Raw genomic sequence first — 121,770 nt, 5'->3', positions numbered from 1 at the left:
ACATTGAACCTAAAAAAGACTTCTAAATACTCATGTTTTTTAGGTGAAAATTTTAGAGAAACAGATGAACATGAACCTTAAAATAAAATGTAAACTAGGTGGATGCCAAGTAGGACTAAAATGATATGAGTTGTGTATTTATATTGGTTAGAGAAAAATCTCCAATGTTTCTGGCCGCCTTCTTACATTTATTATTATATTTTTTGCAAAAAAAAAAGAACACATTTATTATTATTTTTTGTCAACATTTATTATATTATATTATATTTATTACAGGGAAAATAGCAAAAAAAAAAAAAACCAGTAGAAAAATTACACATAGGTACCAATTTATAAAAATTATTGTCCAAACTCATATTAATATTATGATGGGTCTTTATTTATAATTCTTTTATTTTAGTGATTTTTTTTGTGCCATTTTCCTATATTTTTTTTATTTTTCCAATGAAAGGCTAATAATTAGCAGAGTGGGCATCGCGGGATCTCGATCTACCGCCTTGGACCATATGACCATCTCTTCTTTTTTCCCTTCTCTCTGTTGCCTGACCCTGGTCGCAGTTTAGGATTCCTTTGCCCCTCTGTTTCTCTCGTTGTTCTTCCCTGTTCTCTTAGTCTCCCTTGGCTTCGCCTCTCAGGTATATTAATCACTCTATCTTCTTCATCTGTTTTTCAATTTCCTCGTTTTCCTTCTCCTTTCCTGAATTAATTTGTTAGACGTATATCCCATTAACCCTCAATTGCTCTTCGCTTTTTATTCCTTGGTTAATTTTTCGTCAAAAGTTTTAGGAAATTTTCTGACTCATTCATTCCTCTGGTTGTATCTGCGCTATTTTCCAGGGTTTCTTGTCGTGACTTGCTCTTAATTGAATTTCGGTTTCATTGCTTTCGATTTTTTTTCCCCTTCCAAATTCTTTTCATCGGTTTCGACCCGGTAATTTTTTCCCAATCCTTTTTCATCTTCGGGTTTGATCTTTCAACCCTTGAATTGAAGTGTAGGATCCCATATTTTTATGGCATTTGAATGCCCAACGAGTACCGAGGTTTCAAAAAAATTGGTAGAACTTGAGTTAGATCCCGGCATTGAGATAGCTGAGCCAAACCCGCATACTAACAAAACCGAGAGTGAAGGGATTGCAAAATCTGGTAATAGCAAACCTGAATATGTGAGGATTGACAATTCTGAAAGAGCATCGAAGTTTCACTCTAAGAAAGGAGTTAAAACCCCATTTCAAAGTGATGCTGTGGCTGACTATTGTCGGTCATTTGCTGATCTTCCTCCGGCCTTGATTTCTGAAATTCTGAATTACCTTGATCCTAAAGAGCTTGGTATTGTGTCCTGTGTCTCCACAATTTTCCATAGACTCGCATTTGAACACCATGCTTGGAAGGAATTCTATTGTGAGAGGTGGGGACTTCCAACAGTTCCCGCGGTTCTGGATTCAGGAGTTACAGATGAGAAGTCATGGAGGGAGCTTTTCGTGGAAAGGGAGTTTAGGAGTAAGACTTTTATGGGACGTTATAGCATTGATGTGTTGTATGGCCATACTGAGGCGGTTCGGACTGTTTTCCTGTTGGCTTCTGCAAAGCTTATATTTACCTCAGGATATGATTCAGTTGTGAGGATGTGGGACATGGAGGATGGATTATCTATTGCATCATCAAAACCCCTTGGCTCTACCATTCGTGCTGTTGCAGCAGATAGAAGATTGCTGATTGCTGGGGGTACTGATGGGTTCATTCACTGTTGGAGAGCAGTTGAAGGACTCCCCCATCTATTTGAGCTTAGAAGCACACAGAACCAGAACATTGAGTTTCGACTTTGGGGACATGGCGGTCCGATAACTTCACTTGCTTTGGATTTGACTAGGATCTATAGTGGTTCTTGGGACATGACCGTTCGACTGTGGGATCGTTATTCACTGAAATGCACGCAGGTGCTTAGGCATAGTGATTGGGTCTGGGGACTTGTCCCCCATGATACTACAGTTGCCAGTTCATCAGGTTCCGATGTGTATATTTGGGATACTAATAATGGAACTTTGATGACCATTATTCATAATGCTCATGTTGGTAACACTTATGCTTTGGCACGAAGCCATACGGGTGACTTCCTTTTTACTGGAGGAGATGACGGTGCGATACACATGTATGAGATCATGAATGATCATGTTGACACCAAAGCTTGGAAAATTGCTACATGGATTCCTCATACTGGTCCTGTGTATTCCCTTGCCTTTGAGTTTCCCTGGCTTGTTTCAGCATCTAGTGACGGCAAGTTGGCTCTTATTGATGTAAGAAAACTTTTGCGAACTAGCAAGCATGCTCTGGGGAAGCAACCTACAAGGGCAAAGCATTTGCGCCAGAGCACAGTAGAACCCCCACAGAGGATGCTGCATGGATTTAAAAGCAATCTTTTTTCAGTTGATTTAGGTGCTGATCGAATTGTCTGCGGAGGCGAGGAAGGTGTTGTTAGGATCTGGAATTTCACACAAGCTTTGGAAGTTGAGCGCAGAGCCCGTGCTTTAAGGGGGATGCGATTAGAAAACAGGATGCGGCGTCGAAAGCTCCAAGCTGATGTGAGCAATAAAAGTGGCAGAAATGATCAATGTTCAGTAGCAGCCAAGAAGAATTCAGGGACTGGCATTTGGCCAAATAAGCGTGGGGTGAGTGGAAAGCTGAAGGCATAGCAGCGTCTAACAGCATTACGCTTTTGTTTCTATTCTCACTTAGTTTTAATGCGCATTGGTAGATACAATATTTAATTTTGTAGCAGTCATAACTAGATTTCGATCCTGTCAGTTTACGAAGTAACAGTTTCTCTGAGACGATTTCCTTTTCGCCTGATAGAGACATGATTGCTGTATCATGTATCTCTCAGCATCTGCCTCATTCTACAGTTTTAAACCTATGAGTAATTAGAAAGAAGAAAATATTTAAGGGTACTCACCATGATGTTTAACATGCTTAAGGGACAAGTAGGGTTTTGAAAATCATAGGACGTGGAGGTATCCGACCTTTTTTAGCTTATTTTAAGATTAAATTATGTGTACAGTGTCAAAATTATTGCAAATATTTTGATGATCTTTGACATCTGTTTATCTATTATGTATATGATATAAAATTCACGATAAATTGTATCATTCGTAGGCCATGAACAGAGCGATATACGCTGAATTCTTTGTAAAGTGTTAGTTTAGAATCTAGTTTGATAATAAATGCAAATATGAGAAGTTAAATATGTGTAAATAATAGTTTTCTTTCTTTGTTTTTTTTAAATGAAGGGCAACTTGTATTCACAAGTTTGATGATAAATTAAAAAATAACAGTCAGATGACCGGAGGTTAATTAAAAATTTTTTAAATTATCAACAGATTAGCTTAAAGTGTAGACAGGAAAACTCAAAATAAATAAATAGATAAGTATTTAAATCAATAAAGTTTGGAAAAATCTATTTTGAACAATATGTAATACTTCGCTAAACGAGCTCACTGGCTGTAAGTGTTTATTTGGACAATTTTGTTTAAAAGATTTAAAGATTATTCCATGATTTAAGATTTAAATTTTTTTTAGTAATTTAATATAATAAAAATCCATTTGGTGGTAATGTTTGTTGACATATACAACGGATATATTGACACGTTTTATTACGATAAAATTCAATTCCCATTATGTTTCAAAACTGATCACATGAGAAAATGCAAGCCTTATTTCTATTTACTTATTTTTTTGGCCAATTTTTAGTTTTTTTAACCTATAATCAGAGAAATAAGAAGTTCTCTCTTCTTCCTGGTTAAGCCTGCGGTTAACTCCATAATCACAGGGCTCTTGTTCAAATGGTCTCAGTGTCATAGACTAGTTCTTGAAGCTTGAACAGAAGAGAACGCAATTCGAGTGGGAAAAGAAATATAGAAACGAAAACGAAAGAGAATGAGATGGTTTGTGATTCCTTCTCTTCTCCCTGCCATCGTTCTGTTGATCAATTCACTTAGCCTACCAGTTCACGGCCGATTCCCAGAGACAACTACCAGTTCGAGAATCGGCTCGAATATCTCGGCATTGTATGTGTTGGGTGATTCTTCTGTTGATTGCGGAAACAACACTTTGTTCTATCCCCTGCTTCATTCTCGTTTCTCTCTTTATCCCTGTGATGGCTCCGATGCCTCTCTTCTTCCTCAATTACTCGGTAGTTTTCTTTTTCTCTGTCTTCCTATTTCTTGTGTCTTTTCTTGACCTTGTATACTCTGGTGCATCTGAATTTCTTGACGAAAATGGGATATATTACCTGCTTGGATATGTACTTTTCAATCTGTTTGTAGGAAGTCTTTATCAAAGAAACCTCCATTTTGCCAATGATTAAAAGTTAATACGATGAGATCTTAAGCAATTCATGTAGCTCATTGCGAGTGATGATCTTCTGTTCGATGAATTTACGCACACTTTATAACCATTTATTGAACATTTGAACGATATTCACTCAGGCAATGAAAATTCACTTCCGAATTGTCTACTGATTCCATTTCCAACGGAAACTCACAACAACCCCATCTTTCCGCTGGTCCCTGCTTGCATGGGACCCTAGTTATGTTCGAACAAAGGCTTAATAAGATTCTTCCATGCACATTTGTGCTAAAAATCCATTATGTGATCAACTGGATACAGTGTTTAAATGCAATTAAAACGTTATGTTGTATTCTATAAGTATTGGATGAACAGAAATTCAACAAGTATATGAATGAATTCCGTTACTAACAACACTCTAGTGATTTTTTTATTCGCCACTTAATATTATACACGTTCGTAAGAATTTGTGTTACTTGTAGCGTGTAACTAATCAACAGAGAATTGCCAAAATGGTGTTAATAGATCATTTTACTGCATGAAACACTCATTATAATGATTTTTCATCGACTTGTTCCTTAACCACTTGATACATTATTAATTATTATAAATACATCAGAATCTCTCTTCTGACGAAATCTTTTTCTGCAGGGGAAAAAATGGGATTGCCATTAATCCGTCCGTTTTATACTCAAAATGGGTCTCTGAATGAGGTTATTAGAGGCCTCAACTTTGGGTCGACACAGGCAACAATCATGAGCAGAAGGGGCAGACAGAGCCACCAGTCTCTCACTCAACAACTCCGTCAAGTTTCTGAGACTTTACAGCTCTTGCAGCTTCATCTTAGAGAGGACACTGCTCTTCAATTCACAAAGTCTTCCATCTTCATCCTCTCTTTTGGAAAAGAAGATTATACTGATCTCCTCCTCCGTAACATCTCCAGCAAAACGTTAGATTACGATGTCCACGACTTTGCCACCATTTTGGTCAATCAAGTGACGAGTGCTATGAGATATCTTTATGACGTAAATGCAAGGAAGATCATATGCTTGGGAATATTACCTTTGGGATTCACCCCACGTGTGGCCTGGACCTGTAATAAGGCATCATCAGCACGAGATGATGATCATGGCAAGGGTTGTGTGGATTATGCCAATAAGTTGGTCTTGGAATACAACGAATTGCTTGCTAAGCATACAGAGGAGCTTAATAAGGAGTTAACTGATGCCCAGATTGTGTTCTGTGACGTATACAAAGGACTGATGGAGATCATGAGCAAGCGAAATCTTTATGGTATGCTTTCTTTTTTCACGATTCGCATATAAGTTGTCTTAAAAACGAACTATAATGGTTAGAGATGCAGGGTTTTAATGCTAGACTCGAAAATAGATCTTGAGTTGTCTGGCTGCAGAATTCGGCCATGTTGCTTCAGTTATGAATTCATGCATCTTTATTTTGGAGGACCTATGTGTAACCAATTGTCATGATTTTGAAGACCGGCAAAATCAGATGAAGAAAACAGCGAAATAGAATTAAAAAATTACAAACGAACCTCCTTGGTGACACAATTTAACATTTTCTTCTTCCTTAACTGTTTTCTTTTCAAGAAAACAATAGTTAAGCTAAAGCATTTGCGATGTTACATGACTTGCCAACATAGTCCTGTTGAATTCTATTCCTACAACGGCATCCGTCCTTCGCAGATTAATGTTCAATAGCAATGCAATGCAATGTCAACATATTTTAATAGCAATGCACTAATTTCATTATACTCATTATGTTCAATGTCATGTCTCAATCATTTGTAGATTTAGTATCATTGTCAGAGCTTACAAACCTATCATACATTTCTAATTTTCTTAGTGTGTCAAACTAACATTACTCCTGTACTATGTTCAGGTTTGAATTCGGGTAGATGAATAGTAAATGTACAAGAATTCTAGACAGTCAACAATTTTTGTTTTTACAATATATTGATATATTGATTACAAGACTGGAAATGAATTATAACTTTCTCTATCCATTGTCCAGGTTTTGAGGACACAAATAGTGCATGTTGTGGGCTTGGCTTGTACAATGCTACGGTTGGGTGTATCTCCATGGACACAGCCTGTGACCAAGCTTCAAAACATGTTTGGTGGGACTTGCTCAGCCCCACATCTGCCGTGAACTCCATCCTGGCTAATGCAGCCTGGTCTGGCCGACCCTTCTCTGGCCTTTGCCACCCTATCACTATCCATGAACTAGTCACCAAGGTCTAAAGCATCTTGCTAGAGAAATCAGAGCATATCCATTTCCATTATTGTAATGTGAATATAAATTTTGAATGAGTAGATCTTATCTTCCCATCCCCTCTTTTTTATCTTTTCTAAACTAACCTTAAAATTTCCTTTTCAGATTGTTATTTGCATGCAGTTTTTATGTTGCAGAACATTTTCAAATTTAGCCTCCCTTACGACAATGGAAGCCCTTTAAGTATTTGGAGTTTATCCTGTCTTAAGCTTGAGTCCAGTCTCACGTAAAACAATCTCAAAAGGGTGTGCGTTCAAGAGTGTGCGGCTTTGCATTAATATTAAAATAGCGTGTAGGACATACGGTGCTGAAACCTTGTCTTTTTGTGAGCTAATACTGCATTAAAGTATGAATTCTTTAATTTCAAGTTGGAGCTTTGGCTTGATGTGCTTTATTAGAATATCAGTGATAGTAACACAAAACAAAGTAAAATACTATTATCTTTGCCTTTACAGCAACTCAGTTAAAAACCTCACTAACGGATTAGTTTATCTAATTTCTGCTCGTTGTTCCTCTTGGGCGTTGATTAGTTTAGTTAACTAAAACCCTAAATTGCAGTTCTCATAGCTCAACATTTTTCCATGGCTGCTCAAATTCATCATCTCCGATGCACCTTTTTACCTTCATTCTCCACTAAAAACCCAAGCCCAGATTTTAAAACCCATTTCCGTTCCTTCACAGTCTCAGCCTCCAAACCCGGTACCTCATCCATCGCCGGCCGAAAGCTCCGAGCTGCCGTTGTTGGTGGCGGACCCGCGGGTTCCTCCGCCGCTGAGGCCCTAGCTGCCGGCGGCATTGAGACCTTCCTCTTCGAACGCAACCCGCCATCAGTCGCCAAGCCATGTGGCGGCGCCATCCCGCTCTGCATGCTCCAGGAGTTCGATATCCCACTCGAGCTCATCGATCGCCAAGTCAACCGTGTCAAGATCTTCTCCCCTTCCAACATCGCCGTCGATTTCGGCAAAACCTTGAAGTCTCACGAGTTCATCGCCATGCTCCGCCGCGAGGTGCTCGATTCCTTCCTCCGGTCGCGAGCACAATCCGCCGGTGCGAATCTCATCGTCGGCCTTGTCACAAATCTCGAGGTCCCGACCTCACCAACCTCACCCTACATCGTTCACTACACCGCCAAGAACAACTCCCGGCGCTCTATTGCCGTCGACGTCGTGATCGGTGCCGATGGCGCCAACAGTCGAGTGGCCAAATCCATTGACGCCGGGAGCTACACTTGCGCCATCGCCTTCCAGGAGAGAATCAAATTACCAGACGAGAAAATGGAATATTACGAGAATCTCGCCGAGATGTACGTCGGGAGTGATGTGTCGCCAGATTTCTACGCATGGGTTTTCCCGAAATGCGACCACGTGGCAGTGGGCACGGGTACAGTGTGTCTCAAACAGGACATCAAGTCGTACCAAAGAGGAATTAGAGAAAGGGTCAAGCCTAAGATCAACGGTGGAAAAGTGATCAAAGTGGAGGCCCACCCGATACCCGAACACCCCCGTCCGGTTCGGGTCAGAGGACGCGTGGCACTGGTAGGTGACGCTGCTGGGTACGTAACGAAGTGTTCAGGGGAAGGAATATACTTTGCTGCGAAGTCAGGAAGGATGTGCGGAAACGCCGTCGTAAAGGCGTCAGAAGGTGGGATGAAGATGGTTGACGAGAGTGATTTAAGGAGGGAGTACCTGAAGGAATGGGATGCGAAGTATATTAGCACATTTAGGTTTTTGGATTTGCTTCAGAGGGTGTTTTACGGTAATAACGCGTGCAGGGAAGCTCTGGTGGAGCTGTGTGGGGATGAGTACGTGCAACGCATGTCGTTTGAGAGCTATTTGTATAAGAAGCTAGCGGATGGGGATCGGTGGGAGGATGCAAGGATGGTGACGAACACTATTGGGAGCTTGATTAGAAGTAAGATTCTGCGAAAAGAGATGGAGAGATTGGTAATATAGATTTTTTTTTTCTTTTTTCAAATAATTAACCTCCATGCATTTTTGCGTTCTAAGGTATGGCGTCTTCCAACTAAAACCAAGAGGTTGAGACATTTTCTTCTAATTTTAATTGTACTTAAGAGTCACGGGATCTTCTGCAATGTTACTGTATTACTACTATTACTGCTTGGCCTGCATGTGTGGCTTGTGCAATCCTAATGACAACCGTACGGGGAATACTTGTTTCTCTCCCTGTTTCTTCTTCATCTGGCAGACACTGATGAGTGAACATTACAAATGAGATGATACTCGTGACCTTCCACTCAAAGAGCTTTCATCTCACTACGCATTGTGTTCTGTATACAGTGATTAAAAACCGCCATTTTAAACAAACACAGTCGAGACAAAACTCTCTTTTCGTACCTAGTCTAGATTTTGTAAATATCCATAAAAAAACCAGTTTTGGTTCTAACCGCCATTTCAAACAAAAAAATTCCTGGATTACTTTTCAATAAGCATACTAAAAGTCATTGTGAAAATTCCATGAGTGGAAATTGATTTAGATACATCCGCATTTTGTTTAGTATAAACTTAAAGCTTTTTTAAATCATTTTGGACTTGAAACTGATATATGTAAAGTTATGAACGCTAAGATTAAAGTTTTTTCAATAAGTATGTTTTTCGGAATTTAAACTTGTATTCTGTCTTTTATGGGTTAATCAATAACTCACATTTAAAAGAAAATACATCTTCAAAAGCCTTTCCACCATTATACGGCTTTAAATCTCAACTAATCCATGAAATTTACGCATTTACAACTTTGTCTCGACCAACTTGATTTTGGTTCTTTAGTAATTCATTTCAATTTTTTTTTTGCCCGAGAATTAATTTCAATTGAGAGCTAAATAAATAATTTTTTGTCTAGCTTTTGACTTACCATTTTAACATTATTTTATCTTGCCAAGCTCTATCCTTTCTTTATATATGTGCACATTCTCAAAAGGTTGCTTTCAAATTTTACTAATTCATTCAGTTGAAGAAAGCTGCTTCTCACTTGTAGCATTCAAATTATAACGTAGTATGAAAACAACCCAATAAATTTAGTGATCAAGCTCAATTGATAGAAAATAAGACTTACCATTTATGCCAACTTGTAAGAGGACATGCCTCGTTGTGATTTTATATGTAGTCTAATTTTAGTCCTGAGTTGAAAATTTTGAGGTTCTTCAACAATTTAGGGATTAAGTTATCAAAACTGGGTTTGATTTGTTATCCTCTTTTTTCACCCCTTGACTTGTTCATCAGATTTTGATGCCATTTGCTTGCTTAAATTTTTCAAAGATGAAATTGATGATGGTAAGAAGTGTGATGATAGACTGATCAATAGGGGTGAAAATATAGTTGCCCCTTTCAAAGCAATCTATGACTTGACCTGCTTGAAATTCAATTCAATTTGGGTATCAAATATGGAATTTCGAAGTTCTAGATTGATTTTTTTTTTAATTTCAACTTTTGAAAAATTATTTTAATATGTACATAATCTAACATAAATTAATAATTTCTCAAATATCATATTTTTATAAAACAAATTATTATTTAAAAAATTTAAATTTAAATTATATTTAAACGAGTCAGATTTTATTGCAGCAATAGGCACCACCATCATGATGCATTGATGTTTATTACCATGATAACCATCAAAATAGATTTATTGTGAAGCTTGGCCAATTTACTCCCTGCCTACGTCTAACATGTTTCATTAATGTAATATATTTGTCTAAAACTTTAATTTTTTCCACCTAAATCCCTATTATAGAACTTTTTAACTAATGAACCCGTTATTCTATCAAGGATAATTTTGATATTTTACATTGAATAATTAAGTTTAATTAGTATTTTTATTAATTTATGTAAAGTCATTATTATGTGTTTATAATAACTAGAGGAGGAAGTACTTTTTTTATTTTTATAAAGAAAGAGTAAGTAGTATTCTACTAAATAAGTGTGAGGCCTTTTTAATCAAAGCTGATCTAAGGTTTATGAGGCAAATCTAATTACCAATTATATAACATGTAATTTAATTAACAATTAATACATATATAATTACAGCTACAATACCTATGAAATAACTAAAGTAAATGATATATTCCTCCTGATCGTATTATAGTGTTATATAAGCTAATTAAGAAGTTAATGTTCATATTATATATAAAATTTATTTCACATATTTATTAAATTTTTTTAATAATAATCATATAAGAGGGAGGAAGAAAAGAAAAAGGGAAAATTACACTCAGGTCCCACAGAGCACAATTAATATAAAAAAGGTCCCTCGAAATCCTGAAATGATTCTGAAGTCCCCAGGGACCTGTGTGTAATTAATTCTAATTGTGAAATTACGTAGTTATCCCTGTTAATTTGAACCTATTTACAACCTCAACAGTGGCTGTTAACAACCCGAGAAGAGGTGGTTAACAACCTCAACAACGCTCCTAACATTCCACAGAGTGAGTTGTCATGAGTACTGCCAAGGTTGTCAATCACATCTTCTCGGGTTGTTAACAGCCACTGTTGAGATTGTAAACGAATTACTGCAATAAAATTAACAGGGATAAGTAGGTAATTTCACAATTAGAATTAATTATACACAGGTCCCTGGGGATTTCAGAATCATTTCGCGATTTTGAGAGACCTTTTTGATATTAATTATGCTCTGTGGGACCTGAGTGTAATTTTCCCAAAGAAAAACCATATTACGAGTAATTATTTTAACTAATATTCTTAAAATAAATATTTTTTACCAAAAAAACAATTAAACATTAAAGTATTAAACATCACATATTATCTTCTGTTTGAAATATCAAGACCCTCAAGCACGCCGCACTCAGCCGCCGTTCTCCCTGTTACTGGCACTCAGTCATCAACCCCATCCTCGCCGGTGCCTACTGCCTACCGTTTTCGTCCTTCACGCATCTTGCCGTTTCCGTATCGCTCGTGATAAGTCGTGATAAAGTGGCCTCAACCTTTATACGTCGCCCGTCGTGTTCGTCCAAGTCTTCTTCACCGTTGCCCACCGTCGCCCATTTCTGCATAACGATCTAGGGAAGAGAGGTAAGGTTCCATTCTTCCATATTCAGTGATTTCTTATTCCTCAAATGCTTTAAATGTCCCCCTTTCCATGCCTACTGATTGCAGAGCAAGTTGAAAATTTTGAACCTACGGGATCAATCTGAAAAGTGCCTTAAATCAGTTGTAGGGGCCAAAATATTAATTTTTTCTAACACGGATTTAAGAGTGTGCAAAAAGTTAGGTTTTTTTTTTTTTTTCCCGGTGGTATAAACCCTGCAGGTTCATTGTTCGAAGTCACTGTAGTGTTAAAGAAACGAATTGCCTCTAAGACTAGCACGATACGCAGAACAGAGACCACTGGTAACTGGCCGTATTCGAGCTTCACTCCTTCTTTCCTCCATCAATGGCAAAGCTCTGATGCCCAAAATGCGGAGCTTCCAGAGACCACCAAGAAGATGCGAGCTTCACTGGCTTCCCTCCTTCGGCAATGGAGACATCGAAAGCCCGATGCAAATAATAGGCTAAGCAATTATTTATCCAGCCGAATCCCTTTTACGGTAAGTTTTCCATGAAATTGTTCTGGTTCAGTTGAAAATGCTGTGTTTTATTGAGTACTCTTGCAATTCTACGAAAGGATCTTTTTTTTTTTTGGGTATATGATGTGATGCGTATCCAACAACGATACGAGAGACTTTTTCACGCTTGGTTCTTCCCACATTGTGGACTAGCAATTGTTGGAAGTACAGATTGCAGGGCTTGTTATGCCAGTAAACGAATATATGCTGGCTGTGGTTTTAGCGAATTTTAGTTAGGATGATTATGAATACTCTGGTTGTTGATAATGTATATTATTTCTCTTGTATAGCTAGGTCTTTTACTTTGGTCGCAGTCATTAGCATGCAGAAAAGACTCTATGGCTTTTGTTTAGGAGTTATATCTGAATTAGGTTGACAACAGTTGCCTTTTGCTTTAGTTGATCCTTGATTATCAATTATCAACAAAATTAATCTTAGTTACACTCAGTCTTTGTGACCATTCTTTCCTCTGTCAAATTTGAAGGGTAGGAACCCTGTGTCCACTTGTTTAGCAGCCATGTCTCACCAAATTCTTCAACGCCATCCTTATTCTGAATCCAGTGTGTCTTCCTCCCATCCCCGAGCTAGGCATCCACAGCAGTTGGTCTCTCTTCTACTCAAAGACCCATCAAACCGCCAAGCTGCCCAGCAGGTCCACTCTCATATCATCACCTCTGGGATGCTTCTATACCCCTTTTATTGCACCTCTTCCTGGTTGCTTCTCTTCAACACGCTGATTCGCTGTTACTCTCTTGGCCTCTTTCCTGAAGAAGCTGTTAGGTTTGGTATATCTTCCCTAAACTGCCATGCATTTCTGAGGTATTGTTCCTTTGACAGCTATACTTATGCCTTCCTCTGTCATGCCTGTGCCAACTCAAAATGCATTCACCTTGGAATCCAGATTCATTCGGTCATATTCAAAGTGGGTTTTCAATTTCACTTATATGTTCAAACTGCTTTACTTCATATGTACTCAACCTGGGGTCTCTTAATTGAAGCGGCACAAGTGTTTGACAACATGCCTGAAAAAAATACTGTTACCTGGAATGTTTACATTACTGGTTTGATCAGATGCGGTGAGTTTGACCTTGCCTTGTCATTATTTAATAAAATGCCAGCTCGGAGTGTTGTCTCCTGGACGATTATTATGGATGGATTTACACGCATGAATAAGCCTACTAAAGCATTGACTATGTTTAGGGAAATGGTTGTTTGTGATGGCATAAAACCAACTAAAGTGACTCTTCTGACCATTTTCCCAGCCATTTCAAATCTTGGGTTCATTGTGATTTGTCAATCCATCCATGGCTATGCAGAAAAGAGAGGCTTCAATGCCTCTGATATACGCATGATGAATTCACTGATAGACTCTTATGCAAAATGTGGGTGCATAGCAAGTGCAAGCAGATTCTTTACGGAGATATCTGTTTACAAGAAAAATTTGGTATCATGGACATCAGTGATCTCAGGTTTTGCAATGCATGGTCTGGGAAGACAGGCTGTAGAGTATTTTGAGACCATGGAAAAGGCTGGGTTGAAGCCAAATCATGTGACATTTTTGAGTGTTTTAAATGCGTGTAGTCATGGAGGATTGGTTGAGGAGGGGCTCAGGTTTTTTCATAAAATGGTTAATGATTGTCAACTTGTGCCAGATATCAAGCACTATGGCTGTCTAATAGATCTGCTTGGAAGGGCAGGTAGGTTGGAAGAAGCTGAAAAGATTGCTTTGCAGGTACCTCATAAGGTTGCCAATGTTGTGATTTGGCGGACACTTCTAGGTGCTTGCAATTTTCATGGAAATGTTGAAATTAGTCAGAGGGTGATGAGGAAAATACTTGAGATGGAGAGAGAGTATTCTGGGGATTATGTTCTTATGTCCAATATTTTTGCTGGTGTTGGAAGGTTTGGAGATGCTGAGAGGTTAAGAAAAGTAATGGATATGAGAATTGCTTTTAAACTTCCTGGCTACAGTTTATTCTGAATGCTATAACATTTTTATTTAAAACAGACAGGCAATTTCGCTATAAAAGATATTCAGAATATGCTCAAGGCATCATATTGTGGTAATGCACATTACTATGTTTGCTTTGTTTCCTTCGGGTTTTCAACTGTCTAGATGCATATAAAAGGTTTTTTAGAATTGTCATTTATAAATTTTCAAATGTGTTTGTGCTCCACCTTCCAAACCTCAGTGTGGCTTCTGTATGAAACAATTTTGTCTGATTGTAGGAATACAAAAATAGAAACTATTTACAAAGTTCCCACATATGAATCTAAGCTCGATAATGTGTATCTGACACTGATACTTGTGTGGGCTTTGGCGTATGAGTGGTTCCTGGACTTACAAGCATTCCAATATTTATTTTACTTCTAGGTCTTCCATTCCTTGCTGGGATTTTGACAAGGTTTTGCTGAAAGCTAAATTCTGAGCTTGCATGAACCAATATTGAACAACTCAGTCATGGCCTTCAAGTTCAACAACAGCACTTGTGAGGACTACTGTAGCATGCTAATGTTCTTGTGAAAGGCTCTGACCAAATAAAAGAAAGAACTCTGATTGTGTTTTTGGAATGTGTAGTTTATCTTTATCATTATGCTTTCCCTAATATATGGGATATTGCATAAGTTTTGTAATTCATTTGCTACCATTTGGCCACTCTGTTGGTTCTGCCTTGCTTGCATGGAATAGTGATGGGGAAAATTTGCCCCTCATTATGGGGAAGCCGTGGAAAAGGTTGGGACAGAGTGATGGGAGGGCCTTCTCACCTAGGCTTAACCCTATGGCCGCTTGTTGTGCGGGTAAAAATTTTATCACTCATGTAGAAGTAGGTTTGAGTTGTTTCTCCCTTAAAATCTCCTTTTCTTGTGCTTTTTCTTTAATTAATGCCTTCCACGTTTATAAAATATATTTCACTTTGGATAAATCATATACGTTAATGTACATGATTTTAATGTATATGATAGAGTAGAGTTCTGTCTTGACATTTTGAGCTTTTGAATTTTGCCGTTTGAATGTCTAATTCCTTGTCTGTTTTTACCTTTCTTTGAAAGCCAGCCACAAATTTAATTCATGAGTTCCAATTCTCTTTATTTGATTATGTTTAATGTCTAATCTTTTTCATTCCTATTTTCCTGTGATGTGTCCCTCAGTTGAGGAGCTATGGTTCAATTGCAAGTGAGAACTGCGGATCTTCTCTATGCTTTTCTTCGTTGTAAACTAAAAATGACCTGAAGTAGCTGAGATCTTGTACAAGCCAGATGCATCGACAACTAGCCATCTTTAGTCACCAATTTATTTCAAATTCCAATATTTTACGTACACTTAGCAACTCCACTTGGATATTTTCTCAACCTAGTTGCAGAAGTCATGTAGCCAATGGTTTTGCCAGCTATCGATCACCCTCCTTTAATCCAGTGCGCCCACATGCACCAGATCCTAATGATCCCTCCACTTTGATGAAGGAGGATGGGGTTTCAGTTTGTTGTCAAATGTGGATTGAGAATTACCGTGAACCTGATAGAGTTGTCACCAACTTGACCTCATATCTTCGTCGGTTTGAATTGTGGGTATTGGCATACCAGAAGGTTTGTGCTGATGAGACAGGTGCTTATCTTCCTCGTAACGCTGTGCAGAGGTCGGCTCTGGAAGATTTGTTGGCTCTTAGAAATGCTGTTCTTGATAATAGGTTCAAATGGGGAGCTCGGCTGGACTTCTTTATAAAATCTCCCAAGGATAAGACTGATTATCAGTCCTTGTCAAAGAGAAAGATTAAAGCAATTTTGACTACTACACAGCCAGCACCATTTCAAGATAAAATTGTTCAAGAGGTTTTGCTTATGATTTTGGAGCCAATTTATGAAGCTCGGTTTTCACAGAAGTCATTTGCATACAGACCAGGAAGGAATGCGCACACAGTCCTGAGGGTAATTAGGAGGAATTTTGCAGGCTATTTGTGGTATATAAAGGGTGATTTGAGTACAATTTTGGATGGAATGAAGGTAGGGTTTGTGATAAATGCTTTAATGAGAGATGTGAGGGACAAAAAGATTATCGACCTAGTGAAAGCAGCATTGACAACGCCAGTCGTCACCAGTACTGTTGATGATGGGGAGAAAAAGAAGAAGAGGAAGTACCAGAAGAAAAGGGTGCTAGCAGAGGATGAGCCCAAGCCTGATCCCTATTGGTTGGAAACGTTTTTTGGATTTGCCCCTGAGGAGGCAGAGAAAATTCCAAATTGGGGGCATTGTGGAATTCTTAGTCCTCTGTTGGCCAACATTTGCTTTGATGAGTTGGACCGCTGGATGGAAGGGAAGATCAAGGAGTTTTATCGTCCATCAAAAAGTGATGTCATATGGAACAGTCCTGAAAGTGAAGCAGAGCAAGGAAACACATCCTGGCCAGAATTTGTGCCCACAAGTGGACCTGATAAAACACGGAAGATGGATTATATACGTTACGGAGGGCATATCTTAATTGGTGTTCGTGGTCCAAGAGCAGATGCTGCAACACTGAGAAAGCAATTGATTGAGTTTTGCGATCAAAAGTATATGCTTAAGCTTGATAATGAGAGCCTCCCTATAGAACATATAACTAAAGGTATAATGTTTCTTGATCATGTATTATGCAGGAGGGTGGTCTATCCAACCCTTCGATACACTGCTACTGGTGGCAAAATCATCAGTGAAAAGGGCGTAGGAACCCTTTTATCAGTCACCGCAAGTTTAAAGCAATGCATTAAGCAATTCAGAAAGTTGAACTTCCTGAAGGGAGATAGAGACCCAGATCCACAGCCTTGTTTTAGAATGTTTCATGCCACTCAAGCTCATACCAATGCTCAAATGAACAAGTTTTTGTCAACCATGGTTGAATGGTACAGGTTTGCAGACAATAGGAAAAAAGTTGTTAACTTTTGCTCTTACATAGTACGAGGTTCTATTGCAAAGCTATATGCTGCTAAATACAAACTCCGTTCACGAGCAAAAGTATATAAGATTGGTTCCCGAAATTTGAGCCGTCCGTTAAAGGAGAAAAAAGGCCAGTCTCCTGAGTACCATAATTTGCTGAGGATGGGTCTTGTTGAATCAATTGATGGCCTCCAATATACTAGGATGTCTCTTGTGCCTGAGACAGACTACACTCCATTTCCAGGTAATTGGATACCGGACCATGAAAAGGCATTGCTAGAATATATAAAACTTGAGGATCCAAAGACTTTGGAGGAACAAAGGAATTCCATGAAGGAACAAGGCCTTGTTTCACCTCAGGATTACATTTCTATGCTTGTTTGGAATTACAAAAGAAGTTCTTCCTTGGTAGATCAGGTTTCCTTAATGCAGAGTGACGAAAGCATTACAAAAAGCAATCAGCAATTGCTGGAAGGCTCCGACCAGGGCAAACATATTGACGTAGGCAAAGAAGAGGAAGATACTGATGAAAGGATTGATGAAGCACGGATGTCACAAATGGTTTTGTAATTCTGTAATTTTTATCTAGTAATCTATAACATGTCCTTATTATTATTATTTTTTTCTTCCAAAAGAATGTTGCGAGAAATTTTGGAGTCTCAAATGGCAGAAAATTTGACACTTTGAAGGTAGAAGTTTTCAAACTATGTTTAGCCTGGTCCATATATGATGATAATCAGTGCACTTGTAAAGTTCTTTTCTAGTGTCTTAACTACAGCAGCACGCTGCATGTTGAATAATGTAATTAATACTCTTGAATATGATATTGAGACCTAAGAGCGTAGAAGACTAAACCATTGGTCAAATTATTTGCCTAACCTTTGTGTTGGTATATATTGTCGCGACTTGAGATACAAGTTGTAATGATAATTGATAGTGTAAGCTCTCTAGAGAAGCCACGAGTTTAATGCAGCACCTAGTAATCAATATGTTAGTATGCGTCAGCTTTTAGAAATTGCTGAGCATCTTGAGGTAGCCTCTCGCCACATATGGGATTACTATTAGCAGGTGCCTCTTAAAAGTGGCCAACATGTTGCATTCCCAGTCCATGATGTTGATGGTTCCTGTCTTGAATATAAGATTGAGTTTATAGTTATAGATTAGATGTTATATTTAAGATAAGAAGTAGTATTTCTCATGTTGAAGCGAGATTCAAATATTCAATTATACATGCAAATATAAGAATTACTTTGTGATTATACTGTTGAAAACATTGGAATGCCCGATAACTATAGAATAAACATTTTAATTTCATCTGATAGCCCAAGAACTTTTGGTGAACTTTCAGTCTCCTTTCGCATCATATGCATCCAACATATCTTTTTTAAAATATTGTCTCCAGTTCTTAATATAATAGTTAGGTAATGATTTGATTTCAGGCAAAAAAAAAAAAAAAGATTTGATTTGGTTTTAAATATAAGATTTTATTTCACTGTCTCTTAAATTTATAATTCATTCTCTAAAGTATTCATATTAGTTACATATATTAATGGTAGTTATGATTATAAGGACTCTTTTGGAAAATTAGCCCATACTTCTTAAAGATAGCTAATTTAACCAAATTTTTAATATATCTAAATTAGTTAAGCAATTCTTATATTTATGATCAAAAGCAGTAAGTTTTATGAGCATGACATAGAGAAATGACGACTTGTTTTGGTAATAAGTTTTGTAGAAACACCGAGGAATTGAATATGTAAATGACATATGGGCTATTTACTACCTCCAATCCTTATTATAAGAATTAGTTGGATATTTAATTTGGTCTCAAAAATATAAGATTCCAATTCACTTTGTTTCTCATATTTATTTATTTTTTTCAAAATAGTTCTTATAATAGTTATACATGTTAAATGTTTCATTAAATGGTAGTTCTGACTAACACACAAGATTAGATAACATCCATTTATTATAAATAATTAACTTAATAAACTTTTTTAATCTACTCAAATTAGTCAACTAGCTCTTATATTAAAGATTGGAGGTAGTATTTGATTATTTGATGATGAGTGTGTTTATGTGGTATTTTTTTTTTTTCCAACTTGTTTTGCTGGTTCTCATGCACCCGTTTATTAGTAGTCCGCTGAAGATCAAGTTGCTGATTGAAGTTGGTGAGGATGACAACTTGTCTTCATTTTTTTGTGAATAATGAGTCTGGTGGGTCTAACAAATAAATAAACTTAATTACATTGTTATTGTTTATAATTAATACTATTTTTAATTCTTAATATAAAAGTTAATTGTAGTTGGATTTAGTCCGAAATATAAAATCATAATTTATTTTATTTCTCATATTTATCAATTTTTTCAAATTAATTTTCCTAATTTATAAATTTATATATATGTATTCTTTTGTAGGAGTATTTTGGAAAGATTGTGTTATTTTTTTTATAATTAAAAAATTTATTTGATTTTCTTAATTTATCTAAGGTTAGTATATTTTATCATAAAGTATGTATACATATATATATGAAAAATATGTAGGTTGAGTTTTTTTCACGTCTATTATGTCGACCAGGTGTTATATTTCTTCTATATAAGTTTATAATTAAATGATAATATTTTAAAAATAGGACTGATGTAAAACAAAAAAGGATTGGAAGGGATGAGAAGTTAGAGAAGAGGAAGAGCATCAAGGACACATGTTTATATGTGATTAGAGAATTTGACATAATAAATATAAGAAATTTGATGTAAGTATGATCATATATACACACATATTGATTGTTGCATAAACAAACAAGTCATAAAATAAAAGAAAGGACAAATGAGTGTTTTTGCAAGGTGCTTCCGTGTTTTGTGCATGTTTATCCGAAGTTGATGATCAAGTTGGGGAGAATGAAAAGTTTTCTTCATATTTTTTTTTTAAATGGAACGAAAAATCCCTTTCCCGTGTTTGATACAAAATCTCAATAAATAAAATAAATTATTTTTCAAGAATTTTAATTATATTCCATATTAACATAATGATAGTTGTCGAAACAAACAGGTAAAAAATATCTATCTTTATAAAAGTTACAATTGTTATAAAGTTCTAAGTAAAGAACATAATTACTAAAAAGTTTTAATAACAATAAAGCAGCTTATAATGATATATTTTTCAATAGTGAATTACAATTGCTCGTTTGTTATTGGGATTTACTAGTAATTATTTTCTTTTATTAGATTTCATTGTAATTCTGTGTTCTTATAAAATTAGTGCTGTTAAATAATGAATATGGGAGAAAATGATAGTTTTTTTTATAAAAATATCCAGCCATTCACATTTGCAACTTGTAAGTGACATCAACTATATATAACTTAAATAGCACAATAGCCTCCTACTTACGCCTAGGATAACACTGCATATCTTTTTAACATCAAAATGTGTTTGATGTATTTTTATATGAAATCTAAAAAATAAACTATGTATCATAACTTATAAATAATATAATTTATTTTATTATAAATTAGCACACACATGCATACACATATTTACATATAATACTACCGCTAGTCCTTAATATAAGACCCTATTTGACTTTTATTTTGATCATAAATATAAGACTCCAATCTACTTTATCTCTCATATTTATATATTTTTTTTTCCAAAGTAGTCATTCTAATAATGATAGTTCTAATCAATATATTTGATTAGCAAAGATATTTTAGGAAAGACAACACCTATTTAGGATAAATAACTAACTCAACTTACTTTCTTAATCTCCTTAAATTAGTCAACTGGCTCTTATAATTATGACTGGAGGTAGTATTTGAAAAGTCGTTTGGCAAAAAAAAAAAAAAAAAAGAAAAGTCGTTGGCGGCCAGTTAAAAAAAAAAAACAGAAAAAGTCATGCTATCCAAAAAATTATGCTAGTTTTTCACAATTCTGTTTTTTCCCCCAAAAGTTTTCCACAATTTTTATAATTAACTGGGCTCGAACTAGTTTTATACTCTCTCCATTCTAAGGAGCTATTTGATGAATTTTGTTTATTTTGATCTTAAGCATAAAATTTAATCCCTTATGTCTCCCATATTTGTTAAATTTTTTTTCACAGACTACCTCTACCAATTGCACACATTTAATTTAATTTGTGCTATCAATAACGATAGTTATGAAGGAGCCAACTTGAAGGAGATGCATTTTACAAACACTAATATGCTTTTTTTTTTTTTAACATATAAATAACTTAACTATTTTTCTTAATTGATATAAATCAATTGTTTATCCCTTACATTTAAAATCAGGGATAGAAATTTATATATATATATATATATATATATTAATAGAATGATATTTTATGCCACTTCCTTTATATTAGTTACTTTTTGAAATGCCTAATTTACAAGTGAGATTTTCAATCGTTTGACTCTCCAATCTCCATTATTGAAGTTAGAAAAGCCATCTCTCCCTCCCTCTTCCCTTCTCTCTACTTGTAATGTTCCACGCAGCCAAGTTGGTTTTTTCTTTATAGAAGACAAAATCATATTATAATAAAAGTATCATGACACAATACACATATAGAAAGTGAACAAGAATGAGAATTAAAAAGCCTATAAAAAAATGTTGGTTGTGTTGTTCAAATTGTGACATCTGAAAAAGAAGCCGGCACTGAGAGGATATTCTATTATATAACATATGCTTCAAACCATAATTAGAACGATTCAATTGAATGAATTACTGCAGATAACCTCTAGATTTAATCTTCGTGAAGCAAAAAAAAAAAAAATTCATTTTTTTAAAACCCAGCATATATTAGCAGCACAAAAACATTGAATGAGAAAGACATTACAACCTGTATATATATTACCTGTCCCATATAAACTGCTGCAAAGCTAATCCATTAAAAAAATAGAATTAATATCATTGTTGATCCTTATAGCTTTATTCAATTTTGGTTTTGGTTTTTATATTTTCAAATCGCTGGTTTTAATCTTTATAGTTTCACAAGGATTTAATCTGATTTTAAGTACAAGGGATAGAAACTAAGGGTAGAAGCAGGCCAGAAGACCTGTCAAGGGTTTATAGCATGGCCTGTATTTGGCTTGGCTTGGCCTAACCTGTTATACAAAAAAAGTAGGTTTAGGCCTGTTTAAAGGCCTGTTTAACTTAATATGTCAGATTTAGACTTTTTGATGCCTGTTATAAATTTATAATTATAATATATAAGAAAAATTAGTTAATGGTACTATTATTAATATGCTCCTTTAATTTATTTTTTAATATATATTTAATGGCTTAATGCTTCCTTGGATTTGAAGTTTAGTTGACAAGTAAAGATAAAAATATAATTTAAAATAATAATATCAATAACTAATGTGATCTTTAAATTTTAAAAATATAGATAAAATAGGAAAGAAAAATTTTGTTCCAAGAATGATAAATTAATTAACTATGTGTTATGTTAATTAAATTATGATACCCTCTTTATTCATTGTAAAGTTAATAGTTTTTTCTCTTTATTTATTGGAAAAATTGGTAAAAAATCTCTGGTTGAAAATTTGCAATCAATAATGTGTAACAATTATCAATACGGAAGTCATTTGCACACAATGAAAGATAAGTTGCACACACCGAAAGATATGTTGCACTCACAGATCATACTTGTATGTGCTCACATTCAAGTCCTTTTAGCCAATTAAATTTTCAAACAGGGATTTTTTTTATACTAATTTTCCCTTATTTATTTGTCTTGATTTTAATTTTTATTTTGTACTTAAACGTAGTCTTGTTCCAAATTTTAATATACAATTATAATTAGTTTTGAATAATATATATCCTTGTAAATTGTAATTAAGATTTAAAATAGGACTTATGACACTAAAATATAAATAAAAAACAAGACTAAAAAATTAATTATAATGTACGCTTTTTTTAAGCTTAGCTTCTTTTTTTTTTAAATATCACTATGTAATTTGAATTTTTTAAAAATACATGTTTGTTAACAGGCTTCAGGCCAGGTCAGGCCAGGCTAGGCTTTTATATAAGTTAGGCTCAGGCTGATAGGCTATAAAACAGGCATGGTTTGTTAAAAGTAAGGTTTGGCTTGACTTGACTTGTTTTCACCCTTATAAAAACCATAGCTCTTTAAAAATATAGAGACCGTTTGTTAAACTCAGACCAAAAAGTTATGAAACTATAGAAACCAAAACTAATAATTAAAATTATGGGATCAAAATCGAAATTGGATCAAACTATAAAGACTAATAATGGCATTAACTCATAAAAATAATAGCATCAAATGATAAGATCCGTTTGGAAAATGTGATACTCCAGCCATCAATTGATAAATGATTTATTGAGAATGTGGGCTTAATTAGTTGATCTTTCTTAAAGCATGATATATCTTTCACATGATACAAGGCTTTTGCTCCATCCAGTTTCTTTTGCTCAGCTAGATTTTTATGTTATGTAATCTATGTTTATTTTCTTTTACTTCTGTATTTCAATCTAACCTTCTTCAGTATAAATCTTTTGGTTTTCTTTCCAAAAAAAAAATTTGTTGATCTTTCTTGATGACTTGCAATTCTTAGTTAGAATATGCTAAGTGTATGACAGAGAGCAAAAGCCAAGTTGCTTATTATGTATACCACGTGTTGCTTCTGTTTAATAGAACTTGCTTTTACTCAAAAAGAAAAGAAGGAGAAAACCCATTTCAGGGGGGAAAAGTTAGAAAACCAGCCCCTTGTTTTCGCACGTTGTTTTGTTTTTAACAAAAACAACTGCTTTACCAAAGTATATCTGTTTTGAATCATTAATTTTCGAAATATTACCAACTAAATAATGCATCGCAATTGGTGTAATTAATTTTTTTTAAAATTTTTTGGGTCAAGGGATAATTTGGTTATAACTTGTAACCAGTCTTGTCATGGATGCGCCTATGTCCAGGAACAAGGAATCACTCAATTTCCGGATTCGCATAGATCAAGTAAATTTGTCGTTTCATATCATAAGTCCTCATGGCTTCTTTCCTTTTTCGTATTTTTTTTCTTTTTATCCTTTCGCTTTTTTAATTAGATGCCCAAGCTTTATGGGGACATGGAGCCGTCCCAGTTGACAAGTTTAATTTGGTGAAGGCAAAATGAAAATTGGATTTGTTTGGGTTAAAGAGTTGGTTTTTTAACAATAGTTAAATATGGGTTAATCTAATTATAATTAAGATAAGTTATTTAAAATGTACAAATATATATAATATAGAAAAGAATAATATTTAAATAAAGTGGCATTAATAATCCACAAACAAATGGAGCATCCATGCATAGATCTTATACAATTCGACAAAATAGAGTTAATAGAGCACGAATGCGACATGTTTTTTCAAACTCAAAATGATGTCATTTTAACGTTAACAAAGAGAGAGAAAAAAATGAAATTTAATCCTTCCAACTAAGAAATTGGTTTATTAGCTTGACTGCCTAATCTGGATTGAGTTTTCATTACATGAGTATCATATAATTTTGAAGGGAAAAAAAAAAAAAACAATTGACATAGACCTTTCTAACAAAATGCTTTTTCCTTTAACAGGACACGTAAAACCAGCTAGTATATAAATCCGTAAACACCCTCCAAATGAAGTATCAATCTCCTAATACTAAACACACTTATTGTCCATATCTCGATCTTCTCTCAAATTCCCCACTTTGATTTTGAGAACTTATTAATGGCGGCGCTACAAGCTCCTTCTAATCTTGTCTTCACCGTGAGCAGGTGCCAACCGGAGTTTATAGCTCCGGCGAAGCCTACTCCTCAGGAAGTGAAGCTTCTTTCAGACATAGATGACCAAGCTGGTTTACGAGCCCAGACTCCATTCATACACTTTTATCGTTCTGAACCTTCCATGGCAGGGAAGGATCCAGTAAAAGTCATCAGAGAAGCATTGGCTCAGACACTTGTGTTTTACTATCCATTTGCAGGAAGACTTAGAGAAGGTGAATTTGGCAAACTTATGGTGGATTGTAATGGGGAAGGCGTTATGTTCATTGAGGCTGATGCCGATGTCATCCTTCAACAGTTTGGTGATGATCTTCATCCTCCATTTCCATGCTTCCAAGATCTTCTTTACTCACCCGCAGGTTCAGATGGAAACCTTCACTGTCCCATCTTGCTCATTCAGGTCTCACATCCCCTTCTCTCTCTCTCTCTCTCTGCTTGCTAAAGTATATACTCTCTCCTCTCCTTAGGGAATTAATTAATTTGTATAGATTAAGAAAATGTGAGTTGATTTTTCATAAAATATTCCCTTTTATCTATTTTATCATCTGGATCAGAAACCACTTTCTTAGTATGAAAAGCCCTTTAATATGTGCAATCGATAAAGAGAGTTTAGCCAAAAATTATAAATTTAAAAAACGAAATAGACTGAAATATTATATTTAGAATTAAAACAAATCCCCCTACTAGAGATTTGGATCCTCTCTTCTTATCATTTTTCTCTTCTTTTTCTCCTCATCCCATCCTTACCATTCTAAATATAAGATCAACTTAAGTCTTAACTAATTAGAAAAATGAGAAAAAATGCCTGTTGAATTTCAAAATGATAAATGGGTGATATTAACAGATTCTGACTTATAAAAATTATTACAAAAATAGTCAGCACCAACTATTTGTCATTTTGAAATCCAACAGGTATTTTTTTTTGGCTATTTTCCCTTAATTAATTAATTGTAATTTATGATATAGATAATTTGTGACATTTCTTCAAATATGACTCTACTATTTAATTACTAAAATTTAATGCGCAGAGATAAAATAATATAGTTCAATAAATAGGATATATTATAGAAAAGAAAATTTTAATATATGGTTGACAAGAACAAATGTGACCTTATATTTAATTAGAATCAGGATAAAATCTTCAAGTAGACGTTATATTTATGATAAGCAGCAGTGTGTGAGAGAGAGAGAATTTTGCAATACTAATATGATCCATCTTCATGAATTATAGGTAACACGTCTCAAGTGTGGTGGCTTCATCTTTGGCCTTCGCATGAATCATAGTATGAGCGATGGACCTGGTATTGCACAATTCATGAAAGCCCTGGCCGAAATAGCCAAAGGTGCAACCCAACCTTCGATTCTACCAGTCTGGAACAGAGATCTTCTAAACGCAAGAGACCCACCAAACATTACACTCACCCATCATGAGTACGATGAAGTGGTCGGCGACCATATTCCCTCCACCAACATTGTTCATCGGTCTTTCTTCTTCGGACCCTCCGAAGTCTCATCCCTCCGTAGATTACTTCCCAACCACCTAACCCAATCAACCTCATTCGACCTCATCACGGCTTGTCTCTGGTATTGTCGTACAAAAGCTTTAGAACTAGACCCACAAGACGAAGTTCGTCTCATGTTCCTGGCTAATGCACGTATGGGACGAGATAGATTCAACCCTCCATTACCAAAAGGGTATTATGGGAATGCCGTGGTGTTTCCGACGGCGTTTTCGATTGCTGGAAAACTGTGTGAGAGTCCGTTAGAGTATGGTTCGAAGTTGGTTAGAAAAGCAAAGGATGTAGTGAATGGCGAGTATTTTCACTCGGTGGCTGATCTGTTGGTGAGCAGAGGACGACCCAGTTTCACCACAGTGAGGTCATTCATTGTTGCAGATTTTTCTCGTCTTGGATTTAAAGATGTTGATTTTGGGTGGGGCAAGGCTGTGTTTGCTGGTCCTGCTTTGAGTGGACTTGGCACATTTCAAGGATTCACTTTCTACGTTGGATATACGAATAGTAAAGGTGAGGAAGGAAGAATCATACCTGTTTGCCTGCCGCCAGAAACCATGGAGAAATTTGCCAAAGAGTTGGATCTCTTGCTTAACAATGCTAACCAATCTGCCATTGATGGTTAATACGTAGATGCATGCAAAAATGCCGTCAAGTATTTGCATAGTTATTGTGTTTTTGTGTGTGTCTGTGTGTGTATGTGTGTGTATGCACGTCGTATATATGTTCATGTTTGTTTATGATGATGTCCGTTGTAATGCATTGAGGCTGTTCCGCAGTAGTATACCATGGGTACGGTAGTGGAGGTGCCTTTATTAATATGAGAGTTTTGTTTAGCAAACCATAATTTTCCAGTGAAGTTGTTGCTAAGCTAGATTGAAGTTTACCAGAAACCCCAATCTGATTCTGGGACTGGTGGTTGATATGGGATGATGATCGAGCCAGACAAATACTTTTGATCAGGTTGAACCACTTTGGTTGCTGGTAATCGGAGACATTATTGCTTCTGTGTATGGTCAGTTTGGTCATCTAATATATGCTGGGGGATGAAACCCTCTGGTGTCACCAACTAAGGAAAAGAAGAAAATATGTGACCAAGTAAGGCTTTAATAAAATCTTGTCCCATAATGGCTGCTACCTTTATGGTTTGATCCATTATCTCTGAATGTAGTGGATGTTAGTGGATAATTGTATTATGTAATGAACATAATGGTTAAAAGGAGCCATACTTTTTCTTTGCCAAAAAATAGAACCACAGATGATGAAATTTCTAATGTAACACTAACACTGCAGTGATTACATAACACTCTCAACACGGATTACGGAACTTTGCAACGGCTGACAAGTGACCTGGCTTTCATCTTACATGAAGAGAAAGAAATATAAACAAAACAAGAAAGTAAAATAGAAGAGCAGATCCAGTCGTGCTCACTCGTAATACACCATCCCATTCCCGATGTAGTCGAAACCTCACCAGCAAGATGATTATTTCTGCAACTTTCTCCAACCATCTACGTAATCAAGCAAAGTTGTCACATATTCTTAAATTATACGAAGTATATATAGGCTTAGATACAATTCACATTTGTCACATGCTATCAACAATTCACTAATTTGTTGCAATGTGCATGCTCTTCAACTAGCTTCAGGGCCTACATTATATTTTATATTCACATGAGATTGAGAGTAACAAACGTAACATTAAGAAATTTTTTTGAATAAAAATACGTAAAAATTTTGAACTTATCATCATAGTAAGTAGTTTCTCTAGATTGATGATATGTTGCAATTCACAACAACAATCTAGCAAATGAATAATCTTATTATCAGGGTATCGCAATTATATTGTAAAAAAATGCTTACCTGTCAGTGTTGGAACCTTCTCTTTATCTTCGCCTTCAAAATAGCAACTTGAACATAAATCCAATCATGCGTGTTTTCAAAGAAGTGGAAAAAGGAATGCCGCCAAGACTTTTTGAGAATTAAAGTCCCACAAACTCCCCAAAACCCAGTAATGAAGCCAAGAGCCATGCTCGCATAAAACCCAAAGCTTATGAGATTATCATCTCCATCTGCATCAATGTCATGTGCATTGGGATTCAGATTTGAAATCCCATCTTCTGGACATCTCTCTGTAAGTGGCAAGCCACAAAGCCCCTGGTTTCCTATATAACCGGAGGCAGTGAAGGATTGAAGTTGGGTGCTAGTTGGAATTTTTCCTGATAAATTGTTGAAGGCCAAGTTCAACATACTAAGAAAACTCAAATTTGAGAAGCTGATTGGAATTTCACCAGAAAGAGAGTTGTATGACAAATCAAGTGATTCCAACCTTTCCATTTGACCCATGTTGATAGGAATGCATCCTTTCAAATGATTTCTAGACAAGTTTAGGGAAGCCAATGCCACAAGTGCAGCTATGCTACTTGGGATTCCTCCTGTTAAGTCATTGCAAGAGAGATCAATGGTTTTCATGAATCGAAGATTCTTACTGTACTCAACATATGCTCCTTTCCATGACAACATTGCTGTGTCCATGAGTGATGATTCAAAATAGTTTCCAGAAACACGATAAGAAATTTCTTGGCTCACATATGTCATATTTGACATAGCATTCAAATTACCAAAGCAACGAGGTATATTTCCTGTTAAATTATTTTTTGAGAGATCTAAGATTTGAAGATGTGGCAAATTACATAAATTTGTAGGAATGCTTCCGTGAAGCCTATTTGCTTGCAAACGTAAGCCGATCAAATAGTGGCAGTACTGCCCTATCCATGATGGCATTTTTCCAGTCAAATTATTCTGTCCAAAATCAATGAACAGCAAGTACGAAGAATTCATCAAAGCTGGCAAATTCCCAGAGAGGTTATTGCTATTCAGATGGATACTTGCAAGAAAGTTCAAAGTACCAACTGAGTTTGGTATTGGTCCAGAGAAATGATTGTTTCCCAATCTTAGAACCTCCAAGAAAGGAAGTTGGCCCCAACAATCAGGAAGTTTTCCCGACAAAAAATTGCTTGAAATGTCAAGATGAGATAAACTTGCTTGAAGAGTTGCACAGATGAAAGATAAGGTTCCTGCAAACATATTGTTTGAGAGAAGCAACGCTCCTATTGCATTTGGTGGGAAATATGGTAGGGGACCGGAGAGATTGTTGAAACTCAAATCCAAATTAATATTGTCAATTTTCAAGAGTGATTTTGGCAACTCCCCATAAAGTTTGTTATGGGAAAGATTCAAGTATCGTAAAGAAGATTGCCAAAGCCATTGAGGAATTGAATCTGAAATTGACGCATGAGAAATGTCCAACATGTTAAGCTCCCTTTGATACTTTAACCAGCAGGGAAAGTGGGGACCAAAATTACACGATGCTGCACGAAATTCTCGCAATTGAAAAGGTGGCACCCAATGCGAACTGAAGTTGAAAAAAATATTGTGTGACACATCTAAATATGCCAAGTTAGAGAGAGTTGAAATATGTGTTTCATTAATGACAGAATTCAACCTATTGTTGGACAGATCTAAGTACATCAACGATATAAATCCGGCAAACACCGGCAATGGCCCTGTTAAATTGTTATAACTCAAATCCAATACGGAAAGGTGAGATAAGTGCCCAAATGATTGTGGAATTGACCCATGAAGACTAGTGTTCTCAAGATCTAAACGCACTAGATTTGAAAATCTTGAAAAATTGGGAAATGGTCCGCTACTAAAAGGATTGTCACTTAACTGCAAGTCCTCTATACTATTTTGAGCGCACCTTAACTGTGGTATCCAATCACTTAATTGACCTGAAAAATTGTTGTAGGCCAACCACAACCATTTCAATCGGCACAAATTGGGGATGGATTTTAGCATGCTGTTCTCAAGTTTATTCCCTTCAAGATACAGAAATTCAAGAGAAGTGGTGTTTTGGAAAGCATCTGAAGGAATATGTCGCAAAGAATTACCATAAAGAGATAAAGATTCAAGAGAATTCATATTTGAAAAAGTATTTGGAAAAATATGTTCCAAAGCGTTATTACTGAGATCAAGATCTGTTAAGACGTTGCTAATGTTAGACAGCCAGGGTAGGATTGCAGAGTCTAAATTATTTTCTGCAAGAGAAAGGTTTTTGAGGGACGTGGAAGAGTTTGTGTGGACAAAAGATGCAGGATTGAAATGATGAGATATAAGATCACAACCTTTCAAGTAAATCTCAAACAGATGAGGAGCTTTGGATAATGATGACTGCCAATCAAAAGCTTGACTTAGATTAACGCCTGAGAGGTCAAGAGATCTCAAAGAAGAAAGGTGAGAAATCCACTCAAGATCTTTCACAATCAAATCATTAGAGCTAAGGTAGAGAGTTTGCAAATTGGATAGATTTTGCAGCCCACGGGGAATAGTGCCACCAATTGAAGCACCCGGAATAGTTAACTCTCTTAGTTGACCAAGTGAGCCAATGCATTCTGGAATTTTGCTCCCTTCGAAATTGTTTCCATCGAGATACAAGTAAGTTAGATGCTGCAAATCACATAATGAGGAATCGATATTACCTCCCAAGGAACTAAGACCGAGCTCGATTACATGACCGGTCAAATTACTGCATGATACTCCACTCCACTCACAGCAATCAGCTTCACTTTTCCAGGTGGATAACATGCCGGACTCATCAACGAAACCATGTTTTAATTTGAGAAGAGCTTCCTTATCTGTCTCTGCGCAACTGATGTTTACATTGGAACATCCTGCACACCAAAAGAGACATAAAGCTCCAACAAGCCAAAAGAAATTGAACTTAGAGCTGAACATGCCTAGGATTCTTTTCATTTGGATATGGTAAGAACAGGGGAGGCGTCTTGTGGATGTGAAGTGAGTGATCCTTGGGTCATTTATACACAAGCGGCTCACCAAAGTTTTCAAATAATTTTATTTTAGAACGTAGAAATATTGGCGTCAACCAACGTGATAAATATTAATAACTCAGTAGAGGAAGATTTTTGGTTCATGAAAAAGGACTATAATTTTTATTTAAAGTAAAAACAATTGATGTTTAAAACATTCTTATCATTTAATTAATTTGATTAGTCTAAATTTTCTATTCAGAAAGCAAATTATCTGAATCAGCTGATGAAATTTTATTTGAAATGATTGTTTAATTTATAACCTCAAATTAATTCATCAATAGTTGACATTAATAACCCTCATATGAGGCATTCTGGTCATGAAAGGTCTCTAAAATTAATACGTAGAAAAGGTTGTCGTTGCATGAACGATTGATTTGTGTCATTAATCTTTAACAACGTCAGTGACACACTCATCGACATCACTATCATTTGAGGAAATTACCATTGACGATTATGTGGTTGGAAATTTTTGTTCATGCTGTGAGAAGGTTCGTCTCTTTTTTCGTTCTTCAATAGATGAACATATGGATCAGACTTGAACCAAGATCTACGTATAAAGCACAAATCACGCCAAATTTCTTTTAATTTTATTGAAGTTAATATTAATTATCTGAGTCTAATGCCTTCAGTAGAATTTTAAATTATTCATCCACATATATCATTATTTATTTATTTATTTATTTATTTATTCTGGTGAAATACGAGGAGCATATTTTACCAGCAGTAAAAGCTAATCTCTTTTGGGTAATATAATAAACAAATCTCTTCAGCTAAATTTTCTCCATTCACAATTATTAAGAACCAATCATCTAATTGACACGCATATTGTCTCATTTTGATTGGTTGAAGAATATATGTGTGTGAATATATGTATTACTTATAAAAATATTGTTATAATTCATCAAGTAGATGTCCGAAAAATATCACAGAACATCAATATTCTCTCAAAACCTTCCCTAATTTTCTAAAAAAATTTCCTATTTTTATTTTTTAGATATATGTATTAATTATAAAAATATTGTTAATAATACTTGTAATGAATCAGCAATTGCTTCTATTATTTTTTTTTCAGAATTCAAATTGCTTAAATTTCATTTGAGTTTAAGTTAAAAAAATTCTTATCATTTAATTAATTTGATCAGTTAAGTTTTCTCTTAAAATGGAAAATCGTTTGATAAAAGTTCATTTGAAATAATTATTTAATTTCTAACTTAAAATTAATCAATAGTTAATATCAATCACTCTCATTTGAGGTATTAGGGTAACAAAGGGCGTCCAGAAAAACAGAAATAAGAAGTTGCTGTAACATTCATGACTAACTTGTATCATTAATTTTTAATAATATATCTGACCGTTTTCTACGAAATTTTTGTGATCGCAAATTTTCATTCATGTCATATGAAAAGGTTCATCTCTTTAACTGTTTCAAGCTTGAATATGCCAATCAAGCTTGAATCAAAATATAAATGACGCCGAATTTAATATTCTGAACTTAGTATTAATTACATTTATATGAGACTATAAATGACGCCAAATTCCTTTTAATATTATTGAAATTAATATTACTTTCATTTATATATATGAGACTATAAATGACACCGAATTTTTTTTAATATTATTGAAATTAGTATTAATTTTATTTATATCAGTCTCATTCCGTCAAAATATAAAACTTAAATTGATCATCCACATATATCGTTATTTGTTTATTCTCGTGAAATACGAGGACCATACTCCACTGACCGTAACCATTAAGGCTATTCTCTTCTAATTGAACAGTTAGATATCAAAATGTGAAAAAAAAAAAATGAGTATGTTGCGTTAATTTATTAGTGCTTCCTCCCAATAATATAAATAATATAAAAATTAGATAACTAATTTAAAAATATTGGTTAAATTAATTATTTGAAATAAATATATATTGATTTTTTTTAAAATGTCATTACCAAGCGCATGCATTATAATTATCTTTTAATAAAATCTTGATATGTGTAATTAATAAATTTTTTTAAAATAAATTATAAATTATGACACAAAGGGAATTAACTATATCGATGGACAAACACGGCTTTGACTTAACAGAGTCAGAGTAAATTCCTACCTTATCTTTTTATAGCTAACGTGCGTCAGTTTGATTGGTAGAGGAAGAAGTGATATGAACGGGGTAAGGGCAAGGCGGTGCCTTAAATAATTACTCTTTTGTCTGTACCATATAAAATGGCAAAATCACTATTAAATTTTAAAATAATAAATATGTGATTTTAACATATTTTGACTCAAAATCATTAGAAAAGTAGTCAAATACTCAAAATTTTTTATAAGAGTAGTTAGCATGACATATTTATCATTTTAAAATTTAACAGATATTTTTCCTAATTAAGTTAAATCAATTAAAAAAATTAGTTATTTATAAAAAAAATGTTTAGAAAAAGTATAAATAAGAAGTTGTCGGGGCATGCATAACTGACAAGTGGCAATCGAATTTATTATTACCATCACTATCATTGACAATGATGTGTTTGGAAATTTTTGTTCGTACCGTGTGAGAAGGTTTTTCTCCTTTGTTCTTCTTCCTCAATAGATGAATACACCGATCAAACGTGAATCAAAATCTATGTATAAAATATAAATCACGATTAATTTCTTTTAACTTTGTGTAGTTAATATTAATACAAGGCAACAGCGGAGGGACTGTGGCTTTTCCAACTTTTCATACGTGCAAGTCATAATTGAATTAAAACTTAAAAGGTTAATTTTTCTCTTAAACTAAAAACAAAATAGATTAATATGTATTAACATAATTCCCACCTTATCTTTTCTTAGATACCACGTATAAATTGGTTGAAGAAGATACATATCAGGAGCTCCATTGACTTGAAGGTCAAAATAAATAAAAATTAAAAAGAATAAAGACTCGTTTGGCTCTTCTATAGAATATTCTACACGTAAAGACATAGATATTGCAGTAGTGGTAATAGAATTAATCAATGGTTAACATCAATCAATTTCATGTGAGGCATTATGGTCATGAAAGGCGTCTTAAAAAGTAGAAATAAAATATTGTCGTGGCATGTATGACTGAGTTATGCGATAAATTTCTAATTACGTAAGTAACACTTCTCGAATTTAGCAACACTGACAATCAACATCATTTGTGGAAATTATCATTAACAATTACGTGGATGGAAATTTTTATTTATGCCGTATGAGAAGGTTCATCTCCTTTGTTTTCTTCTTTTTCAATAGATGAATATATATACCAATTAAGCATGCGCATATATAATATAGATTACGTTGAATTCCCTTTAATTTATTGAAACTAATATTAATTTATCAATGAGTCTCTCGCCTTCAATAAAACTTCAAATTATTCATTCATATACTCCCTCGGGTCTATAATATAAGTCACTTCTAAAAGGATGAGTTGGTTCAAAATATAAGTCACTTGAAGAATAATTAATACTTGTTTATTAATTTTGTCCCTACAATTAATACTTAAATATAACTCATTGTATTTTTAACTCTTTTTCACAGCTTTGATTAACATGAACAAAATTGAAAAAGAAAATTTATTTAAAACACAATTAATGAATTAATTAACATTTTTTAATATGGATGAATTAGTTAAAATGACTTATATTGTGGACCAAAGGGAATATATCATCATTTATTTATTGTGGTGAAACACGAGGAGCATTAAAAGCTAATCATTTTAAGGTAATAGACCAATCCCTTCCAACTAAATGTGCTCCATTCACAAAGATTACGCATCAAACGTCTAATTCATCTATCTAACCACTTATTTAAAGTGTGGGAGTGCTACGACGCATGTTGATCTGATTTCGGATCCCGTAAACCAGTTAATTAAGTGAAAAAAAAAAACACTCCAAATTAAATTAAAAACATAAATATATACTCAATTTGCATTAATTAGATATCTATATCGATTTGCATAAATATATGAGTGAGTATATATATATCCAATTAGATATCTTTTGATTTGCATTAATTAGTAGCTTGCTAATAGCATGAACTAGCTTTGATTGATCAGAATCAGAATAGTAGGTATATATTATATAATTCCTGCAGGGAGTTTTAAAACATAATACTTGATGGTTTTTCTTTGTAACCATCAAGTATTTTAAAATAATATTTGACGTCTATAATGAAAAACTGTCAAGTATTATAAAACTTGACGGTTTAATCTTTAAACCGTCAAGTTTACCTTAACAATACTTGATGGTTATATTAAGTATTATTATAGAAAACTTGACTGTTTTTAAAAAACCGTCAAGTATTATCGAATGAAACTCGACGGTTCCTATTAAAACCGTCAAGTTTTCTCCCGACATACTATATTTGAAGGTTTTTTGTTATAACCGTCAAGTATTTAGCGTCAAGTATTCCTTATTCTGTAGTAGTGTTGGCTTTTCTTTTTATAGATACCATGGATTTGTTTGATTGGTTGCGGCACACACACACACATATATCCCCCGAACTCCATTGACTTCAAGTTCAAAGAAAAAAAACAAGAAGAAAAAGAGAAAAAAAAGTTTCTACACGCAAGGACATAGATATATTTTGAAGTATGATTAGAGTACGTGTCCGAAAAATATAACACAACTATATTAATCCATTTTATTTGTTTTCGAATATATTTTCCTCTGATCCATACTTCAAGTCTCTACATTAAACTGCTTTTGGTTGAAACTCACGGTTGAAACAACAATATGATGAAGGGGAACTAGGATGTGTGTGTGTGTGGCTTGCAACATAATTAAAATGCTGGGGAATGAGACTAACTTCAAAATAAACTCCAACAAGTGATGATGGGATAATCTTAATATCAATTAATTTATTAATTAACTAGAGTTTGGGTGATAACACCATATGGGTCATACTGATATGTGATTGGCCCGACCAGAATATCAATATATTAAAATATAAGTCGCTTCTGAATTTCTTTCAATTTCATTGAAATTAATATACCATGCATCTTTTTGATTGGTTGAGGAATATGTGTGTACCGAGCTCGTTTGAATTGAAGGTCAAAAACAAAACAAAAAACAAAAGAAAAGAAAAGAAAAAAAGCTCGTTTAACTCTTCTACATTTTATTCTACACGTCAAGATATAGATACTATAATTACTCTCAATTGAGGCATTCTGATCATGAAAGGTGACTAGAAAAGAAGAAATAAGAGGCTGTCGTGGCATGAGTAACAGATTTATGTGATTAATTTCTAACAACGTAAGTGACACTCCATAAATTTATTATCCCCATCACCATCATTTGTGGAAATTATTATTATCGAGGATGATGTGGTTGGAAATTCTTGATCATGAAGTGTGAGAAGGTTCGTTTCCTTTTTCCTTCGTGAATAGACCTATTGCTTATAAAATTAAATGTAAATCACGCTGAGTTTCTTCTAATTTTATCTTAACAAATTAATTTTATTGATCTCAGTCTCATGCCTTTAATAAAACTGAAATTAGTCATCCGCATATATCATTTTTTTTTAATTCTAGTGAAATACGAGGATCATACTTCATTAGCAGCAAGCTGATCTCTTTTGGGCAATAGGCAAATCTCTTCCCAGTAAATTTGCTTCATTCACAAGGTTTGTGGGAATCAAACATTTAATAGATATCAAAATAGAAGAAAAATATATATGAGATTGTGTTGCATTAATTTGTATATCAGTTTGATTGGTTGAGGAAGAGAGATCGTTTGACTAAAGGTAAAAAAAAAAAAACAAAAAGAAAAAAGCTCATTTGACTCTTCTATTTATGTTCTGCCCGTAAAGACATGGACACGGTAATGAGCAGGTATTATTACTGCCATAAAAATACTAGACTATATTAATAAATTTTATTTTTTCAAATATATGTATTACTTATAAAAATACTGTTAATAATACATGCAATAATTTCTGCTAGTATACTACTTTTTTTTCAGAATTCAAATTGCTTAAAATTTATTTGATATCAAGTTATAAGATATGTTAAATAGATACAAGCATATAATTTATTGAAAGTAAAATATTAGAATTGCTAGCTTCATTGTTAAACCTTGAAAAAAACTTCCACTTAAAATTTAGAAAAATGATATAAAAATTCAGGTAACACCTTACATCCGGTCCCTCCAATTAATAATTTTGCAAAGTTTCAAACTTCCTGAACACGGCTTTGACTAATCAGGATTAGAATAACATGCGTTGGAAAAATCCTCCCATGACTTTCCAAATTTCTAACAATATGGAAATGACCCTTAATAGTGTTTCTTCTTCATTCTTTTTTTCCGTCGGAAAATTAGGAGTAAGGATTTTTTAGAAATCAAAGTGGAAGGTCCCTTTTTCTCCTTGAATATATGTGCGTGTGTGCGTGTGTGTCTGTATTTTTTTGGGGGGGGGGGTAGCATTGTTATGGTCAGTTTATGTAGTAAAAGGAGAGATGTTTCAACACTCCTTGAATTCACCATATCATTGTCACCATCATTTGTGAAAATTATCATTCAGGATTATGCAGTTGTAAATTTTTATTCACGCCGTGTGAGAAGGTTCATTTCCTGTCTTCTTCTTCCTTGTTTGAACCAATTGATGAAAGATTATTTGAAATAATATTATCTTCTAACTTAAAACCAATCAATCGTTAACATCAATCATTCTCATTTAGGGCGTTCTGGTCATGAATGGTGTCTAGGAAAGTAGAAATAAGAGGCTGTTGTGGCATGAATAACATATTTGTGTGATTAATTTCTAACAACGTAGGTGACACTCCTTAAATTTATTATCACCGTCACCATCATTTGTGGAAATTATTATTATCGAGGATGATGTGGTTGGAAATTCTTGTTCATGAAGTGTGAGAAGGTTCGACTCCTTTTTCCTTCGTCAATAGACCTATTGCTTATAAAATGTAAATCACGCTGAGTTTCTTTTAATTTTATTGTAATTAAAATTAATTTTATTGATCTGAGTCTCTTGTCTTTAATAAACCTGAAATTAACCATCTGCATATATCTTTTTTTTTTTTATTCTAGTGAAATACGAGGATCATACTTCATTATCAGTAAGCTAATATCTTTTGGGTAATAGGCAAATCTCTTCCAAGTAAATTTGCTTCATTCACGAGGTTTACAGGAATCAAAATATATATGAGATTGTGTCGCATTAATTTGTGTGTATCAGATTGATTGGTTGAGGAAGATAGCTCGTTTGACTTAAAGGTCGAAAAAAACAAAAAGAAAAAAGCTCATTTGACTCTTCTATTTTGTTCTGCCCGTAAAGACATAGAGACAGTAATGAGTAGGTATTACTACCATAAAAATACTAGCCTATATTAATAAATTTTTTTTTTCAAATACACGTATTACTTATAAGAATGCTGTTAGTAATACATCTAATAATTTCTGCTAGTATACAAATATTTTTCAGAATTCAAATTGCTTAAAATTTATTTGATATCAAGTTATAAGATATGTTAAATAGATACAAGCATATAATTTATTGAAAGTAAAATATAAGATTTGCTAACTTCATTGTTAAACTTTGAAAAAAACTTCCAGTTAAAATTTAGAAAAATGATATAAAAATTCAGGTGACACCTTGCCTCTGGTCCCTCCAATTAATAATTTTGCAAAGTTTCAAACTTCCTGAACACGGCTTTGACTAATCAGGATTAGAATAACATGCGTTGGAAAAATCCTTCCATGACTTCCCAAATTTCTAACAATATGGAAATGACGCTCAATAGTTTTTCTTCTTCATTCTTTTTTCCGTCAGAAAATTAGGAGTAAGGATTTTTTAAAAATCAAAGGGGAACATCCCTTTTTCTCCTTGAATAAATGTGTGTGTGTATTGGGGGGGAGGGGGGAGAAGCATTGTTATGGTCAGTTTATGTAGTATATGAGAAGGTTCTTCTTAATTCCCTTTATCCCCGAATTAATCGTCCAGTTTAGATCGTAGACGATTGTGAGTAGAGGACGTCTGTTTCACAACAGTTTTAGATGATTTATTGTTGCAGGTTTTTTGAGGGTGATAAGCACCTAGGCTCATTGGATCTGGATTGTACAGATATAATATGGATGATCTAGATTTAGGCATTTTAATTATTTATTTGTAAATAAATAATTATTTTTTGAAAAAAAAGTTAAAGGATTATTTTTATTTTAAACTTTATACCCGTTAAAATCATTTTTTTACAAAATTAAAAAAAAAATTGGACCTGTAAATCTGATAAACTTGAAATGTTCATCGCCACCCAAACTCATTCCTTTGTTATTGTGTTCACTTATTAGAGACAGTATTGCCTTTTTTGTATGGTCTGGTAGTTGATCTGTCCTGATAGCTTCTGATGTCTGAATGACGCTATTCATTGTTGCTCTTTCTCTCCTAAAAAAAATAATACACGAGTTCTATAAAAAAAAATGAAAAAATATATATGATATTTTCTCACAGTCCTTGATGATGCCTCTGTCGTTAAAGTACTCAATTAAACTAGGTCCCAATTGATTTGTAGTTTAGGATCGACCTAGGTCATTATTTTCAAGGAGCAATTTATGGGTTTCTTTAGGTAAAAATTGTTATTATATACAGCCCAAGATATGATCATCCTTGAAAGTTGCCCTTTAGACGCTACAATGCTACCAAGAGCTTATGTCTCGATTCTATATCTTATGTTGCCAAGTAGGAGTGGGCGTCTGTGTGTGAAGGGTGTGTGGGTCTTTAAATTGTCTATATTAATTAAAAAAATGATGTTATAACCCCCACTGTTAGTTCCTTACCAAACATTCGTCAAACAAGAAGTAAAAGAAACAAATTAAAATCATTAACAAGTAAACATATATAATATTGAACATATTTTGAATTAGGGGACTTACAACAGCTAGCTAGTGACCTAGCTTTCATCTGACACAGAAGCATAAAGAGAAAGAAATCTAAACAAAAAAGAAAGTGACATATATAGAAGAGCAGATCCAGTCTTGTAATTCACCATCCCACTAGTCAAAACTCGCCAACAAGATGAGAATTTCTGCAACTAGCTTGCAGGGTTGCATTATATTAGTTGTGTATTCACATGAGATTGAGAGAAACAAATGTAACTTTAAGAAATTTTTTTTGAATAAAAAATTTTGAAAGCTTTGAACTTATCAACATTATAAATAGTTTCTCCAGATTGATCATATATTGCAATGCACAACAATAATCCAGCGGACGAATCTTATTATCATGGTGTAACAATTATATAGTAGTAAAAAAAAAAAAATGTTTACCAAACGGCCATGTTACACTCAGTCTGTGCGACCATTCTTTCCTCTGTCAAATTTGAAGGGGAGGAATCTGTGTCCACTTGTTTAGCAGCCATGTCTCTCCAAATTCTTCAACGCCATCCTCCTCTGAATTCAGTATGTCTTCCTGCCATCCCCGAGCTAGGCATCCGCAGCAGTTGGTCTCTCTTCTACTCAAAGACGCATCAAACCACCAAGCTGCCCAGCAGGGCCACTGTCATATCATCACCTCTGGGATGCTTCTATACCCTTTTTATTGCGCCTCTTCCTGTTTGCTTCTCTTCAACACTCTGATTCGCTGTTACTCTCTTGGACTCTTTCCTGAAGAAGCTGTTAGGTTTGGTATCTCTTCCCTAAACTGCCATGCATTTCTGACTTATTGTTCCTTTGACAGCTATACTTAGGCCTTCCTCTGTCATGCATGCCTGTGCCAATTCAAACTGTGTTCACCTTGGAATGCAGATTCGTTCTGTTATATTCAAAGTGGGTTTTCACTTTCACTTATATGGACAAACTGCTTTACTTATGTGCTCAACCTGCGGTCTCTTAATCGAAGCGGCGCAAGTGTTCGACAGCATGCCTGAAAAAAATACTGTTACCTGCAATATTTACATTACTGGTTTGATTAAATGCGGCGAGTTTGACCTTGCCTTGTCGTTATTTTATAAAAAGCCATTTCGGAGTGTTGTCTCCTGGACAATTATTATGGATGGATTCACATGCATGAACAGGCCCACTAAAGTATTGATTACGTTTAGGGAAATGGTTGTTTGTGATGGCATAAAACCAACTGAAGTGACTCTTCTGACCATTTTCCCAGCCATTTCAAATGGGTTCATTGTGATTTGTCAGTCAGTACATGGCTATGCGGAAAAGAGAGGCTTCAATGCCTCCGATGTACGCATTATGAATTCACTGATAGACTCTTAAGCAAAATGTGGATGCATAGCAAGTGCAAGCAGATTCTTTCAGGAGATATCTGCTTATAAGTTGGTATCATGGACATCAGTGATCTCAGGTTTTCAATGCATGGTCTGGGAAGGGAGGCTGTAGAGTATTTTGAAACCATGGAAAAGGCTGGGATCAAGCCAAATTATGTGACGTTTTCGAGTGTTTTAAACGCGTATAGTCATGGAGGATTGGTGAAGAGGGGCTCAAGCTTTTCCATAAAATGGCTAATGATTGTTAACTTGTGCCAGATGTCAAGCACTATGGCTTTCTAATAGATATGCTTGGAAGGGCAGGTAGGTTGGAGGAAGCTGAAAATATTGCTTTGCAGGTACCTCATGGGGTTGCCAATGTCGTGATTTGGCGGATACTTCTAGGTGCTTGCAATTTTCATGGAAATCATGAAATTAGTCAGAGGGTGATGAGGAGAATACTGGAGATGGAGAGAGAATATTCTGGTGATCATGTTCTTATGTCCAATATTCTTGCTGGTGTTGGAAGGTTTGGAGATGCTGAGAGGTTAAGAAAAGCAATGGATATGAGAACTGCTTTTAAACTTTCTGGCTACAGTTTATTCTAAATGCTATAACATTTCTATTTCAAACAGACAGGCAATTTGGCTATAAAAGATATTCAGAATATGCTGAAGGCATCATATTGTGGTAATGCACATTACTATATTTGCTTTGTTTCCTTCGGGTTTTTAACTGTCGAGTTGCATATAAAAAGGTTGTTTAGAATTTTCATTTACGAATTTTCAAATGTGTTTGTGCTCCACCTTCCAAACCTCGGTGGCTTCTGTGTGAAAGACTTTTGTCTGATTTTAGGAATACAAAAATAGAAACTATTTACGAAGTTCCCACATATGAATCTAAGCTTGATAGCCTATCCAAAGCAGCTTGGTGTCTAATGTATGTCTGACAGTGATACTTAGGGCTTTGGCATATGAGTGGTTCCTGGACTCACAAGCATTACAATATTTATTTTAACTCTAGGTCTTCCATTCCTTCCTGGGATCTTGACAAGGTTTTGCTAAAAGCTAAATTCTGAGCCTGTCATGAACCGATATTGGAGAACTCAGTCATGGTCTTCAAGTTCAACAACAGCATTTGTGTGTACAACACTGCACTATTGTATGTCTGACAGTGATACTTAGGGCTTTGGCATATGAGTGGTTCCTGGACTCACAAGCATTACAATATTTATTTTAACTCTAGGTCTTCCATTCCTTCCTGGGATCTTGACAAGGTTTTGCTAAAAGCTAAATTCTGAGCCTGTCATGAACCGATATTGGAGAACTCAGTCATGGTCTTCAAGTTCAACAACAGCATTTGTGTGTACAACACTGCACTATTGTAGCACGCTAATGTTCTTGTCAAAGGCGCTGACCAAATAAAAGAAAGAACTTTGATTGTGTTTTTGGAATATGTAGTTCATAGTTATCATTATGCTTTCCCTAATATGTGGGATGATTGCATAAATTTTGTAATTCATTTGCTTCCATTTGGCCACTCCGTTGGTTCTGTCTTGCGTGGAATAGGGATGGGGAAAATTTGCCCCCCATTATAGGGAAGCCATGGAAATGGGTGGGACAGAGTGTTAGGAGTGCCGTCTTGCCTAAGCTCCTTGTGTGGGGAAAAATTTTCTCACTCATGTAGAAGTAGGTTTGAGTTGCTTCCTACTTCCCGTTTATTATGCTTTTTCTCTAATTAATTAATGCTTTCCACATTTATGAAACATATCTCAGTTTGGATAAATCATATACGTCAATGTACATGATTTTAATGTGTATGATAGAGTAGTGTTCTGTTTTGACATTTTGAGCTTTTGAATTTTGCCATTCGAATTTCTGATTTCTACCGTCTGGTTTTATCTTTTTTTTTTTTTTGAAAGCCAGCCACAAATTTAATTCATGAGTTCCAATTCCCTTTATTTGGAGTTCAATCTTTTTCATTCCTATTTTCTGTGATGTCATCCTCAGTTGAAGAGCTATGGTTCAATTGCAAGTGGGAACTGCGGATTTTCTCTATGCTTTTCTTCATTGTAAACCAAATATGACTTGAAGTAGCTGAGATCTTGTAAAAGCCATATGCATCGACGACTAGCCATCTTTAGTCACCAATTTATCTCAAATTCCAATATTTTACGGACACTTAGCAACTCCACTTGGATATTTTCTCAACCTAGTTGCAGAACTATCGGTCGCCCTCCTTTACTCCAGTGCTCCCACATGCACCAGATCCTAATGATCCCTCCACTTTGATGAAGGAGGATGGGGTTTCAGTTTGTTGTCAAACGTGGATTGAGAATTACCGAGAACCTGATAGGGTTGTGACAAACTTGACCTCATATTTTCGTGGGTTTGAATTGTGGGTATTGGCTTACCAGAAGGTTTGTGCTGATGAGACAGGTGCTTCTCTCCCTCGTAGTGCTGTGCAAAGGTCGGCTCTGGAAGACTTGTTGGCCCTTAGAAATGCTGTTCTTGATGATAGGTTCAAATGGGGAGCTCGGCTGGGCTTCTTTATAAAATCTCCCAAGGATAAGACTAATTATCCGTCCTTGTCAAAGATAAAGATTAAAGCAATTTTGACTACTACACAGCCAGCCAGCGCCATTTCAAAATAAAATTGTTCAGGAAGTTCTGCTTATGATTTTAGAGCCAATTTATGAACCTCGATTTTCACAGAAGTCATTTGCATACAGACCAGGAAGGAATGCCCACACAGTCTTGAGGAGGGTAAGTAGAAGGAATTTCGCAGGCTACTTGTGGAATATAAAGGGTGATTTGAGTACAATTTTGGATGAAATGAAGGTAGGGTCAGTGATAAATGCTTTAATGAGAGATGTGAGGGATAAAAAAAATTATCAATCCAGTGAAAACAGCATTGACAACGCCAGTCATCACCAGTACAGTTGATGATGGGGAGAAAAAGAAGAAGAAGAGGAAGTTCCAGAAGAAAAGGGTGCTAGCAGAGGATGAGCCCAAGCCTGATCCCTATTGGTTGGAAACGTTTTTTGGATTTGCCCCTGAGGAGGCAGAGAAAATTCCAAATTGGGGGCATTGTGGAATTCTTAGTCCTCTGTTGGCCAATATTTGCTTCGATGGGTTGGACCGCTGGGTGGAAGGGAAGATCAAGGAGTTATATCGTCCGTCAAAGAGTGATGTCATATGGAAGAGTCTTGAAAGTGAAGCAGAACAAGGAAACACATCCTGTCCAGAATTTGTGCCCACAAGTGCCCACAAGCACTGTTAAACACATCCATCAAAGAGTTTAATCTCTATGCTTGTTTGGAATTACAAAAGAAGTTCTTTCTTGTAAGATCAGGTTTCCTTAATACAGAGTGACGAAGCATTACAAAAAGCAATCGGCAACTGCTGGAAGGCTCCGGCCGGGGCAAACATATTGACGTAAGCAAAGAAGAGGAAGATACTGATGAAAGGATTGATGAAGCACGGATGTCACAAATGGTTTTGTAATTCTGTAATTTTTATCTAGTAATCTATAACATGTCCTTATTTTTTTCTTCCCCAAAAGAATGTTTCAAGAAATTTTGGAGTCTCAAATGGCAGAAAATTTGACACTGCTTTGAAGATAAAGTTTTCAAACTATGTTTAGCCTGGTCCATATACGATGATTATCAGTGCATTTGTAAAGTTCTGTTCTAGTGTCTTAATTACAGCAGCACGCTGCATGTTGAACGATGTAATTAATAGCCTTGAATATGATATTGAGAGCTATGAGCGTAGAAGATTAAACCATTGGTCAAATTATTTGCCTAACCTTTGTGTTGGTATATATTGTCGTGACTTGAGATACAAGTTGTAATGATAATTGATAGTGTAAGCTCCCTAGAGAAGCCACGAGTTAAATGTAGCAACTGGTGATCAATGCGTCAGTATGCATCAGCTTTTAGAAATTGCTGAGCATCTTGAGGTAGCCTCTCGCCACATATGGGATTACTATTAGTAGGTGCCTCTTAAAAGTGGCCAACATGCTGCATTCCAAGTCCATGATGTTGATGCTTTCTGTCTTAAATATAAGATTTAGTTTATAATTACAGATTAGATGTTATATTTAAAACCAGAAGTAGTATTTATCATATTGAAGCTAGATTCAAATATTCAATTATACATGCAAATATAAGAATTACTATGTGATTATTCTGTGGAAAACATTGGAATGCCGGATAACGCGTAGGATATGCATTTTTCTTTCATCTGATAGCCCAAGAACTTTTGGTGAACTTTCAGTCTCCTTTCCCACCATATGCATCCAACATATCTTTTTTAAATATTATCTTCGGTACTTAATATAAGAATTAGGTAATGATTTGATTTTCAGGCAAAAAAAGGGTAATGATTTGATTTGGTTTTAAATATAAGATTTTATTTCATTGTCTTTTAAACTCATAATTTATTCTCTAAAGTATTCCTATTTATTACACATACTAATAGTAGTTATGATTAAAAGGACTCTTTAAGAAAATTAGCCCATACTTCTTAAATATAACTAATTTAACTAAACTTTTAATTTATCTAAATTAGTTAAGTAATTTTTATATTTATGATCAAAAGCAGTAAGTTTTATGAGCATGACATAGAGGAAACAACAAATTACGACTTATTTTGGTAATAATTTTTGTGGAAACGAAGAGGAACTAAATATGTAAATGACAAATGGGCTATTTACTACCTCCAGTCCTTATTATAAGAGTTAGTTTGATATTTAATTTGATCCCAAATATAAGACCCTAATTCACTTTGTCTCTCATATTTATTTATTTTTTTCAAAGTAGTACTTATAATAATTGCAAATGTTAAAGGTTTTATTAAATGGTAGTTCTGATTAACACATAAGATTAGATAGCACATATTTATTACAAATAATTAGCTTAATAAACTTTCTTAATCTACTCAAATTAGTCAACTAGCTCTTATATTAAAAATTGGAGATAGTATTTTATTATTTGATGGTAAGTGTATCTGTGTAGTATGTTTTTTTTTTCCCCCAACCTGTTTTGATGGTTCTCATGCACACGTTTATTAGTAGTCCGCTGAAGATCAAGTTGCTGATTGAAGTTGGTGAGAATGACAACTTGTCTTCATTTTTTTGTGAACAATGAGTCTGGTGGGTCTAACAAATAAATAAACTTCATTAATTACATTGTTATTATTTATAATTAATACTATTTTTAATTCTTAATATAAAAGTTACTTGTGATTGGATTTAGTCCTAAATATAAAATCATAATTTAATTTATTTCTCATATTTATCATTTTTTATAAATTAATTTTCTTAATTTATAAATTAATATATATGTATTGTTTTGTTGGAGTATTTTAGCAAGATTGTGTTATTTTTTTTATAACCAACAAATTTATTTGATTTTCTTAATTTATCTAAGGTTGGTATATTTTATCATAAAATATATATATATATATATATATGAAAAATATGTAGGTTGAGTTTTTTTATGTCTATTATGTCAACAAAGTGATATATATTTTTTATTTAAGTTTATAACTAAATGATAATATTTCAAAAATAGGACACATGTCTATACATAATTAGAGAATTTGACATAATAAAATAAAAGAAAGGACAAATGAGTGTTTTTGCAAGGTGCGTGGTTATCCGAAGTTGATGATCAAGTTGGGGAGATGGAAAATTTTTCTTCATATTTTTTTTAAGTGAGGAACGAAAATGCCTTTGCCGTGTTTGATACAAAATCTCCAAAAGTAAAATAAATAAAATAAATTATCTTGCTATGACCTGTGACTAATAATTTTTTTCAAGAATTTTAATTATATGCCATATTAATATAGTGATAGTTGTAGAAACAAACAGGTACAAAATATCTATCTTTAAGTACAATTGCTATGAAGTTCTAAGTAATGAACATAATTACTAAAAAGTTTTAATGACAACAGAGCAACCTATAATAATAAATTTTACGATAATTAATGACAATTACTCACTTGTTATTGAGATTTACTAGTAATTATTTTCTTTTATTAGGATTTCATTGTAATTCTCTGTTCTTATAAAATTAGTGTTGTTAAAGAAATTAATTTGGGAGAAAATGATAGTTTTTTTTAAAAAAAAATATCCAGCTATTCATATTTGTCACTTATTTGGGAGAAAATGATAGGTTTTTTTTTTTTAAAAAAAATATCCGGCTATTCATACTTGTAACTTGTAAGTGACATCAACTCTAACTTAAATAGCACAACGCCCTCCTACTTACGCCTAGGATAACTCTGCATATCTTTTTAACATCAAAATGTGTTTCATGTATTTTTATATAAAATCTAAAAGATAAACTATGCTATCATAACTTATAAATAACGTAATTTATTTTATTATAAGTTTACACACACATGCATACACATATTTACATATAATATTTGAAAAGTCTTTGGCAATCAGGAAAAAAACAAAACAGAAAAAGTCATGCTATCCAAACATTATGCTAGTTTTTCACAATTCTGTTTTTTTCCCCAAAAGTTTTCCACAATTCTTATAGTTAACTCGGCTCGAACTAGTTTTATACTCTCTCCATTCTAAACAGAAGAGCGATTTGATAGACTTTGTTTTATTTTGATTTTAAACGTAAAATTTAATCCCTTATGTCTCCCATGTTTGTTAATTTTCTTTCACAGACTACTAATAGTTTTGAAGGATATGTTTTTTTCCCCCCAAAATGAAGGAGATGTATTTTACAAAAACTAATATCCCTTTTTTACATATAAATAACTTAACTATATTTCTTAATTGATGTAAATCAATTATCTATCCCCTGCTTTTAAAATCAGGGATACATATAAATATATATATATATATATTAATAGAATGATATTTTATGTCAATTCCTTTATTTTATTTACCTTTTGAAATGCCTAATTTACAAGTGAGATTTTCAATGGTTTGACTCTCCAATCTCCATTATTGAAGTTAGAAAAGCCATCTCTCCCTCCCTCCCTCTCCCCTTCTCTCTACTTGTAATGTTCCTCGCAGCCAAGTTGGTCTTTTCTTCATAGAAGACAAAATATATTATAATAAAAATATCATAACACAAAACAGATATAGAAAGTGAACAAGAATGAGAATTAAAAAGCCTATTAAAAAAATGTTGGTTGTGTTATTCAAATTGTGACATCCGAAAAAGAAGCCGTAATTGAGAGGATATCCTATTATATAACATATGCTCCAAATCAGAATTAGAACGATTCAATTGAATGAATTATACCATATAAACTGCTGCAAAGGTAATCCATTAAAAAGATAGAATTAATATCATTGTTGATCCTTATAGCTTTATTTAATTTTCGTTTTGGTTTTTATAGTTTCAAATCATTGGTTTTGATCTTTATAATTTCACGAGCATTTGACCTAATTTTAAGTATAAGGGACAGAAACCATAACTCATTAAAGATATAGAGAATATTTGTTAAACTAGATCAAAAAGTTATGAAACTATTAAACAACTTTCTACAGTTTGAACCGTTAATGCCTGCCGTTAAATATGTATTAACACCATCAAATACTTCCCTTAAGAAGCACCGAACGTCTTAAACATCTACTCTACTGACCAGCCCAGCTTTGTTTGGAACCTCTATTGCTTGACCCGCTTCTTGCCAAAGGGATAACTCTCGTTATATGCATATATATGATTCGATGATGACACCGTTATATATGCATATATAGTGAAGATTCTGAGAAGGCATGGGGGCTTGCAATAGTACTCTGTTTTTCTATTACCAAAACAGGGGAAGCTTGAAGAGAATGGTTGGTACAATAGTATGCAAATGGCATAATATTCTATTTTGCTCTCAGATTCCCACCGTTCAGATTCTCACTGCTTCCTTAAATAAATAAATAACGAATGGAGGAATTAAAATAAATAGGAGCAAATGTTGCTCTCAAGTGTTGCACATAGAAGCGGAAGAAATAGGAGAGACAATGTCAAGATAAGCATTGGTGGCTTTTGAAGGAAAGGGATTGGATAGGACGAGACTGAGTCCAAATTGCATCTAGCTTTCACTTCCCTTTGCGCTCCCCCCACCCCCAAAAAAAAAAATCGTATTGTTTGGCACTCAAAATACCAAATAATCTTATAAATGGATGAAGTTTTCGGTGGCTACATTGCAGAATGCGACAGCAACAGGGGTTCAAACAAGGTCAAGCTCATCATTGGAGAAGATATTTCAGACGCTTAGTGCTTCTTAACGGAAGTATTTAACAGTGTTAATGCTTATTTAACAGCAGGGACCAACAGAAAGTTAAAGGACCGGTAAAAAGAAAAAAATGCTCAGGGAACTAATTTAAAATTGAAGAAAACTATAAGGATTTTCAAATTAATTATCCCCATGATTTATTGAGAACTTGGGCTTAATTAGTTGATCTTAAAGCATGATATATCTTTCACATGATACAAAGCTTTTTCTCCATCCAGTTTCTTTTGCTCAGATAGATTTTTATGTTATGTAATCTATGTTTATTTTCTTTTACTTCTGTATTTCAATCTAACCTTCTTCAATATAAATCTTTTGGTTTTCTTTCAAAAAAAGATTGTTGATCTTTCTTGACTTGCAATTCTTAGTTAGAATATGCTAAGTGTATGACAGAGGGCAAAAGCCAAGTTGCTTATTTTGCATACCACGTGTTGCTTCTGTTTCTTTTGAGTAATACAACTTGCTTTTACCCAAAAAGAAAAGAAGAAAAAAAACTCATTTTGTTTTTAACAAAAACAACTGCTTAACCAGCCACCCGATATAAGTATATCTGTTTTGAATCATTAATTTTCGAAATATTATCAACTAAATAATGCATCGCAATTGGTGTAATTAATTAATTTTTTTGGGTCAAGGGGTAATTTGGCTATAACTTATAACCAGTCTTGTCACGGATGCGCCTATATCCAGGAACAAGGAATCACTCAATTTCCAGATTCGCATGGATCAAGTAAATTTGTCGTTTCATATCATAAGTCCTCATGGCTTCTTTCCTTTTTCGTATTTTTTTTCTTTTTATCCTTTCGCTTTTTTTTAATTATATGCCCAAGCTTTATGGGGACATGGAGCCGTCCCAATTGACAAGTTTAATTTGGTGAAGGCAAAATGAAAATTGTATTTGTTTGGTTTAAAGATTTGGTTGTTTAACCATAGTTAAATCTGGGTCAATCTAATTATAATTAAGATAAGTTATTTAAAATGTACAAATATATATAATATAGAAAAGAATAATATTTAAATAAACAGACATTAATAATCCACATACAAATGGAGCATCCATGCATGGATCTTATACAATTCAACAAAATAGAGTTAATAGCGCACAAATGTGACATGTTTTTTCAAACTCAAAATGACGTCATTTTAACGTTAACAAAGAGAGGGAAAAAAATGAAATTTAATCCTTCCAACTAAGAAATTGGTTTATTAGCTTGACTGCCTAATCTGGATTGAGTTTTCATTCCATCAGTATCATAATTTCAAAAAAAAAAAAAAAAACAATTGACATAGACCTTTCTTACAAAATGCTTTTTCCTTTAACAGGACACGTAAAACCAGCTAGTATATAAATCCGTAAACACCCTCCAAATGAAGTATCAATCTCCTAATACTAAACACACTTATTGTCCATATCTCGATCTTCTCTCAAATTCCACACTTTGATTTTGAGAACTTATTAATGGCGCCGCTACAAGCTCCTTCTAATCTTGTCTTCACCGTGAGGAGGTGCCAACTGGAGTTTATAGCTCCGGCGAAGCCTACTTCTCAGGAAGCGAAGCTTCTTTCAGACATAGATGACCAAGCAGGTTTACGAGCCCAAACTCCATTCATACACTTTTATCGTTATGAACCTTCCATGGCAGGGAAGGATCCAGTAAAAGTCATCAGAGAAGCATTGGCTCAGACACTTGTGTTTTACTATCCATTTGCAGGAAGACTTAGAGAAGGTGAAGGTCGCAAACTTATGGTGGATTGTAATGGAGAAGGCGTCATGTTCATCGAGGCTGATGCTGACGTCACCCTTCAACAGTTTGGTGATGATCTTCATCCTCTATTTCCATGCTTCCAAGATCATCTTTACTGCCCCATCTTGCTCATTCAGGTCCCACATTCACTTCTCTTTCTGTGTTTTTTTTTTTGGTTTGCTAAAGTATATACTCTTTCCTGTTCTTAGAGGATTAATTAATTTGTATAGATTAAGAAAATGTGTGTTGGTTTTTCATAAAATATTCCATTTTATCTATTTTATCATTTGGATTGGAAAACCACTTTCTTAATATAAAAAGCCCTTTAATATGTGTAATCAATAAAGAGAGTTTAGGCAAAAATTATAAATTTAAGAAACGAAATAGATTGAAATATTACATTTAGAATTAAAGCAAACCCCCCCCACTAGAGATTTGGATCCTCTCTTCTTATCATTTTTCTCTTCTTTTTCTCCTTACCAAACTTTTTTTTTGCCAACAAATAAAACCACGTATGATAAAATTGCTCATTTAACACTAATTAAACACTGCAGTGATTTACAAAACATCTCACTCGATATGGATTAGGGAGTTTTACATCGAAACATAAATAGAATAATATAAACAAAACAAGAAAGTAACCTAGAAAATCGAGCAGATCTAGTCTTGGTTGCTCGTAATTCACCGCCCCAAAATAGTCGAAATTTCGCCAACAAGATGATTATTTCTGCAACTTCTCCAACCATCTACATAATCAAGCAAAGTCATCACATCTTCTTAAATTAAACAAAGTATATATAGGCTTGGATATAATTCACGTGTCACATGCTAACAACAATTCACTAATTTATTACAATGTGCATACTCTGACAACTAGCTTCGAGGATTTATTACATTATATTGTATATTCACATGAGATTGAGAGTAATAAACGTAGCATTAAGAAAATTTTTTTGGAATAAAAATATGTACAAAACTTTGAACTTATCATCTTAGCAAAGAGTTTCTCAAGATTGATCATATATTATTGCAATGCACAACAATAATCCGGCGAATGAATCTTATTATTAGGGTATCACGGTTATGTAGTAGTAAAAAAATGTTTACCCGTTAGTGTTGGGATCTTCTCTTTATCTTCGCCTTCAAAATAGCAACTTGAACATAAATCCAATCGTACATGTTTTCGAAAAAGTTAAAAAAGGAATGCCGCCAAGACTTTTTGAGAATTAAAGTCCCACAAACTCCCCAAAACCCAATAATGAAGCCAAGAGCCATGCTCGCATAAAACCCAAAGCTTAAGAGATTATCATCTCCATCTGCATCAATGTCACATGGATTGGTATTCAGATCTGAACTCCCATCTCCTAGACATCTCTCTATCAGTGGGGGGCCACAGAGCCCCAGGTTTCCTATATAACCGGAGGCATTGAAGGATTGAAGTTGGGTGCCGGTTGGAATTTTCCCTGATAAATTGTTGAAGGCCAAGTTCAACACACTGAGAAAACTCAAACTTGAGAAGCTGATTGGAATTTCACCAGAAAGAGAGTTGTATGACAAATCAAGTGATTCCAACCTTTGCATTTGACCCATGTTGATAGGAATGGATCCTTTCAAATGATTTCTAGACAAGTTTAGAGAAACCAACGCCACAAGTGCAGTTATGCTATTTGGGATTTCTCCTGTTAAGTGATTGCATGAGAGATCAATGGTTTTCATGAATCGAAGATTCTTACTGTACTCAACATATTCTCCTTTCCATGTCAACATTGCCGTGTCCGTGAATGATGATCTAATAACACGTCCAAGAATGACATCAAAAATTTCTTGGCTCGTAGATGTCATATTTGACATTGCATTCAAATTACCAAGGCAGTGAGGTATATTTCCTGTTAAATTATTTTTTGAGAGATCTAAGATTTGAAGATATGGCAAATTACATAAATTTGTTGGAATGCTTCCGTGAAGCTTATTTGCTTGCAAACGTAAGCCAATCAAATTATGCAAGTACAGCCCTATCCATGATGGCAATTTTCCAGTCAAATTATTCTGTCCAAAATCAATGAACAACAAGGACGAAGAATTCATCAAAGGTGGCAAATTCCCAGAGAGGTTATTGCTATTCAGACGGATACTTTCAAGATAGTTCAAAGTACCAACTGAATTTGGTATTGGTCCAGAGAAATGATTGTTTTCCAATCTGAGAACCTTCAAGAAAGGAAGTTGGCCCCAACAATCAGGAAGTTTTCCCGACAAAAAGTTGCTTGAAATGTCAAGATGATATAAACCTGCTTGAAGAGTTGCACAGATGAAAGATAAGGTTCCTGCAAACATATTGTTTGAGAGAAGCAACTCCCTTGTTGTGTTTGGTGGGAAATATGGTAGGGGACCGGAGAGATTGTTGAAACTCAAATCCAAAATATCGTCAATTTTCAAGAGTGATTTTGGCAACTCCCCATAAAGTTTGTTATGGGAAAGATTCAAGTATTGTAAAGAAGATTGCCAAAGCCATTGAGGAATTGAATCTGAAATTGACGCATGCGAAATGTCCAACACGTTAAGCTCCCTTTGATTCTTTAACCAGCGGGGAAAGTGGGGACCAAAATTACACGATGCCGCATGAAATGCTTGCAATTGAAAAGGTGGCACCCAATGCGAACTGAAGTTGAAAAAAATCATATTTTGTGACGCATCTAAAACTGTCAAGTTAGAGAGAGTTGAAAGATGTGTTTCATTAATGACAGAATTCAACCTATTGTTGGACAGATCTAAGTGCATCAACGATATAAATCCGACAAACACGGGCAATGGCCCTGTTAAATTGTTATAACTCAAACACAATTCGGAAAGGTGAGATAAGTGCCCAAATGATTGTGGAATTGACCCATGAAGACTGGTGTTTGCAAGAAGTAAAATCTCCAGATTTGAAAATCTTGAAAAATTGGGAAATGGTCCGCTACTAAAAGGATTGTCACTTAACCGCAAGTCCTCTATACTATTTTGAGCGCACCTTAACTGTGGTATCCAATCACTTAATTGACCTGAAAAATTGTTGTAGGACAACCACAACGATTTCAATCGGCACAAATTGGGGATGGATTTTAGCATGCTGTTCTCAAGTTTATTCCCTTCAAGATCCAGAAATTCAAGAAGTGGTGTTTTGGAAAGCATCTAAAGGAATATGTCGCAAAGAATTACCATCAAGAGATAAAGATTCAAGAGAATTCATATTTGAAAAAGTATTTGGAAAAATATGTTCCAAAGCGTTATCACCGAGATCAAGAGCTGTTAAGACGTTGCTAACGTTAGACAACCAGGGTAGGATTGAAGAGTCTAAATTATTTGCTGCAAGAGAAAGGACTTTGAGGGACGTGGAAGAGTTTGTGTGGACAAAAGATGCAGGATTGAAATGATGAGATATAAGATCACAATCTACCAAGTAAATCTTAGACAGATGAGGAGCTTTGGATAATGATGATTGCCAATCAACAGCTTGACTTAGATTGACTTGTGAGAGGCCAAGAGATCTCAAAGAAGAAAGGTGAGAAATCCACTCAAGATCTTTCACAATCAAATCATTATAGTCAAGGTAGAGAGTTTGCAAATTGGATAGATTTTGCAGTCCACGAGGAATAGTGCCACCAATTGAACTAGCATCAATACGTAACTCTCTTAGTTGACCAAGTGAACCAATGCATTCTGGAATTTTGCCCCCTTCAAAATTGTTTCCATCGAGATTCAAGTCAGTTAGATGCCGCAAATCACATAATGAGGAATCGATATTACCTCTCAATACTTCGGGAAAAGCATAGAATCGATTAAGATTGAGCTTGATGACATGACCAGTCAAATTACTGCATGATACTCCACTCCACTCACAGCAATCAACTTCACTTTTCCAGGTGGACAATATGCCGGACGCATCAACGAAACCATGTTTTAATTTGAGAAGAGCTTCCTTATCTGTCTCTGCGCAACTGATGTTTACATTGGAACATCCTGCACACCAAAAGAGACATAAAACTCCAACAAGCCAAAAGAAATTGAACTTAGAGCTGAACATGCCTAGGATTCTTTTCATTTGGATATGGTAAGAACAGGGGAGGCGTCTTGTGGATGTGAAGTGAGTGATCCTTGGGTCATTTATACACAAGCGGCTCACCAAAGTTTTCAAATAATTTTATTTTAGAACGTAGAAATATTGGCGTCAACTAACGTGATAAATATTAATAACTCAATAGAGGCAGATTTTTGGTTCATGAAAAAGGACTATAAATTCTTATTTAAAGTAAAAACAATTGATGTTTAAAACATTCTTATCATTTAATTAATTTGATTAGTCTAAATTTTCTATTCAGAAAGCAAATTATCTGAATCAGCTGATGAAATTTTATTTGAAATAATTGTTTAATTTATAACCTCAAATTAATTCATCAATAGTTAACATTAATAACTCTCATATAAGGCATTCTGGTCATGAAAGGTCTCTAAAAATAATACGTAGAAAAGGTTGTCGTTGCATGAACGATTGATTTGTGTCATTAATCTTTAACAACGTCAGTGATACACTCATCAACATCACTATCATTTGTGGAAATTACCATTGACGATTATGTGGTTGGAAATTTTTGTTCATGCTGTGAGAAGGTTCGTCTCCTTTTTCGTTCTTCAATAGATGAACATATGGATCAGACTTGAACCAAGATCTACGTATAAAGAACAAATCACGCCAAATTTCTTTTAATTTTATTGAAGTTAATATTAATTATCTGAGTCTAATGCCTTCAGTAGAATTTTAAATTATTCATCCACATATATCATTATTTATTTATTTATTTATTTATTTATTCTGGTGAAATACGAGGAGCATATTTTACCAGCAGTAAAAGCTAATCTCTTTTGGGTAATATAATAAACAAATCTCTTCAGCTAAATTTTCTCCATTCACGATTATTAAGAACCAATCATCTAATTGACACGCATACTGTCTCATTTTGATTGGTTGAAGAATATATGTGCGTGAATATATGTATTACTTATAAAAATATTGTTATAATTCATCAAGTAGATGCCCGAAAAATATCACAGAACATCAATATTCTCTCAAAACCTTCCCTAATTTTCTAAAACAATTTCCTATTTTTATTTTTTTAGATATATGTATTAATTATGAAAATATTGTTAATAATACTTGTAATGAATCTGCAATTGCTTCTATTTTTTTTTTTCAGAATTCAAATTGCTTAAATTTCATTTGAGGTTAAGTTAAAAAAATTCTTATCATTTAATTAATTTGATCAGTTAAGTTTTCTCTTAAAATGGAAAATCGTTTGATAAAAGTTCATTTGAAATAATTATTTAATTTCTAACTTAAAATTAATCAATAGTTAATATCAATCACTCTCATTTGAGGTATTAGGGTAATAAAGGGCGTCCAGAAAAACAGAAATAAGAAGTTGCTGTAACATTCATTTGATAACCCCTTTATTTCTTGGTGAGCATTGAAAATCTATAAGTAATTTTAGAAAATTCGAAATAGCGTGGCTTAAGTCTCTATTTTAAGATCTCAACTTGCTTTCCATTCCTGAAAAGCATGCAACCAAGCATCGTTCATTAACGGCGTTTTATTCTTTTTAACCTCTCTTTGCTTGCACGATAATATTTATACATACTTAAGTCACAATCCTGTTAATTTGATCAGTCTTAATTCTTATTAAGAAGGCAAATTGTTTAAACCAACTGATTAAAGTTTATTTGAAATAATTCATTAATTTATAACTTAAAATTAATTAATGGTTAACCTCAATCATTCTCATTTCTGGTATTTTGGTCATGAAAAATGTTTAGAAAAAGTATAAATAAGAAGTTGTCGGGGCATGCATAACTGACTTGTGCCATTTACCATCACTATCATTGACAATGATGTGTTTGGAAATTTTTGTTCATACCGTGTGAGAAGGTTTTTCAATATCAAACGTGAATCAAAATCTATGTATAAAATATAAATCACGATTAATTTCTTTTAACTTTGTGTAGTTAATATTAATACAAGGCAACAGCAGAGGGACTGTGGCTTTTCCAACTTTTCATACGTGCAAGGTTTAATTGAATTAAAACTTAAAAGTTTAATTTTTCTCTTAAACTAAAAACAAAATAGATTAATATGTATTGACATAATTCCCACCTTATCTTTTCTTAGATACCACGTATAAATTGGTTGAACAAGATACATATCAGGAGCTCCATTGACTTGAAGGTCAAAATAAATAAAAATTAAGAAGAATAAAGACTCGTTTGGCTCTTCTATAGAATATTCTGCACGTAAAGACATAGATATTGCAGTAGTGGCAATAGAATTAATCAATGGTTAACATCAATCAATTTCATGTGAGGCGTTATGGTCATGGAAGGTGTCTTAAAAAGTAGAAATAAAATATTGTCGTGGCATGTATGACTGAGTTATGTGATAAATTTCTAATTACGTAAGTAATACTTCTCGAATTTAGCAACACTGACAATCAACATCATTTGTGGAAATTATCATTAACAATTACGTGGATGGAAATTTTTATTTATGCCGTATGAGAAGGTCCATCTCCTTTGTTTTCTTCTTTTTCAATAGATGAATATATATACCAATTAAGCTTGGGCATATAAAAGATAGATTACATTGAATTCCCTTTAATTTATTCAAACTATTAATTTATCAATGAGTCTCTCGCCTTCAATAAAACTTCAAATTATTCATTCATATACTCCCTCTGATCTACAATATAAGTCACTTCTAGAAGGATTACTTGGTTTAAAATATGAGTCACTTAAAGAGTAATTAATACTTATTTATTAATTTTGTCCCTACAATTAATACTTAAATATAACTCATTGTATTTTTAACTCTCTTCCACAGTTTTATTTAACATGAACAAAATTGAAAAAAAAAAAATTTAAAACACAACTAATGAATTAATTAACATTTTTTAATATTGACGAAATAGTTAAAATGACTTATATTGTGGACCAAAGGGAATACATCATTATTTATTTATTGTGGCGAAACACGAGGGGCATTAAAACTAATCATTTTAAGGTAATAGACAAATCCCTTCCAACTAAATGTGCTCCATTCACAAGGATTACGCATCAAACGTCTAATTCATCTATCTAACCACTTATTTAAGGTGTGGGAGTGCTACGACGCATATTGATCTGATTTCGGATCCCCTAAGCCAGTTAATTAAGTGAAAAACACACTCCAAATTAAATTAAAAAGCATAAATACATATATAACCAATTAGATATCTTTTTATCAAAATACAAGAAAAATATGTATGATTGTGTTGCATTAATTAGTAGCTTGTTCATAGCATGAACTAGCTTTGATTGATCAGAAATAGAATAGTAGGCATATATTATATAATTCCTGGCTTTTCTTTTTATAGATACCGTGTATTTGTTTGATTGGTTGGGCCATACATACATATATACATACATACATACATACATACATACATACATACATACATACATACATACATCCCCCGAACTCCATTGACTTCAAGTTCAAAAAAAGAAGAAGAAGAAGAAATAGATATATTTTGAAGTATGATTAGAGTAGGGGGTCCGAAAAATATAACACAACAATATTAATAAATTTTATTTGTTTTCGAACATATTTTCCTCTGATCCATACTTCAAGTCTCTACATTAAACTGTTTTTGGTTGAAACTCTCGGTTGAAACAATAATATGACGAAGGGGATCTGGGATGTTTATTGTATTAAGTAAATATGAGCCATATTTACTTAATACAATAAAATAAATATTTAATCTGGGAAATAAAATAAATTTGATTCTGGCACAAAAATATTTAATCTATTATCTTTGTAAGTTGAACCATCATTATTTGTGTGGGCAATTGTTCCATAGTTAATTATAAGACCCATAGCCATGATGAGTCCATTATCTTGAGTTTATTAAATACAATAGCTTTTAACGTAATTGATTTTTCATAGTGGTATCTTATTGATGGTTCGGAGTCTAGAAGGAGGTCTTCTTCGCCATCCACGTAAGTTGTGCAGCAAATATATGATGTTAAAAGTTGTAAAATAATATACAAGCTTTCCACTCCGCTGAGGGTGGATATAATGTCGTAGTTTTCATTTCTTTTTTCTTTTGGGTTGTAATTTAATTAAATTTAATTAATCACTAATTAATTAACAAGGAAAATTCATAAGTTTGTGTGTGAACTCTTGAATCATTTAAATATGGTAGTGTTATTATATACAGCCCAAGATGTGATCATCCTTGAAAGTTGCCCTTTAGACGCTACAATGCTACCAAGAGCTTATGTCTCGATTCTATATCTTATGTTGCCAAGTAGGAGTGGGCGTCTGTGTGTGAAGGGTGTGTGGGTCTTTAAATTGTCTATATTAATTAAAAAAAATGATGTTATAACCCCCACTGTTAGTTCCTTACCAAACATTCGTCAAACAAGAAGTAAAAGAAACAAATTAAAATCATTAACAAGTAAACATATATAATATTGAATATATTTTGAATTAGGAACTTACAACAGCCAGCTGGTGACCTAGCTTTCATGTTATACAGAAGCATAAGGAGAAAGAAATCTAAACAAAAACGAAAATAACATATATAGAAGAGCAGATCCAGTCTTGTAATTCACCATCCCAATAGTCAAAACTTGCCAACAAGATGAGAATTTCTGCAACTAGCTTGCAGGGTTGCATTATATTAGTTGTGTATTCACGAGATTGAGATAAACAAATGTAACTCTAAGAAAATTTTTTTTGAATAAAAAATTTTGAAACCTGGAAACTTATCAACATTATAAATAGTTTCTCCAGATTGATCATATATTGCAATGCACAACAATAATCCAGCGGATGAATCTCATTATCATGGTGTAACAATTATATAGCAATAAAAAAAAAAATGTTTACCAAACGGCCATGTTACACTGAGTCTTTGTGACCATTCTTTCCTCTGTCAAATTTGATGGGGAGGAACCCTGTGTCCACTTGTTTAGTAGCCACGTCTCTCCAAATTCTTCAACGCCATCCTTCCTCTGAATTCAGTATGTCTTCCTGCCATTCTCGAGCCACGCATCCGCAGCAGTTGGTCTCTCTTCTACTCAAAGACGCATCAAACCACCAAGCTGCCCAGCAGGGCCACCGTCATATCATCACCTCTGGGATGCTTCTATACCCTTTTTATTGCGCCTCTTCCTGTTTGCTTCTCTTCAACACTCTGATTCGCTCTTACTCTCTTGGCTTCTTTCTTGAAGAAGCTGTTAGGTTTGGTATATCTTCCCTAAACTGCCATGCATTTCTGACTTATTGTTCCTTTGACAGTTATACTTATGCCTTCCTCTGTCATGCCTGTACCAATTCAAGCTGCGTTCACCTTGGAATGCAGATTCATTCTGTCATATTCAAAGTGGGTTTTCACTTTCACTTATATGTACAAACTGCTTTACTTCAGATGTACTCAACCTGGGGTCTCTTAATCGAAGCGGCGCAAGTGCTCGACAGAATGTCTGGAAAAAAAAAAAATACTGTGTTTACATTACTGGTCTGATTAAATGCGGTGAGTTTGACCTTGCCTTGTCATTATTTTATAAAATGCCAGTTCGGAGTGTTTTCTCCTGGACAATTATTATGGATGGATTCACACGCATGAATAAGCCTAGTAAAGCATTGACTACGTTTAGGGAAATGGTTATTTGAGATAACATAAGACCAACTGAAGTGACTCTTCTGACCATTTTCCCAGCCATTTCAAATCTTGGGTTCATTGTGATTTGTCAATCAGTCCATGGCTATGCCGAAAAGAGAGGCATCAGTGCCTCTGATATACGCATTATGAATTCACTGATATAATCTTATGCAAAATGTGGATGAATAGCAAGTGCAAGCAGATTCTTTCAGGAGATATCTGCTTACAAGAAAAATTTGGTATCATGGACATCAGTGATCTCAGGTTTTGCAATGCATGGTCTGGGAAGAGAGGCTGTAGAGTATTTTGAAACCATGGAAAAGGCTGGGATCAAGCCAAATCATGTGACGTTTTTTAGTGTTTTAAACGCGTGTAGTCATGGAGGATTGGTGGAGGAGGGGCTCAAGTTTTTCCATAAAATGGCTAATGATTGTCAGCTTCTGCCAGATATCAAGCACTATGGCTGTCAAATAGATATGCTTGGAAGGGCAGGCAGGTCGGAGGAAGCTGAAAATATTGCTTTGTAGGTACCTCTTGAGGTTGCCAATGTCGTGATTTGGCGGACACTTCTAGGTGCTTGCAATTTTCATGGAAATGTTGAAATTAGTCAGAGGGTGATGGGGAGAATACTGGAGATGGAGAGAGAATATTCTGGGGATTATGTTCTTATGTCCAATATTTTTGCTGGTGTTGGACGGTTTGGAGATGCTGAGAGGTTAAGAAAAGTAATGGACATGAGAACTGCTTTTAAACTTCCTGGCTACAGTTTATTCTAAATGCTATAACATTTCTATTTAAAACAGACAGGCAATTTCGCTATAAAAGATATTCAGTATACGCTTAAGGCATCAAATTGTGGTAATGCACATTACTGTATTTGTTTTGTTTAATTCCTTCGGGTTTTTAACTGTCTAGAGCATATAAAAAGGTTGTTTGGAATTGTCATTTATGAATTTTCAAATGTGTTTGTGCTTCACCTTCCAAACCTCGGTGGCTTCTGCGTGAAAGACTTCTGTCTGATTTTAGGAATACAAAAATAGAAACTATTTACGAAGTTCCCACATATGAATCTAGCTTGATAGCCTATCCAAAGCAGCTTGGTGTCTAATGTATGTCCGACAGTGATACCTGGGGCTTTGGCATGTGAGTGCTTCCTGGACTCACAAGCATTCCAATATTTATTTTAACTCTAGATCTTCCATTCCTTCCTGGGATCTTGACAAGGTTTTGCTGAAAGCTAAATTTTGAGTTGTTTCTAACTTAAAATCTCCATTTCTTGTGTTTTTTCTTTAATTAATTAATGCCTTCCACATTTATGAAACATATCTCAGTTTGGATAAATCATATACGTCAATATACATTATTTTAATGTATGTGATGGAGTAGTGCTCTGTTTTGACATTTTGAGCTTCTGAATTTTGCCATTTGAATTTCTGATTTCTACCATCTGGTTTTACCTTTCTTTCAAAGCCAGCCACAAATTTAATTCATGAGTTCCAATTCCCTTTATTGGAAGTTTAATATCTAATCTCTTTCATTCCTATTTTCTGTGATGTCATCCTCAGTTGAAGAGCTATGGTTCAATTGCAAGTGAGAACTGCAGATCTTCTCTATGCTTTTCTTCATTGTAAACTAAAAATGACCTGAAGTAGCAGAGATCTGAAAGTGAAGCAGAGCAAGGAAACACATCCTGGCCAGAATTTGTGCCCACAAGTGGACCTGATAAAACCCGGAAGATGGATTATATACGTTACGGAGGGCATATCTTAATTGGTGTTCGTGGTCCAAAAGCGGATGCTGCAACACTGAGAAAGCAATTGATTGAGTTTTGTGATCAGAAGCATATGCTTAAGCTTGATAATGAGAGCCTCCCTATAGTACATATCACTAAAGGTATAATGTTCTTGATCATGTATTATGCAGGAGTGTGGTCTATCCAACCCTTCGATACACTGCTACTGGTGGCAAAATCATCAGTGAAAAGGGCGTAGGAACCCTTTTATTAGTCACCACAAGTTTAAAGCAATGCATTAAGCAATTCAGAAAGGTGAACTTTCTCAAGGGAGATAGAGACCCAGATCCACAGCCTTGTTTTACAATGTTTCATGCCACTCTAGCTCATACCAATGCTCAAATAAACAAGTTTTTGTCATCCATGGTTGAATGGTACAGGTTTGCAGACAATAGGAAAAAGGTTGTTAACTTTTGCTCTTACATAGTGCGAGGTTCTATTGCAAAGTTATATGCTGCCAAATACAAGCTCTGTTCACGAGCAAAAGTATACAAGATTGGTTCTCGAAATTTGAGACGTCCGTTGAAGGAGAAAGAAGGCCAGTCTCCTGAGTACCATAATTTGCTGAGGATGGGTCTTGTCGAATCAATTGATGGCCTCCAATATACTAGGATGTCTCTTGTGCCTGAGACGGACTACACTCCATTTCCAGGTAATTGGATACCTGACCATGAAAAGGCATTGCTAGAATATATAAAACTTGAGGATCCGAAGACTTTGGAGGAACAAAGGAGTTCCATAAAGGAACAAGGCCTTGTTTCACCTCAGGATTACATTTCTACAAAGAAGTTCTTTCTTGGTAGATCAGGTTTCCTTAATACAGAGTGACGAAAGCATTACAAAAAGTGATGGGCAATTGCTGGAAGGCTCCGACCAGGGCAAACATATTGACGTAAGCAAAGAAGAGGAAGATACTGATGAAAAGATCGATGAAGCACGGATGTCACAAATGGTTTTCTAATTCTGTAATTTTTATTTAGTAATCTATAACGCGTCCTTATTCCCCCCCCCCCCCCCCAAAAGAATGTTTCAAGAAATTTTGAGTTTCAAATGGCAGAAAATTTGACACCGCTTTTTTTTTTTTTTTTAAAGGTGAAGTTTTCAAACTATGTTTAGCCTGGTCCATATATGATGATTATCAGTGCATTTGTAGAGTTCCTTTCTAGTGTCTTAACTACAGCAGCACGCTGCATGTTGAATAATGTAATTAATAGCCTTGGAAATGATATTGACAGCTAAGAGCGTAGAAGATTAAACCATTGGTCGAATTATTTGCCTAACCTTTGTGTTGGTATATATTGTCGTGACTTGAGATACAAGTTGTAATGATAATTGATAGGGTAAGCTCTCTAGAGAAGCCACGAGTTTAATGCAGCAACTAGTGATCAATGTGTCAGTATGCATCAGCTTTCAGAAATTGCTGAGCATCTCGCCACATATGGGATTACTATTAGTAGGTGCCTCTTAAAAGTGGCCAACATGTTGCCTTCCAAGTCCATGATGTTGATACTTTCTATCTTAAATATAAGATCTAGTTTATAGTTACAAATTAGATCTTATTTTAAAACTGGAAGTAGTATTTATCATATCGAAGCTGGATTCTAATATTCAATTATACATGCAAATAGAAGAATTACTATGTGATTATACTGTGGAAAACATCAGAATGCCGAAGAACATGCAGAATATGCATTTTTATTTCATCTGATAGCCCAGGAACTTTTGGTGAACTTTTAGTCTCCTTTTGGCACCAGATGCATCCAACATATCTTTTTTAAATACTGTCTGCGGTCCTTAATATAAGAGTTAGGTAATGATTTGATTTAGTTTTAAATATAAGATTTTATTTCACTGTCTCTTAAATTTATAATTTATTCTTTAAAGTATTCCTATTATATTAATGGTAGTTATGATTAAAATGATACTTTAGGAAAATTAGCCCATACTTCTTAAAGATAACTAATTTAACTAAATTTTTAATTTATCTAAATTAGTTAAATAGTTCTTACATTTATGATTAAAAGCAATAAGTTTTATGAGCATGACATAGAGGAAATAACAAATGACGACTTATTTTGGTAATAATTTTTGTAGAGATGAAGAGGAAACGAATATGTAAATGATAAATGGGCTATTTACTACCTTCAGTCCTTATTATAAGAGTTAGTTTGATATTTAATTTGGTTCTAAATATAAGACTCCAATTCACTTTGTCTCTCATGTTTATTTATTTATTTTTCAAAGTAGTCCTTGTAATAGTTGCACATGTTAAAAGTTTCATTAAATGGTAGTTCTAGCTAATATATAAGATTAGATAACACTTATTTATTATAAATAATTAACTTAATAAACTTTTTTAACCTACTCAAATTAGTTAACTAGCTCTTATATTAAATATTGGAGGTAGTATTTTATTATTTGATGGTGAGTGTATTTATGTAGTATTTTTCTTTTCAACTTGTTTTGATGGTTCTCATGCACACGTTTATCAGTAGTCCGCTGAATATCAAGTTGCTGATTGAAGTTGGTGAGAATGACAACTTGTCTTCATTTTTTTTTTTAATGAATAATGGGTTTGGTGTGTCTAACAAATAAATAAACTTAATTACATTGTTATTATTTATAATTAATACTATTTTCAGTTGTTAATATAAAATTTAATTGTAGTTGGATTAATCCTAAACATAAAATCATAATTTACTTTATTTCTCATGTTTATCATTTTTCCCAAATTAATTTTTCTAATTTATAAATTAATATATATATATGCATTGTTTTGTGGGAGTATTTTAGAAAGATTGTGTTATTTTTTTATAACTAACAAATTTATTTTATTTTCTTAATTTATCTAATATTGGTATATTTTGTCATATACTATATATATATATATGTATATATGAAAAATATATAGGTTAAGTTCTTTATATCTATAATGTCAACTAAGTGTTATATTGTTTTATATAAGTTTATAATTAAATGATAATATTTTAAAAATAGGACACATGTCTACACGTGATTAGAGAACTTGACATAATAAATATAAAAAACTTAACGTAAGTATGATCATATACACACACATATTGATTATCGCATAAACAAACAAGCCATAATGCATGTTTATCCGAAGATGATGATCAAGTTGGGGAGAAGAAAATTTTTCTTCATATTTTTTTTAGTGAAGAACAAAATATGCCTTTGTTGTGTTCGATACAAAATCTCCAAAAGTAAAATAAATTATCTTGCTATGACTTGTGATTAATATTTTTTTTCAAGAATTTTAATTATATTCCACATTAATATAATGGTAGTTGTAGGGGAAAAAAAACAGGCACAAAATATCTATCTTTATAAAAAATACAATTGCTATGAAGTACTAAGTAAAGAACATAATTACTCAAAAGTTTTAATGACAATAGAGTAGATTATAATAATAAATTTCATGATAGTGAATGACAATTACTCACTTGTCATGGGGCTTTACCAGTATTTATTTTCTTTCATTAGGGTTTCATTGTAATTCTCTGTTCTTATAAAATTAGTGTTGTTAAATAAATTAATTTGCGAGAAAATGATAGTTTTTTTTTTTTTGTTAAATATCCAGATATTCATATTTGTAACTTTAAAGTGACATCAACTATATTTAACTTAAAATAGCACAATAGCCTCCTACTTACGCCTGGGATGACTCTGCGTATCTTTTTAACATCTAAATTTGTTTCATGTATTTTTATATAAAATCTAAAAAATAAACTATGCTACCATAACATATAAATAACGTAATTTAATTTATTATAAATTAACACACACCTGCATACACACATTTACATATAATATTTGAAAAATCTTTGGCAGCCGAAAGAAAAAAAAACAGAAAAGGTCATGCTCTCCAAAAATTATGCTAGTTTTTCACAATTCTTTTTAACCCCACAAAAGTTTTCCACAATTCTTATAGTTAACTCGGCTCGAATTAGTTTTATACTCTCTCCATTCTAAATAGAGGAGCTATTTGATGGACACATTTAATTTTTATATTTATCTTAAGCGTAACATTTAATCCCTTATGCGTGCCATATTTGTTAATTTTTTTTCACAGATTACCTCTACTAATTGCACACATTTAATTTAATTTGTGCTATCAATAACGATAGTTTTGAAGGAGATTTTTTTTTTTGGCCATTTCGAAGGAGATGTATTTTACAAAAACTAATATGCCTTTTTTACGTTCTATTTTTCTCAATCGATGTAAATCAATTATCTATCCCCTACATTTAAAATCAGGGATATATAAATATATATTAATAGAATGATATTGTATGTCAGTTCCTTTATATTAGTTACTTTTTGAAATGCCTAATTTACAACTGATATTTTCAATGGTTTGACTCTCCAATCTCCATTATTGAAGTTAGAAAAGCATCCCTCCCTCCCTCCCTCTCCCCTTCTCTCTGCATGTAATGTTCCTCGCAGCCAAGTTGGTTTTTTGATTCTTTATAGAAGACAAAATCATATTATAATAAAAATATCATGACACAATACAGATATAACAAAATGTTGGTTGAGTTATTCAAATGTGACGTCCGAAAAAGAATCCGGCCTATCATGTAACAAATGCCTCAAATTAGAATTAGAACGATTCAATTCAATGAATTAATGCAGATAACCTCTAGATTTAATCTTCGTGAAGAAAAAAAATTCGTTTTTGTTTTTTTAAACCCAACATAAATTAGCAGCACAAAAACATTGAATGAGAAAGACATTATAACCTGTATATATACCACCTCTCCCTAGAGTGTGGGCTGGCGGTGCGGATACGGGTCAGCCCGCAGCGGTGTGGGCTGAAGTAGCCCGCACTTTGGCGGGCTAGCAAAACCGCCAAGGCGGGCTGGCGGGCTAGTCCGCCGGCCCGCCTAACTTTTTTTTAAAAATATTATTATTTGTATAAGTTTGAGCTTAGTTTATAATGTTAAAATTGGACTTGGAGTTTTAAACTTAAGTAATGAGTTACAATAAAATAATGTGAGGATTAATTTATAATTTGACAAGATATTTTAGAAAAATTAATATATATTTTTCTAAATAATTAATTTGACTATTTTTCTTATCCAAATTAATTAAGTAGATCTTTTATGTATGTATTACATATGCAATTACATGGATGAGAAGATGTAAATATAAAATTTTGGGGTTAAAATCCTCCAATTATGTTGTATAATATATTAGAAATTATATAAAATTAAAAATTAAAAAAAAAAAGCGGGCTAGCCGGCGGCAGAGCGGGCTGAAAACGGTGCGGGCTGGAGTAGCCCGCACCTTGGCGGGTTGGCATTTTGTCAACCCGAACCCGCCATTTTTGGCGGGCTGGTGCGAGTCCAGCCCGTATTACCAACTCTACCTCTCCCATATAAACTGCTGCAAAGGTAATCCATTAAAAAAAAGTAGAATTAATATCATTATTGATCCTTATAGCTTTATTCAATTTTGGTTTTGGTTTTTATAGTTTCAAATCGTTGGTTTTAATCTTTATAGTTTCACAAGGATTTGATCTGATTTTAAGTATAGGGGACAGAAATCGTAATTCATTAAAAATATAGAGCCCATTTGTTAAACTCAGATAAAAAATTTATGAAACTATAGAAACTAAAACGATTTAAAACTATAAGAACTAAAATCAAAATTCGATCAAATTATAAAAACTAATAATGACATTAATTCATAAAAATAATAGCATCAAATGAGAAGATCCGTTTGGAAAATGTGATACTTTAGCCATCAATCGATATATATATATATAGTTATCCTCAATTTTGAATTAGGTCTTTTAAGCTTTTTTTATTTTTATTGGATCCTTTAACTTTCTACAGTTTGAACCATTGATCCCCGCCGTTAAATAAGTATTAATACCGTTAAATGCTTCCGGGAAGAAGCGCCGAACGTCTTAAACATCTTCTCTACTGACCAGGGCGACTTTGTTTGGAAGTCTATTGCTTGACCCGCCTCTTGCCAAAGGGATAACTCTCGTTATATGCATATAATGATTAGATGATTATTACAGAGATTCTGCGGTCATATATTATAAAATTATACATATAGTGAAGACTCTGAGAAATCTATAATCTATTCTTGAAGGCATGGGGAACTGCAATAGTACTCTAGATCATTATTGGTAGCCTTTGTGTTGCTAATGAACACTTTTAGTCTACTCTGTTTTTCTATTACCAAAACAGGGGAAGCTTGAAAAGAATGGTCAGTACAATAATAGGCAAATGACATAATATTCTATTTTACTCTCAGATTCCCCCCGTTCAGATTCTCACTGCTTCCTTAAATAAATAAATAACGAATGGAGGAATTAAAATAAATAGGAGCAAATGTTGCTCTCAAGTGTTGCACATAGAAGCGGAAGAAATAGGAGAGACAATGTCAAGATAAGCATTGGTCGCTTTTGAAGGAAAGGGATTGGATAAGACGAGACTGAGTCTAAATTATCCGTTCAAGACTTTAAATGAAAAGAATCACAGTAGCAATGAGAATCTTGTAATTTTTGTTTTTGAAAAGGAACAAAACATGTGGAAGGGATGATATATAAAATGTAGAATTGTTGGTGATTACTCCCCAACTACCTAACCAATCAACCTCATTCGACCTCGTCACGGCTTGTCTATGGTATTGTCGTTCGAAAGATTTAGAACTAGACCCACAAGACGATGTTCGTCTCATGTTCCTGGCTAATGCACGCATGGGACGTGATAGATTCAACCCTCCATTACCAAAAGGGTATTATGGGAACGCCGTGGTGTTTCCGACGGCGGTTTCGACCGCCGTCGGAAACGCTGTGAGAGGCTGTTGGAGTATGGTTTGGAGGTGGTTAGAAAAGCAAAGGATGTAGTGAATGGTGAGTATTTTCACTCTGTGGCTGATCTATTAGTGAGTAGAGGACGACCCAGTTTCACAACAGTGAGGTCGTTTATTGTTGCAGATTTTTCTCGTCTTGGATTTAAAGATGTTGACTTTGGGTGGGGCAAGGCTGTGTATGCTGGTCCTGCTTTGAGTGGGCTTGGCACTTTTCAAGGGTTCACTTTCTTCGTTGGATATACGAATAGTAAAGGTGAGGAAGGAAGGATTATACCTATTTGCCTGCCGCCAGAAAGGATGGAGAAATTTGCCAAAGAGTTGGATCTCATTCTTAACGATGTTGACCACTCTGCCATTGATGGTTAATGCGTAGATGAGTGCAAAAATGCCGTCAAGTATTTGCGTTGTTATTGTGTTTATATATATGTATATGTATATGTATGCACGTCGTATGTATGTTCATGTTTGTTTATGATGATGTCCGTTGTAATGCATTGAAGCTGTTTTGCAGTAGCACACCCATGAAGTACGGTAGTAGAAAGTGCCTTTATTAATATGGGAGTTTTGCTTAGCAAACCATAATTTTCCAGTGAAATTGTTGCTAGTTATGTTAGATTGAAGTTTACCAGCAGAAATCCCAATCTGACTCTGTGACTGGCGGTTGATGGGATGATGATTGAACCAGACGCATACTTTTGATAAGCTTGAAACGGTTTGGTTGCTGGTAATCGGAGTGATGGGATATGGAATCATGACTAATTATAATTTTTGATATTTCATATATTTATCATTATTAGAAATATTTGGTTTTAATTTTGATTGATTGCTATCTTGTATTATTAATTATCATTTTCATTTGATTTTAAGATTTCTAGAATATTATGCATTTAATTTCTAGAGTTAGATTGAGGCCTATAAATAGAACCTCAACTTATTTGCGTTGTACACATGTTTATTTTAATGAGCATATTGTTAAGTTTCTCCTCCTCTGAGTTCTCTTCACCTTTTATTCTTTTGATTTCTCCCTCCTTTCTTGCCGTCCTCCTTTCCCTTCTCTTTTCCTCTTTTCTCCGGAGACATTATTGCTTCTGTGTATGGTCAGTTTGGTCATCCATATATGCCTGGGGATGAAGCCCTCTGGTGTCAACAACTTGTGAAAAGAAGAAAATATCTGACCAAGTAAGGCTTTAAAAGTTTGTCCCATAATGGCTACTACCTTTGTTGTTTGATCCATTATCTTTGAAAGTAGTTTGATCCATTAGTCGATGTTAGTGGATAATTATATTGTCACACCTCAAAAATTTAAGAGTGACCAGCACAGAATATGAGAAAACTCATATTCCTAAAGCCTTAAAACATATGAATAAACACTTGCCATAATAATTATAATAACATTCATATAGAATGAATCTCCTGTAATCAAGATATAAGGCCATTAGTAGAACTTTGCAAATAATTCGCAGGCACGACACAAAATAAGGACCTCTCCTCAACAACAATACAAACACATATTCATATACTTAAAATAATAAATATAGGCAAGGGCCTGCCTGTCGATTGTGTGGAGGATCTAAAACCCATAAATAAATAATTACATAAATGTAACTTAGTTTTACATCAATTAGCAGTTGTCTTAAGCTTTGATCAGTAATGAGAATTAGTTAAAGGTGCAAGGTTAGCAGTGCCATGATGCCATCTAAGGACAAAATAAATTTTAGTAGTGAATAGCATCCCGTTAATAAGAAAAAGATAAAACAAATCCTAAAATAATAACTTATATAAATACAACAAGATAACTAACCAATTTACGATTTCTTTTTCTAAAAAAATCATTAAAACATGGAATATATATAATTATAAAACATTTTCAATATACAAAAATTTACAAGGTATTTTAACAACATTTTTCTGAAACCAAATCACGGATAGTGTTGAAAAACATTTTTCAATGGAGGACTTCAATAGAACAAACAAGCATGGACACACAATCCACGAGAGTAAGTAACCAACAAGCGCGGTTGGAGCCATGAGCACAAGTATAGCTAAAGCTACGAAACAATCGTGGGAACAATACCCACGAGTATCAAGCGAGCTTGATATTTAACATGGCGCACCAATACAAGCACAGCTGTAGCCATTAATAACAAGTGCAGGAACAATGCTCACGAATGACAAGCACGGCTAAAACCACGAATAACAAGTGAGCTCGATATTACCATGGCACGTCAAGGGCTAACAATATTGCTGTTAATAACCAGCGTTCTGTATTCAGTTCTCACAAAAATCATTTTCAAGCATGCATGGGGCCAATTATCATCAATAAACAAGAATCTTTTCTATCATTGAATATATGTGGAAAGAATATTTTATAACAAAAGACCCCAGCATGAAAGTTCACAAAATCTCAAATATTTTCCTCAAATTCCATCAACGAACAAAAATCATCTTTTCGAGTGATAATAACTCAAGCAAGAGCATTTCAAGATGAAAAAAAAAAAATTTACAATATAGAACAAATAGAAACGATTAGTGGTACAAACAAAATGAGGTTGTTTTGATGAAACAATACTTGAAAAATATTAGGTAACCAGATAACAATAAAACAAATAAGAAAATATCATTTATAAAAACCTATTTATGGGATGCTATTCACACTTTCATTATACTTCAAGATAATCCTTATTCTTTACTCTTACAATCGTGAACAATAATATGCCGCATAAGCCCTTTAGCACGATGATTTTGGCAGCCAAGATACACCATCTTAATCCTCAATTTGCAACAATTTAATATAGTAAGAGAACTTGAATCTTAACCTTTCTTTTTCTTTTTCTTTTTCTGCAAGTACTAAAGTTACAAATTCGAATAATGATTGAGTTTTATCACCCTTGAATATTAGCTAAGTAACCGAATGACCCGAGTTTGAAATATAACATCTTCTACTTTCCCTTTCGGCGAAGCATTTTGTCAGCCATGAGTGTCCCATCATCCCCTTCATGAACTTGAACGTTAATTAAGTTTCTTTCGCCCTTCTATGGCATAAGCCTTAGCTTTCTGGCAAATTTTACTAGCCTCCCAATCCAATTCTTCTCGTGAACATTTAACAAACATTTCAAGTGCATTCCACAATTCAACTCCTAACCCTCGGACAAACCTGAAACTTAAACCAATTCAATTCATACATTCTTTTATCAACCAAAACGCTCTATTATTATATAGAATACTTGCCTCTGGTTCAATTTAGTACACACTCTTCACCGTTATACCTCACAATAAATCATTTCTATCCACCACACAATTCGTCAAACACCTTGGGCGCATGCATTTAGTACAAAATTAAATGAAAACATGGCAGTCCGTAAATAATCAATCACGCAAATCTCAACTAACCCATCAACCTCAAAATTTTCTGCCTCAATTCATTAACCAGACCCAACTTGCAACGGAGAGAAATCATGATTTGAAAAGAAACCAAGACATGCCAAGGATATCTACCTACTTCAATCGGACACCCCCACCACCATCTTCCATTAACCGTATTCCCAATTCCTTGCTTAAACCACGCGGATAGCATGTACCACCATGAGATACAAAACACAAAAATGAAGGAGACGAGTTGATGATGCAGAAAGGAGGAAGAGGCAGCAATCAAGGGAGATGAAGGATGGGTGAAAGAAAGGCGAGGAGGACATCGCAACGGATGGCAACCTTGTATGTAGATCGCCGGTGAATTTTGCATCTTGCAAACCCCCCCTGGTTCCAGAAATTTCTTTGCCCTTTTCCTCCTCCTTCTCCGGTTTCTCATCCCCTGCTAGCTGAAACCAAAGCCCAGTGAAAATAATAGTTATAACATCCTCCCAAGCAGGCTGCAAAAGTGACGCCACTTCCCTTCAAATTGGGCCCAAAATGGGCTCTTATCACTCTTTTATCTCAGACTCTATTTTGGTGTTCTCCTTGCTCAACTTGGAAATAAATTCCATATTTAGTTGTTTGGTAAATTCCTAATCAGGAAAATTGTCATATTTCTTTCTTTTTTAAAAAACCCTTTCATATGATAATTCTTCTTACATTTATTGGATTCAATATGGCCGCATATAACTTCAATTTTTTTTTGGGAAAAGTAATAATAATAATAATAATCTTTTCTAAGCCCAAAAATTAATTTGAACTTAGAACTTCCATTTATTGGAAGTAACTATTCCCGTTAATTCACTCCAATCCTCAAATAATTATTCCCCACATTTTCTAATTATTTAAGGCCTTTAAATAATTTAAATTATGTAATTTTGGTTGGAAAAAGCCCAAATATAGGCTCCTCCTATTGTTGGGCTACAATAATTAGAAAAAATTACTAACCAACCTTTCATACGTATACATTAGGGCTATGACATATGTAATGAACATAATGGTTAAAAGGAACCGTACTTTTTCTTTGCCAAGAAATAGAACCACATATGATGAAGTTGCTCATTTGACATTAAACTCTGCAGTGATTCACAAAACATCTCACTCAATATGGATTAGGGAACTTCGTAACAACTGACAAGTGACCTAGCTTTCATCTTACATCAAAACATAAAGAGAAAGAAATATAAACAAAACAAGAGAGTAACGTAGAAGATCGAGCAGATCCAGTCTTGCTTGCTCATAATTCACCATCCCAAAATAGTCGAAACCTCGCCACCAATATTATTTTTTCTGCAACTTTCTCCACCCATCTACGTAATCAAGCAAATTCATCACAAATTCTTAAATTATATGAAGTACATATAGGCTTAGATATAATTCACATGTGTCACATGTTAACAGCAATGCACTAATTTGTTACAATGTGCTTACTCTTCAACTAGCATGAAGGGTTGCATTATATAGCAGTTGTATGTTCACACGAGATTGAGAGAAACAAATGTAACATTAAGAAATTTGTTTGAACAAAAATATAAAAAAAACTTTGAACTTATCATCATAGTAAATAGTTCTCAAGCTTGATCATATATTGCAATGCACAAAAATAATCCAGCGAATGAATAATCTTATTATCTAGGTATCATAATTATATAGTAAAAAAAGTGCTTGCCTGTTAGTCTTTGTGGAATCTTCTCTCTATCTTTGCCTTCAAAATAGCAACTTGAACATAAATCCAGTTGTACATGTTTTCAAAGAAGTGACAAAAGGAATGCCGCCAAGACTTTTTAAGAATTAAAGTCCCACAAACTCCCCAAAACCCAGTAATGAAACCAAGAGCCATGCTCACATAAAACGCAAAGCTTATGAGATTATCATCTCCATCTGTATCAATGTCATGTGCATTGGGATTCAGATCTGAACTCCCATCTCCTGGACATCTCTCTGTAAGTGGGGGGCCACAAAGCCCCTGGTTTCTTGTATAACTAGAGGCATTAAAGGATTGAAGTTGGGTGCCAGTTGGAATTTTTCCTGATGAATTGTTGAAGGCCAAGTTCAATATACTAAGAAAACTCAAACTTGAGAAGCTGATAGGAATTTCACCAGAAAGAGAGTTGTATGACAAATCAAGTGATTCTGACTTTTCCATTTGACCCATCTCAATGGGAATGGATCCTTTCAAATGATTTCTAGACAAGTTTAGGGAAGCCAATGCCACAAGTGCAGCTATGCTATTTGGGATTTCTCTTGTTAAGTGATTGCAAGAGAGATCAATGGTTTTCATGAATCGAAGATTCTTACTGTACTCAACATATTCTCCTTTCCATGCCAATGTTGCTTTGTCCGTAAAGGATGATGTAGTAAAGCTTCCAAGAATATCATAAGAAATTCCTTGGCTTATGGATGTCATATTTGACATAGCATTCAAATTACCAAAGCAATGAGGTATATTTCCTGTTATGTAATTTTTTGAGAGATCTAAGATTTGAAGATGTGGCAAATTACACAAATTTGTAGGAATGCTTCCGTGAAGCCTATTTGCTTGCAAACGTAAGCCAACCAAATTGTGCAAGTACTGCCCTGTCCATGATGGCAATTTTCCAGTCAAATTATTCTGTCCGAAATCAATGAACTGCAAGTACGAAGAATTCATTGAAGATGGCAAATTCCCAGAGAGATTATTGTTATTCAGATGGATAATTTGAAGATTGTTCAAAGTACCAATTGAATTTGGTATTGCCCCGTAGAAATGATTGTTTTCCAATCTCAGAACGGCCAAGTAAGGAAGTTGTCCCCAACAGTCAGGAAGTTTTCCCGACAAAAAGTTGCATGAAATATCAAGCTGATATACACTTCCTTGAGCAGTTGCACAGATGAAAGATAAAGTTCCTGAAAACATACTGTTTGAGAGGACCAACGCCATTGCACTTGTTGGTAAATCTGGTATGGGACTGGACAGATTGTTGAAGCTCAAATCCAAAACATAATGATAAAATTTCAAGATTGATTTTGGTAATTCCCCATAAAGTTTGTTATGGGAAAGATTCAAGTAGTTGAAAGAAGATAGCCAAAGCCATTGAGGAATTGAATCAGAAATTGACGCATCAGAAATGTCCAACGCGTGAAGCTCCCTTTGATACTTCAACCAGCTGAGAAAGTGGCCACCAAAGTTACACGATGCTGCTATAAAGTCCTGCAATTGAAAAGGTGGCACCCAATGCGAACTGAAGTTGAAAAAAATCGTATTTTGCGACACACCTAAAACTGTCAAGTTAAGAGAGTTGAAATATGTGTTTCATTAATGACAGAATTCAACCTATTGTTTCACAGATCTAAGTACTCCAACGATGCAAGTCCAGCAAACGTCGGCAATGACCCTGTTAAATTGTTATAACTCAAATACAATTTGGAAAGGTGAGCTAAGTGCCCAAATGATTGTGGAATTGACCCATGAAGACTAGTGTTCTTAAGACTTAAAGTCACCAGATTTGAAAATCTTGAAAAATCGGGAAATGGTCCGCTTTTAAAAGGATTGTCACTAAGGTCGAGAGTTTGCAAATTGGATAGATTTTGCAGTCCACGGGGAATAGTGCCACCAATTGAAGCACCCGAAATAGTTAACTCTCTTAGTTGACCAAGTGAGCCAATGCATTCTGGAATTTTGCTCCCTTCGAAATTGTTTCCATCGAGATACAAGTAAGTTAGATGCCGCAAATCACATAATGAGGAATCGATATTACCTCTCAATTCCTCGGAATCACCATAATGGACAAGATCGAGCTTGATAACATGACCAGTCAAATTACTGCATACTACTCCATTCCACTCACAGCAATCAGCTTCACTTTTCCAGGTGGACAACCTGCCGCCCCCATCAACGAAACCATCTTTTAATTTGAGAAGAGCTTCCTTATCTGTCACTGCGCAACTGATGTTTATATTGGAACATCCTGCACACCAAAAGAGATATAAAACTCGAACAAGCCAAAAGAAATTGAACTTAGAGCTGAACATGATGATGAACTTGCTTGGTATTCTTTTCATTTGGATATAGTAAGAACAGGGAAGTCGCCTTGTGGATTTGGAGTTAATGATCCTTGGGCCATTTACAAGCAAACAATTCACCATGTTTTTCAAATAATTTTATTACAGACGGTAGAATTATTCTCATCAATGTGATAAAAATTAACAATTCCATATATAGATGAAGATTTTTCTTTCGTGAAAAAGCACTATAAAATTCTTATTTAAAGTAAAAACAATTGACGATAAAAACATTCTTATCATTTAATTAATTTGATAAGTCTAAATTTTCTATTAATAAAGCAAATTGTTTGAGTCAGCTGATGAAAATTTATTTGAAATAATTATTTAATTTATAACTTCAAATTAATTAATCAATAGTTAACATTAATTAATAACTCTCATTTGAGGCATTCTGGTCATGAGAGGTGTCTAAAAGTGATAAAAAGAAAAGGTTGTCGTTGCATGCACGATTGATTTGTGTCGTTAATTTTGAACAACGTAAGTGACACACTCATCTAACATCACCATCATTTGTGGAAATTATCGTTGACGATTATGTTGTTGGAAATTTTTGTTCATGCTGTCTCCTTTTTCTTTCTTCAATGGATGAATATATAGATTAAACTTCAACCAAGATCAACGTACAAAATACAAATCATGCCAAATTTCTTTTAATTTTATTGAAATTAATATTAATTTTATCTATCTGAGGCTCATGGCTTCAATAAAATTTTAAATTATTCATCAGCATATATCATTTTTATTTATTCATAATTTTCTCTCAACATATTATTGTTTCAACCATGACTTTCAACCAAAAACAATTTAATGTAGAGACTCGAAGTATGGATCAGAGGAAATTTTTTCCTCTGATCCATACTTCGAGTCTCTACATTAAATTGTTTTTGGTTGAAACAATAATATGATGAACGGGAACTGGGATATATGTGTGTGTGTGTGTGTATAAATGGCTTGCAAAATAATTAAAATGGTGGGATATGAGAGTAACTTCAAAATCAACTCCAACAAGTGATGATGGGATAATCTTAATATCAATTAATTCATTAATAAACTAGGGTTTGGGTGATAACACCATTGGGTCATACTGATGTGTGATTGGTCCGACCCGAATATCAATATATTAAAATATGAGTCACTGCTGAATTTCTTTCAATTTTATTGAAATTAATATACCTGCATCATTTTCATTGGTTGAGGAATATGCGGATACCGAGCTCGTTTGACTGACTTGTGTCATTAATTTCCCACGACGTAATTGACAATCCATGAATTTATTCATTACCGTCACCATTATTTGTTAAAAAGATCGCTGATGAATATGTAGTTGGAAATTTTATTCATAGCATATAAGAAGGTTGATTTCCTTTTTTCCTTTGCCCCTTCTTCCTCTGTAGATTAATATACCCATCAAGCTTGAACCAAGATTCATGTATAAAATATAAAGCACACTGAATTTCTTTTAATGTAATTGAAAATTAGTATTAGTTTTACCTAGCAAAGTCTCGTGCCTTCAGTCATTCACATGTATCATTATTTTTGAAGATGATGAATTCAAGCGTACCTGGAGTATATGATAATCTCAGATAGCCAGTCTAGTTACGGTATTGAACTCGGATTTGGAGACATAACAAACGCACACTGGTAGAGGAGGAAGAGTGAATGGGAGGGAGGAGTTGAAAAAAATGATGCACCCCCAACTGATCCGTGCGGTAGTTTATTAACTTCAATTTTTGACAACAAAAACTGCCTCCTCACGGTTTAACCGTTCCCTCCCTGTTTTTGTGTAATTTATGTAAAATGGTGAAACTCACAATTAAAGACCCAAATTTCCTGTTATTTGCATCAAAGTCCCAATATAAACGGGTTTGGGTCCAATCCACCAAGGGTGGACTGACCCATTTTCCTACAGAAGATATAGGGAAAATCTTTCCATGATTTTCGAGATGGCTAACAATATGGAAATTTGAAAACCTAAGTGACACTCCTTGAATTGATCATCACATCACCGTCATTTATGGACATTATTATTGATGATTATATGGTTGAAAATTTTTGTTCATGCCGTATAAGAACAATAAGAACTCCTTTAATTTTATGGACCCCCATAAACACGGCTTTGACTGATCAGAATTAGAATAAGATGTATTAATGTCAGTTTGATTGGTTGAGGAAGATATATATTCCGAGCTCGTTTGACTTAAAGGTCAAAAAACCGAAAAGACTTAGAACTCAGAAAATGATATTAAATCACTAATATAAAGCCTAATTGAGTAATTTGAAGAGATTAAATAACTTAATTTAAAGTATTTATATTTATTATTTTTCTAAACTAATTTGTCTGACTTATAAACTGACATTTAATATAATAACACATAAATATTTTATAAAGATTATGTAATATATAATATAATTAAGTAATTAGTGGATGTGATGTAAAAATTCATGTGATACATTTCATTAGGTCCCATCAATAATTTTGCAACGTAACGTTTCAAACTCTCTGAACACGGCTTTGACTAATCTGCAGGATTAGGATAACATGCGTTGGAAGAACTTTCCATGACTTTCCAGATTTCTAAAACCGGAAATGGCAATATCAACTACTTTTATTCTTCTTCTTTTAATTTTTATCTTTTGAAAAATTATGAGCTTGGATTTTGTTGTCTAGGCCGTATGAGAAGAGGACCGTCCCATTTTGTTGTCATTTGCTTATCAATTGTTGTCAAAACCAATACTGATATTGTAATAGGGTCCCTTTTTACAATTTTTCTATTTTTAATGTCTATTTTTGCGATTTTTCCGAACAATAATATGATAAATGGGAACTGGAGTATGGCTTGCAAAGTAATTGAAATGCCGGGGAATGAAATTAACTTCAAATAAACTTGAGCTAGTGATGATGATGAGATAACGATAATAATATTGACGACTGGGGTTATAAATGTGGAAAATTTGCTGAGAAGTGTCTATTGGAAGTATTTTGTTACCTAGAAGTACGTGAAATTTGTTGAAGGAACCCAGTACAACTCATTTTAGCAAATACTCCCTCCGTCCTTTTTTACAAGTAACAACTATTATTTTCCTTTTATAAGTCCATAAATATAAGTAACATTTGTGAGTTGTATTAAATTTTTGTGGCAAATTTCCTATTTTACCCTCATTAATTATTTATTTTAATGCTTACTATATTTATTATCTTATTTTTCAAACTATCATCTCTCTCCATCACACATTCTCTTTCTTTCATAACTTTCTTTATTATAATAATTTGGAATAATTAATCTTCAGGTTCTTATAGTTTTATCTGATTTTTAATCATGTTCCTATAAATTTTTTTCTTTTTATCATATCATTTTACTTTCACGTGTTTTTAATTAGGCCCTTTTTTTTTCCCTCTTTTTATTAGGTCCTTATAGTTTTACTTATTTTTTAATTAGGTCCTTTTTAGTTTTAAAAAAATTATTTATTAACTTTATTCTTTAAAATTAATTTTATTTTTAAATTAATATTGGACAAAATAATTAATATAATCATTAAGTAATTAATAATTAATCAGAATAATCAATTATACTTGACTATAAATTCTTTATAATTATATTCTAATTTTAGAAAATTTTATTATTATAATTGGAATTTTATAATTATAAAAATTAGAATTAAAAAATAATATATACTTTTTACTAAAGATTTAAAACAATATTAACATAAGATTATTATAATAATTTATTATTTATAGAATAAAGAATAAAAACTACAAGGACCTAATAAAAAATAATGTAAAACAATAAGGACTTGATAAAAAGAAAAAAGTTATAAGGACCTGATTAAAAATATATGAAATTATAAGAACCTGATAAAAGGGAAAAAAAATTATAAGGACATAATTAAAAACCAGTTGAAACTATTAACTATCCCTAATAATTTTCTTGTTCTCTTTTTATACTCTCTCTCCACCCATAAATAAGGGTATTTTGGAGACAAAACTTTTAATTTCTACCTATTTATTGTCTTTAACTAACTTTTTGATTTACATAAAGAAATCCAAGGTTGCTTATAAAAAGGGAAAGAGGGAGTACAACGTAACTATTCTTCAATTATGTACAACCTATCTACAACTCAAACCAGCTTAATACAATTTTTCTATAATTAATTATGAATTTTTAAAGTTAGATTAAAAAACTGGAATTACCAGATAAATGGTAACCCAAGACTGGAATTACTAGATAAATAGTAACCCAAGAATTAAAATATAAATTTTTAATCTATTGGTTTAATTTACGTACATACTAAATGGGGTAAATTTCAATACTCCTTGATTTACCACATCATTCTCACCATAATTTGTGAAAATTATCATTGAGGATTATGTAGTTGTAAATTTTTATTCACGCCGTTCATTTCCTTTCTTCTTCTTCCTTATTTGAACCAACTGATGAAAGATTATTTGAAATAATATTACCTTCTAACTTAAAATCAATCAATCGTTAACTACAATCATTCTCATTTAAGGCATTCTGGTCATGAATGTGTCTAGAAAAGTAGAAATAAGAGGCTGTTGTGGTTGAATAACAGATTTATGTGACTAATTTCTAACAACGTAAATAACACTCCTTAAATTTATTATCACCATCACCATCATTTGGGAAATTACTGTATTATTATCGAGGATGATGTGGTTGGAACATCTTGTTCATGAAGTGTGAGAAGGTTCGTCTCCTGTTTTCTTCGTCAATAGACCTATTGCTTATAAAATGTAAATCACGCCGAGTTTCTTTTAATTTTATTGTAATTAAAATTAATTTAATTGATCTGAGTCTCATGCCTTTAATAAAACTAAAAGTAATCATCCGCATATATCATTATTGTTTTATTCTAGTGAAATACGAGGATCATACTTCATTATCAGTGAGCTAATCTCTTTTGGGTAATAGGCAAATCTCTTCCAAGTAAATTTGCTTCATTCACAAGGTTTATAGGAATCAAACATTTAATAGATATCAAAATAGAAGAAAAATATATATAAGATTGTGTTGCATTAATTGGTATATCAGTTTGATTGGTTGAGGAAGATAGCTCGTTTGACTTAAAGGTCAAAAAAAAAAACAAAAAGGAAAAAGCTCATTTGACTCTTCTATTTATGTAATAATTTCTGCTAGTATACTATTGTTTTTTCAGAATTCAAATTGCTTAAAATTTATTTGATATCAAGTTATAAGATATGTTAAATAGATACAAGCATATAATTTATTGAAAGTAAAATATTAGAATTGCTAACTTCATTGTTAAACTCTGAAAAAAAACTTCCACTTAAAATTTAGAAAAATGATATAAAAATTCAGGTGACACCTTACATCCGGTCCCTCCAGTTAATAATTTTGCAAAGTTTCAAACTTCCTGAACACGGCTTTTGCTAATCAGGATTACAATAACATGCGTTGGAAAAATCCGTCCATGACTTCCCAAATTTCTAGCTTCTTCATTCTTTTTTTCCGTCGGAAATTTAGGAGTAAGGATTTTTTAAAAATCAAAGTGGGACATCCCTTTTTCTCCTTGAATAAATGTGTGTGTGTGTGTATTGGGGGGGGGGGGGGGAAGAAGCATTGTTATGGTCAGTTTATGTAGTATATGAGAAGGTTCTTCTTAATTCCTTTTATCCCCTGAATTAATCGTCCGGCTTAGATCATAGACGATTGTGAGTAGAGGACGACTCTCTTTCACAACGATTTTAGATGATTTATTGTTGCAGGTTTTTCAAGGGTGATAAGCATTTAGACTCATTAGATCTGAATCATACAGACATAATGTGGGTGGTCTAGATTTAGGCATTAAAAAATTATTTTTTTAAAAAAATAGTTAACAGATTATTTTTATTTTAAACTATATGCCTGTTAAAATAATTGTTTTACAAATAAAAATAAAAAAAGAAAAAAGGGCAAAAAAAGATCATCAAAATAGAAGAATTACATACAGAGACCGGTTTATAAAAATTGTTGTTAAAACCCATACTATTGTTATTAAAACCCATAATAATATTGTCACAGGTCTTTTTTTTTTGCCATTTTTCCAATAAAAAATTAAATTTGGACCTCTAAATCTGACAAGCTTGGAACGTTCATCATCACCCAAACTCATTCCTTTGTTATTGTGTTTGCTTATTAGAGACAGTATTGCTTTTTGTGTATGGTCTGGTAGTTGATCTGTGCTGATGGCTTCTGGTGTTTGAATGACGCTATTCGTTGTTGCTCTTTCTCTCCTAAAAAATAATACACGAGTTCTATCAAAACAAAAATGAAAAAAAAAAATGATATCTTCTCACGGTCCTAAACATAAAAGTTAAAAAAACTAATTTACAAATTCATTAAAAAATTTCGTTTAGTTATTCGTGAAAACAACATGTTGATTTTCTTAAAATTTCCTTTGTATTGGGGACTACTACCTTGAGAGAAAACCTTCTTAATATGCATAATTAATAGGAAGAAATCAAAAAAAAAATTATGAATCTAGTGTTATGAAATGGATCCAAAACGAAACCACAAAAGTAGAATAGAGAGAGATGAAGACAAGAGAATGAAAGAACTTTTGTATTTCTTCACTTGCTTCACTTGCACTACAACACAAATGATATGTCCTATTTATAGGCATAGTCTTATACATAAGTTACAATCGTCCTTAAATGACAAATAGTGGATAATCAATCCCATGAATGTGAAAGGAGGTAAGTTACAAGAGTGAATGGATAGTGGAGGAGTAATGAATAGTGAAGGTAGTTGAAGTTATTTGGAGAAGATGAAGAGAAAGGAGTAAATGGACATCCACATAATATTCATAACACTCCCCCTTGGATGTCCATTATACAAATATGTGCCTCGTTAAAAAACTTCAACTAGGAAAAACCCTGTGAGATAAAAATTTAGAGGAAAAAAAAGAGTACACATTTATTGATATACTATCCAGTGCTGCTTCATTAAAAACCTTACTCAAAAAACCCGGTGGGATAAAAACCATAATCAAGGAAAAAAGAGTACAGCATGGTTAACTTCCCCTCTTGGTATTATCAGTTGATATCTCTGAGTCTGTGGCATCCGATATCATGAACAAGTTTTTCAAATATCATACAAGGAAGTAACTTGGTGAACAAATCTGCCACATTTTCATTGGAACGGATTTGCTAGATATATATTTCACCATCTTTTGAATATTATGAAATACTTCATCTGGAATTACCAACATGTGGATAAAAAGGAATTTACAACCTTTATTTTAGTATCTTCGTGTTGGTGAAGAACTATATCTTACTAGTAAGTTAACAACAAATGATATATCAAGTCATATATGACTAGCAAGATATATAAGTGCATCAATTGTACTTACATATGGTACTTCTGGACCAAATAGTTCTTCATCAACTTCTCAAAGTCTAAAAAGATCTTTATTCACCTCCACAAATCTCACAACCACTAAAGTACATAATGAATGTGATTTATCTATATAAAACACTTTAAAACCTTTCTGGTATCAATTATTTGATACACAAAAATTTTCATTTCTCAGGTATTCAATTTGCAACCTGATACAAAACTTTGTTCTTCCCAAGTCCTTCATTTCAAATTCTTTCTTTAAGCAATCTATAGCTTTTGTAAGCTCTTCAGGAGTTCCAATAATATGTATATCATCAATATAAATAGCAATTATAGCAAACTCATTTTTAGATCTTTTCATAAAAATGCATGGGTGAATTGGATCATTTTTATATCATTTCTTCAACCGATATTTACTTAGTTGGTTACATACGCCCTGATCGCTTCAATTCTTATAGAAACTTATTTAGCTTAATTAAATATTGTTTTCAAGAACTTGAATTGTATGCTTCTAGCAAGTGAAATCCTTTAGGGAATTTCATATATTTTGATCTAAAACTATAAACTAGATGATACATACTGAAATTATTTTAATCTTCATAATATTTCATATACTGAAAAATTTTCTTATATATGCTCCTGGCGTATTTTGGATTCTTCAAGGATTATCATATAAATTTCACTATTAATGATCCTAATCCATGGGTCATAATAATATCTAATAGGCGCATTTCATAACTGTTAGACTATTCAAATATGTAAAATTATATTCACCACAAAGTAATATTTTTTATCATAATTATTTGTGAAAATCTTTATTTTCACATAAACGACCATATATTTTATAGAAACTTTATATTTCATGTGTTGGGACTACAGGTCCATTTTTACATATCGAAATAATATTTTCATCACATCTTTGTTTTTTTCCTTTTCTTCTTGGCCAAATTTATATCTACTTTGTATGATAGATCTATGTGTAAGATCCTCTTTTTATCACGTGATATTCTTATGAAAATTATTGTCGACAACTTTACCTTTTTGGTTCCATTTTTTCTTTTCTGACATAACTTGTTGAGATCTCTTTCTTCCTTTTCAAGTACCTAAACCTCTTCTAGGGTTTTATAATTAGTTATATCTTAACACTCTTCTGGAATACATGCCTCCTCAATACAACTTCTAAGTTGTATGCTCATCTTTATTCAAGATATTTATATTGGAACTGATTAACCTCTCATGCTTTTGGCATGTCTTATTTTTATTTATTATAATTGGAGCATTTTCAACTGGAATAAGAGATCTAAAAATTTTCATTTAGGTCAGTAAAATATTTTGTAGCATTTTATGAATGCAATTTTGATGAACTTCTGGTCCATACTGATATGTATGAGGATATGTATTTGATAGTAATAATGCATTCTATGCATTCTCTTTTCCAGCTACTCAATTTCTCCCCCTCATGTTAGGAAAACTTTATCGAATAACTATCAACTAATTATGCAGTATAAATCTCTTAAATCCATTTGCTTCTTTTAGGAACATTGTTTGGTTCTATTTAGAGAAGCAAACAAGAAGGAAGTTCTTACCCAACATATGTCCCAATTTTCTTTTAATATCCATCTATGTGTATTGTGGTGAATTGGTAGGAATAAATATTGCACATTTCAATTTTTTTAGATGAAAAATATCTAGCTCCTAACCAAAAGCCAATTTTATTGGGAGAATTTTGTTGTCTTGATGTCTATAAGTGCTGCAATATATTACATCAAATATGCCAACACTAAAATGGAAAAATGTGTTCTTATTAATATTGATCAAGCTATTCACGAAGGCATTAACAAATGATTTTGCTAGATCAATTTGTTAAGCAGGTTTTTCAACATTAAAAGCCTGATATATAAATTCACTAGCATCTTTAAAATCAAGTTTTGGAAATCACAGTCTGAGAAATATTTATCTAAATAATCTTGCAAGTTTCAGGTTGCAAATTAATGTCAATCACACATCTTACCATTTTATATAGATGCATCTATCAAATATTGAATACTTGTATGACTTATGTGCTTCTAAATGGGCCCATATATATTTCCAGAAATGTAGTGATCCATTCGAAAACAAAACATAACCAGTGATATTTTATAATCAATTTTTGTTTAGAACAAGCAGCACATACAAATTCTTAAAAATGTTGGCTATTCGGAAGAATCTTCTGGGAATCTTTTGGTTCTTTAATGGATATCAATAGATAATCTTCAATAATTTGTTGCATCATATAGTTTAAGATGATCAAACACGTCATGCCAACAATAAATTTAATTATATTAGTAAACTTCTGGTTTACTGTACCATGTTTCATTACCAGCAATAAACTTTTCAATATAATATATGATTGATGATATCCATTTATGAAATTGATATAAAAAATATATCCAATATCAACTCATACTTGTATTCCAATAGTTTTTCCTCTCAAGGTTGAGTCATTCAAACATGATTTTCTTATTCATATATTTCATAAACAGTTGCTAGCATATAATAGGTTAAAGCCAATAACCTATCTTTTGCTTGGAAGCCCAAGTACTTCCTAGTTCATATATAGTTATGGACTTTAATCCAATTGTATTATAACATTTATATTCTTTGGAGAACTAGAGCTGTGATGTAGATCTATGGGTCATATTTTTCACTATTAATACTTTGCCTACTCATAAAGAAAAAGCAGTATTAGTTCTTCTGGAACTATATTAATACTATTACATTTAGTTCTTCAGGAACTTTATAATTTAAGGGGAATGTGAAAAACAACTCTATTTAAATATATCATTAACATAATAACAAATAATTATGAGTATCACAGATTTAACTTACAATACATATAGAGAACATACAAAAATGATGTAGAACATGTAAAATGAATTTTTAAAAATAAAATACAAATAAGACTTAACGTTTAAAACTTCTCAATATTGATCAAGGTACTATCGACATTTAAAATATTCAAAACTAATATTGAATCAGATTATATGAATAAGAAATAAAAAAACAAAATATAACTAGTAACTTTTGGGTCTATTTGATCTATTTAATTTTATATCTCACGCTTATCAATATCACAATATCAAATTCTTATAATTTTTTGTTTCTCACAAATCACAATAAATTTAAAGACCCATAAAAATGAAACATTATACATATAGCCTTCTAGGCATATACTTATATGTTTTCTATTTTTATATATATTTTGGGCATTTATCTTTCTTCACAACTTATTGCCTTTAGGCATTAGAATTACCTTAGATATTTTCACAATATCACATAGTCTTTTTGATTCCACAACCTTTTTTGTTTAACATTTGTTTTTCAATGAATTGATACATATTTGTCTATATGACTTCTGGTCATTTTATAACATTTGTTCATAATTTTATCATATTGATCATAGGGCTATTACTAATTCTTCTGTTATGATTCAATAGTCAAGCCCTAAGATTATTGCCTTTTTAGTTATCATTTCCAATGATACAATATGATCATTCTTTTTATCACTCTTATGGATATATTCTTTGCTTTCAATAGCACACCATCAATTTTCTCAAATATTAGTCTTCCGGACTATAATAAAATTTTTAGAACTACGAAGTTCTTTTGTATCATTTAATTTTTAAACCATCAATCTTTAGGACTTTGATATAGATTATCAAATTGTGACAATGTTGTCATGCCATCTGTTACTACCACAAGATGGTCTTTTATCAAATAATCATCAAAACGTGATGTGGCTTCTGGCCATCTAATCACAAAATCAAGAGTACAATGACTATTAGCCATTTATTTATATATTTAACATTTTACTTTCTAAGACAATAATTAACTAATATCGAAGATGATAATCATATGGAATAATGTTATAGATGAACATAAACCTCATAGCAAATCAAGAAGTATAAGAATAGTAGGATCATAACAATATAAGAAAAGTAAGAAATAAAAATAAAAATTTTCATATCTCAATACGATAAATAAAATATTCGGCTACCAATGAATCAATAAGATTAATATACAAAACCACTATTTCCTCTAAATAAATTGGAGAAATCTTACCAAACTATTCGAATCAAACTATCTTCATTCAACGAATAAAACCTCAATGTGTATCAACTAGGAGCCATGAACTCTAATGGTAGAGTCTTGTGCTGATAACATGTTATGAAATAGATCCAAAATGAAACCACAAAAGTAGAATAGAGAGAGATGAAGATGAGAGAATGAGAGAATTTTTGTATTTCTTCACTTGCTTCACTTGCACTACAGCACAAATGATATGCCCTATTTATAGGCACAGTCTTATTCATAGGTTACAATTGTCCTTAAATGACAAATAGTGGATAATCAATCCCATGAATGCAAATGGAGGTGAGTTACAAGAGTGAATGGATAGTGGAGGTAGTGGAAGTTATTTGGAGAAGATGAAGAGGAAGGGGTAAATGGACATCCATATAATATTCATAACATCTAGGACATTAAATGGATTAATATTATATTTAGAATCAAAACAAATTCTACTAACTCTTATTTAAAGATGGTATCAACTAGAAGCAAAGTTATTAGCCCTGTTTGTTTGAAATTATTATTAATATTTGTATCGTATTTTGAAGAGTAATTTTATACTTAATTTAATACAAAAAATTGCGCATAATGACCAAAAAATTATGCGAGAAGGAAGAGGCAAGGTTATATAGTTATTGTATTAAATAAAAAAATTATATGCCTGCAGGATCTAGTGAGGCATGTAAATATGTGCTAGAAATAAGAACAACTTGATTCTGGCACACAAATGTTTAATCTATTATTTTTGTAAGTGAACCATCATTATTTGTGTGGGCAATTGTTCCATAGTTAATTATAAGACCCATAGACATGATTCGTCCATTATCTTGAGTTTATTAAATGGAATAGCTGTTAATGTATTCCTCCGGTCTTATATAACGGTCTTATATATAAGACTGTTATATAGTATATATAAGAGTCTTATATTTAGAACCAAAGGAGTAATTGATTTTTCAGAGTGGTATCTCACTGATGGTTTGGCCCCCAGAAGGAGGTCTTCTTCGCCTTCCACCTAAGTTGTGCAGGAAATATATGATGTTAAATGTTGTAAAATAATATATAAGTGTTCCACTCCGCTGAGGGCGGATATAATGTCGTAGTTCTCATTTCTTTTCTTTCTTTTTTTTCCTTTTGGTTGTAATTTAATTAAATTTAATTAATCACTAATTAATTAACAAGAAAAATTCAGAAGTTTGCGTGTGAACTCTTGAATCATTTAAATATGGTAGTGTTATTATATACAGCCCAAGATATGATCATCCTTGAAAGTTGCTGTTTAGACGCTACAATGCTACCAAGTGCTTATATCTAGACTTTATATCTCATGTTGCCAAGTAGGAGTGGGCATCTGTGTGTGAAGGGTGTGTGGGTCTTTAAATTGTCTGTATTACTTTTAAAAAAAATTATGTTATAATGCTATTTGGTGACACAAATGGGTTCAAATACCCCCGAAACGTGTCTTCAATGGTATTTGGAATTTGGAGTTGGGCCTAATAGCAAATTTACATTATATTAAATTAGTTATTTGTGATAAAAATATATTTATTTCCTAAATTATCATATTTAATGCGTATAGATGAAACTACCCTTTGGTAGAGACACCTTAAAATCAATAGAGATATTTTGACAAAAATATTATAAATTTGAGAGACAAAGTGGATGATATCTTATATTTATGATCAAATTTAACCCCTCGATTAGCTCTTATATTTAGGACCGGAGGTATATATACACATATATAGATTATTTGTAAAGTGAATAAATTGTTTACCAAATGTTTTGTAGGGTAGGTAACAATGTTACAAAAAACGAGGGCATGTGCACGCACATAATCAATGTAGTCATTATTATGGTGAAATCAATTTCTACGGGCTAAGATGCGCCCAGCACCCTGAACTATTTACCCAGGTGCATCCAGTGGCCTAAAGTAATTTTGGGTGCATCTAGTATCCTAAACTAATTAAAATGATGCGTCCATATCCCAGGCTAACAGAAATGTTATGTTTAACTGTTACTTTCCTGACTCAGCTTAAAGTTGACCCCAGATATTCTAAATGGTAGAATATAGACATTTGATATGTATTATTCTTACTCAAAATTGAATTTATTTCCTTCCTCTTCTTCTAAATAAATTGACTTTTGAGTAAGAATAATACACATCGGGTGCCCATGTGTCTACCATGTAGAATATCTGGGGTCAACTTTAAGCTGAGTCAGGAAAGTAACAATTAAACATAACATTTCTGTTAGCCTGGGATATGGACGCACTATTTTAATTAGTTTAGGACACTGGATGCATCCAAAATTACTTTAGGCCACTGGACGTACCTGGGTAAATAGTTCGGGGTGCTAGGCGGACCTTAACCCATTTCTACAGTGGAGAGCTAAAATTTTAATTTTTAATTTTTAAAGAAAAATTGTTTTTTTAAAGCATTGATAGTTAAGATATTATCTTTATTTTAAATTATATAGACATTGAAATAATTTTTTTATAAAGCATAAGAGTAAAAAAAAAGTAAAATTCAATATAAACTATCCAAATTGGATTTAGACCGTGTTCAATGATGATCGGTTCTTGATCCTAATCCACTTCCTCCACAAATAATGCCATGAAAATTCACATTCCTTGAATAAAATTCCAATAAAAAAATTGCGCATTTCGCCATATCGCAATTTCAATCGGTATATAGTTCCAGCAAAATATGCCAATAAATTCAGTACAGGTTCATGGCAAGTTCAATTTCATATTATATCAAACCTACACGATTTAAATAACAAGAATGGAAAGAGTTGCTTCCTTGAATTCTAAGCTTTACATACTACTATAAAATTACAAATACTTGATGCTAAATATTTGACAGTTATACCAAAAACTGTCAAATATGGTGAGGTGGAATTTGCTAGAAGAAAATTTGACGGTTTTAAAAGGAATTGTCAAAACCGTCAAGTATTCTTGGAAAATATTTGATGATTCCTGCCTAGACCATCAAATTTAATAAATAATCACTACTATAAAAAAAAGATTATTTGACGGTTATTTTTTATCATATTTGACGGTTCTGAACCATTAAATAATGAGGCGTCATATAAGGTCTGAGTGAATATTTGACGGTTCTGAACTGTCAAATATTTAAAGAATATTTGACGGTTCTTTTCCAATAACCGTCAAATAAGATCACCTTATTTAACTGTTCTTTGCCAATAACTATCAAATAAGGTGACTTTATTTGACAGTTTTTCACCAATAACCGAAATAAGGCCACCTTTTAGGTGACCTTATTTGACACTTTTTTTATTAAAAAAACTGTCAAATAAAGTAGTCGTATTGTTTTTTATTATATATAATTATTTTCTGCTATTTATTTTAATTTATTTTTTACTGTTAGTGTTTATTATAATACACAACATCATCATTGAATAATAACAAGAAGATAATGTTAAATAAAAATTATATTTATGAAATTCAAAATCCAATACACTACACATAAATACCATACAATTTAAAACAAATTAGCCGCTTGAGCACTCCTTATATAATAGAACATTGCCTTATGAATTTCTTGGATTCTAGAAGAAATTCCACTAATAGAAGATTTCACCATCTAGAAGAAATTGTCACAATATTCTTGTATGCCTTTATTGTGGATTGTCAATAAATCATGGATCAATACTTCCACTCACATGTCCTCCAAGTGCAAAATAGCAACACTGTATGTTCTAACTCAGTAGCTACTTGAATCCCCATTCTCAGTCATTCTTTTTCAGCAACTGTAAGTAGAAACCACATTGACACATGGATAAATTAGGAAACAATAGTATCATTAATTTTAGAACACATTGCAAGCAAGAAAAGAATAAAATCATTACAGTTGTCACTCAGTTACAAATGAAAAAAAAAATCACTTGATAAAAAAAATAAATATAGTACTGCTTTTGTTCATCATTCTTGCTAAGTCTTAACAGATACAGTGCTACATAGGTGAAGCAATATATTAACTGAGTGCAAAACCAACAACGCATTAGCTATTCATGGTAGGCACTTTCACGTCAAGCTAGTTTTCTCCAGTGCATCAATGTCTCATTCATGATCATACTTATGGAACTCATCCCTTTCGGTTTACATCTAAATGTAATCAATGTATTAGCTACCTAAGAATTTGATATCAAAAAAACAGAGGAAAAGAAAGCAAAAGAGCATCCCATCTCTTCACCATAAAATGAAAAACCAAGACCATGATATATCAATTGAACATTACCTTTCAAAAAACAAAAATAGATTTTATTGAAAATATGATTGATAAAGTACAATGAAGGCACATAATACACAACAAACAGAATAGACAATTGAATGTGCAAGCCTGAAGAAAATGAGTCAGCACCAATTTACATATCCCAAGGATGCATAAACCAAAAGTAAAATGAGAATACTCTGAATTAATCCCATCACAAGAATACTATGAATTATATGTTGGCTTGATTGCTAAGGCCTAAATAACTTAAGAGCGAAGTTTCTCTTAATATCAGCATGGTCAAAGGAAAAAAATAAAACGAATAGCCTATAAATTAGAGCCATATGATCAAAACTAGTTCCACCAAGACAATTGCTAGTGACAAATGAAACTAACATAATAATATTGCACATAAAACAAGCATGAAAACATTCTTTGCCACTTAAGTTCAAACATAACAATATACAATAAACATTCTTTGCCCCATCAGTGATCTGCACTTTTCCTGTCTAGTTTCATTTCATCATCTCCGTAAGTTACCTATAAGACATGAAAACAGAACAATATACAATATATATGTAAAGTGTAGTAAGAATAATGCAAATTTAATTATCAAGTAAAGAGACAGTATAAACTAAGAAAGAGGGAATGGCTTAAAAAATTTCAATTACAAGAAAGACGAAGAGTAACATATAAAAAAGAAGATTCAGTAAACTTTCTTTCTCATATCATTATTTTGCATCCAACCAAATTTAGAAAGGGAAGCAAATTTCCTCATTCCTTAGAAGTCACAGAAGAATTAAGATTTAAGACTATTATAAAGAAGCACAAACCGACACAAAGAAGAAAATCATCCAAAAGTTTTGTGGCATCAATGCAAAATAGAGGAAACTATTTAATCTTCTCTTAATTGATTTCTATATTTGTCTCTAGAAATCTGAACCTTTCATCATCATAGAACAACAAAGAGGAAGAGCATTGGAAAGAAGTCATGCAAAATGAGAAAAGCAAACAAAAAAGTTAATATTGAAGAAAACTCTCATGAAAACGATTTCACCATAGTAGATTCAAGAAGCACGGTTTTGGTAGACTCCAAGAGAAGCGCAACAAGCACAAACTCCAAACAAATCATTCTGGAATTGTTGTTGAATGACAGATCTCTGAAATTTGAGGCTTCAGAGGCCACTGTGAATAGCGCAATTTGTGTGTTGACGACCACCATAATTCCTGTTTGATTTGTGCTTTTTTTTTTCAATTTCTGCCTAGGGTTTTCTTTTTTTGATTTCCAATTTATCTCTTTTTGATCAGTGTGGTGTCTGACATTGTTGCTAATAGAGAGGGAGAAGAAAAGGAAGAGGAGCAAGATGAGGATGAATTCACCAGAGGTGGAGGAGATCTGGAATGGCGAGGTGAATAAGAGGTGAGGTCAAGTTTTTCACATAGGGACGCAAGGGCATCAGGGGTTAAAAAGAAAAAGGATGAAATATGTAGAATATTTGACCCTTATCAATATCAACCGTCAACTAAATAATTTTAAATTTGTTATTAAAAATATTTGACCCTTGTTTGATACAACCGTCAAATTTATTTGCCTAATATTTGACCGTTCTTTATAAGAACCGTCAAGTAAAGGTTTCCTGCAATCCCGCCTCATTATATTTGACGTTTTTTACAATAATCGTCAAATATTAAGTGTCATATATGAATAAATCTGTAGTAGTGAATACTTGACAGTTTTCATTATAACTGTCAAATATTTTTCATAAATAATTGATGGTTATATTGAAAAACCGTCAAGTATTGTGTTTTACACCCCCTAAATTTGTTTATTTTACTCGACCTCATTTTAAAATTTCAGCCCCCCTTCTAGTTCCCAAGCTCTATCCAGACCTCGCAGCCCTCTAATCTGCCATCCCTACCTCATTTCTGGTCTTTTCCTTTGGTTTTTATTGTTCGTCATCCATTATCGTCCCTCTCTATGTCCTCCTCCGTCATTGTCATGTCCTCTAGCATCGCCATTGTCGTGGCTTGTTCTCCAGATTTAATAGCTTAGCTTCAGGTTGGTCATCTTGTTATGTTAAATCCCTAATATAATTTTATGGTTCCTTCTAAATGATTTTAGTTGAAATTGGATGATAGGATGAGCAATTATTTTTGCTCCATTATCGTTTCTCTATTCAACTGAGGAGTATTTTTTTCCCGTATTTTGATCAGTTTTAGTTCCATGCTCTTTTCAATTTCTGTTTTTGCCCTAAATTCTTTGCTTTTGTAATTGAAATTGACTTGAGGATTGTATGTTTTATGTTTCTTTAAATGATTGAATGTTCATTAATTTGTATGTTGTTATATATTGAAATTGCCTTACTACTGCTGGTTTGCTGCTTAATACTTTATTTGAAGTCAAATAGAGGGCATAAAGCCTGGAAAATGCTAAGTTATAAGCCATTATGTTGCCAAATTTTTTTCCTAATGGAATAGCACATCAACAGTAGTAGAATATTTTTCAAACTGAAATCAAAGTGAATTTTTGTTGAATTACTAGTTGTTAACAACTAGAATTATTAGTTGTTAAAGTAGAATTAAAGAGGGATAAATGTGATCAATAGTGCCTCATGCATTGACTTCTGATTTTTGTTTAATTCTTACAATATCTTTGAGTCGCTGATCACATTTTTCTCTAAATGATTCATCTTAGTTGGGGACCATAGACAAGGAATGGATGTCCGCCAATCATCTATCAAAGGAATATTGGGATGGGGTAGAAGATTTTATTAAGTTTGTGGTTGAGCATGCCGACGATTGCAATAGGATTGTTTGCCCCTATCTTAAGTGTTGCCTTCTAAAGTGGGTTTCGCCATTCGTTTGTGAGAACCACTTAATTATCAATAGAATCGGTCAAAGTTATAAGTGCTGGACAAAGTATGGAGAGACAAGAGATGTGAGTAACAGTAGTCGATAGCATAGTGAAAGCTGTGGATCGTCTAATTTTGACACAAGTATATATGAAGCTGACTGTCTTGAGGATATGGCCAATGCAATTGAACCGAGACACTAGATGCTGATTGTGGTCAATCCCACAAGGCTAAAGATTTGGTATCTCGATTCTCTTCATGGGGATCCAACCAATGGATCATTTATGGTTTCATTGTTTACTAAGTAACATTGATATCTATTATTCATATTTAATTTAATTTCTTGCTTCAATCTAATTTCTGACAATCATTAATATTCAATTTTATTGTCTTTAGGGCTTTGTAGCTATACCGCACAAATCAAGCCTTACCCTGCTCCTCCGTCAAAAATAGCCGATTTGACAAAGCATTCCCATGGAAGAAAGTAAAGGTGTCCATTACCATTATTTACTATTCCACTAAATATGATTTATTTATATTATTGATGACTAATATAATTTCCTTTCCCAATCCTTTATAGTGCCCACATCAGCTAAACAAAAGCTTCAATTGTGGATATTGCATGATGAAGTTCATGAAGGAAAATTATGCACAATTCTGACATAATCCCTACGAAGGTAATATGCATTTATTAAAGTTCAATTTATATATTTTAGAATTATACTTAGTGTAGCTTCACATTTATATCTAACTTCAATTTGCTTTTGCATATAGTACTTTGCCGACACATATTGCACAGTGTATCTAATCATTAACAAAAGCAAACGAAGTCCATAATTCAACTAAAAGCCTTTTCGTAACACCCTCTCGATCTCCTTTTTATTTCTTTAACTCTAACTTTAGAGTTTTAGTTCCATAACTTCTAAAATTATTTTCTTACAATTTTCCCATCTAAAATGTCATTCTAAATTCGTTGGAGACATTTAAATTAACTGATTTTCAGCTCTCTTAATCTACTCTTTCCTTGACAGAAATTCACATAAATAAATTAAAAGCATCATGTTTTGCTTTCTCATGATGCTAATACATTATTTCAAGCAAGCCATAAATGTCATCCAATCACCATTTCATCCTCTAAACATCAAACCCTAATATGTCTATAATTACAACACCACTCAATTATTAGGTTTTAAGATTCCTTAACTCATCATATGATAATAAAATCATCAATACAAACTCAAGCTTCCATATATATGCACCTATAATTTCCCTCTGTCTAGATTAGTTTTCTTGGTTTCCCAACTCTTGCTTCACATGAAACTCCTCTTCTGCCCAACAACAAAAACTAATCTGCAGAAAATTATGGTGTTAGGGACATAACAAGGGAAGGAAACATATCTAAGAGTAAGACTGATTAAGCTATAGGAAAGTTACCTATCAGTTTTTTGGGAATTTATGTCAAGCAGCTTGATTTAGTCCTTTACCCTTTGATACCTTATTTCGATCATTACACAAATATGACGAATGATTTTCTTGGAATGGAAAAAAAATTTTTAAACCAAGTTTAGTTTGTTGTTATTGCTAAACTGATGACCCCAAAATTTTGATGAAAATTTTTTGGTTGTTGCTGGTCTAGTGACAATAGCATAGTCAAAACTCTTTTCAGTTTTATATTCAAAATCTAGAGAGGTACAATTACTTCACCAAAAGTATTTAAGCATACCACTTTAAAAAAAAAAAGATACTAATAAGTGGAAATGATTAAAAACATATATGCAAATAAAGTCGAGGGTATATCTCAATTTACCGAAAAAGAGCAAAACTCTATTACCTTACTGCAGAGAAACTTTCAATAATAATTTTCCCATTTTTTCATAAAATAAAGAGGGTATATTGTTCAATGGTACCATATGACGGCATTACCGACCTAAATGATTAAAAAAAGTTTCTTTCGAATGAAAAACAAAAACCCTCAACTATATATGCAAAAGGATGATTTTGTTATCACTGACTTTTAATTTATTAAAATCTAACCTAAGTTTAAAAAAAAAAAAGTTGATGTTTAGGTCTAGTGAGTTGAAAATTTTGAATTAGATCTATAGTACTTGGAGTTAAATTATTTTTCAGCCCAAATGTTTTTATCTTGTTCGGGGTATAAAATTATAAAACTTGCATACTCTACTTTTAATTTCCCCAGTAACGTGCCAACGCCCCTAGATAATAAAAGGAATCATACTGAATCCTTTAATAAGTAATTTCTAAATTTTATCTCTACAAAATTAACTAATACCCTGATATAGAATTTATCTCTACTTATATTTGCAGTGCATTTTTCTTTTATATTTACAAGTTAATTAAAATTGACATTTGAATATATAATGCATTGTAAGCAAACTACAAATGCTATTTAACATGTGACATTATGTTTAGAATTTCTGTTATGATCTCTTCCAAATATTGTATATACTAACTACTAGCCAATATGAAAAAAATTCTAGCTCTTCATACTCTTTTTGGGACCAATCGAGTCATTTTCATCAAATAAATCCCAGCTGGAAAAACACTATCTATATTCATCAACCATACATTTGCACGAAGGGTAAGAAACGTATTTCTTCAGTAAACTACGTTTAATATCTAAATCAATGACTAAGTCTTGCAAATAGCTAAGGATCAAGCTAGGTACGCCAACAAGCCTGAATTTTATTTTATTTTTTAATCAGGATTTCATTTATTAAATGTATTTTTATAATAAAATATAATGAATACACAAGAAGTCCACATCAATTGCCCATCCAAATTGTACTATAAATAATATTGCAACCATAGTCAGTGATTTGCATCATCAAAAAAACACAAATAAGTTTCATCAGTTTAAACAATGTCCTCTAAACACTTGTTGCTGGTGTTCTTTCTTGGAGTGTTGCTTCTCATCACTTCGAGCTTTGCAAAAACTGATAAGCCTGAAGTTGCAAAACCACAATATGTTGCCGGTGGATCACCGTGGGACCGACCGCCTGACGGACCTCCGATTTGTGATTTAACTGTTGTTGAGAATATTGAGTCACCGGTGCCACCTTTAAATGATGAAGGTCTTCCACCACGCAGCTCTAAGCCACGAGGAACCAAATCTGTTCAAGCCACCTCTCAAACACAAGGAACCAAATCTGTTGAGAATAGGGCATCACTATCATCACCTGATGATGATGAAGGTGAAGTGTGGATATAGCAGCACACTTTTAAAACCCACCTAGTTATATGTGGAGACTGCCAAGTTATTAGCCCCTATATACTTTTAAGAATAAGGCAATATCATAAGCTTGATTATGTGTGTGTGTGTATATATATTTGGGTATTATAAAAATAAAGAGTGTATATTTCTCTCCATTGTTTGCCTTCTTCTTCGCCAACGCTGTTTTATGTTGATCTTATAGTTTAGTATGCTTTCCATATATTAAAAAAAAGTAGAAAGCAGAAGGTGGATATATGAGAAGTTTGGAGCATATATACGCGTCGGATTTGTTTGAAAAAACAAATGTTGATTCTGGATTATGTCTCAGGGCTTTTTTTTTTTGGCGGGGCATTTTTTGAAAGCCATTGTCAATTCTAGGTCTTCTTTTATTGTCAGTGTTTCATTATTAACATTCACGACGTATTGAAGAGACATTCAAAGAAACAAAGCCATTTGGTAATTAAGGTAAATAAAGAAGAAATTAAAATATATATTCTTTTTAGCTTTCATAAGGACATCAATGTATCTAAGAAACAAAACCGAGATTTGTACGCGAAACAAGTGCTAGAGAAATTTTAATTGTTAGGTCACTTTATATTATTCCTTTTTAGTATTACAGTGGTAATTGACTACCAAAAAAAAAATAGTGTCGTTAATTTGTAAAGCAAGTACTATTATATACATCATATAACAGCAACAACAAAATCTTATGCCACTATATGAGATCAACTACATAAATCGCGCAGCACTATTAAGCTCTATTAACGAAAGATCTCGCTTAGTAATTTCATTGATACATCATGAGAGTGGCCCTGAAAAATGTTTGCAAATAAAAGTGAGTTTCAATTTTTTTTATGTATGAAATTGGATGAAATATCAACGATTTTGGGGTTTGGAACAATTTAGATATGATGAAGTTTGTTCAGCCTTACTAATTGCATGGAAAACTTTATGGCTTTTGAGTAATCATAGACATTTATGATTTAATTTAATTTTTTATATATTGTAATTAATTTTTATTTTAATAGATACGTAATTTAAAATAAGGAAAATCTTATAACTAACACTACTTTAAAGAAATAAATTTATCATTAAAAAATTTCATATTAAAACTTTTAAATCTAAACCATTCATGTCAGATTTTAGATGGTCTAGATTGTATTACAACAATGAGGACATGATGCTCATCGATATGATGAGTACCAAATGAAGCCCCTTCTTATGGCCATGGTTACATGTGAGATGTATGATTGAATTAATAGCTTTGTTTAGGGATTTAGGGGTCAGTAATTCCTTGGAGAGGTCCAGGTTGATAGCTTAATCTCAATTGAATAGGTAGGTGGTGATTAAAAGTGAACTAGCGGCTGAAATTATTTTTATGGTACTAAAAGTGATTGCCTACCCTATTCCCGTTGAGTCCGGATGGCATTGAGGTTGGGTCAATAATCTAAATAAGGTTGGTTCAATAATCTAACTTAGTTACAGTAGACTCCAAAATTACAAGTATAACTATGAAAGCTTAGGATATCATCACTATAGGAGCTGTTAATTACATTTATCATCATATCACTCCACTCCACTCCACTCACTAAATCGAGAAAATTCATAAACAAGTATAGGTTAGCCTAGCTTAGTTTAGAATAGCAGCTCATTCCATGCACTGTTAGTTAATTTGTAATTATCACTTAATTACATTTGGAACTTGGATAGGCAGGCCCGCCAATTAGTGAATCCACCTAGGTTAGCACTGCTGTATTGTATTATTAGTTTAACATTTATTTGATAGCCCCACCACATAGCCTTTCTGTGAGGAATGGCCCAAAATATTTTCTGGTGATTTTCTTTAATTATTTTGTGTATGAGAAAGTTTATAGATGAAATCTCATACTACTTCCACTCCTTAATATAAGAACTAATTGACTAATTTAAGTAGATTAAGAAAATTTATTAAATTAGTTATTTGTAATAAATATGTATTATCTTTCTTAAAATACACTTGCTAGTCATGTGTATTAACTAAAACTATCATTTGATAGAATATTTAATAGTGCAACTACTATTGAAGTTTTATATTTATAATCAAACTAATTATTAAACTAGCTCTTATATTTAGTATAAATTACCCATGTCCATTTGGCGGCCACTAAGAATCAGAAAGTAAAAAGGAGAAATTGGTATATCTTTCTCAAGTATATGCATTGGCTCTCTCTCTTTCTCCCTCTCTTGCTTACAACGTCTTTGACTCGGACCCTCATGGATTGGGTCTTGGATATTGGGTTGGAGGTCAATACTATGTGGCTCAAAATCGGAGAAATATTACCTCTAATTCTTAATATAAAATTTATTTAATTAATTTTAGTAAATTAAAAAATAGTTAAATTAGTTATTTATTAAAAATATATGTTAGTTAATTTTTTTAAAATACCATATTAAATCATCTGTATTGAAAATATCCCTTGATGCAAACTTTTTTAACATTATTGGCAATCAATAAGGATAGTTTGAAGGGAAAAAAAATATGAGGGACAAAATAGAATAAGGTATTATTTTTAGGATTAAACTCAACCCTTCAAATTAGCTCTTATATTAGAGACTAGATGTAGTAATAAATTATAGCTTTTAAAATTTTTTACAATTATTTATATTTATGGTTGTACAAATTGGTTTGAATAGTCCATTTTAATATTTTCATTAACACTTTTTGTTGAAAAATAATTCTTATAAAATTATAAGACAAATCTGATCAATAATTGAATTATCATGTTGTTATGAACCGATCCCTTCCACTAGACTCAACCCTATGTTGATATGGTTATGGGAAGTTAGGAGCATACAATTGTCATTTGTTTGAAGAACTAATGTTGATTCTTGATTGTGTCTCAGATTTCTCTCTCTGTTTTTTTTTTATGCGTGGGATTTATTAAAAGCCATTGTTAATTCTAGCCTAGATCTTATTTTATTGTCACTATTTCATTTCCAAATATTAACAACTACTATATATGAATTGAAAAGACATTCAAAGAAACAAAACATTTAGGTAATTGATATAAATTAAAGAATAAAATTTATATTTTTACATGGCTATCGGGTCAGATTTAGACAATTTGGCTAATGATGATGATGATGATGATGAGAAAGCAGAAGATGGTAATTGACTACCAAAAAAATCCTACCTGCTTTGCCATTTATAAGAGACACTTCTTCAAAATGGCATGTTGCTTTTTATAAGAAACACATTGGAGATGTTTTGACATTTAATGCTTTTTTTTTCATATTTACTTTTAATTAATCATATGTCTCTCTCATCTTCTTTTTTTCCCTTACTGTCTCTCATTTTTTTCACTCATTTTCTCTCCCGCCCACAATTTTCATGAATAAGGGCTTTCTTAAAAAATAAATTACATTTTTTCCATATTTATTACTTCTAACTAATTTTAACCAATTTTTTTTTTATCAATGTGATTTGGTTGATCATCTCTTATATATAAAAAGCAATGGAGGGAGTAGAGTGGCAATTACTTTGTGTTTAACCGTAAATTTTATCGTGCCGGGTCCCGGAAACATAACTTTCTCATATGATTATAGTTTTGTGTGATGTCAAAGGCTGTAACATATATATATACATATAAATATATGTATATATGTATATGTATATGTATTTTATATTATAACCTTTTCTGTGGACTTGGAGTCTTGAATAATTTTAAACGGAGTTTTGTAGCCCGAATTATTATTGTTTGAAATTTGCTGTTTAGATCGTATAATGCTATTTGATGACACCAATGGGCCATGAATTAATTGATTGCACATGGAAAGTCTCCCCCCCCCCCAAAAAAAAAACTTTGGTAGAGATTGATTGAAAGTCATTGTCGATTTAAGTCTTCATTATATATTTTTTTTGGCCAGATTATTATATTATATTATATCATATCGTCTCTTTTCCATTACCAAAGGTAACATTTATGGGGAACTGAAGGGATATTTTGTGTGCATATGTATATTTAAATTGTAAAAAAAATCAAAAAATAAAGTCACCTTTTGATATTCCTTTTGAAAACGACTCACAAATAAATAATTATTTAGGCATAGCAAATCATTTGAAGAGGGGTCCAGATACTCTCTTTTTTTCATTTCTCATTTTCTTCTCAAAACTTCACATTCACTCTTAAATATAGATGAATAAATCCAAACTGTTAAAATTTGATATGCATCGCGCATGACTGCAGCATAGAAAAAATTGAAAAAAATTTAATTTGTAAAATGTTATGATAATAATAATTTTATAAAATATTAAATCTCAACCATTTATTTATTTATTGATCTATTGATTCTGGGACGGAATAAAGAAATTGAAAGCATCTTCTTCCTTGAAAGAGACGTATGAGACTTTAATATTTTATTTGCAATCAACAGTCATATTTTTCTAGACCAACAATAATTAAAATTATCTTAGAAAGCAAGCGTCATTTCTCCTTTTAAGAATTGCATGTAGGTATTCTCGGTTTAGGAATTTTTGGGAAAATGTGTACGCAGGTATGATTATACTAGTGGCGGAGCCAAGACCCTAAAAGTTTTAAGGAATAGTAATTTAATACTTTAAAATGAATTATATTAGGCCTTAAAAAGTAGTAATAGAAGTATAATGAGCATCTTTTTTCTTTTTGGAAATTTATGTTGAGCAGATTGATAAAATTATTGGCATCTTATTATATCGTTCATTAAACAAATATGATGAAACTTTTTTCCTTGGATTTGATGGCAAGTCTTTTTACAATTTTTTTTAGTTTGTTGTTGCTGAGGAGACAAGCAAATTTAATTTTGATGACAAATTGTTCGTTGTCGCTGATCTGATGACAATTTCAAACACAAGCTTCAGTTTAGCAATGTCCTCCAAACACTTTTTAGTGTTCTTTCTTGGAGTGATGCTTCTCATCACTTCAAGCTCTGCAGATTATAATCAGCCTAAAGTCACAGACCCACAATATGATCTTGACTACCCACCAGCTGATAATGATAATGAGTTGCAGCCAGTAGTAGCTTCTATTGAAACTCCATCACTTCAAACTCAGAAGCATGAAGTTGCACATGAACCACAATATGATCTTGACCACCCAAGAGGTGATAATGATAATGAGTTGCAGCCAATAGTAGCTTCTGTTGAAACTCCATCGCTTTGAACTTACAAGCATGGAGTCGCCGATGAACCACAATATGATCTTGACCACCCAACAGGTGATAATGATAATGAGCTACAGCCAACAGGAGCCTCTGTTGAAACTCCAACAATTGGAGAGCAATCTCATTCCAATGCAAAACATGAGATACCACCCATTCATGTTATTATTAAGAAACCACTTGTGTACAAGCCATAACACTCTTAAAACCCACCTAGTTATGTGTGTGCGTGGAGATACACAAGCTATCAGCTATAATACCTAGAAAAATAAGGGAACCAGTTTCGGTGCTCATCCATTTGATGAGCACCATAAGCTCATTAGATCTGAACCGTCTATATCTCATTTGAACGGTCCAAATTTAAAATCTTTAATTAATTATTTTTAAATAGAATAAACTATTTTTTGAAAGAATGATAGTTAAGAGATCATTACTATTTTAGATTCTATACATATTAAAATAATTATTTTGAATAAATAAAAATAAAAAAGAAATCAAATCTAAATCACCCAAATGAGATATAAATAGTTCAAATTTGTTGAGTTTATGGTGCTCATCAAATGGATGAGCACTGAAATTGGTTCCAAAAAATAAGAGGGTATCACAAGGTTTTATGTATATCAATCTTGCTATTATAAAATAAGTGAGTATCAATCATGAGATGCTATGCATATTTTGGTGTTATACAAATAAGCAAATGTGTGAAGGCGTTATTTATATGTCTCAACCTAATTATAGGAATTGATGGTAGAACATTCTATAATCTTAAAATTAAATGCAATACTCTGAAAAATAACAATAGAGGATAGAGATTCGGAATCGAAACAAAAATATTTTTGAATCTTCTCTAAGAGCATTAAAATCCTAATTAACCGTTATCCCATATTCCATCATTTTAATTTGAATTGTGATGAAGTTATATGAATGATTTGGGTGTTTGGAACAATTTATATATCATGAAATTCATTTTGCGTAGCTTTTTTTTTTTTTTTTTATATGATTATCTAATGAAGTCAAATTCAAACACTGCGGATCTAATTGTAGATAGCTCCTCCAAAGACGTATTCTTTATTCACATGGATACGAGCTTGAAACCTTGTGTTTAAGCATCAAAGCCCCTTCTATTAGGACTAATACTCGTTGTTTATTTTGCGTAGCTAATTGCATGAAAAACTATGGGTTTTCGGCACTCATATAGATTTATGGTTTATGGGTTTATGTGTGTACATAGTATATACTGTTGTAAATTGGATTGGATGTACTGGATGTGGCTCAAGACCTATTTTGTGTATGATGTGTACCCATTTGACACCATCAAGCAGCAACTTTGAGATTTAAGTGAAATAGGAAAAGAGTCGAGTAAGAAGTAAAATTCTACAACATATTATATAAAAACACTCTACATTTATGAGAGAAAAAGAGAGCCACAGATTAAAAAGACAATCTCTCTTTTTTTTCGGCTTGAAAAAAGCCACCTGAATTATTCAATAAAGATTTGTAATTCTACTGTTTAAGTGCTTTTGCAATCATAATTAAAATATCAGCTTTTGGCTCATAAGACAGATGAGCCAAAAGCTAATATAAGCATGCCAAAAATTTCAGAACGTGCTTATGGGTTCAATATACTATTTTTGAATACCTTAAACGTGGCTCCAAATATACACTTAGTGTTTGGAAAACCCCATAATTAATTACAATAAAAAGCTCTTTTATATTTTGGTATGCATGCACATGTAGAAATGGTAAAGCTGGATGATCCATGGACTATGAGCCAGGTCGCCGCGGGCTAGAGCTCGTGCTGGAGCTTGCTTGTCAAGAGGTGAGTTGGTGGGTTGGTCTACCAACCTCTCCCTTTTTCCAAAAACATTTTTACACATACATTTTTAAATTTAAATTATAAAATTTTTATAGGCTAAATTCTTCTTTTTTAAATTTTCATATAATTAAATAATTAAATTAATTTCAAAACTTAAAATATAAACATGTAACTCGTTTTTAATAGTTACTTTGCTAATGCAAAAATGATAAAACAAAAAAAAGATACATCAAAATTAGAATCAAAGTCTCTAACAATATACAAAGTTATATTTAAATTGAGTGAAAATAATAAAACTTTTAATTATTAAAATTGAAATATGAATTGTGAAAAAAATTAATAAAAGGGGTAGCTGCAGGTTGGCATCTTGGCCAGCTGCGAGTTAGTGGGTTGCAGGCTGAAAACAACTGCAGTAAAATGAGCTCATATCTTGCCAACCCAACTCATTATTTTTGCGAGTTAGCGGTTGGGTCAACGAACGAAACCTATATTACCACATCTATTTGACACATAGTAGCAACATATCAAGAGTTAAAATGTAAATTTATTCTGAAGTCACAAATACACAATTGGAAGTTGGAACATAACGTTCATTTGGATGTAAAACTGTTAATGAAGATTTCAAAGGGTGCGAAAATCATTTCATTAATGTTTAGGTCTAGTATTGTGTCTATTATATTATTTCAAAAAAAACTACATTTTTTTGGGTAAAGGAAAAACTACTACATTTTTTATTGTAAACAAACTATAAATGGCATTTGACATATTATATTATATTATATTTAGAATTTCTGTCTTCCAAATATTGTATATTGTAATAAACTTATGAAAAAAATCTAGCTATTCATATTCTTTTTGGGACCAATCGAGTCATTTCCATCCAAAAAGTCCCACAAAATATGTTTGTGTGTGTGTGTGTGTAAATCTAAATCAATGATTAAGTCTTGCAAGTAGTACAACCAAATAAAGAAAAATATGCGTTCATGCAGTACAAATATAGCGACTGAGTACATCTGCCAGCCTGTACTCTTTTTTTTTTTTTTTTGGAAGCACACAGGATGGCCACACCACTTGGCCACCCGAGTTGGAGCTCATAGTCTATGATTTGCATCCACATCGCATCCCATTTTGATATTTCCTTTAAATGTAATTGTAATAATTGTTTTTTTTTACCGAAATTGTAATTAATTGTTAATTAGATAGAATACATCAGAAGATCGGATATTAAAACTTGCGATCAGGTATCTATAATATCTTGGAAATACCCCCTCAAATCTTATTATAAGAAGCTTTTAACTAATTCACCGTGTACCAACAAAAATATTTAAAAGCAATAAATTTATTATAAAATTCAAGTGATTTTGAATAGTGAAAATCCTTTTTTTTTTTTTTGGTCAGAGTGAAAATCCTAATTAAATCTGCTTGAAATATGAAAACTCAAATTAAGACTTACACTTTTAACAAATTCCTAATTATTCTAAGAAGCCTTGTTAAGAATTTTTTTAATGTTGTTTAAAGAATAAAATGCCCTTTTATTATTTAGAATAAACCATGAAAACTTGAGATCATATAGTATTTATTTATAAAAATGTTTTACATAAGAAAATTTGGAAATCCTAAGAGCCAAAAATTGACACTGCATAATATAATATTTTATTCTAACTCTAATATATTGATAAAAAATTTATGAGAACAGGGACTTTTTTTTATAATGAGAACATGGACCTTTTTAATTACTTGATTCCAACACCATTAAATTTTTAAAAAAATTTCCTTATAGTTAAAAAATCAAAATCTTAGGGCCGGTTTTTTTTTTTCCCTCAAAACAATTTTATACAATTGTTTTTTAAACCAATTTTTGTAAACAAAAAAATCTGTTTGGATAATTATTTTAAAAAATTACATTTGAAAATAAACATATTGAGACCGGAGGATAAAGCTTCAATTAGAACTCATGACGTAAGCTGAGAAAAAGCCATTGAGTAGAGAAGAAGGGTTTCCCAATTTTTTCAAACAAAAAATAAGAAATGCAAAAGCAAAAACAACAAAAAAAAAACAAAAAATTGTTTTGGTTTTTTAGTTTTTTAAAACAGATTTTTGTTTTTTTAAAGATATTTAACTAAAAACAAATTACCAAACAATTTTTTTTATTTTTAAAAGTAAACAGCTCTTTTCAAAACAAAAAACCAAACAAACCCTTAATGTATTAGTAAATTTCAGCATTAAATTTGTCTTTTTTTTCTTGAGTACTTTGCTATATCAGTCATATAGTCATATAGACGTTCTCATCACATTATATCTTATAATCTTATTACAAAAATTCATACTAATAATTAATAGGAACTTGTACTAGAAATCTAAATTTTTTTCAACTTTTGATGGGACGGATGGAGTAATATAAAGTGCTTAATATAAATTTATACAAAAAATCATACATTTTAGTCTTTTAACAACAAATGAAGTAAGAATGTGTGAAACTGATGGATCATCTGAATGCATCTCAAGAAAAAAGAAGCTAGATCATAAATTGATTGAAGCAATTACCAATTTGCTAACTTAGAAAGGCATTTTAGTCTTTTAATAATATTTTTTTAAAAATCTCTAATAAGGCCTATAGGTCTAATTAGGGATTTGTTAAAAGTGCAGACCTTAATTTAGATTTTGATATTTCAACCAGATTTAATTAAATTTCTCCCTTTTGAATATTACCCTAGTTAGCTATATTAAATTCTAACATCATATTAATTTCTATTCTTTCACTATTTGTATTAAATATAGAAATATTATAAATATTTAACCCTCATTAAAACTATAAAGATCTTACAAAAAGGCCAAACATTTTTTCTAAAATGGGTCCTATAAAAAAAAAACTGGAGGATGTAGTCATTTAGACAGCTGCAAATATTGGAAGATAGGTTCAAAGAATCTCATTTTCTTCTTTTTTTCCCCCTCTTTTTAGAATCATATATTCACCCTAAGATCAAGAAAATAAATGGTTCATAAAAAAATAAATAGTTGAAATTTAACATTTTATAAAATTATCATTATAAATTTAAGCCCTTATAATTTGACATACACAGCACAATTCATAAATGCAATATAGAAAAATACAAAAAATTAATTTATGAATAACAATACTTTTATAGAATATTAAATAATAATAATTTTATAAAATATTAGATCTAAAATATTCTCTTTTGATCTAAAGATAAAGATGAGATATTGAGAAGAAATAGAGAATGAAAAAATGAAACCATCTGCATCCTTTTGTTTTTGTTTTTTTGTTTTTTTTTTTTTTGTGTTGAGCCCAGGATATTCACTGTCAACAATAGTGATTAATCCTCTCGCATCGTCAACTTTCGTTAACTTTCTGAACAAGTTTTAGTACTGCTCATGAAACCCTTTTCATACACACAGCCAAGGATCAAACTCTTCACTAAAATAAGTTAGATGTATAATAATTTAAATATATACCTACATCAATGATTAAGTCTTGCAAATAGTATAATCATTTTTTTTTTCAAGAAAAAATGGTCATGCAGCCATAAAAATATAGTGATCGAATGCATCTGCCGGCCTGGACTTTATTTTTTTATCATTATTTTCTTTATCAAGTAATGTATTTTTATAATAAAGTATAATGAATACACAAGAAGTCCACACCAATTGCCCATGGGCGCGGTTCCTCTCCACTGAGGTTCCCATCCACTGCGTCTCCACTTCGACTCTATGACAATAGTTTGGAACAGATGATAAAACGCAACTGAAATGGATTGTCGTGGATGGCTATAAAACTAAGTTCCAAGATTAAAGAGAAGCAAGAGGCGGAGCACATGCTCTTATGGGCTGATATGGATACATATGTAGGGCCCACAAAATATCGCCGATAAAAAAGTATTTTCTTTCAAAACAAAATTTATAAATAATCAAGTGTTACCATTTTACACAATCAAATTATCTTTTTATTAAAAAATTGAAAGGTAAAATAATATATCATGTTAAGAATTTAATGATGTCACTTGTGATATATAAATAGAATAAAAAACTTTCTTACTTTATAAATAGAACTAGAGAAGTAGTTTATATAAGTTAAAAATTTAATGATATGATACGTAATTAGAACCAAAAAAATTTTCACCTTGCTTTGTATGAAAGGTAAAATAGTATATTCACCTTGATAATTTAATAATGTGATATATAACTAGAACGAAAAAATTTCTTACTTTACCTTATAAATAAGATTAAAAAAATAATTCATATAAAATAAAATAGTATATTCATATTAAAAATTTAATGATGTAATATATAAATAGGATAAAAAAAATTTCTCACTTTGTTTTATAAATAAGATAAAAAAAAGTAGTTTACATGGTGTTTTAAAAAGGATGATTTTGATGTAATATAAATAAATTTTGTCTCGGAATAAAAATATTTTTGTACTGGTGATATTTTGTTGGCCCCACACATGCATCCATGTTATCCCCAAGAGAGCCTCTTGCTTCTTTTTAATTAATTTTAAAATTCAATTTTATAGCCACTCACGACAATCCATTTCACTTGGATTTTGTCATCTGCCCCAAACGATTGTCGTGGAGCCGAAGTGGAGGCGCAGCGGATGGGAACTTCAGTGGAGAGAAACCGTGCCCATTGCGCATCCTAATTTTACTATAAATAATATTGCAACTATATTGATTTGCATAATCAAAAACACAATAAGTTTCATCAGTTTAACAATGTTCTCTAAACGCTTCTTGTTAGTGTTGTTTCTTGGAGTGGCCATTCTCCTCACTTCAAGCTTTGCAGAATCCGAAAAGCCGAAAGTCACGAAACCCCGAAATGCCGACGGACCACCGATCTGTGATTTAACAGTTGTTGAGAATGCTGAGTCTCCAGTACCACCTTTAAGTCCTGAAGGTCTTCCACCATCCAGCTCTCAAACAGGCCGACCCATATCTGTTGAGGATATGGTGACATCACTATCACCACCTGATGATGACGAAGGGGAAGTCTGGATATAGCAACGCCTGTTGAAACAAGCCACACATTTAAGACCCACCTAGTTATGTGTGGAGAGATGCTACCAAGTTATTAGCCCCTATATACTTATAAAAATAAGGCGATCTTATAAGTGTGTTTATGTATTATCTTGCTATTATAAAAATAAAGAGAGTTTATATATTTCTCTCCATAGTTTGTCTTCAAGTGCTTGGCCAATTCTGTTTTACGTTGATCTTGTTGTTTAGTATGCATTCTATAAAAAGAAAGTAGAAAGCGGAAGGTGGTTATGAGAAGTTTGAAGCATATATACGTTTGGGATTTGTTTGAAAAACTAATGTAGATTCATTAGAAGTCATTGTCAATGCTAGGTCTTAATATTGTCATTTTCTATTTATACCAATTAGAAGTCATTGTCAATGCTAGGTCTTAATATTGTCATTTTCTCTTTATACCAATTATTTACATTAACTCACGTTGAATTGAAGTGATACTGAAAGAAGCAAAACCTTTTGGTAACTGAGGTAAATTAAAGAATAAAGTATACATTCTTTTCACGATTTTTTAAGGAAAAATTGGAAAACTGTGATTAACCTTGTGGAAAAGTGGCATTAGAGCAAAATATCATCGCCCCCCCCCCCCCGACAGAAGTCTGTTCACACTGGCTGTTTCTAGCCTCTATGATTTTTAACCATCAGATGTGAATGCGTCAATTAAACTCCCTGACCGGTGTGCCCCCTGACGGATCATCTCGACACGATCTTCCCTCTTGCACTCTCTGACCAATGATCTTCATCTTCCTCATCCCAGTTCCCAAAATCGCGACCTCCGTCCCCGCCCCCCCCGCCAAAAAAAAAAAATCCATCATTTCGATGCTGCGGCGATGTTGGCCGAATTGCCAAAGGAGCTCGGTGGAGCGATTTAGTATGGCTGAATTTGACTCTAGAGAAGTGTTCGCAATAACTAAGTTTTTTTTTTTTTGGCCAAAACTCGCAATAACTAAGTTACGCAATCTGAAAAGTTAGTTAAAATTAGTTAAACATAAAAATTGTAACTTAGATTTCTAAAAACACCTTTATTTATGAAAGGGTTGAGTGGGAGAGACAATGAGTGAAAAAAGAAATACTAGTATAATTAATTAAAGGTAAAAATAAAAAAAAGCGATCTAACAGATTTGGAGTGATGCTTATATTTTGAACCAGAAGGAGTATCATCCTCTTGGTTTTATTAATTTTATTGATTGATTGTGCATTCTTCTGGCCATGGTTGTGTGTGACAAACAACTACTTTGATTATGGGTGCACAATGGGTTAATGTTTTATATTTAGGACCAAAGTCAACTTCCAACTAACTCTTATATTAGCTTCAATATAAGAGTTAATTTGACATTTAATTTAGTCATAGATATAAGATTTTAATCCACTTTATCTCTTATATTTATTTATTTTTTTATAAGATAGTCCTTATAATAGTTGAACATATTAAATGTTTCATCAAATGGTAATTATAGCTTATATATATGATTAGCAAAGGTATTTTAGAGAAGACAATATCTATTTCTTACAAATAACTGATTTAACTAATTTTCTTAATCTACTTAAATTAATTAATTAACTCTTATATTAAGGATCGAAGATAGTATTTGGAACTTAACAAGTTAGTAATAAATTGTAAATTTTACAATTCTTTTTACAATTATTTATATTTATGGTTGTATATATTGGTTTGAATTGTTCATTTTAAGATTTTGATCTACAAATTTAATTGAAAAACCATACTTCATAAAATTACAATAGAATTTCATCAAATAATAAATAATTGAATTATCTATATTAGACATGAAATTAATGAACCTATAAACCAACCACAGTTTGGCTAATAATGACGACGATGACGATGATAAAGTTAGAAGGTACAAGACGGTCATGAGAAGTTAGAAGCATACACTCGGCGTTTTTTTTGAAAAACTAATGTTGATGATTCTGGATTATGCCTCAACTTTCTTTTCTTTCTTTTTTTTTTTGGACGGAGAATTTATTAAAAGCCATTGTTAATTCTAGGTCTTATTTTAGGGAGAATTGCTTTGAATCCCCCAAATAAGGAGCATAATTACTAAAAAAATCTCAATGACAACATAACAGCTGATAAGTTCCAAAATAGTAAACGATAACAGCTCAAAGTCCAGTCACTGTTTCATTACCAAATATTACCTCTTGTTTTTAATATATGAGCTAATTGGAGATTTAATTTGATCCTAAATATAAGACCCAATCCACTTTGTCTCTCATATTTATCTATTTTTTCCAAGGTAGCCTTTGTAATAGTTACACATGTTAAATGTTTTATCAAATGGTAATTTTAACTAATACACATAATTAATAAAGGTATTTTAAAGAAAACAATACATATTTATTACAAATAACTAACTTAACTATTTTTTTTAATATACTCAAATTAGTCAACTAGCTCTTATATCAAGGATAGGAGGTAGTATTAACAATTAGGATGAATTGAAAAGGCATTCAAAGAAACGAAACATTTTGGAAATTAATATGAACTAAGAAATAAAATTTATATTTTTATATGACTATAGCAACAATTTGGCTAATAATAAAATTATTATTATTATTATTATGGTAACAATAAGTAGAAAAGGCAGAATATGTTTCTGACTATCAAAAAAAAAAAAAAGTGGTAATTAATCTGTGTTTAACTACAATTTTATCTTGCCGGGTCCCTGAAACGTAACTGACTCATACGATTATAGTTTTGTGTGATGTCAAAGCTATAAAAAGAAAATAATGTGTGTGTATGCGTGTGTGTTTCTGTGGACCTGGAGTCTTGAATAATTTTAACCGGAGTTTTGTAGCCCGAGTTATTATTGTTTGAAATTTGCTGTTTAGATATATAATGCTATTTGATGACACCAATGGACCACGAATTAATTAATTGAACATCGAAAGTCATTTTTTTAACTTGATAGAGGATTGATTGAAAGTCATTGTAAATTCTGAGTCTTTCTTATATTATATTATACTGCTTTGGTCCTATTTGCAGAACAAGGAGAGAAATTTTTTATCTGAATATATAATTTTATCCTTCATTTATTATTGTATTAATTTTGTTTACACGAGGTATAAGCTATATTAAAAGAGGATAAAGTTGGACAGTTATTGAATTTTAAATGAGAGATAATAAAGTTTAAGATTTTCTTTAGTTTGTGTGAAAATTCTAGAAGTGATTTATAAATAAAACTAGAGAAGTACTATTGTTTTTGGCCTGATTATTATATTCTCTCGTCCCATATTATAAGTAATATTAGAACTCATCACGTAGATCAAAATGTTAGTTAAAATTAGTTTAAAACAATATATATGTAAAAATTAGAAGTTCTTTCACTAAAATACCCTTATTTATAGGGGAGAGAGTATAAGAGAGAGAATAAGAAAATTATTATAATAAAGAGAATTACGTAAGAGAGAGAATGTGTGATAGAGAGATGATAGTTTGGAAAATGAGATAATAGTATTAAAATAAGTAATTAATGAGGGCAACATAGAGAATTCACTACAAAAATTTAAGACAACTTGTAAATGTTGCCTATATTTAGGAAAAAGAGAGAAATGGTAGTTGTTGCTTATAATATAGGATGGAGGGAGTACTCTATTGTGTTGTATTGTCGATCTCTTTCATTACCAAAGATAACATTTATGCCGAACTGAAGGGTCAATCGAGGTAGGCAATAGAATCAAATGGTTAACGGACTTTATTATAGCACAAAAAAGGAGTTTCAAATTTGAGTGCTAATTGAATTTCAGATCAAGTTTATTTCTCATACTTCAATAGATTTTAATAACAATTGACGTGGAAATAACAACACATTTTGTTAAGAATTTCTTATTTGCAATTTAAAAAATCCCAATGAGAAGTTCTAATGTCAAAAAAGACAATCCTGCACTTACCATTGGTATTTTTTTGTAGTTATTTTTTCCTTAGAACCTAGCTCATAGCAATTCTCTAATTATTAATCGTTAAGTCACTTTTGTCAATAGCAAGTTAACCCAATAGTAGTACGTAACCTGTTATGTTTGGGTAAGGTTTCAAAGTTAAATTTGGCGTTAATATGTTTCATGTTTGATTGCATGCATGTGCTGTATCTAAATTGTATGTGAAAAAAACAAAGAAAGTCACTTTTTGATATTCCTTTTAAGTTTAACAAATGACTTGCAAATAGTTATTTAGATAATGGCAAATCATTGGAAGAGGGATCCAGATACTCTCCTTTTTCTTCTTTCTCTTTTGCTCCTCAAAAGTTCATATTCATTCTTAGATCAAATAATTAAATGGTAAAAATTTAATATTTTGAAACTGTTATTATAAATATAGATTAATAATTTTAAACTGTTAAAGTTTGGCATACACAGTGCGTAACTGTAATATAGAAAAAAGTTTTAAAAAATTAATTTGTAAAATATAATAATAATTTTATAAAATATTAAATTTTAACTGTTTATTTAATTATTTTGGTCTATAGATTGTGAGAAGAAATAAAGAAAGTGAAAGCATCTTCTTTCTTGTGAAACAGACACATGAAACTTTAATACTTTATCTGCAATCAGCACTCTCATATTCTTAAATTGTTTTTATTAATAGATGCATTTCATCTTTTAACAAAATTTTTTAGACCAAACAATAATTAAAATTTTTGGATAAAAAAGCGTCATTTCTTTTAAGAATTGTATGTAGTTATTCTCACGTTTAGGAATTATAGGCCTAGAAAAGTAGTAATAGAAGTATAGTGATGAGCATATTTTTCCATTTTGAAAATTTATATTGAGCAGGTTGATATAATCTTTGCCATCTTTCCTCGATTATTTTACAAATATGATGAAACTTTTTTCTTGGCTTTGATGGCCAATTTTAAAAATTATTTTTATTTTGTTGTTATTGCTGAAGAGACAAGCAAATTTAAATTTGATATTTTTCGTTGTTGCTGATCTGGTGACAATTGCATCTTGAAAACTATGTCCATTTTTATATTCTAATAACCTAAGAAAAAGACAAGCACTTCTTTTGGGACCAATCAAGTCATTTCATCAAACAAATCCCAACTGCAAACCATTATCTATATCCATTAGCCAATAGCCACAAACACAATTACTTCTGCTTATATTTGTATGAAGGGTAAGAAATGCATTTCTTCACTAAAATAAGTTAGATGTACAATAATTATATATATATGTGTGCACGCGCGTCTGTGTTAATATAATATTTAGTGTCCGTAAGTTAACCTTGTTTTGATTTTAAGCCACAAAATTTGATTTTATTTTGATCTGCATAAAGATTTTTAATTCTTGGAACAATATTATTTCAGAAACTAAAACTATTGGTTTCAAATTTCAAGGATCAAAATCAAAATGAGTTCAAATTTTAAATACTAAAAAAGATATTAACCATATACACACATGTGTATGTACATTTTGCAAATAGTACAACGAAATTAAAAAAAAAAAGTTATTATGCAGTCATATATATATATATATGGATTAATACAACCTTCAATTCTTAAAATTTGACTTCATTTTTGCTTAAAGATTTTTGGTCTCTGAAACACTATTTTTGGGTTTGAAACAAGGTTTGGAGAACTGCCACCAGTGGTTTCAAATTTTAAAGACCAAAACTAAAACGAACTCAAATTTCAGGAACTAAAGGTGATATCAACCCTATATATATCTTTTTAATATCTACATCAACGATTAAGTCTTGCAAATAGTACAATCAAATTTGAAAAAAGAAAGTGGTCCAGCAGCGTATAGTGATTGAGTACATCTGCCAGCCTGGACCTTATTTTTAATCAGTATTTTCTTTATTTTATGTATTTTTATAATAAAATATAAATAGATGCACAAGATGTCCACACCAATTGGCCACCCCTAGTTGTACTATAAATCATATTGGCGCCCATAGTTCATTTGCATCATCAAACAATATGTCTTCTAAACACTTCTTGCTAGTTTTCCTTTTTGGAGTGATGTTTCTTATCACTTCAGGCTTTGCAGATTATAATCAGCTTGAAGTTGCAGAACCACAGTATTATCTTGACCACCCACCAGCTGATAATGATAACCACCCACCAGCGGATAATGATAACCACCCACCAGGTGATAACGATAGCCACCCCCCAGCTGATAACGATAACCACCCACCAGGTGATAATGATAACCACCCACCAGGTGATAATGATAACCACCCACCAGGTGATAATGATAACCACCCACGATGTGATAATTCTGTTGAAACTCTTGGAGAGCAATCTTCTTCCAATGCAAAATATGAGAAACAACCCATTCATGTTCTTGTTAAGAAACCACTTGTTTAATTACAAGCCGCAACAAAGTTATGTGTGGAGAAAGCCCCTATCAGATCCAGAAAAATAAGAGGGTATATCATAAGATTTTATGTATATTGATCTTGCTATTTTGAAAATAAGTGAGTCATCGATTGTATATTTTGGTGTTATGCAAAGAAGCAAATGTGTGAAGGCATTATTTATATGTCTCAACCTAATTATAGGAATTGATGGTAGAACATTCTATAATCTTAAAATTAAATGCAATACTCTGAAAAATAACAATATATGATAGAGATTCAAAATCAAAACAAAATATATAATTGCCTAAAAAATATTTTTGAATCTTCTCCAAGAATCTAGAAATCCTTATTGATCGTTATCCTATATTCCATCATTTTAATTTGAATTATGATGAAGTTATATGAATGATTTGGCGTGTTTGGAACAATTTATATACAATGAAGTTCGTTCTGCCTAGCCTTCTTTTTTTCTTCAATTGATTATCTGATAAAGTCAAATATGCTTGAAATATGAAAACTCAAATTAAGACTTACACTTTTAACAAATTCCTAATTATTCTAAGAAGCCTTATTAAGAATTTTTTTAATGTTGTTTAAAGAATAAAATGCCCTTTTATTATTTAGAATAAACCATGAAAACCTGAGATCATATAGTATTTATTTATAAAAATGTTTTACATAAGAAAATTTGGAAATCCTAAGAGCCAAAAATTGACACTGCATAATATAATATTTTATGCTAACTCTAATATATTGATAAAAAATTTATGAGAACAGGGACTTTTTTTTATAATGAGAACATGGACCTTTTTAATTACTTGATTCCAACACCATTAAATTTTTTAAAAATTTTCCTTATAGTTAAAAAATCAAAATCTTAGGGCCGGTTTGTTTTTTTTTCCCCCTCAAAACAATTTTATACAATTGTTTTTTAAAACAAGTTTTGTAAACAAAAAAATCTGTTTGGATAACAAGTTAGTAATAAATTGTAAATTTTACAATTTTTTTTACAATTATTTATATTTATGGTTGTATATATTGGTTTGAATTGTTCATTTTACGATTTTCATCTACAAATTTAATTGAAAAACCATACTTTATAAAATTATAATAGAATTTCATCAAATAATAAATAATTGAATTATCTATATTAGACATGAAATTAATGAACCTATAAACCAACCACAGTTTGGCTAATAATGACGACGATGACGATGATAAAGTTAGAAAGTACAAGACGGTCATGAGAAGTTAGAAGCATACACTCGGCGTTTTTTCGAAAAACTAATGTTGATGATTCTGGATTATGCCTCAACTTTCTTTTCTTTTCTTTTCATTTTTGGACGGAGAATTTATTAAAAGCCATTGTTAATTCTAGGTCTTACTTTAGGGAGAATTGCTTTGAATCCCCCAAATAAGGAGCATAATTACTAAAAAAATCTCAACGACAACATAACAGCTGATAAGTTCCAAAATAGTAAATGATAACAGCTCAAAGTCCAGTCACTGTTTCATTACCAAATATTACCTCTGGTTTTTAATATAAGAGCTAATTTGAGATTCAATTTGATCCTAAATACAAGACCCAATCTACTTTGTCTCTCATATTTATCCATTTTTTCCATGGTAGCCTTTGTGATAGTTACACATGTTAAATGTTTTATCAAATGGTAATTTTAGCTAATACACATGATTAATAAAGGTATTTTAAAGAAAACAACACATATTTATTACAAATAACTAACTTAACTAATTTTTTTAATATACTGAAATTAGTCAACTAGTTCTTATATCAAGGATAGGAGGTAGTATTAACAATTAGGATGAATTGAAAAGGCATTCAAAGAAACGAAACATTTTGGAAATTAATATGAACTAAGAAATAAAATTTATATTTTTATATGACTATGGCAACAATTTGGCTAATAATAAAATTATTATTATTATTATTATGGTAACAATAAGTAGAAAAGGCAGAATATGTTTCTGACTACCACAAAAAAAAAAAAGAGTGGTAATTAATCTGTGTTTAACTACAATTTTATCGTGCCGGGTCCCTGAAACGTAACTGACTCGTACGATTATAGTTTTGTGTGATGTCAAAGCTATAAAAAGAAAATAATGTGTGTGTATGCGTGTGTTTCTGTGGACCTGGAGTCTTGAATAATTTTAACCGGAGTTTTGTAGCCCGAGTTATTATTGTTTGAAATTTGCTGTTTAGATATATAATGCTATTTGATGACACCAATGGACCACGAATTAATTAATTGAACATCGAAAGTCATTTTTTTAACTTGATAGAGGATTGATTGAAAGTCATTGTAAATTCTAAGTCTTTCTTATATTATATTATACTCCTTTGGTCCTATTTGCAGAACAAGGAGAGAAATTTGTTATGTGAATATATAATTTTATCCTTCATTTATTATTGTATTAATTTTGTTTACACAAGGTACAAGCTATATTAAATGAGGATAAAGTTGGACAGTTATTGAATTTTAAATGAGAGATAATGAAGTTTAAGATTTTCTTTAGTTTGTGTGAAAATTCTAGAAGTGATTTATAAATAAAACTAGAGAAGTACTATTGTTTTTGGCCTGATTATTATACTCTCTTGTCCCATATTATAAGCAACATTAGAACTCATCACGTAGATCAAAATGTTAGTTAAAATTAGTTTAAAACAATAAATATGTAAAAATTAGAATTTCTTTCACTAAAATACCCTTATTTATAGGGGGAGAGAGTATAAGAGAGAGAATAAGAAAATTATTATAATAAAGAGAATTACGTAAGAGAGAGAATGTGTGATAGAGAGATGATAGTTTGGAAAATGAGATAATAAATATATTAAGTACTCCCTCTGTTCCTTATTATAAGAGACATTTGATGCTTATGGCATATTTCTATATATAAGAGACACTTAAAAGTTGTCTTTACTTTTTTGTGTTGATTTCCTATTTTACCTATATCTATTGTCTCCAACTCACACTCTTTCTCCTTCCCACTTCTTTTTCTTTTAACAAATTACCATTGTTCTCTCTCCTTATTAATGAGGGTATTTTTGGAAAAAAATTATACTTTTTACATATTGATTGTTTTTAACTAATTTTAACTGTTTTTTTTATCAAGGTAATTCGGTTATTCGTCTCTTATAATAAGGAACAGATGGAGTATTAAAATAAGTAATTAATGAGGGCAACATAGAGAATTCACTACAAAAATTTAAGACAACTTGTAAATGTTACTTATATTTAGGAACAAGAGAGAAATGGTAGTTGTTGCTTATGATATGGGATGGAGGGAGTATTTTATTGCGTTGTATTGTCGATCTCTTTCATTACCAAAGATAACATTTATGCCGTGGTTTCAAATGGTTAACGGACTTTATTATAGCACAAAAAAGGAGTTTCAAATTTGAGTGCTAATTGAATTTCAGATCAAGTTTATTTCTCATACTTCAATAGATTTTAATAACAATTGACGTGGAAATAACAACACATTTTGTTAAGAATTTCTTATTTGCAATTTAAAAAATCCCAATGAGAAGTTCTAATGTCAAAAAAGACAATCCTGCACTTACCATTGGTATTTTTTTGTAGTTATTTTTTCCTTAGAACCTAGCTCATCGCAATTCTCCAATTATTAATCGTTAAGTCACTTTTGTCAATAGCAAGTTAACCCAGTAGTAGTACGTAACCTGTTATGTTTGGGTAAGGTTTCAAAGTTAAATTTGGCGTTAATATGTTTCATGTTTGATGGCATGCATGTGCTGTATTTAAACTGTATGTGAGAAAAACAAAGAAAGTCACTTTTTGATATTCCTTTTAAGTTTAACAAATGACTTGCAAATAGTTATTTAGATAATGGCAAATCATTGGAAGAGGGATCCAGATACTCTCCTTTTTCTTCTTTCTCTTTTGCTCCTCAAAAGTTCATATTCATTCTTAGATCAAATAATTAAATGGTAAAAATTTAATATTTTGAAACTGTTATTATAAATATAGATTAATAATTTTAAACTGTTAAAATTTGGCATACACAGTGCGTAACTGTACTATAGAAAAAAGTTTTAAAAAATTAATTTGTAAAATATAATAATAGTTTTATAAAATATTAAATTTTAACCATTTATTTAATTATTTTGGTCTATAGATCCTGAGAAGAAATAAAGAAAGCGAAAGCATCTTCTTTCTTGTGAAACAGACATATGAAACTTTAATACTTTATCTGCAATCAGCACCCTCATATTCTTAAATGTTTCGATTAATATATGCATTTCATCTTTTAACAAAATTTTTTAGAGCAAACAATAATTAAAATTT

The 121,770-nt window shown here is 32.5% G+C and overlaps 8 protein-coding genes, 1 long non-coding RNA gene and 2 pseudogenes across 12 annotated transcripts; 8 read left to right on the top strand and 3 right to left on the bottom strand.

Annotated features, from left to right (window-relative positions):
- The first annotated feature begins 511 nt into the window (after positions 1-511).
- LOC114756620 (F-box/WD-40 repeat-containing protein At5g21040) lies at positions 512-2,940 on the top strand. 3 transcript variants are annotated; one of them, XM_028945566.1, is made up of 2 exons: positions 512-635; positions 997-2,940. In XM_028945566.1, exon 2 carries the CDS (start codon positions 1,011-1,013, stop codon positions 2,685-2,687), a length of 1,677 nt encoding a protein of 558 aa, XP_028801399.1. In that variant the 5' UTR covers positions 512-635; positions 997-1,010; the 3' UTR covers positions 2,688-2,940. The 3 variants fall into 3 exon arrangements, with proteins under 3 accessions (XP_028801399.1, XP_028801400.1, XP_028801398.1); XM_028945567.1 differs by having other exon boundaries at positions 512-1,197; positions 1,228-2,940; XM_028945565.1 differs by having other exon boundaries at positions 513-635; positions 838-2,940.
- Positions 2,941-3,927: 987 nt separating this feature from the next.
- Positions 3,928-6,813, top strand: LOC114756585 (GDSL esterase/lipase At1g71250-like). Its single transcript, XM_028945532.1, has 3 exons — positions 3,928-4,183; positions 4,990-5,631; positions 6,370-6,813. The coding sequence occupies exons 1-3, from the start codon at positions 3,928-3,930 to the stop codon at positions 6,597-6,599; spliced, it is 1,128 nt and encodes a 375-aa protein (XP_028801365.1). The 3' UTR covers positions 6,600-6,813.
- A 73-nt stretch (positions 6,814-6,886) lies between these two features.
- Positions 6,887-8,825, top strand: LOC114756573 (geranylgeranyl diphosphate reductase, chloroplastic-like). Its single transcript, XM_028945521.1, has 2 exons — positions 6,887-8,541; positions 8,637-8,825. The coding sequence occupies exons 1-2, from the start codon at positions 7,212-7,214 to the stop codon at positions 8,654-8,656; spliced, it is 1,350 nt and encodes a 449-aa protein (XP_028801354.1). The 5' UTR covers positions 6,887-7,211; the 3' UTR covers positions 8,657-8,825.
- Positions 8,826-11,959: 3,134 nt separating this feature from the next.
- LOC114756584 (pentatricopeptide repeat-containing protein At1g09220, mitochondrial-like) lies at positions 11,960-14,186 on the top strand. Its single transcript, XM_028945531.1, has 2 exons — positions 11,960-12,187; positions 12,690-14,186. Exons 1-2 carry the CDS (start codon positions 12,086-12,088, stop codon positions 14,184-14,186), a joined length of 1,599 nt encoding a protein of 532 aa, XP_028801364.1. The 5' UTR covers positions 11,960-12,085.
- On the top strand, positions 12,131-17,964 carry LOC114756572 (nuclear intron maturase 2, mitochondrial-like). 2 transcript variants are annotated; one of them, XM_028945519.1, is made up of 2 exons: positions 12,131-12,187; positions 15,356-17,964. In XM_028945519.1, the coding sequence occupies exon 2, from the start codon at positions 15,464-15,466 to the stop codon at positions 17,678-17,680; it is 2,217 nt and encodes a 738-aa protein (XP_028801352.1). In that variant the 5' UTR covers positions 12,131-12,187; positions 15,356-15,463; the 3' UTR covers positions 17,681-17,964. The 2 variants fall into 2 exon arrangements, with proteins under 2 accessions (XP_028801352.1, XP_028801353.1); XM_028945520.1 differs by lacking the exon at positions 12,131-12,187 and adding an exon at positions 14,242-14,268.
- Positions 17,965-24,745: 6,781 nt separating this feature from the next.
- On the top strand, positions 24,746-27,165 carry LOC114756574 (benzyl alcohol O-benzoyltransferase-like). The gene is made up of 2 exons (XM_028945522.1): positions 24,746-25,263; positions 26,095-27,165. Exons 1-2 carry the CDS (start codon positions 24,811-24,813, stop codon positions 26,998-27,000), a joined length of 1,359 nt encoding a protein of 452 aa, XP_028801355.1. The 5' UTR covers positions 24,746-24,810; the 3' UTR covers positions 27,001-27,165.
- Positions 27,166-27,854: 689 nt separating this feature from the next.
- LOC114756575 (receptor-like protein EIX2) lies at positions 27,855-31,219 on the bottom strand. The gene is made up of 3 exons (XM_028945523.1): positions 30,916-31,219; positions 28,238-28,809; positions 27,855-27,885 (listed from the first exon to the last, which is right to left on the bottom strand). Exons 1-2 carry the CDS (start codon positions 31,187-31,189, stop codon positions 28,241-28,243), a joined length of 843 nt encoding a protein of 280 aa, XP_028801356.1. The 5' UTR covers positions 31,190-31,219; the 3' UTR covers positions 27,855-27,885; positions 28,238-28,240.
- A 9,328-nt stretch (positions 31,220-40,547) lies between these two features.
- On the top strand, positions 40,548-42,106 carry LOC114756583 (pentatricopeptide repeat-containing protein At1g09220, mitochondrial-like; annotated as a pseudogene).
- A 1,484-nt stretch (positions 42,107-43,590) lies between these two features.
- Positions 43,591-63,833, top strand: LOC114756582 (nuclear intron maturase 2, mitochondrial-like; annotated as a pseudogene).
- An 8,648-nt stretch (positions 63,834-72,481) lies between these two features.
- LOC114756576 (uncharacterized) lies at positions 72,482-73,643 on the bottom strand. The gene is made up of 2 exons (XR_003741473.1): positions 73,353-73,643; positions 72,482-73,011 (listed from the first exon to the last, which is right to left on the bottom strand). It is a non-coding gene; the product is annotated as an uncharacterized LOC114756576 (long non-coding RNA).
- Positions 73,644-74,937: 1,294 nt separating this feature from the next.
- LOC114756581 (receptor-like protein EIX1) lies at positions 74,938-96,359 on the bottom strand. Its single transcript, XM_028945530.1, has 3 exons — positions 96,287-96,359; positions 76,746-77,212; positions 74,938-76,455 (listed from the first exon to the last, which is right to left on the bottom strand). Exons 1-3 carry the CDS (start codon positions 96,357-96,359, stop codon positions 74,938-74,940), a joined length of 2,058 nt encoding a protein of 685 aa, XP_028801363.1.
- Between the last annotated feature and the right edge of the window lie 25,411 nt (positions 96,360-121,770).

The sequence above is a fragment of the Neltuma alba genome, unplaced genomic scaffold (assembly GCF_004799145.2).
Source record: "Neltuma alba isolate B1F8T4 unplaced genomic scaffold, ASM479914v2 tig00010438_pilon, whole genome shotgun sequence".
NCBI classification, from domain to species: Eukaryota; Viridiplantae; Streptophyta; class Magnoliopsida; order Fabales; family Fabaceae; genus Neltuma; species Neltuma alba.
Note: the sequence above shows the minus strand (reverse complement) of the source record. Positions and strands in the feature narration are given on the sequence as shown.

Excerpts from the sequence above, each read along its gene's own strand:
- LOC114756581 (XM_028945530.1), bottom strand. The coding sequence starts at position 96,359 with ATGGTAATGGACACCTTTACTTTCTTCCATGGGAATGCTTTGTCAAAT. Across the intron at positions 77,213-96,286 it reads ATTTTTGACGGAGGAGCAGG|GATGTTCCAATATAAACATC; the intron begins GTAAGGCTTGAT and ends TTTGGTGTGCAG. Across the intron at positions 76,456-76,745 it reads TTTCAAGATTTTCAAATCTG|GACTTTATAGCAGCATCGTG; the intron begins GTGACTTTAAGT and ends TTTCAATTGCAG.
- LOC114756572 (XM_028945519.1), top strand. The coding sequence starts at position 15,464 with ATGCATCGACAACTAGCCATCTTTAGTCACCAATTTATTTCAAATTCC.
- LOC114756575 (XM_028945523.1), bottom strand. The coding sequence starts at position 31,189 with ATGAAAAGAATCCTAGGCATGTTCAGCTCTAAGTTCAATTTCTTTTGG. Across the intron at positions 28,810-30,915 it reads CGGTCTTAGTTCCTTGGGAG|GAGGAATCCCAAGTAGCATA; the intron begins GTAATATCGATT and ends ATGACTTAACAG.
- LOC114756584 (XM_028945531.1), top strand. The coding sequence starts at position 12,086 with ATGCGAGCTTCACTGGCTTCCCTCCTTCGGCAATGGAGACATCGAAAG. Across the intron at positions 12,188-12,689 it reads CCAGCCGAATCCCTTTTACG|GGTAGGAACCCTGTGTCCAC; the intron begins GTAAGTTTTCCA and ends TCAAATTTGAAG.
- LOC114756573 (XM_028945521.1), top strand. The coding sequence starts at position 7,212 with ATGGCTGCTCAAATTCATCATCTCCGATGCACCTTTTTACCTTCATTC. Across the intron at positions 8,542-8,636 it reads TATTGGGAGCTTGATTAGAA|GTATGGCGTCTTCCAACTAA; the intron begins GTAAGATTCTGC and ends TTGCGTTCTAAG.
- LOC114756585 (XM_028945532.1), top strand. The coding sequence starts at position 3,928 with ATGAGATGGTTTGTGATTCCTTCTCTTCTCCCTGCCATCGTTCTGTTG. Across the intron at positions 4,184-4,989 it reads TCTTCTTCCTCAATTACTCG|GGGAAAAAATGGGATTGCCA; the intron begins GTAGTTTTCTTT and ends CTTTTTCTGCAG. Across the intron at positions 5,632-6,369 it reads GAGCAAGCGAAATCTTTATG|GTTTTGAGGACACAAATAGT; the intron begins GTATGCTTTCTT and ends TCCATTGTCCAG.
- LOC114756574 (XM_028945522.1), top strand. The coding sequence starts at position 24,811 with ATGGCGGCGCTACAAGCTCCTTCTAATCTTGTCTTCACCGTGAGCAGG. Across the intron at positions 25,264-26,094 it reads GTCCCATCTTGCTCATTCAG|GTAACACGTCTCAAGTGTGG; the intron begins GTCTCACATCCC and ends CATGAATTATAG.
- LOC114756620 (XM_028945566.1), top strand. The coding sequence starts at position 1,011 with ATGGCATTTGAATGCCCAACGAGTACCGAGGTTTCAAAAAAATTGGTA.